Here is a 144,179-nt window from a genome sequence, read left to right as displayed (position 1 = left end):
AGAGCATCCCAGACAGAGCTGGAGAAAATTGTAGAACAAAATTCAAACTCACAAAAAAAGACCAGACCTACTGTTCTGACAGAGACTGGAGAAACCCTGAGAGAATGGCCTCTGAATACCTTTTTAACTCAGTACTGAAGTCACTCCTGAGGTTCACCCATCAACCAAAGATTAGACAGGCCCATGAAACAAACAATAATACAAGTAGATCAACCATATATATAAGACTGAATGGGCACACCAGCCCAGGTGAAAAGACAAGAAAGCAGGAGGGGACAGGAAAGCTGGATGAATGGAAATGGGAAATCCAAGGCTGAGAAGGTGAGAGTTTTGACACATCAAGGGATTGGCAACCAATGTAAGAAAACAATATGTGTCTTTATTGTTTAATGAGGAATGAATTTGCTCTGTAAACCTTTATTTAAAGCATAATTAGAAATATTTTTACCAAAAAAAAAAAAAAAAAGAGTATTAAATGTAACATGGACTGCCAGAAGAACAAACAAATCTGTTCAAATCTGTCTCAGAAGAAGTGCAGCCAGAATGCTCCTTAGAATCAAGAATGGCACAACTTCATCTCGTGTACTTTGAACATGTTATCAGGAGGGACCAGTCCCTTGAGAAAGACATCATGATTGGTAAAATAGATGTTTGTGAAAAAGAAGAAGACCCTCAATGAGATAAATGGACACAGTGGCTGCAACAGTGGTTCAAGCATAGCAATGACTGACTGTGAGGATGGCATAGGATCAGGCAATGTTTAATTCATAGGGTCGCTAAGAGTCAGAAAAGACTCAAAGGCACCTAACAACAACAACTATATATATACAACCCAGTGCCATCGAGTCGATTCCGACTCATAGCAACCCTATAGGAAGGAGAGGAAGGAGTAGAACTGCCCCATAGAGTTTCCAAGGAGTGCCTGGCGGATTTGAACTGCCGACCCTTTGGTTAGCAGCCGTAGCACTTAACCACTATATATGTTATTGTTACATGTTATATGTATATCTATATATATACATTTAGACCCTTCTTTTCTCCTCATACAGTGACTTCTACTGGGAGGAAGTGGAAGTAGGAAGTGCTGGTCTTGGTCTGCACAGAGTGGGTAGGAATTTCAGGACTGTGGATGAGCTGTGGTGCTGCTGTGGTCTCCATTTTGGCACTGCGATATATTAAGATTATTAACTCTGTCTGACTTTTATGTTCTTATTAATATTTATAAAGTAATATTTTTAATCATTCCTCCACAGTTTCCTTCTTTGGTATCAGTGCTCTATTTTAAGAGGTCAATTTATTTAGTAAAAGTTTTCATTTTAGGAGTCATGCCCACTCACTGTAAGAAATCTGGAAAATATATGGTGAGGAGCAAAAAATAATCCCCCGTTTTCTCAAACCTTAAAACCAACACTGAACATGTTTTAGTGTATTTATTTCCCCTATTTTTACTATGTACATTTTTTTTGTATTCTTGAAATAATACTATGCTACAATCCCTCTCCCCCATCCCCCTTTTGTTTTTTCTTGACATTTTCTCATGGCTTTAATGCTGGCTGTATACTGTCCAACTCAGGTGAATCACCATTACTGTAGTTTGGAAGCTGAGTAACTTCTAATTATCCATATTATAAATAATGCTACAATAAACATCTTTACATATAATCTCCCCTTCTCCCAATCAGTGGTTTATTTCCACAGGACAGATTCAGACCAAGTGGAGTTCTGAATCAAATTGTATGAGCTTCTTAAGAATTGTAATGCATACTGTCAAATTTCTTCAGCAGGATTTCCTCCTACCCCATTACATGAGTCTTCACACAGTTCCCAACAGCTGAGTTTTGGGTAACTGTGTTTTGCCCTTCAGCCCACACAAAACACGCATGTGCAAACACACCCAATCAACTCTTACCCATGTTTTAAGTGGAAATTATAGTGATATATACCTCCTTTTGGTTATAGTTGAAGATAAAGAAAACATAAATTGTGGTTTGTGAGTTATTGATTAGAACTGGGGTATCATTTGTCAAAGCAGTCAGTTGTCTGAAATATCAGCAACTGTACAAACACATCTGGCCCACCACAGATTTTCTGCTCATATTCTGTTACGGAAACACAAAGACTTATTGATTGCATTCCCAAATTAAAGCTCAGCTCGATGGTTGCAAACATACCATTGCCTATAATACATTTACTTGTGAGACTTGTTTAACTGCAGCAGCTAAGAAAATCAATGTACAGGGCCCAGATAGACTGACCTTTAATGAACAAAACAACCTTTTATTTTATTTTTTCTCCTCCACTCCACACGTAACTTTAGTTCTATTCTTCTAGGGTCTCATGACCTCATGATACTTAGAAAATTTCACCAAAATTGTATTAAGTAATTTGAGGTGACGATGCCTTCATTGAGAGAGAGGGAGAAAGGACATTTACTCAGGTTGTAATCAATGGTTCAGTCCAGAAAACCTCAGTGAACTAGTAGATGATGCATCTTTATTTTCTTCATTTTTCTCTGTCTCCTTGTTCGGTGAGGTTGTTGTCTGCTTTTGATGAAGTTAAATACGGCACCTCAGTAACTAGTGTTAAATAAAAAATGAGTAGGTTCTCAGATGACATAAAATACATGTCCATACAGCTCATTGAAAATTTTAGGTTTCTTCAAGAAGAAACACATCGTATATTGATAATTAAAAAAAATTCTATTATATGGAATCTGTGCCATTCTTGTCTATACCAAACATTTTAATGGCTGTACAAAGTCTTCTTCATTGACTGTTTCCCTAGTCAAGGGTGTTGAAAAAAGAACCGGGTGAGGGAAAGAAGAGGAAACTTGGGAAACTGTGTCATGTTGGGGTTAAAGAACATCAGTGGCATATTATGGGAAATATGATGTCTGGAAAGAGGGTACTTTGGCATTATTTCATTTTTTAATTATCTATTCATTCATTTACTCAACTTACTTCAAGCCAGGAACTCATCATCATTTATGTGCAGAATCAGATGTACAAATGAATAAAAACAACTCAATGTGCCAAATCTTGGAGTTGAGGTATGTCCAAAGTGCTGCAGAAACCCCTGGAGAAAACTGGCCATGGTTAATACAGCTGATAAAGGCTTCCGGCAGAAGGGCCCATTTGGAATGAATCTTCAGATACATGCAGACACTGGTTTTACAAAAGAGATGGAGAAACAAGCCCAAGCAGAGGAAATATCAGGTTTTCCGGGGGGTGATCGGTGAAGTTTAAAGGTGTTGTATCTGGAGTTAGGATCACACGGTGGGAAACGAGGGAGATGAAGCCGGAACGGTATATTGGAGCCAGATTGTGAAAAACCAGATTATGTACTGTTTCTCAAGTACAATCATTACCCCTTCCAGTGACCAGCGATGTCTGCTAACTCTGACTGTCCTGTCTCTGTTGTGCTGTCTACATTGAAATCCTGATGTTTAAGCCAGGTTTTAGCATAAAATTCAATTTGTCAGTGCTAGCAACTTTTCTTGTGTAGTTCTGAAAAGCAAGGGAATGGGTTTAGAACCAAGGGCTCACTCACTGAATACTAATCAACTTCAGTGAAATTCTTTCTGGCTGGGATGAAAAAAATTCTGAAAAGTTGAACTTTGACCAAGTTGAACAAAGGAAACAAATGAAAGGTAGCGTTTTCTGGAGGAAATGGTGTGGACACAGGAGTCAAGATTGACAGATTCATCAGTTCTTCCACCCAAGTTGGGTGCGCTTGGAAATGTCATTTAAGTTTCACTATAAATAAAATAAAAATAGCCTTTTTAATTTCCCTGACTTTATTTGCTCTTTTACACGTTGTTGGAGATACCACCAGAAACATGAACTCTGATTAAAAACAAACAAAAAATTTGCCTTCCAGTCAATGTTGACGCGCAGTGAACCTGTGTGTTACAGAGTGGGACAGGGCTGCTTAGGGCCTTCTTGGCTGTAATCTTCATGGAAGCAGATCACAAGGACTTCTTTGTGTGGTGCTTCTGAGTAGATTTGAACCACCAACCTTTTGGTTAGTTAGATGAGAGCAAATCTTTTGTACCACCTAGGGACCTTGAGACCTGATAGGCAGACATATTTTGAGGGCAACTTCCCAACCTCCCATCTTTTCTACATGAATGTCTCCATCCTGAAAATCTGTTTTCAGTGCCCTTCTCCTGGTCATCAACATCAAGAGTGCTATTGTCACCTAGAGATCTTCCTTAGTTCTAGTTTCCAGTGTAGGGAGCAACAAACTCTTCAAAAGTCTGACCCCAGGAATGACTTGTTCTTATTGAAGATATGTCCCCAATCTAGAGAAAAAATTACCTCTTTCCTCCTGCAAGCCCAATTATAGCACGTAATATAGTATTCATAACGTCACATAACAAGAATCAAGCAAAAGTAGTGACTGCTACCTCAGAGATTATTAGTGTTTCTTGTCAACCTAAACTTATAAAACAACTTTTTGTAAACTACAATAAACTCTCACATTTGGTATTGTCTTAAATAGAAGAATTATTTTCTAATGTTAACTCTAAAGAATTACGTTAATGTGCAAGCTTCAACTCACCCGATTTTAACATCCTGTTTTCTTTAAAAGTAGGCAATCGGCATATTCTGCGGTTGGCACAAATACAAAAAAAAGCAAATTCACGACCCCTTTGAGGTTAATTTTGTTTGTTTGTTTGTGCAAAGAAGGGTCACTACCTTCAGCTTGGAATGCCAGGGTTTTTAAAAGTAAAATATAAATTTAATTTTTAATGATATCAGTTAAAAGAAAAGAAGCACGTTGCCTTTTACCTCCCACAGGTTCTTTTGTAAATTTAGGAAATGAATTCTTCCACTGTACCTTTCCATTTTACTCTTTTTATGTTTCCTAGAACTGCTAGGAGCCTTGTTTTTCTACTGATAGTCAAAACTCCTTGGACTTGATACTTCCTGGAGTAAAACTTTCATTTTCCCAGGAGGCTTAGAGTGTTGGTTCAGGTAATGTGATTGCAAACACAAAAGCTTGTTTCTAGAGCTGGGTAATATGAAATGCTTTATAAATCTGCCTGTAATGAAGGACCTTTCCTTCACCAAATGATGAAAACCATCTTCCAAAGCACTTAAAATTTTTTTATTTTTTCCATTTCTGATTCCTGTTACATTTTCTATTAGATCCTGCAGATGTAGAGGGGTAAAGAAAGAAGCATGAGACCATTCTATCTGAAACTTTAAACTATGCAAGAATGGAAGGTGTATTGGGTGACAGCATGCTATTTCTAAATACAATGACGTAATTCATGGTTTTTAATGAGGAAACTGTCTTTTGTTTACTTCCTACCATGTGCTTAGTTTTGGAAACAGCATGCTGTCACCCAATATACCTTCCATTCTTGCATAGTTTAAAGTTTCAGATAGAATGGTCTCATGCTTCTTTCTTTCTTTCCCCCTCTACATCTGCAGGATCTAATAGAAACTTTAATGTTTTACATTTGCTATCTCTTTTTTTTTTTGGATCTCTTACAATCCCTACAAAGTACGTATTGCTATCCCTACCTCACATACTTTGGACTTGTTATCAGGAAGGATCAGTCCCTGGGGAAGGGCATTATGCTTGGTAAAGTACAGAGTCAGCAAAAAAGGGGAGACCCTCAAGGAGATGGACTGACACAGTGGCAGCGACAATGGGCTCAAGCCTAACAACGACTGTGAGGATGGTGCAGCACGGGAAGTGTTTCACTTTGCTTCACCTAGGGTTGCTATGAGTCAGAACTGACTCGATGACACCTAACAATGACAATCCCTACTTTACATGAGGAAACTCCAAGAAGCTAAGTGAATTGCCTAGATTCACATAGGATTGTAACCCGGCATTATGTACTGAATTGTGTAACCCAATAACATGTATTAAAGTTCTGGCTCCTGTACCTACAGGTGTGATCCTGTTTGAAAATAAGATTTTTCTTTTGTTATGTTAATAAATCAAGCCAGAGTAGGGTAGATTCTAAAACTTTTTTCTCCTGAGTTATAAAAAGAGCAGAATAGACCCAGAGACACACTCAGGGGGAGGATAAATGCCAAGAGATGCCAAGAAATGTCAAAGAATACCAAAGATCTCACAGGGCTAGCAAAAAAGTAGGACCCTCCTTTAGAGCTGATGCCTAATTTGGACTCTTAGCCACCACCAAAACTTTGACAAAATAAATCCCTGTTCTTTAAAGCAACCCCCTTGTGATATTTTTGTTAAGGTAGCACTGAGTAACTAAGGCACATAAATACCAGAATCTGAATGCTCCACTAATTGCTGGTAGGATTTAAATCTCAGTTTGTGAAGTTGCACACTGGAATTGATTGATCTTCTTGTATAAAGCTGTTGAAATTCTTTATATCATAAGTTATTATAAATGAAAACACAATGTACAAAATTAGAAAAACATATACTTTTAACATGATGGATAAGCTTTGACAAACAAGACATGGGAGATTGTAAAATATGAAACAATTCAAACCTTAACACAAAATATACAAATATATGATCAGATAAGTGAATGGATTAACGTAAATGACCAATAAACATACTAATTTTTAAAATATCCTTAGCAGTAAATGAGAACTTTTTAAATACAATAACAAGATATGATATTCTATTATATTACTGTCATGGCTTGAATTCCCCCCAAAAATGTGTGTATCAATTTGTTTGGGCCATGATTCCCTGTATTGTGTGATTTTCCTATATGTTGTAAATCCTGCCTCTATGATGTTAATGTGGGAGGATGGGCAGCAGTTGTGTTAGTGAGGCAGGACTCAATCTACAAGATCAGGTTGTATCTTGAGGCAATTTCTTGAGATATAAAAGGGAGAAGTGAGCAGAGAGATAGGAGGACCTCAGACCACCAAGAAAGCAGTGCCAGGAGCAGAGTGCATCCTTTGGACCCAGGGTCCCTGTACAGAGAAACTCTAGTCTGGGAGAAGACTGATGAGAAGGTCAACAGAGAGAGAAAACCTTCCCCTGGAGCTGACACCCTGAATTTAGACTTTTGCCTATTTTACTGCGAAGGAATAAATTTCTCTTTGTTAAAGGTATCCACTTGGGGTGTTTCTGTTATAGCAGCACTAGATGACTAAGACAATTACCAAAGAAGAGTAAATGATATTTACCACTGGAAAGCCAGGTACTTTCATAAGCAATTAAGTACACAATTATGTCAAAAAGTAGTTGTATAATATTTCTTACATACATGTAGTATTAAAACATGGAATAAGTGTTTACCTTAAGTAATCGAACAGAAACATAGTGATGTAAGGATAAGAATGTTTATAGAACATTATTTATATTTTTTTAGAATCTTGAAAAAAAATCTAAAGGTCGTATAATAGGGAATTGATCAATTAGTTTATGATAAATATATACACAATGAAATTATATTCATTCATTTCAAAATGCAGTTTGTTAATATATTCATTGACTTGAAAAACTAGCCTATGTATTCTTAAGTGAAAAAGAACATTATAAGAAAATGTATAGTGTTTTCTGTGCAAAAAGTTTGCACTGGGCTCCTGAACTAAGGCTGGTGGTTCAAACCCACCAGGGGCATTGTGAAAGAAAGACCTGGTGATCTGCTTCCATAAAGATTATAGCCAAGAAAACCCCATGGAGCCTTTCTACTCTGTATCACCTGTGCTAGCCATGAGTAAGAATAGACTCAACAACAATGGGTGCCAGTATACTGCTTTTTATAGAAAAAGGTATGTAAGTGTGAGGTATATATTACTGTAATTAATAATATTACAACTGAACTGTGGTAAAAAAATTATTTTTTTTATGTAACAGATATTGTACTTACTATATACACAATTTTAATTGAAAATAAAAATGACTCTGTGAGCAATGTCCTTCCTAAAATACAAATATGAAAACAGGTATAAAATTTTAAGGGATTTGTCCAAGATGACTCAACTAGTATTTGACTAAGTCAGGATATGAACCCAGTTCTATTTGATCTCCAATCAATTCTTGAAACAACTAGGCTAAAAATTTTTATATTTTACACCCATCCCATATATGTGTGTGGATAATAAACTTATGCATAATTTGCATACAAATTTATAACCAGTTAACTCTAAGTATGGTTGACACAATGGACATAATCCTTTGTTAGGGGATATGGAAATTAATTCATATTTCAAATAATTTTGTTGAAGTTTCAAAATTATTTTGATTAATTTGTATATCAATTATATCATTATCATTGTGAATACGTATTGTAGGTTACTAATGCTAATGGAAAAAATGAAGTAAAAGGGCTGAACAGAAGCTTCCCAAGGGCAGCTCAAGAAGACAAATATTACAGCGAAATGTGAAAAGACCTGGAATTAGAACACCAAAAGCGAAGAACAGGCTTGACATTTCTCAAGCTGACAGAACTGAAGAAAAAAACTCAAGCCTTGAGTTGTAATTTCGAAGGATACTATGGACAAAATATTGAATGATGCAGGAAGCATCAAAAGCAGATGGAAAGAATACACAAAGTCACTGTATGTACCAAAACGAATTAGTAGATTTTCAACCATTTTAGGGGGTAGCATATGATCAGCAACCACGGGCACTGAAAGAAGTCCAAGCTGCACTGAAGGTACTGGTGAGGAACGAGACTCCAGGAATTGGCAGGATGCCAACTGAGTTGTCTCAACAAACCAGTGCAGTGCTGGAGGTGCTCATTCGTCTATAACAATAAAGTTGGAAGACATCTACCTGGCCAATCAACTGGAAGAGATCCATATTTGTGCCTACTCCAAAGGAAGGTGATCCAACAGGATGCAGATAGTATCAATCAATATCATTAATATCACACACAAGTAAATTTTTCTAAGATCGTTCATAAGCTGCTGCAGCAGTACCTCCAAAGGGAACGGCAAGAAATTCAAGGCGAATTCAGAAGAGGAGCTGGAAGGAGGGATGCCATCGCTGTTGTCAGATGAATCTTGGCTGAAAGCAGGGAATATCAGAAAGATATTTACCTGTGTTTTATTGACTATACAAAGGCATCGGGCTGTGTGGATCATAACAAATTATGGATAACATTTTGAAGAATGGGAATTCCAGGACACTTAATTTTGTTCGTACAGAACCTGTACATAGACCAAGAGGCAGTCGTTCAGACAAACAGGGGGTACTGCATGGTTTAAAATCAAGAAATATGTGTATCAGTGTTGCCAAATACAATTTCTCTTTCCAGTCTGAGTTCTGAATCAACTTTGAAGAAAGATAAGAAGTAAGATACATACATACACATATATCAGTTGCCAACAAGTAAGTTCAGACTCATGGGGACTCCCTATGCGTCAGGGGAGAGTTGAGGTCCGCAGGGTTTTCAATGGCCGATGTTTGGAAGTAGGTTACCAGGGCTTTCTTCCAAGGCACCTGTCGGTAAACTCAAATCGTCAAACTTTTCTATAGCAGCTGATCGTGTTAACACTTCTCACCACCCTGGGCGCAAAGCCTACTTTAATCCTCATCTTTGTTTCTCTTTATAAAATGTATCTTTCTGCTTAATTATTTACCTTTATCACTTATTTTCAAAGAGACTATAGTGTGTTTTGGCTTGATTTGCTTTATATTTATTCTTGTTGGATATCATTGAGCTTTTTGGATCTGAGTGCTTATATTTTCTATCAAACAAATAATTTTAGCCATTGTTTATTCAAATATTTTCCCCTTCTCTTTCCTTTTCTCTTCTTTTGGTACTCTAATTGCACATATGCTACACCAATCAATATTGTCCCACAGGTTCCTGAATGCTTTTTTTGGTTTTTGTCTTTTTTTTTTTCTTTCCTTGTGTTTCATTTTGAATAGCTTCTATTGCTCTGTCTTCAAGTTTCCTGATTTTTTCTTTATTAGGTCTAATCTGCTCTTAACCTTATCTAGGTTACTTTTCATTTCAGATATTGTATATCTGATCTCTACAAGTTCCTTTTTTTTTTTTAATAACTTTTATTGTGCTTTAAGTGAAAGTTTACAAATCAAGTCAGTCTCTCACACAAAAGCCACTACACACCTTGCTACATACTCCCAATTACTCTCCCCCTAGTGAGACAGCCGGCTCTCTCCCTCCACTCTCTCTTTTCGTGTCATTTCGCCAGCGTCTAACCCCCTCCACCCTCTCATCTACCCTCCGGGCAGGAGATGCCAACATAGTCTCAAGTGTCCACCTAATCCAAGAAGCTCACTCCTCACCAGCATCCCTCTCCAACACATTGCCCAGTCCAATCCATGTCTGAAGAGGTGGCTTTGGGAATGGTTCCTGTCCTGGGGCAACAGGTCTGGGGGCCATGACTACTGGGGTCCTTTTAGTCTCAGTCAGACCATTAAGTCTTGTCTTAGGTGATTTTGGGGTCTGCATCCCACTGCTTTCCTGCTCCTTCAGGGGTTCTCTGTTGTGTTCCATGTTAGGGCAGTCATTGGTTGTAGCCGGGCACCATCTAGTTCTTCTGGTCTCAGGATGATATAGTCACTGGTTCATGTGTCTCTTGGGCTCGTAATCTCCTTGTGTCCTTGGTGTTATTCATTCTCCTTTGAACCAGGTGGGTTGAGACCAATTGATGCATCTTAGATGGCTGCTTACTAATGTTTAAGACCCCAGACACCACTCTTCAAAGCGCGATGCACAATGTTTTCTTAATAGATTTTATTATGCCAATTGACTTAGATGTCCCCTGAAACCATGGTCCCCAGACCCCTGCTCCTGCTACGCTGGCCTTCGAAGTGTTCAGTTTATTCAGGGAACTGCTTTGCTTTTGGTTTAGTTCAATTGTGCCGACCTCCCCTGTATTGTGTGCTGTCTTTCCTTTCACCTAAAGTAGTTCTTATCTACTATCTAATTAATGAATGCCCCCTCCTACCCTCCCTCCCTCCCCCCTCTCGTAAACACAAAAGAATGTTTTCTTCTCAGTTTAAACTATTTCTCAAGTTTTTATAATAGTGGTCTTATACGATATTTGTCCTTTTGCAACTGACTAATTTCACTCAGCATAATGCCTTCCAGGTTCCTCCATGTTATGAAATGTTTCACAGATTCCTCACTGTTCTTTATTGATGCGTAGTATTCCATTGCATGAATATACCATAATTTATTTATCCATTCATCCATTGATGGGCACCTTGGTTGCTTCCATCTTTTTGCTATTATAAACAGTGCTGCAATAAACATGGGTGTGCATATATCTCTTCGTGTAAAGGCTTTTATTTCTCTAGGATATATTCCAAGGAGTGGTATTGCTGGGTCGCATGGTAGTTCTATTTCTAGCTCTTTAAGGAAGCGCCAAATCGATTTCCACAGTGGTTGTACCATTTGACATTCCCATCAGCAGTATATAAGTGTTCCAATTTCTCCACAATCTCTCCAACATTTATTATTTTGTGTTTTTTGGATTCATGCCAGCCTTGTTGGAGTGAGATGAAATCTCATTGTAGTTTTGATCTGCATTTCTCTAATGGCTAATGATCTTGAACTTTTCTTCGTGTATCTGTTAACTACCTGAATGAAGTGTCTGCTCATATCCTTCGCCCATATTTTAATTGGGTTATTTGTCTATTTGTAGTTGAGTTTTGCGGTATCACATGGATTTTAGAGATCAGACTCTGATCAGAATGGTCATAGCTAAAAACTTTTTCCCAGTCTGTGGGTAATTTTTTTACTCTTTTGCTGATGTCTTTGGATGAGCATAGGTGTTTAATTTTTAGGAGCTCCCAGTTATCTAGTTTTTCTTCTACATTCTTTAAAATGTTTGTATACTGTTTATGCTATGTATTAGGCTCCTAACGTTGTCCCTATTTTTTCTTCCATGTTCTTTGTCGTTTTAGATTTTATATTTAGGTCTTTGATCCATTTTGAGTTAGTTTTTGTGCTTGGAGTGAGGTATGGGTCTTGTTTCATTTTTTTGCAGATGGATATCCAGTTATGCCAGCACCATTTGTTAAAAAGACTTTCTTTTCCCCCATTTAACTGTTTTGGGGCCTTTGTCAAATATCATCTGCTCATATGTAGATGGATGTATGCCTAGATTCTCAATTCTGTTCCATTGGTCCATGTATCTGTTGTTGTACCAGTACCAGGCTGTTTTGACTACGGTGATGGTATGATAGGTTCTAAAATCAGGTAAAGTAAGGTCTCCTACTTTGTTCTTCTTTTTCAGTAATGCCTTATTTATCTGGGACCTCTTTCCCTTCCATATGAAGTTGATGATTTGTTTCTCCACCTCATTAAAGAATGTCCTTGGGATTTGGATTGGAATTGCATTAAATGTATAGATCGCTTTTGGTAGAATAGACATTTTTATAATGTTAAGTCTTCCTATCCACGAGCAAGGTATGTTCTTCCACTTAATATAAGTCTCTTTTGGTTTCTTGCAGAAGCGTACTGTAGTTTTCTTTGTATAAGTCTTTTACATCTCTGGTAAGATTTATTCCTAAGTATTTTATCTTCTTGGGGGCTACTGTAAATGGCATTGAGTTGGTGATTTCCTCTTCAATGTTCTTTTTGTTTGTGTAGAGGAATCCAAGTGATTTTTGTATGTTTATCTTGTATCCCGATACTCTGCTGAACTCTTCTACTAGTTTCATTAGTTTTCGGGAGGATTCCTTAGGGTTTTCTGTGTATAAGATCATGTCATCTGCAAAAAGAGATTCTTTGACTTCTTCTTTGCCTATCTGGATGCCCTTTATTTCTTTATCTAGCCTAATTGCTCTGGCTAGGACTTCTAGCACAATGTTGAATAAGAGTGGTGATAAAGGGCATCCTTGTCTGGTTCCCGATCTCAGTGCGAATGTTTTCAGGCTCTCTCCATTTAGGGTGATGTTGGCTGTTGGCTTTCTATAAATGCCTTTATTATGTTGAGGAATTTTCCTTCTATTCCTATTTTGCTGAGAGTTTTTATCATGAATGAGTATTGAACTTTGTCAAATGCCTTTTCTGCATCAATTGATAAAATCATGTGATTCTTGTCTTTTGTTTTATTTATATGGTGGATTACATTAATTGTTTTTCTAATGTCGAACCATCCCTGCATACCTGGTATGAATCCCACTTGGTCATGGTGAATTTTTTTTTTGATATGTTGTTGAATTCTATTGGCTAGAATTTTGTTGAAGATTTTTGCATCTACATTCATGAGGGATATAGGTTTATAATTTTCTTTTCTTGTGGTGTCTTTACCTCGTTTTGGTATCAGGGATATGGTGGCTTCATAGAATGAGTTTGGTAGTATTCCATCCTTTTCTATGTTCTGAAATACCTTTAGTGGTAGCGGTGTTAAGTCTTCTCTGAAAGTTTGGTAGAACTGCAGTGAAGCCCTCTGGACAAGGGCTTTTTGTTTGTTTGTTTGGAGTTTTTTGATTACCTTTTCAATCTCTTCTTTTGTTATGGGTCTATTTAGTTGTTCTACCACTGTTTGTGTTAGTTTAGGTAGGTAGTGTGTTTCTAGGAATTCATTCATTTCTTCTAGGTTTTCAAATTTGTTTGAGTATAGTTTTTCATAGTAATCTCATATGATTCTTTTAATTTCAGTTGGGTCTGTTGTAATATCGCCCATCTCATTTCTTATTCGGGTTATTTGCTTCCTCTTCTGTTTTTTTTTTTTTTAGTCAGTTTGGCCAGTGGTTTATCAATTTTGTTGAGTTTTTTCAGAAAACCAGCTTTTGGTCTTGTTAATTCTTTCAATTGTTTTTCTGTTTTCTATTTCATTTAGTTCAGCTCTAATTTTTGTTATTTGTTTTCTTCTGGTGCTTGTGGGTTTCTTTTTTTGCTCTCTTTTTATTTGTTCAAGTTATAGGGATAATTCTTTGATTTTGGCCCTTTCTTCTTTTTGGATGTGTGCATTTATTGATACAAATGGGCCTCTGAGGATCGCTTTTGCTGTGTCGCAAAAGTTCTGATAGGAAGAGTTTTCATTCTCACTGGATTCTCTGAATTTCTTTATTCCCTCCTTAATGTCTTCTATAATCCAGTCTTTTTTGAGCAGGGTATTGTTCAGTTTCCAAGTGTTTGATTTCTTTTCCCTGCTTTTCCTGTTATTGATTTCTACTTTTATAGCCTTATGGTCAGAGAAGATGCTTTGTAATATTTCAATGTTTTGGATTCTGCTAAGGCTTGCTTTATGACCTAATATGTGGTCTATTTTAGAGAACATTCCATGTGCACTAGAAATGAAAGTATATCTGGTTGCTGTTTGGTGGAGTGTTCTGTATATGTCTATGAGGTCAAGTTGGTTGATTGTGGCATTTAGATCTTCTGTGTCTTTATTGAGCTTCTTCCTGGATGTCCTGTCCTTCCCCGAAAGTGGTGTGTTGAAGTCTCCTACTATTACTGTGGAGCTATCTCACTTTTCAATGTTGATAGAGTTTGTTTTATGTATCTTGCAGCCCTGTCATTGGGTGCATAAATATTTAATATGGTTATATCTTCTTGGTGTATTGTCCCTTTAATCATTATATAGTTTCCTTCCTTATCTTTTCTGATGGATTTAACTTTAAAGTCTATTTTGTTAGAAATTAATATTGCCACTCCTGCTCTTTTTTGATTGTTGTTTGCTTAATATATTTTTCCCATCCTTTGAGTTTTAGTTTGTTTGTGTTTCTAAGTCTAAGGTGTGTCTCTTGTAGGCAGCATATAGATGGTCTTGTTTTTTAATCCATTCTGCCACTCTCTGCCTCTTTATTGGTGCATTTAGTCCATTTACATTCACGGTAATTATGGATAGGTATGAATTTAGTGCTATCATTCTGATGTCTTTTTTTGTGTGTTGACAGTTTCTTTTTCCCACTCGATTTTATGTGCTGAGTAGATTTTCTTTAAATATTGTCCTTTCCTCATATTTGTTATTGTTGATTTTGTTTCTGCTGAGTCTGTATTTTTCTCTTGTATTTTATTTTGATGTTTAGGATAGTTTGTCTCCTTTGTGCTTACCTTATTATTTACCCCTATTTTTCTAAATTTAAAACTAACTTTTATTTCTTTGTATTGAGGTATCTTCCTCTCCATACGGGAGGTGTATGATTACATTTCTTAGTCCCTCTTTATTATTTTAATGTTGTCTTCTTTTGTATCCCTCCCTGTTCTCGTACTCCAATCACTCGTAGGTTATTTCTCTTGATAGAGTCTCACGTGATTCTTAAGGTTTCTTCATTTTTTTTAATTCTTTTATCTGATTTTTCTTCAAATATAGTAGTGCCAAGTGATTTATCTTCAAGTTCAGAAATTCTAGCTTCTACTTGTTCAATTCTGATCCTCTGACTTTCTACTGAGTTATCTACATCTGTAATTTTATTGTTAATCTTCTGAATTTCTGATTGCTGTCTATGGATTATTGCAGTTTATTAAACTTTTCATTATGTTCCTGAATAATCTTTCTAATTTCTTCAGTTGCTTTATCTTTGTGTTCCTTGGTTTGCTCTGTGTATTGCCTCATTTCCTTCCTGATGCTTTGAAGTGTTCTGTATATTAAAATTTTGTATTCTGCATCTGGCAATTCCAGGAATGCACTTTCATCTAGAAGATCCCTGGATTCTTTGTTTTGAGAGCTTGTTGAGGTTATCATGGTCTGTTTCTTTATGTGACTTGATATTGACTGTTGTCTCTGATCCATCTATAAGTTATTGTATTAGTTTATGCTTGCTTACTGTGTCATAGCTGCTCTCTTTATTTTGTTTTGGTATACCCCTATGCGTTGCTTGAGTGAGCTACCTCGATTATTTTCACCTTTGGAGCTCTGGAGTCCTGTCCCCAGCTGGCTAGAGCCGTTATCAGGTATATCAGTCTAAGAGTCCATTCAGTTTTCTTGTATGAATTCAGCCCAGGTTTCCAGGTAGCTGATATCAAGTGTGTGGTGCGGGCTCTGTCCTACAGTCTTAGAGGGGCAGGGGTGATTGGTATATATACTGGTATCTGACTGCAGCACGCGGTTATGCTCTGAACAAGGCAGGGGACTGAGAGCCATCCCCCAAGTGTTTCTGAGGAAAATGCATCTCTGTTCCCTAGAGCATGCTGGTGGGTGGGTTCTGCAGAGGGACCATGGGTACCCAAAGTTTTTAGTTGTAAGGACTGGGAGGTACCAGTTATCTTTGAAGCCCTGTCATGGGTGGCTTGGTGACCTGAGTGGAGCTACCAGTCCTTAGGTCCCTGATGTGGGTAGGTGAGGACCGTGCTTAATAAGCAAAGCAATGTCAAATGGTAAACACCCACCTCTCTACCTCACAGCTGAAATGGTTGGAGTTTGCCAACAAGGGCCTATTCTGCAGGCCCACACAGGTCCATGCAGAAGGGAAAGGTGCTCAAGGTCCATGGATAGTTTATGGCAGGACAGGAGCTGCTTCTGTCCTGAGCTTCCCCTGTCCTGAGCTCCCCCAGTTAATGGAGCTAGCAAATTATCTTTTCCCCCAAGTTGCAAATTTTTTCCTTCCCCAAGGCCAGGAGGACGGCTCCAGATGCTCACTGGAGTCTACCTCAGGCCTAGGGATTCAGCCACTGAAGCCGGCTTTGGGGTGGGGGGGGCGGGGTAGAATATACTCAAGTACTTAGCTTTTGCCGAGAGCACGCAGTTCTCCTTAGGTTCCGGAGGTGTGAGTGGGCTGTGTGGCCACTGCTTCTTCCTGAGGAAACTATTAGTACCAGCCCACCCCAGCTGCCGCCGGGGCTCCGGGAATGGTACCTGAGTGCTCCCCGCGATTCAGGGCCAGTAACTCCTCTCTGCTTCTGAATGGCCTCTTCCTCCCCCTGCCCCTCAGTTCGTTGTCTAAGCTTGCATTTGATGCTCAGGGCTCCCAGCTTGTCACAAATATATTCCTTTCACTTGTTTTTTTGGGTCTTTGTTGTAAAGACAGCTCCACAGAAGGGTCTGTCTGTTCTGCCATCTTGGCTCTGCCTCCCCTTGAGTTGTCAAGTTCCTTTTTTTTTAATAGGTTTTGTTTTTTACATCATGGTCGTGTTTTTTCTCTATCTACTTAAATAAAAAAACCTGGAGCATAGTATAATAGCTGCTTTGATAGACTTTTCTGCTGATACTATAATTTATATCTTTTTGGAATTTATTTATATTGAACATTTTTCTCCAATGAGTCACATTTTTTTCTGGTTTTGCCTAGTCCAATATTTTTTTTTTTTAATAGTGTTTGATTCAATGATAGACTTTGTGAATTTTATGTTCTTGAGAGCTAGACTTTATTACATTCATTTAAAGAGTGTTGGGCTTTATCTGGCAGATGTTTTGGTTAATTTTGTGTTAGTTTAACGCATTTGAGGTTTGTTTTTTAAGATTTCTTTTTTGGGTGGGGGAATGAGTTTCAGGTAGCATCTTTTCTAGGAAAAAGTTTAATCCCAACTAGAGGGCATGGCACCTCTGTTGTTTCTACTGGGTGACCTGTGTATTCAATATGATCTGTTCATGAGAAATCACTAATGATTAACCTCTGAGAATTGTTTGGCTTACAACTTACCAGTAATGTTTCTTTCCTACAAGTTTTTCTTAGCTAGGCTTATGACGTTTCACTCTATACATGTTTTTAGTGTTGTTAGTTGCCATTGAGTTGGCTCCGTGACACATGGTGACCTCATGTGCAATAGAATGAAATTCTGTATAGTTCTGTGTTGTCACCATGATTTGTTGTGGACTGGACTGTTGTGATCCAGTGGGTGTTCACTGGTCGATTACTGGTCTCTGTTTTGATTCACCTTTCAGCACCACGTCCAGTACTTTCCTCCAATTAAAACACTGGGCAAATCATGTGGCTTGGCTTGTTTCCCTTTATGTAGGGATAAGTACTTTGCTGCTTATTGTCCAAAAACACGTAAATAGTTGTGTGTGTGTGTGTGTATATATAAAATGGATTGAATTGTGTCCCCCCAAAAATATGTGTCAACTTAGTTAAGCCATGATTCCCAGTATTGTGTGGTTGTCCTCCATTTTGTGGTTATAAATTTAGGTTGAGAGGATTAAGGTGGGATTGTAACACCACCCTTACTCAGGTCACCACCCTGATCCAAGGTAAAGAGAGTTTCTCTGGGGTGTAGCCTGCACCACCTTTTATCTCTCAAAGGATAAAAGGAAAGGGAAGCAAGCAGAGAGTTGGAGACCTCATGCCACCAAGAACGCAATGCTGGGAGCAGAGCACGTCCTTTGAACGTGGGGTCCCTGTGCCTGAGAAGCTCCTCAACCATGGGAAGACTGGTGACAAGGACCTTCCTCCAGAGCCAACAAAGAGAGAAAGTCTTCCGCTGGAGCTGACACCATGAAATTGGGACTTGTAACCTACTAGACTGTGAAAGAATAAATTTGTCTTTGTTAAAGCCATCCACTTGTGGTATTTCTGTTACAGCAGCACTAGATAACTAAAACTATATATATATACATTTTTTTTTACAAGAGTGTAAATCTGCACTTATTCCATGATGATCAGAAACTGAAAAATTCATTTTGTGTTTTATATTTTACTTCTAATTATGTCTAATCATGTAGTACAATATGTCTTATAAGTGACTGCAAAGAGATTAAATGTCATTAAACACTTAAAATGTCAACAATGTGAAGATGCTCCCCAATTTAATTTAAACTTTCTCTCTTAATTTCCATAAGAAATGAGATCATTTTGCAAGTTAAAGCCCAAAGGAATTCATTTTTAAAATAAAATTTTACTTCCTTGTGAATTAAGGAGCCCTGGTGGTGCAGTGGTTAAGCATCCAGCTGCTAACCAAAAGGTCGGCAATTTGGATCCACCAGACACTGCTCGAAAACCCTATGGAGCAGTTCTAATCTGTCCTGCGGGTTCACTATGACTCGGCTTTGACTCGATGGCAATTTTTTTTTTAATTAAAGCTTAAAAGCTTTCAAGTCTAAAACCCATCCTCCCCAATTTCTTATTCTGCTTTGTTTTAATCATCCAGACTCTTAATGTTTTGTTGGGTCAGGATTTCTTTCGAAGCTAGAAGCATCTTTCTCTCCCTCTCTCCTTCTCTTGTTTTCTTCCTCTCTTCTCCCTTCCTCGCCCACTCATTTTGCTTCCATGAAAAATTTCAGATGTACCTCACTTCCTGTAAAAGTAAATAAAAAATTACATAGCAAGAGAGCTGAGTACCTTCCAACTGAAGTTTACAGGCAGAGTGAGGTACCTTCAGGCAATTATAGGTGCAGCTACAGAGCTTTGGAACACTTGCCTGAGCAGGGCACATTCGGGCAAAGGGGCCTGAGGGGCCAAGAGTCCAAGGAACCAGGAAGCAAAAGGTGAAGAGATAAGAACACAGGAAGCAGAACTGCCTCAGTCTCAAAGGGTGGAGTGGCCATTCACATAGACTAGGAGAATAGGGCTACTCAAATTTGAGGTAGCAGAGTTGCTGTTCCAGTGGGCCTGGATCTGAAACCCAGGGCTGAGAGGCCTCCATCCAGAATCTGGAGAGTGTGGCCAATATCTAGAGGCTAGAGATCAGGGCCATTGTGTAAATGGTTTTAGAGAACAGAGAATTATTTTCACACCTTGAGAGCTAATGTAATGTGTTCTGCTGACTTGCTCGTTGCCTGTTATTCCTTCTGTCACTCCAAGTTTTCCCATTTGTAATGGAAATGTTTACCTTGCACACATTCCACCACTGTACTTTGGAAGCAGATAACTTGTATTCTAGATTTCACAGATGAAGAGGAATTTGTGGATTTTGGAATTGGAGTTGAATTAAGATTTTTGCAATGATATGATGAGGTGAATGTGATTTACGTGTGGCAAGGACATGACTTTTTGGGGGGCCAAAGGGTGGAATGTTGTGGATTGAATTGTGTCCCTCCAAAAAATGTGTGCCAACTTGGCTGGTTCATTATTCCCAATATTGTATGACTGTCCACCATTTTGTCATCTAATGTGCTTTTCCTATGTGTTGTAAATCCTATCTCAATGATGTTTATGAGGTGGGATTAGAGACAGTTTTGTAATGAGGAAAGACTCAACCTACAAGATTAGGTTGTTTCCTAAGTCAATCTCTTTGGAGATATAAAAGAGAGAAACATGCACAGAGACATAGGGACCTCATATCACCAAGAAACAAGAGCCAGGAGAACAGTGTGTCCTTTGAACCCAGGGTTCCTGCACTGAGAAACTCCTAGTCCATGGGAAGACTGATGACAAGGACCTTCCTCCAGAGCCCAGAGACAGTGTAAGACTCTACCTGGAGCTGATGTCCTGAATTTGGACTTCTAACCTACTAGACTGTGAGAAAATAAACTTCTGTTTGTTGAAGCCATTCATTTACGGTATTTTTATTACAGCAGCCCTAGATAATCAAGACACTCCACAACTTCTTATTCTGCTCAGTTTTAGTTATACAAACCCTTAATGTTCTGTTGGGTGAGGATTTCTTTCGAAGCTGGAAGCATCTTTCTCTCCCTCCCTCCCTTTCTCTCTCTTTCACTCTCTTCTTTCTTTCTCTCTTCTCCCTCCCTGGTCCCCCCACAACTTCATTTCTGTGATAAATTTCAGTTGTACCTCACTTCTTGAAAAATTTTTTTAAAATTTCACAATAGTATTACAGCACTGACCACCAGAGAGTAATTTAACTTTACCTTCTTAAGGTAAACATAACTTTACCTTCTTGTAAAGTAACAGTCGAGGTCACCAGGTCATTTGTAGATTATTTTCTTCCTATCTAGTATTTATTTATAAATGTTTCTATATCCATATGTATATATGTTTTTACATATATCACTGTTATTTTACTTTTTATCCTTGTAAACAATTGCTAATGTATGGATTTTTTCCTTTATCTTTTCTCGTGGCATAGTGTCCACACTCTTTCCTATTCAGGCTTTATATTTCTTTTGGCAAAGTGCCTGCTTCCACTATTACTATAGAATTGCCTTTTAGTCATGCCTTTTACCTTCCAAGGAATTATTCAATCCAGATCTAACCTAAAACCATCTGGTAGGGTTGAGCCTGTGGACAGAGTCAGATCCAGCTATTGTGGGATCTGAAGACTATGTAATTTGGAGCACTTTTTTACAAAAAAATTGAATTTCAAAATCAACTGTGACCTCTGGCTCTGCTCCTCTCTATAATCCTTTTGGATGAGTCAGCACAGACCCTGGGAGGAATATTCTCATAAGCCATGCCTATGCTAGAATTGGTAAAAACATGATCCTTCATGTGATTGTATTCACATACATATATCCCACTCAACTCAAACTAAATATGTCCTCAATTTAACTTCCCTTTTCCCAATAATGCTCATGGCAATTTTCATCCCACCAAACAAATGAAGAAATGAGGTGGAGGCAAATTTGGAGTCAGAATGTTACTCAGTGGCAACCCTGTATTCTTGCTTGGCATGACATGTATTGGCCAATAAAGGAGAGACCAAGGTGGGAAGGCAGAAAAGCCCAAGAAAATGGGTCAGGCAGAGCCACTGTGGCCAGGCCAAGACTGCTCCCAGAGGGCGAGGAGAGAAGATAACTTTTAAAGAGTTTACAAGTAGGGAGTTCATACAAGTTAACTCAACAACATTCTTAGTCATACTACTACGCACGCACAAAGGGGTTTACACATGCCTTCAAAGCTTTTCAAAGTTGTGGGGGAGGAAACCAAGCAAAGGAAACAGGATTCTGATGCAAAGCCGCCTGAGGCTCTGGCTTAAAAATACACATGATAATAACCATTGTGCCTAAAATATATTACTTTTTCCACTTTACAAATATGTGACCTTGTGAACTCATTGTTGGGGACCCATAGAGAGCCTTGGAAAGAATATGTACATGAAAAGGACCTTTGTTAGCTTCACCACAAATACCTCTGTGAAGAAGCTTACTTTATAAATCAACGATTGGCTTCAGTCCTGACAGAAGAATCGAATCTGGGGCAGCTGATCTAGCACCAAATGCCTACTCTTGGCATTAAAAATTTGAAGCTGAGGCATCACCAAACTCTTATAGCACATGCAAAACTCATGTATGTAAAATTTGAAAGAAGAGAATGTTGTTTTGTCCTCTAATGTCTAAAAGACCTGAAGTTTCTTTATCCATGGTGAAATATTTGCCTTGGTCAACTCTGCTCAGGAAAAGCTGCAATTACATAGGTCAAGATCAAGATGCTGCAGCCTGACCCACTTCTCTTTTGAGGTCAGTTGCAGCCTAGCCTAAGTTTCGGGCTAAATTCTGTGTGCTAGCATCTGCTGTGGTCACTGTTGAGGAATGTCTGTACCTGGGCCTTCCGTGGCTCCCTGTGGTGTTCTAAGGCAAAAGCTTTTGTAGTCCTTGGTCTAGATAAAACAGCTACCCCACAGCCTCCACCACTGAGCCTGTACTCCATAGATTTATGGAAGCCTTCATTTTTGCTGAGGCTGGAATGACTAATATTTGCTTGCCAGACCACAGCTTCATGATTTTGTGGAGTCTCATGGTTGCTATTCAATTCCTGGGTTCCATGACTGCCACTTTATCAAATCCTGCAGCTCACACATATTTTGAGGTTCACTTTTTGCATAAGACAAATAAGGTTCAAGATCCTGTAACAAAAGGACTTCTTATATATGTAGTTGCCCTTTTAAAACAAGTTACTTACCTTTCCACAGAGTTATAAGAGCTCAACTAAGATAAAAAACACTGTGTGTTCTAAGACCTATGCAAGATGCTCATGTGGCAGCAATTAAAATCCAGCTATCAAAAGCAGCCTCGTATCCAAGCATAAACCTGTATAAATTGTGCGGTTCGAAATGTCAGCTCCCCACGAAAGACCCAAAGCCAGGCATGATGACCCCAGCAAAATATTTTCCATGTATTCTTCCCACTCATAGTGACCCTATAGGACAGAGAAGAACTGCCAGCGTAGTTTCTAAGGCTGTAACCTTTATGGAAGCTGCTTGCCACATCTTTCTCCCATAGAGCAGCTGCTGGGTTCGAACCACAGAACTTTCAGTTAGCAGTCGAGCTCTTAACCGCTGCATCATCAGGACTCTTTACATGCATTATTAATGAATTCAAAACATGTGCTGTGTAGATAAAGCTCACTGTTAAGAATATAGATATTGTAGCCATAATGCCAGAATTGGAACTCTTGCTCTGCCATGGGCCAAATAGATGACCTTGGGCAACTTCACCTGTCTGTGCTTCAAATTCTTTATAATTAAAATGAGTATAATAGTACTTATGTTACAGCGGTGTTATAGAGGTTGTTGTTGTTAGGTGCCATCAGGTCAATTCCGTCTCATAGCAGTCCTATGTACCATAGAACAAAACACTGCCCAGTCTTGCTCCGTGCTCAAAATCGTTTTTATGCTTGAGCTCATTGTCGCAGCCCCTGTGTCAATCCATCTCATTGAAGGTCTTCTCACTTTTCCACTGACCCCTTACTTTACCAAGAATAATGTCCTTCTCTAGGGACGGATCCCTCCTTACAACAGGTCCAAAGTATGTAAATGCAGTCTTGCCATCCTTGCTTCTAAGGAGCATTCTGGTTACACTTCTTCCAAGAAAGATTTGTTCATTCTTTTGGCAGTTCATGGTATATTCACTATTCTTTGCCAACACCACAATTCGAAGGTGTCAATTCTTCTTCGATCTTCCTTATTCATTGTCCAGCTTTCACATACATATGATGCAAATGAAAGTATCATGGCTTGGGTCAGGCGCACCTTAGTCTTCAAGGTGATATCTTTGCTTTTCAACACTTTGAAGAGATCCTTTACAGCAGATTTACCCAATGCAATGCATCTTTTGGTTTCTTGACTGCTACTTTCATGGGTGTTGATTATGGATCCAATAAAATGAAATCGTTGACAACTTCAATCTTTTCTCCATTTATCATGATGTTGCTCATTGGCCTAGTTGTGAGAATTTTTGTTTTCTTTATGTTGAGGTATAATCCATACTGAAGGCTGTGGTCTTTGATCTTCATCAGTAAGTGCTTCAAGTTCTCTTCACTTTCAGCGAGCAAGGTTGTGTCATCTGCATAACACAGGTTGTTAATGAATCTTCCTCCAATCCTGACACTGAGTTCTTCTTTGTGTAGTCCAGGTTCTCAGATTATTTGCTCATCATATAGATTGAATAGGCACAGTGAAATGATACAACCCTATGCACACCTTTTCTGACATTAAACCATGCAGTATTCCCTTGTTCTGTCTGAACAACTGCCTCCTGATCTATGTGCAAGTTCCTTATGAGCACAGTTAAGTGTTCTGGAATTCCCATTCCTCGCAATGTTATCTGTAATTTGTTATGATCCACATGGTCAAATGCCTTTGCATAGTAAATAAAACACAAGGAAACATCCTTCTGGTATTCTCTGCTTTCAGCCAGGATCGATCTGATATCAGAAATGATATCCCTGGTTATAAGTCCTCTTCTGAATCTGGCCTGAATTTCTGCCAGTTCCCTGTGGATATATTGCTGTAGCTGCTTTTGAATTATCTTCAGCAAAATTTTGCTTGCCTGTGATATTAAAGATATTGTTTGATAATTTCTAAGTTCGGTTGGATTATCTTCCTTGGAAATAGGCATAAATATGGATCTCTTCCAGTCAGTTGGCCAAGTAGCTGTCTTCCAAATTTCTGGGCATGGACAAGTGAACACTTCCAGTGCTGTGCTGCATCCATATGTTGAAACATCTCAGTTGATATTCCATCAATTCCTGGAGCCTTGTTTTGCACCAATGTCTTCAGTGCAGCTTGGAATTCTTCCTTCAGTACCACCAGTTCCAGATCATCTTCTCTCTATGCTTCATGCGTCTTTCAGTATTTTCCTCATAGAATCTCTCAATGTTGCAACTTAAAGCTTTAATTTTTTCTTCAATTCTTTCAGCTTGAGAAACCCCCAGTGGTTCTTCCCTTTTGGTTTCCTATCTCCAGGTCTTTGTACATATCAGTATAACACTTTATGTTCTTCAACTGCCTTCGAAATCTTCTGTTCAGGTCTTTTACTTCATTATTTCTTGTATGTTCTTTAGCTACTTGACATTTGAGAGCAAGTTTCTGAGTCTGTTCTGACATCCACTCTGGTCTTTTCTTTCTTTTCTGCCTTTTTAATGACCTCTTGCTTTCTTCATGTATGATGTCCTTGATATCATTCTGCAACTCATCTGATCTTCGGTCATTAGATTTCAATGTGTCAAATCTGTTCTCGAGATGGTCTCCAAATTCAGGTGGAGTATACTCAAGGGTCATATTTTGGCTCTCATGGACTTGCTATAATTTTCTTCAGGTTCAACTTGAACTTGCTATGAGCAATTGATGATCTGTTCCGTAGTTAGCTCCATCCTTGCTCTGGCTGATGATCTGAGCTTTTTCATCATCTCTTTCCACAGATGTAGTCTTTGATTCCCGTGTATTCCATCTGGCAAGGTCTATGTGTATAGTCACCATTTATGTTGGTTATATTTCAGTGAAGAAGTTGTTGATCTTGCAAAATTCTATCGTGCAATCTCTGGCATAGTTTCTATCACCAAGGCCACATTTTCTAACTACAGATCCATCTTCTTTGTTTCCAATTTTCACACTCCAATCACCAGTAGTTATCAGTGCATCCTGATTGCACTTTCAATCAATTTCAAACTGCAGAAGCCAGTGAAAATCTTCAGTTTCTTCATCTTTGGACTTAGCGGTTAGTGGGTAAATTTGTATTATAGTATTAATTGGTCTTCCTTGTAAGAGTATAGATATTATACTATCACTGACAGCATTGCACTTCAGGATAGATCTTAAAGTGTTCCCTTTGACAAAGAATGCAACGCCATTCCTCTTCAAGTTGTCATTCCTGGCATAGTAGACCATATGATTGTCCAATTCAAAATGGCCCTTACCAGCCCATTGCAGCTCACTAATGCCTAGGATATAGATGTTTATGTGTCCCATTTCATTTTTGACAATTTCCAATTTTCCTAGGTTCATACTTCATACATTCCAGATTCCTGTTATTAATGGATGTTTGCAGCTGTTTCTTCTCATTTTGAGTAGTTCCACTTCAGGAAATGAAGGTCCCGAAAGCTTGATTCCATCCACGTCATTAAGGTTCACTCTACTTTGAGGAGGCAGCTCTTCCCCAGTCATCTTTTGCCTGCCTTCCAACCTGAAGGGCTCATCTTCCAGCACCGTATCAGACAGTATTGCACTGCTATCCATAAGGTTTTCACTGGCTAATTCTTCTCAGAAATAGACTGCCAGGTCCTTCCTAGTCTGCCTTTGTTTGGAAGCCCTACTTGTATCTGAATACTGGTGGAATAGCTTCCACCATCAAAGCAACACTCACGCCCCCACAGTATGACAAACTGACAGACATGTGGGGGTTATAGAGATCATTGTGTGCTTTCAAATATGAACTCATTTTGTTATAGAGATTAAATGAACTCATATTTGTAAAGCATACAATAAGTGTTTTATAGGTATTTATTGTCATTGTCATTGGTGTGTGCTGTGGAGTCAGTTCTGACTCATAGCAACCCCACAGGACATAGTAGAATTTCCCCATATGGTTTCTAAGGAACAGCTGGTGGATTCCAACTGCTTACCTTCTTGTTAGCAGCCTGAGTTCTTAAACACTACGGTCACCAGTGCTCCTAAATGCATAAATACGTGTATTTTTAAATAAGTAAATTAATTAAATACAGTATTTCTCAAAGTCCCCAGGCAAGTGCACCTAGTGAAATAAACTCAACCCTCAAAGTTCAGATGCTCCAGTGTTATCACCAGGACCATGCAGGTGTAGCCTTTAGTATCAATCTTACTCCATGGGACAGCTATTCCCTATTCTCCTGGCCCATGCTCCATATATTGGGTTCTGAAGAAACTCAATGATTGCAAATCCCTTTTTCATTCCTGAGTTCTGAAAAATTGAGAAATGAGATAATGTAATGCAGAGGAGGCTAAAGTCCATACTTTATTGTTAATAAGTCTGATGTTAATTGAAAACCCTTTACCAAACCCATTGCCACCAAGACAGTTCCAACTCATAGTAACCCTATGATGTTAACTGAAGGTGGCTCATATTTGTGTTCTTGTTAGCTTTCTGATACCAAATCTTGGATTTAGGCAATTTACTCAGCATGGCCACTCTGACCTGGAACAGATGCCTCTGTGTGTGTATGTGTCTGTGTGTGCATGCATGTGTACACATGCACGTGCAAAAGGTAACAATGTTTTCTCCTTTTGTAATATTTATGACAAGGAGGAACAAAGCAGAATGCATATCTCTGCAGGCATCTTACACACAAGAAGAGTAATAGAAGAGATGGGTTCTCTATGCACTCCCAATTTCTTCTTGCAAACTCACCAATTAGGTAAGTAACTGCTCAGTAATGAAGAGAAAGGAGTAATTACTCAGTAATGTGAAGAGGCCGGAAGTATTAGGCAAATAGATGACCAGTCAGTCATTGCCACTGAAACACTGAATCACAAAACACATCCACACTCAATGACTTCAAGCAGCAATTATTTATTCTTGCCAGTCTGAAACTCAGATGAAGATTGAATGATCTGGGCTAGGATCAGCTGGGTGGAAATACTTCACTTTGGAGGTCTGACTGTGCCTGCCTGGGATGAGTTTTATTCTGGGACCCTGGCTGAAGGTAGACCAGTTACAGAAAAAAGATTTTCAAGGCAATGGTGGAAGAATAAGAGAGAATGGAAACACACAAAACTTCTGTTATGAATTGAATTGTGTCCCTCTAAAATATATGTTGGAATCTTAACACCTATTCCTGTGGATGTAATCCCATTTAGGAATCAAGTTTTCTTTGTTATGTTAATGGGGCATCAGGATTGGAAGAAGACTCAATAACAACCTGGGTTACGCAGAAGGCACAACCTTGCTTGCTGAAAGTGAAGAGGACTTCAATTACTGATTGAATTACTGAGGAAGATCAAAGACCACAGCCTTCAATATGGATTACACTTCAACATAAACAAAAATCCTCACAACTGGACCAAAAGCCACAGCATAATAAACAGAGAAAAGATTGAGGTTGTTAAGGATTTCACCTTACTTGAATCCACAATCAACACCCTTGGAAGCAGCAGTCAAGATATCAAAAGACACATTGCACTGGGCAAATCTGCTCCAAAAGACCTCTTTAAAGTGTTAAAAAGCAAAGATGTCACCTTGAAGACTAAGGTGCGCCTGATCCAAGCCATGGTATTTTCAATAGACTCATATGCATGTGAAAGCTGGACAATGAATAAGGAAGAGCAAAGGAGAATTGATGTACTTGAATCACTGTGCTGGTGAAGAATATTGAATATACCATGGACTGCTAGAAGAAGGAACGAATCTGTCTTGGAAGAAGTACAGCCAGAATACTCTCTAGAAGTGAAGGTGGCTAGACTTCATCACCTATACTTTGGACATGTTACTAGGATGGGGCGATCCCTGGAGAAGGACATCACACTTGGTAGAGTAGAGGATAAGTGAAAAAGAGAAAGATACTCAATGAGATGGATTGACACAGCAGCTGCAACAATGGGCTAAAACATAGCAACAACTGTAAGGATGGCTTAGGACCAGGCAGTGCTTTTTTCTGTTGACATAGGGTCTCTATGAGTAGGGAACGACTGGATGGCACTAACAAAAACAACACACACACATACACACACGTTCTCAACGGTAAAGAGTTTGATTGTTTTTATAAACTTTGTAATAAGTGGCATCTCAATCTTTGCCTTTTTTCTTTTCTTTTTTTTTTTTTCTCTTTTCTGCTTTTATTGTTGTTTCATGGCTTTAAAATAAGTGAACCCTCAATATTACTGCATTGATAGCAACTTTATCTACAGACATCCTTTATTCTTTCCCTCTACTAACTCAGTGTCAGAAGGCGGCCCCCTTATCTTTATTATTTTTTTAAATTTATATTGTACTTTAAGTGAAAGTTTACAAATCAAGTCTGTCCCTCATACAAAAATTTATATACATCTTGCTATATACTCCTAGTTGCTCTCCCCCTAATGAGACAGCACACTATTTCTCTCCACCCTCTATTTCAGTGTCCATTCAGCCATCTTCTGTCCCCCTCTGCCTTCTCATCTCCCCACCAGACAGGAGCTGCCCACATAGTCTCATATGTCTACTTGTTTCACCAGTATCATTTTCTGGACCATGGTCCAGTCCAATCCGTGTCTGAAGAGTTGGCTTTGGGAATGGTTCCTGCCTTTGACTAACAGAAGGTCTGGGGACCAAGACCTCCGGGGTCCTTCTAGTCTCAGTCAGACTATTAAGTCCGGTCTTGTTACAAGAATTTGAGGTCTGCATCCCATGGCTCTCCTGCTCCTTTGGGGGTTCTCTGTTGTGTACCCTATCAGGGCAGTCATCAGTTGTAGCCTGGCACCATATGGTTCTTCTGGTCCCAGGCTGATGTAGTCTTTGATTTATGTAGCTCTTTCTCTTGGGCTCATAATTACCTTGTGTCTTTGGTGTTCTTCATTCTCCTTTGATCCAGGTGGGTTGAGACCACTTGATGCATCTTAGATGGCCAATTTCTAGCATTTAAGACCTCAGACACCACTCTCCAAAGTGGGATGCAAAATGTTTTTTTAATAGATTTTATTATGACAATTGACCTAGATGTCCCCTGAAACCACGGTCTCCAAACCCCTGCCCCTGCTATGCTGGCCTTCAAAGCGTTCTGTTTATTCTGGAAACTCTTTTGCTTTTGGTTTGGTCCAGTTGTCCTGGCCCCTACTGTATTGTGTGCTGCCTTTCCCTTCACCTAAAATAGATCTTGTCTGCTACCTAATTAACGAATACCCTTCTCCCTCGCTCCCTCCCCACTCTTGTAACCATCAAAGAATATCTTCTTCTCTGTTTAAACTATTTCTTGAGTTCTTATAATAGTGGTCTTGTACAATATTTGTCCTTTTGTAATTGACTAATTTCATTCAGCATAGTGCCTTCCAGATTCCTCCATGTTATGGAATATTTCACAGATTCATCGCTGTTCGTTATTGATGTGTAGTATTCCATTGTGTTGCTATACCATAATTTATTTATCCATCTGTCCATTGATGGGCACCTTGGTTGCTTCCATCTTTTTGCTATTATAAACAGTGATGCAATGAACTTGGATGTGCATATATCTGTTCATGTAAAGGCTCTTATTTCTCTAGGATATATTCCAGGGAGTGGCATTGCTGGATCGTATGGTTGTTCTATTTCTAGTTTTTTAAGGAAGCACCAAATCGATTTCCAAAGTGGTTGTACCGTTTTATATTCCCTCCAGCAGGGTATACGTGTTCCAGTCTGTCCACAACCTCACCAACATTTATTATATTGGGTTTTTTGGATTAATGCCAGCCTTGTCGGTGTGAGATGGAATCTCACTGTAGTTTTGGTTTGCATTTCTCTAATAGCTAATGATCATGAGCATTTCCTCATGTATCTGTTAGCTGCCTGAATGTCTTCTTTAGTGAAGTGCCTGTTCATATCCTTTGCCCATTTTTTAACAGGGTTATTTGTCTTTTTGTAGTTGAATTTTTGCAGTATCATGTAGATTTTAGAGATCAGACTCTGATCAGAAATGTCATAGCTAAAAACTTTTCCCCAGTTTGTAGATAATCTTTTTGGCTCATTTGGAGAAGTCTTTGGATGAGTATATGTATTTGATTTTTAGGGGCTCCCAATTATCTAGTTTCTCTTCTAGTGTTTGTTGCCTTTGTTTTCAAGGTTCGTTTTTCTCTACTAGATTATCTGCTTTGCCACTTTTAAAAGTACCCTCTCTGGCCCACTGTACCTTTATGACATTCCTTATAATCCTTTATCTTTTATTTAAACCAAAAAAACCTAAACCCATTGCCATCAAATAGATTCAGACTCATAGCAACCATATAGGACAGAGTAGAACTGCCCCATAGGGTTTCCAAGGCTGTAAATCTTAATGGAGGCAGACTGCCACATCTTTCTCCTGTGGAGCAGCTGGTGTGTTCGAACCCTAGACCTTCTGGTTAGCAGTGGAGCACTTAGACACTGTGCAACTAAGGTCAGTATGAGTCAGAATTGACTTGGTGACAAAGAGCAAATCTTTTGGTTAGGACTCCAAAATTTAATGATATAGCTTTGGAATGTGAATAAGTAGCTCAAAACACAAAGAATTAGAACTAGAAGGTCTTGCTTTCAAATAGAGAGTATATCTTCATATCATATATCTGAAGTTTCTTAAAAAAAAAAATAACATGAAGGATAAAATGTTGTGACAATATAAATGTCAACTCTGGCTCAAGATTGACTGAGATTCCTGAATTTTTAATAAATTTGCTTGTATGTGTTAAGAGTACAGAGCAATTTTGAGCAAACATCAGGATGTATGAATGCATATGAATATAAATGAAATAACTTGATTGAGAAAATCAGCAGAGTTTTTAATCAGTTAGATTTTCTAAGCTTTTATTGAGCATTTACTAAATTCACAATACTGGGTGGCTTAGTTATTTTGGTGCTGCTATAAAAAAAAAAAAATTTTTTTTTTTTATAGCAGAGATACCACAAGTGGATGGTTTCAAGAACCAGAATTTCATTCTCTCACAGTGTCGTAGGCTGCAAGTCCTAGTTCAGGGCGTCAGCTCCAGGAGGCTTTCTCTCTCTCTGCTGTGAGAGAAAGTCCTTGTCATCAAACTTCCCCTGGTCTAGCAGCTTCTGTGGTGCAGGGAACCCAGGTCTGAAGGAGATATTCTGCTCCTGGTGCTGCTTTCTTGGTGATATGAGGTTCCTGTCCAGTGCTCACTTCCCTTTCCTTTTATCTCTAGTGAGAGAAGTAGACCACACCCCAGGGAAACTCCTTTTACGTTGGATCAGGGATGTGACCTGAGTAAAGGTGTTACATCCCACCCTAATGCTCTTTAACATAATCTAATCTTGCCTCCTTAACCACAGGCAGAGATTAGGATTTACAACACATAGGAAAATTACATCTTCACAAAATACAGGGTAACTGTGCAGTTCTGGGAATTGTGGCCTAACTGAGTTGACACATATTTTGGGGGGACGCAATTCAATCTGTGACACTGGGTTAACACCTTTGGTCATATAAAGGTAAACATACCAGTTTTTCGTGGATATTGCAGAGGTCTACTACTTATTCAAGGATGCTTTGTAGTCCAGTGCTTAAGCATCCAGCTGCTAACTGAAACTTCAGCGGTTTGAACCCACCAATGGCTCTGAAGGAGAAAGATGTAGCAGCCTGCTTCCATAAAGATTCTAGCCTTAGGAACCCTACAGGGCAGTTCTACTCTGCCCTGTAAGGTATCTATGAGTCAGAACTGAGTCGATGGCAACTAGTACTACTTACTTGCTGACTAAGTCGCTCAGTTCAGTTTTCTGAGATTCTGTTATCCCATCTGTAAATGGAGAAGGACTACTTTTATCACTTTCTTTAGAGCAAAGTCATTAACAAACTCATTTAATTTGCACATAATTTCACATTGCCCCAATTTAATTTGAGAAAACTGAGACTTAGAGAAATTAAGTAAAAAATATATAAGGTCCCCATGAAAATAAAGCTCTGGAGGAAGGAAATGAGATCTGTAAACTCAGGCTCTGGAGCTTACCCAGGTTCAAATCAAAACTCTGCCACTTATTAGCTCAGAGAAATTATGTGCAAATTAAATGAGTTTGTTAATGACTTTGCTCTAAACAAAGTACACAGGGTCATTGTGAGTTGGAACCTACTCGACGGCAGCTAATAAAACCCACAAAATATATATTTGTTAATATAAATATATAGATGAAGACAAATGCATGTAAATAAGATTTTTCATTTTTTAAAGAAGTTACAATAACCTGAAATGAAGGTATAATCTGAATCTCTGTCTTGTCTCGGTACATATTCATATGTCTGTGTGTGTGTAGGGAGCTCTGGTGGCACAGTGGTTAAGAACTCAGGCTGCTAACCAAAAGGCTGGCAGTTAGAATCTACCAGCTGCTCCTTGGAAACTCTATGGGGCAGTTCTACTCTGTCCCATAGGGTCACTATGAGTTGGAATCAACAGCAATGGGTATGTTTTATATATATACATATCTGAAAGGCGATTGGCAGTTCAAACTCACCCGGCATTGCCACAGAAGAAAGACCTCACAATATGCTTTCATAAAGATAGCCCAGAAAATCCTATGGTGCTCAGTTTTAATCTGTAACACATGGTGTCACCATGAGACAGAATCGATTCAGTGGCAACAAGTTTGTTGGGGTTTTTTGTTGTTGTTTGTTTGTTTTATATATATGTTGTTGTTGTTATTAGGCACAGTCAAGTTAGTTCCAACTTATAGTTAGCTTACATACAAGAGACTGAAACACTGCCTGGTCCTGTGTCATCCGCACAATCATTGTTATGCTTGAGCCCATTGTTTCAGCCACCGTGTCAGCCTATATCCCTGAGGGTCTTCCTCTTCTTGCTGACCCTCTACTTTACCAGGCATGATGTTCTTCTCCAGGAACACAGCCCTCCTAATAACATGTCCAAAGTACATGAGGTGAAGTCTCTTCATACTCACTTCAAAGGAGCATTCTGGCTGTACTTCTTCCAAGACAAATTTGTTCATTCTTTTGGCAGTCCATGATATATTCTTAATCATTACCATTATTCATATGTGTAAGTTATTCTCCTGTCTTCCCTATTCATTGTCCAGCATTTGTATGCATATGAGGCAATTGAAAATACCATGACTTGGGTCAGGCGCACCTCAGGGTAACATCTTTGCTTTTTAACACTTTAAAGAGGTCTCTTGCAGAAGATTTGCCTAATGCAGTATCCATCCATCCATCCATCCATCCATCCATCCATCCATCCATCCATCCATCCATCCATCCATCCATCCATCATCTATCCAACCATCATCTATCCATCTATCCATCCATCTATCCATCCATCATCTATCTATCTATCATCTATCTATCTATCTATCTATCTATCTATCTATCTATCTATCTATCTATCTATCTATCTATCTATCTATCTATCTATCTATCATCTATCTATCTATCTATCATCTATCTATCATCTATCTATCTATCTATCTATCTATCTATCTATCTATCTATCTATCTATCTATCTATCTATCTATCTATCATCTATCTATCTATCATCTATCTATCCACCATCTGTCTATCTATCCATCTGTCTATCTATCCATCTGTCTATCATCTATCTATCTATCTATCTATGTATCCATCATCTATCTATCCATCTATCTATCTATCTATCTATCTATCTATCTATCTATCTATCTATCTATCTATCTATCTATCATCTATCATCTATCTATCATCTATCTATCCACCATCTATCTATCTATCCATCATCTATCTGTCTGTCTATCTATCTATCATCTATCTATCTATCTATCTATCTATCTAGCTATCTATCTATCTATCTATCATCTATTCATCATCTATCTATCCATCATCTATCTATCCATCATCTATCTATCCATCATCTATCTATCCATCATCTATCTATCCATCATCTATCTATCTATCATCTATCTATCTATCATCTATCTATCTATCTACTATCATCGATTGATCTATTTTTCTATCATCTGTCATCTATCTATCTATCATCTATCTATCTATCATCTATCTATCATCTATCTATCATCTATCTATCATCATCATCATCATCTATCTATATATGTATGTACATATATGTTGTTGTTATTGTGCCATCAAGTTGATTTTGACTCATAGTGACCCCATGTGTCAGAGCACAGCTTCCTCATAGGATTTTTGTGTCTGTAATCTTAGGGAAGCATATAACTAGGTCTTTCTCCAGTGGAAGGTCTAGGTGAGTTGGAACCTCAGCCTTTCGGTTAGCAGCCAGACACATAACTGTTGCACCATCAGGGCTTATTATGTCTCAGTGTTTTCTCATGAAAAATGGGTGTTAGAAAGGTTTCTACCTGGTGGGTTTGTGAGAAATGAAACAGAAATACAATGAAGTGCTTAGGACCATGTCTGGTACATGGTATTACCCTATACATTGTATAATTGGTAGGTGGAATTCATACACGACTTACCTGACTCTGTATCCCATGCCTTCCAGGACCTCATGCTACCCTTCAGGGTTAGTAGGATGATTAAATATAATTACATGTGATATTTACTTTCACTGTGCCTGGCAAGAGGAAAGTGGTAGACAAGCCGAAATTATTTAAAAAGTAAATAGATGAAGCCCTTACTCTTTAGGAGCTTAGAATAAAATGGATAAGTACAAACATATATTTACACCCACTCTTTTTTTTTTTTCTTTAAATTTTAATTCCTTCAAGTCACAGTGGCATTCAGATTCAGTATGTGGCAAAATAGAAATATTCCCACTCTATTTTTAGGCTCATTATGCTTTCTGATTCAAATTGGTATTTCCTAACCAGGACATTCTTTAGGTTCACTCACCTTTGTTCTGAATGACTTTAACCATTTCTAAGTTGATTGGAAAAAGAAAAGAAAAAAATTAGGTTAGCCTTCTGTAAAATAATATCTAATTACATGTAGGAAAAATCTGATCAAAAACTTTGAATGGCCAAAACCTATGTCAATTTAAAACAACAACTCTTTGGTTAGGGCTTATTTGACACCAAGCAGTGTACCACATGCTGAGCTACAGGAATACACAATATACAAGGCAGACCAGTCTTTCTGGAGGCAGGCTGGGGTGGCAGGTTTGGGGAGAAAAAGGCATGGATGAAAGAGGCAGTATATTTGAACATGAAGAAAGCCAAGGTATTCACACCCCATAGTTTTGTTAGCACCTGCCAGAGAACAGGACTTCAGTTGTGGACTCTTGTTCTTAACATGACAATAACCAGTATTTAGTCAATTCATCAAAAATGTTTAGTAATGTGGAAAAACCATTAAAAAATACACACATATCTGACACATACATTTTATTTTAACTTGAAGCCTATAAATGTACATACACTTACTAGTCTTACATTGTAGGCCTATGGTATTTTTCTTGGATTCTAACTTCCTACTGGAGCTATAGTTCCTGGTTCCGGTACAAATCGCGCTGACAATGAACCATCCAAGATTTTCCATCTAGGCTTCTTTAAAATGGAACAAAGTGTAGACACTTAAAAAAAATGTGTGTATAATATGTGTACAGAAACTACATATATCCTTTAAGAAAATTTTTCTGCATTTTACAGTTTTCTTACTCATGTATAATTTTCCATTTATACTTTTAAGCAATCTACCTTTCATATGTCTTTCTAAAATATTGAACTTAGTTTCCAAAGAAATGATGACTCTTGGGGGTTATTGCTGTAATTGTTTGTTTAATAGTTTGTTGTGTACCTGGTTGATTGGTTAGTTGTGTGAAATTGTAAAACAAACCCAGTGATTAAGAGCTTGTTAGCTCGATCCTCAAAAGTGTTGGGAAGGTTAACGTGCAGCTCTGAAGAGACTGACCCAAAGAACCATGAGATGTATTTGGCCAAGATGAGAAAATCTTGGATGCACATCTAGATCCTATTACAAGCATAACTGCTGAAAGTTTATGTTTATAAGACTGGTACTCTGATAAGGTCAAAGTTTTTTTTTTTTTTTTTTTTCAAAAGACTGGCTCATTTATTCTAATGTTATAATCAACCCCTGTATTCCCCCTATTGAGAATTTTGAGGTCTAGAAGCTAGAGAGTCTGTCAGTTTTTAGGTCAGTTTATTGTACTGTGGTGGCTTGCTTGTTGCTGTGGTGCTGGAAGTTATACCACTGGTATTTCAAATACCACCAGGGTCACCCATGGTGGTCAGGTTTCAGCGGAACTTCTAGGCTAAGACAGGTTAGGAAGAAGGACCTGGCACTGTACTTTTGGAAAAAAAAAAAAAAAAAGGCCAGTGGAAACCTTATGAATATTCAGTGGAACATCATCTGATATAGCACTGTAAGATGAGCCCATAAGGTTAGAAGGCACTCAAAATACTACTGGGAAATATTGCAGCTTCAAATAAAGTCAACCTTAACATTGTGAATGGAGTCAAGCTTTCGGAACCTTCTTTTGCTGATGTGTTGTTGTTAGGTGCTATCAAGTAGATTCTGACTCACAGCAACCCCATGCACAACAGAATGAAACACTGCCCAGTCCTGTGCCATCCTTACAATCCTTGTTATGCTTGAGCTCATTGTTGCAGCCACTGTGTCGGTCCACTTGTATGAGGGTCTTCCTCTTTTCCGCTGACCCTGTACTCTGCCAAGCACGATGTCCTTCTCCAGGGACTGATCCCTCCTGACAACATGTCCAAAGTATGTAAGATGCAGTCTCGCCATCCTTGCCTCTAAGGAGCATTCTGTCTGTACTTCTTCTAAGACAGATTTGTTCATTCTTTTGGCAGTCCATGGCATATTCATCATTCTTTGCCAAGACCACAATTCAAAGGCGTCAATCCTTCTTCAGTCTTCCTTATTCATTGTCCAGCTTTCACATGCATATGATGCGATTGAAAATACCATGACTTGGGTCAGGCGCACCTTAGTCTTCAAGGTGACATATTTTCTCTTCAACACTTTAAAGAGGTCCTTTGCAGCAGATTTACCTAATGCAGTGCGTCTTTTGATTTCTTGACTGCTGCTTCCATGTGTGTTGATTGCAAATCCAAGTAAAATGAAATCCTTGACAACTTCAGTCTTTTCTCCATTTATCATGATGCTGGTCATTGGTCCAGTTGTAAGGATTTTTGTTTTCTTTATGTTGAGGTGCAATCCATACTGAAGGCTGTGGTCTTTGATCTTCATTAGTAAGTGCTTCAAGTCCTCTTCACTTTCAGCAAGAAAGGTTGTGTTATCTGTACAATGCAGGTTGTTAATGAGTTTTCCTCCAGTTCTGATGCCCCATTCTTCTTTATATAGTCCAGCTTCTCGGATTATTTGCTCAACATACAGATTGAATAGGTATGGTGAAAGAATACAACCCTGATGCACACCTTTCCTGACCTTAAACCAGTCAGTTTGTCATACTGTGGAGGCTTGCGTGTTGCTGTGATGTTGGAAGCTATGCCACCAGTGTTCAGATACCAGCAGGGTCATCCATGGAGGACAAGGTTCAGTTGAGCTTCCAGACTAAGACAGACTAGGAAGAAGGGCCCAGCAGTCTACTTCTGAAAAGCATTAGGCAGTGAAACCTTATGAATAGCAGCGGAACATTATCTGATGTAGTGCTAGAAGATGAGCCCCCCAGGTTGGAAGGCACTCAAAATATGACTGGGGAAGAGCTGGCTCCTCAAAGTAGAGTCGACTTTAATGACATGGATGGAGTAAAGCTTTCGGGACCTTCATTTGCTGATGTGGCACAACTCAAAATGAGAAGAAACAGCCACAAACATCAATTAATAATCAGAACATGGAATGTATGAAGTATGAATCTAGGAAAATTGGAAATCATCAAAAATGAAATGGAATGCATAAACATTGATATCTTAGGCATTAGTGAGCTGAAATGGACTGGTATTGGCCCTTTTGAATTGGACAAATGTGTAGTCTATTATGCTGGGAATGACAATTTGAAGAGGAATGGCATTGTATTGATCGTGAAAAAGAACGTTTCAAGATCTATCCTGAATTACAACGCTGTCAGTGATAGGATAATATCCATACGCTTACAAGGAAGACCAGTTAATACAACTATTATTCAAATTTACACTCCAACCACTAGGGCCAAAGATGAAGAAATAGAAGATTTTTATCAGCTGCTGTAGTCTGAAATTGATTGAACATGCAATCAAAATGCATTGATAATTACTGGCGATTAGAATGTGAAAGTTAGAAATAAAGCAGAAGGATCAGTAGTTGGAAAATATGGCCTTGGTGATAGAAACAATGCTGGAGATCGAATGATAGAATTTTGCAAGACCAAAGATTTCTTCATTGCAAATACCTTCTTTCACAGACATAAATGGCGAGTATACACATGGACCTCCCCAGGTGAAACACCTTGAATATACCACACCTCAATTTAGAGACCATCTCAAGAATAGATTTGATGCACTGAACATTAATGACCAAAACAGACAAATTGTGGAATGACATCAAGGACATCATCTATGAAGAAAGCAAATGGTAATTAAAAAGACAGGAAAGAAAGAAAAGACCAAAATGAATGTCAGAAGAGACTCTGAAACTTCTTTTCAAACTTAGAGTAGCTAAATCAAATGGAAGAAATGATGAAGTAGAAGAGCTGGACAAAATATTTCAAAAGGCAATTCGAGAAGACAAAGTAAAATATTACAATAAAATGGGTAAAGATGTGGAGTTAGAAAACCAAAAGGGAAAAATGGGCTCAGCATTTCTCGATTTCTCTGAAGAAAAAATTCAAGCCTCCACTTGCAACATCGAAGGATTCTATGGGTAAAACACTGAACGACAAAAGAAGCATTAAAAGAAGATGGAAGGAATACACAGAATCGCTGTACCAAAAAGAATTCATCAATGTTGAACCATTTCAGGATTTAGCATACTATCAAGAACCAATGTTACTGAAGGAAAAAGTCCAAGCTGCACTGAAGGCACTGGTGAAAAACAAGACTCCAGAAATTGAAAGAACACCAGTCGAGATGTTTCAACAAACGAATGCAGCACCGAAGGTGCTCCCTCATCTATGCCAAGAAATTTGGAAGACAGCTACCTTGCCAATCAACTGGAAGAGATTCATATTTATGCACATTCTGACAAAAGGTGATCCAACAGAGAGCAGAAATTATTGAACAATGTCATTAATACCACATACAAGTAAAGTTTTGCTGTAGATCATTCAAAAGCAGTTGTAGCAGTATATCAACAGAGAACTGCTAGAAATTGAAGCTGGATTCAAGAAGAGTATGCGGGACAAAGGATATCATTGCTGATGTTAGTTTGATCCTGGCTGAAAGCATGGATCAATGACTTGACTTTTGTTGTTCTTCCAGTCTCTGTCAGAGGCTTACCACTGGCCAAGTGGTCCAAAAGACAGAGGGTGCCAATCAATATTCTCACCCTGAGTCTGATTTCTCCTAGAGTAAACAGTAGGGTTGGGGCAGGTGGGGGTGGATGTAAAGGATCAAACAAAAGACATATAGGACATTCTGTTTTAGTATTCCACCTTTAGGCACTCTGTATCATCCTGCCCTCTTTCCTTTCCTCCATAACACTTATTACTATCTAGATTTTTTTCCTATTTTGTCTTCTACCTATCTGTCCTTTACAAATATGTAACTTGATGAAGACAAGAGTTCCCTCAGTATCATCCGTTGTTCTATCTTTAATGCCTAGATTTGTGCATGGTTCACACTCAGGATTCAATGACAATTTTGTTGGCATTTAAATAAACAAATCCATGCCTCACATTGCATTAACAAACAGTCCGATTTCAGCTACTTCACTTTATTTTCAGGTAACTAAGAAATACATAAGTCATGTCTTCTTCATAGTACATAGCCACAAAAATGTAAACCCGTATCTGAAATGCAAAGTAAAGTCTCTCGCATCCAATAATATTCAATTGAGTAGAAGAGTCTATGCAATTGTCTCTTTGGACATTATCGGTATTCATAGGAATTTTTTTTGAGTATTTACTATGTGTTGTCACATATAACGCTTCACTCTTTGAAGAAGGTATTATAAATACTTTTTTCTCCCCCAGATTGGTAATGAGATTAGAATGGTTTTAGTTTTTTTTTTTTTTGTCACCTGTACAAGGTGACCTCGTAATTTATTTCTTCTTCTTAAAAACCTGTATTACATGCACACATTGTGGAATTACATACCTCAGGAAGAAAAACTCCTAAGAAATGAAAATCTACTGAAGAAATGAAGGGAGAGATTTCAGCTGTTATCATATACCAGGTCAAAATGAAGATCTGACCCGATGTAATTCTTAGCTTCCTCTGAAAGAGTGACTTTTACTTAGAATTTCTCAACATAATGACATTTTTGAAGCGCACACAGAATATTGCTCTTTTACATTCAGATTATGCCACAGGAAAACAGACTTCCCAACTCTCACTAGGGAAATCTGGCACTGTGTGATAAACCTCTGGGTATTAGAGGATAATGATTTAGATTTATAAGCCAAACAATACTAATACTAATTGCTAAGCAGCCATAAAGCAGTAGGTGCACTACAAAGGAGTGAATTAGTCACAACCTCAGTCTCTCACAATTAATATAAATTTGCATTACGGTGGCGTGTGTAGAGACAGAAGTTCAATATCGCCAGAGGCAGGAAGGGAACTGAAGACAAAGAAGCACTGATCTATGAATATTCTGCTCCTTTGACTAAGAATGCCAAAACAAGACAAAAAAATGTAAATTGTTCACTGCCAGTGTTTAGGGCCAGAAAAACTTTATTATTATATAGTTATAAATTTAAGTACAGCTACTAATGGAAAAGTTTGCTGTTCAAACCCACCAGGCACTCCATGGAGAAAAGACCTGGAGATCTTCTCCTTTAAAGACTAAAAAAAAAAACCCAAAAACCCAAACCCACTGCTGTTGAGTCGATTCCGACCCATAGCAACCCTATGAAGACCCTTTAAAGACTACAGCCTAGAAAACACTCTGGGACAGTTCTCATCCGTCCTATAGGGTTGCTGTGAGTCAGAATCGACTGGATGGCACACAACAACACTTTTAAATTTAATTATTATAATTTAGATATTTGTTGTTACCTAGTTATTTATAAACTGAGCTGTAATGAAACAAACAAAAAAAAAAAACAACCAGTTACCCTTGAGTCGATTCCTAGTCATGGCAACCCCATGTGTGCAGAGTAGAACTGTACTCCGTAGGAGTTTCAAAGCTCTGACCTTTCAGAAGCAGATCACTAGACCTTTCTTCCAAGGTACCTCTGCGTGGATTTCAATCTCCAAACTTCTGAGACTCCTTCCAAACAGCCTTCGGGAGAAAAGATGTGGCAGTAAGCTTCCATAAAGATTTATAGCCTTAGAAAGTCTGTAGGGTAGTCAATTCTCCCTTGTCCTATAGGATCTGTATGAGTTGGAGTCAACTCCACAGCAGTGGGTTTGGTTTTTTGTTTTGTTTTGAATTTCACAAAAAGGTCCCAATGTCTGACATAAGAAAGATTCCAGTACAAGCTGGATGAGAGAATAATAAATAAAATCTCCCTTTTATTGGGTTATATTAAATAAATTTTTCCAATTAATCTTTGAGGTAAGTTTTAGTATAAGCATATGGGGGGAAAAGATTAAAATCTCAGGAGTAAGGTACAGAAAGAAATTTAAACAGAGAAGACATAAAAGGACCTAACTTAGGTTCAGCACAGATCAAAAAAATGAAGAAATTTTAATAAAGAAATGTCTCCTGTTTATATTTTCTACATTCAGCTGTGAATTTTATCATTATTCATTAATCCTGTACTCCTTGAAAACTCATGTCAGATGTTTGGTCAAACCCTACTCAAGACTCTGTTATGAAGTAGTCTCTAGACTCTCTTATGAAGTAGTCACATGTGATGAAATCAATTGCCCTTAAGTAAATCAGATTACTCTCCATAATGTGGGTGGACAGGTCCAATCAGCTGAAAGATTTAAAAGCAAAAAGGAAGTATTTCCTAGGATATATTCTGCCTCCAGGTTATAAATAGATACCTTTCCAGAACTTCTTCACACTTCACTCTTCCTATGGCCTGGTCCTCAGATTTTGGAACCCAGGACTGCATGAATATCCAGCTGGTCACCTGATCTACAGATTTTAGATTTATCAGCCCTCCAAAATCCCATAAGCCAATTCCTTAAAATCTCTCTTTCTCTCTTTATAAACACACACAGACAAATATACACAAACACACATATACAGGCAGTCCCCAACTTACAACTTTGTCTCATGTACTTTGGACATGTATCAGGAAGGATCAGTCCCTGGAGAAGGATATCATGCTTGGTAAAGTAGAGGGTCAGCAAAAAAGTGGAAGATCTTCAATGAGATAGATTGACACAATGGCTGCAGCAATGGGTTCAAACACAGCCACAATTATAAGGATGGGCTGCATCATTCTACCTAGTGAATATAAATTTTAAAACCTAGTCAGTATAAATATGTAATATAAAAATATAATCAATATAAATTTTACATGGACAGTAAATAGGAATGGCATAAAATATGCTGAAAATTAATGTCAATGAGGAGGAAATAACTTCACTAGATACTGTAACGTCTAATGTTATAATGTTGACTAGTTCTTTTTGGTACATAACTGTGTTCAGTTCACTAATGCGTTAGTGAGCTGAAATGGACTGGTGTTGGTCATTTTGAATCAGATGATCATGTGATCTACTATTCTTGGAATGACAAATTGAAGAGGAATGGCATTGCATTCATTGTCAAAAAGAACATTTCCAGATCTATCCTGAAGTACAACACTGTCAGTGATAGGATAATATCTATATGCCAACAAGGAAAACCAGTTAATACGACCATTATTCAAATTTATGCACCAACCACTAAGGCCAAAGGTGAAGAAACTGAAGATTTTTACCAAATTCTGCAGCCTAAAATTGATCAAACATGCAATCAGGATCCACTGATAATTAGTAGTGATTGGAACACGAAAGTTGGAAACAAAGAAGAAGGAGCAGTAGTTGGAAAATATGACCTTGGTGATAGAAATGAAGTGGGAGATTAAATAATTCAATTTTGCAAGACCAATGCTTCTTCATTGCAAATACCATTTTTCACCCACATAAACAGCGACTATATATATGGACTTTGAAAGTCAGAATATACAGGAATCAAATTGACTACATCTGTGGAAAGAGATGATGGAGAAGAACAATGTCATCAGTCAGAAAAAGGCCAGGGTTAACTGCAAATCAGACCATCAATTACTCATATGCAAGTCATGTTGAAACTGAAGAAAATTAGAATAAGCCCATGAGAGCCAAAATATGATCTTGAGTATATTCCACCTATATTTATAGACAGTCTTAAGAACAGGTTTAACACTTGGACACTAATGGCTGAAGGCCAGATGAGTTGTGGAATGACATCAAGGACACCATGCCTGAAGAAAGCAAAAGGTCATTAAAAAGACAGGAGAGAAAGAAAATACCTAAATGGATGTCCGTAGAAACTCTGAGACTTGCTCTTGAATGGTGAGTAGCTAAATCAAAAGAAAAAATGATGAAGTAAAAGAGGGGAACAGAAGATTTCAAAGGATGACTTGAGAAGCAAAGTAAAGTATAATGATGACACGTGCCGAGACCTGGAGATAGAAAATCAAAAGGGAAGAACAAGCTCAGTGTTTCTCAAGCTGAAAGAATTGAAGAAAAAATTCAAGCCTTGAGTAACAACAGTGAAGGATTCCATGGGAAAATATTAAGTGACACAGGAAGCATCAAAAGAAGATGGAAGGAACGCAGAGTCACTATACCAAAAAGAACTGGTCGACATTCAACCATTTTGGTAGGTAACATATGATCAAGAACTGATGGTACTACTGAAGGAAGAAGTCCAAGCTGCGCTGAAGGTACTGCTGAAAAACAAGGCTCCAGGAAATGACAGAATACCAACTGAGACGTTTCAACAAACGAATGCAGCACTGGAAGTGCTCGTCTATGTCAAGAATTGGAAGAGAGCTACCTGGAAAGCTGATTGAAAGAGATCCATATTTATGCCTATTCTAAGAAAGTTGATCCAACCGAATGCCGAAATTGTCAAACAATATCATTCAAATCACATGCAAGCTAAATTTTCTTTAAGATCATTCAAAAGCGGCTCCAGCAGTATATCAACAGGGAACTGCCAGAAATTGAAGCTGGATTTAGAAGAGGACATGGAACCAGGAATATCATTATGATTCCTTGTAGATTCTGGCTGAAAGCAGTAATACCAAAAAGATGTATACCTGTGTTTTATTGACTATGTAAAGGCATTCGACTGTGTGGATCATACAAAATTATGTATAACATTGCAAAGAATGTGAATTCCGAAACACTTTTTGTGCTCGTGAGGAATCTGTACATGGATCAAGAGGCAGTTGTTTGAACAGAACAAGGGGATACTGAGTGGTTTAAATATGTATGTCAGGGTTGTATCCTTTCACCATACCTATTCAACCTGTATGCTGAGTAAATAATTTGAGAAGCTGCGGTGTATGAAGAAGAATTAGGTGCCAGGATTGGACGAAGCCTCATTAACATCCTGTGTTATGCAGATGACACAACCTTGCTTGTGGAAAGTGAAGAGGATTTGAAGTACTTACTGATGAAGATCAAAGACCACAGCCTTCAGTATGGATTACACCTCAACATAAATGAAACAAAAATCCTCACAACTGGACCAATGAGAACCATCATGATAAAAGAAGAAAAGATTGAAGTTTTCAAGGATTTCATTTTACTTGGATCCATAATCAACACCCATGGAAGAAGCAGTCAAGAAATCAAAAGATGCGTTGCATTGGGAAAATCTGCAGGAAGAGATCTCTTTAAAGTGTTAAAAAGAAAAGATGTCACCTTGAGGACTAAGGTGCGTCTGACTCAAGTCATGGTGTTTTCAGTTGCCTCATAGGCATGAGAAACCTAGGCAATGAATAAGAAAGACTGAAGAAGAGTTGACAGCTTTGAACGGTGGTGTTGGTTGAGAATATTAAATATACCATGGACTGCCAAAAGAATGAACAAATCTTTCATGAAAGAAGCACAGGCAGTATGGTCCTTGGAACCAAGGATGGAGAGACTGCATCTCATATGCTTTGGACATGTTGTCAGGAGCGATCAGTCCCTGGAAAAGGACATCACGCTTGGCAGAGTACACGGTTAGTGGAAAAGTGGAAGACCGCATGGAGACGGATTGACACAGTGGCTGCAACAATGGCCTCAAGCAAAGCAACAATTGTGAGGATAACACAGGACCAGGAAGTGTTTCCTTCTGTTGTGCATAGGGTCGCTATGATTCAGAACAGACTCAAAGGCACTTAACAGCAATAACAACTCTGTGTGTTCCTTCTATATCCTTTTAATACTTCTTGTGTCTAATATTTTCCCCATAGATTCCTTCAATATTGCAACTGGAGTCCTGAATTTTTTCTTCAGTTCTTTCAGCTTGAGAAGGTTGGTTTCTAACTTCAGGTCTTTGCACTTTTCATTATAATACTTTACTTTGTCTTCCCCAGCTGCCCTTTGAAATCTTCTGTTCAGCTCTTTTACTATGTCATGTCTTCCTTTTGCTTTTAGCTACTCTACCTTCAAGAAAGGCAACTTTCAAAGTGTCTTCTGACATCCATTTTGGTCTTTTCTTTCCTTTTTTTTTTAATGACGTCTTGCTCCTTCCATGTATGATGTCCTTGATGTCATGCCACTACTTGTCTGGTCTTCTGTCATGAGTGTTAAATGTGTCAAATCTATTACTGAGATAGTCTCCTAAATAAGGTGGGATACACCCACGGTGTACTGTGACTCTCATGGACTTGTTCTAATTTTCTCCAACTTCAACTTGAACTTGTATAGGAGTAATTGATGGTCTGTTCTGACTGAAGATATTGAGTTTTAACATATCTTTCCACATATGTAGTCGTTTTGATTCCTGTGTATTCCATCTGGAGAGGTTCTTGTGCATAGTAACTGTGTATGTTGTTGTAAACAGGTGTTTTCAATGAAGAAGTTGTTGGTCTTGCAAAATTGTGCCATGAGATCTCTAGAGTTGATCTCTGGAGTCTTTTCTATCACCAAGGCCATATTTTCCAACTACCAATCCTTCTTTTTTTCCGACTTTCACATTCCAATGTCAGTAATTATTAATGCGTCTTGATTGTATGTTTGATCAACTTCAGGCTGAGGACGTTGGTAAAAATCTTCAACTCCTTCATCTTTGGCCTTAGTGGTTGGTGCATAAATTTGAATAATAGTTGTACTAACTTTTCTTCCTTGTAGGTGTATGGATATTTTCTTATCATTGACAGCATTGTGCTTCAGGATATTTCTTGAAATTTCCACCATGGGTGACCATGCTAATATGTGAAATACCCACTAGCATAGCTTCCAGCATCACAGCAACACACGTCATCACAGTTCAACAAACTGACAAATGTGCGAGGGGAAGACAAATAGTTATTATTTTCCCAATGAAAGAACAATATTTGTAAAGAAACAGTCTAACTCTTTAAGTCTTATCAGGCCTTTCCCATTAATTTATTAGCAGTTGTGGCTGCTATCTAAAAGTCTGGCAGTTCAAATCCACCACTCCTTAAAAACTCTACGGGTCAGTTCTACTCTGTCCTATTGGGTCACTATGAGTTGGAATCGACTGGACAGCAATGGTTTGCTTTTTTTTTTTTTTTTTTTGGTAATAAGTACTGAAACCTATACATGCAAAATATTTTGCTGTTGGCTCCAAGAGTTGCAAAGATGAGCAAACCAAAATCTTTGCTTTCAAATAATTAATTAGCTACATCTCTGTTCTGGTGAAAAGCATTTCCAAGGTAAAATTTATAGATTTCAATAAAGCCTTTTGAAATGGCAACTGAATGAATAGTATGTATATATGGGGACTAACTGAGATGCAGTGAAACAATCACCTTCCAAACAGACCAAAAGAGGTCCCAAAGTCTGACATAAGAAAGGTGCCAATAGAGATTGGATGAAAGAATAATAAATGAAACCACACTTTTATTGGACTAAGTTAATATTGCATACAATAAGGGCATGCTGGTAACTTGAGACCGTTTACTTTCTAGTGATATGTCTGGGATGTTTTCTTCTTTTTCAAAAATTCCATACAAGAAGAATTTGGGTGGAATAAGAGCCCTGGTTATTACATGAAATTTCTATGAGGCTAATTTGATACCATTTTTAATGTATTAAACAAGTGGTTCATCAAAACACATTGACCAGGAGCACAGTGTATTTGATTTCTTCATCAAAACTCAATAGTTCTGTTTACATGTGAAAATTAATGAGATTGCTAGATACTGTCTTTTAATATAAAAAATATAGATCAAGAAAATTGGGATTTTAATATTTTCCTCTACAAGGTCTCTATAACACACCATTTTGCTCACGGAACTATAATTTTGTCAACGTCTATAAAAAAAAAAAAATTTTTTTTTTTTTATAGTTACAATAGTATTTTTTTAAAGTCTGGTTTTAGCACAGCTTGGTTTAGATTAAGTAAGTATGATATTCATACTTTTCAAAATGGGCATGCTTCTCAGGGATGTAAACCTGGGACGCAAGATGTCATTTTGTATTTGTTGATAGAGAAATCAACACTATAATTAATTAGATTTGGTTACACCATCAGCTGGCTCAGCTGCCCCCACAAAACTGATTCTAAGAATCTCTCCCTTAGATCCTATTTGCACAAAATCCTGCTCTTGTTCATTATCTCCTTTCAGCTGTAGGGAGATAGAAGTCAGGAGTACTTGACTTTAAACCAGGCATGCTCTTTGGGGGTAGTTTTAGGGCTAAAAAAGAGTCCTAGCGGTGCAGTGGTCAAGCGCTCGGCAGCTAACTGAAAGGTCATTGGTTAGAACCCACCAGCTATTCCTCAAGAGAAAGATGTGGCCGTCTACTTCCATAAAGATTACAGCCTTGGAAACTCTGTGGTGCAGTTCTACTCATCTGACAGGGTCGCTGTGAGTGGGAATTGACTCAAAGGCAACAAGTTTTAAAACTAAAAAGATCTATTCCCTCATTTTGAAGTCCTCAAGAGATTGTCGCTCTCATTTCAATGCTTTATCTCCTTTGAGCCTCACAACAGCCATGTGGGTTAAACTGAACTAACCCAAATTGTATGCCATTTTACAGATAAAGATGAAGGTCTGAGTGATCCAGTAACTTGTAATAGGCAGATTGCTTCAGAGGGCTCCCTGAATGGATTTTGGGAACCCCTATTTTCACACACTTCACTCTTGGTAATATCAAATCACTATTCTCCCCAACTGCACAGCCTCATGCCGAGACTTGCTTTTACTCCCTCAGCTATTGCTTAATTATAAACCTACATATGACTCTATTTCAAAAGTAATGGCAAAATCTAGCCATTTGAAAATCAAGTGGCAAACATTAACTTAGAAACCTTCGTGAGTGGTGGGGAAAGAAGCTATTAAAATGAGGAAATAGAGAAAAATTAAAGGGATAAAAGGTTCTGTTATCATCTTTTCCCAGAGGAATGCTTTTGTTATTACATAAAGAAGAGAAAATCTGCTCTCTGCATTGGAGAATATGGGAGGGGTATTAGAGAAGTTGGTGACAAGAAATGTTAGAACTGCCAAAGTAATCTGTCACACATATCTTTCAAATTTTAGAGAAACATATCTCTTTCAATTAGCAAAAGGTGATGTCACTGGAATGTCTTTATGACTTTTTTTTTTAGTTTAAAGAACAATATCCCAAAGTGATGAAAAAAACTTTTGAAAAACAAAAAAGACAATCATTTGCCATACTTTCTTCACTCAAACATAACTGCTTTCATGTTCATATCCCTTTGTTGTTTTTGTACGTAAATATACATCATTTTAATTAATTTGCTTCAAAATGGTTATAAACGATTTGTTGTTCCATATGCCAGAAAATTTGGTTAAATATAATGAAATAAGTTATTTATCCTGTCTCAACTATTTTCACTTACTTTACAATTGACCCAGTATCTTCTTCCTGGTGGAAAAAAAATGAAATTCCTTAAGTTGCTGGGGAAAATATTATCAATTGGCACTCTGTCATTATGTTTGTTGGGCAATTTGCCCAACGGGGCTGAAAGTTGACTCAGTCGGAGTACTTACCATGAGCAAGGAATTGAGCTTCGTATACTACTCAACAAAGTGCAGAAGCCTGATCTACAATTCTACATTCTGTGGTTCAGTGGGATGATATGAGAGAAGACCCTGAACGGGGTGGGTTGACACAGTAGCTGCAACAATGGACTTGAACAGCTGCAACAATGGACTTGGACACAGCAAAGATTTTGACGATGGCATAGGACCAGGCACCATTTCATTCTGTTGCTCATGGAGTCACTATAAGTTGAACCAACTCAATGGTACCTAACCTAACAACAACAAATATATATATATATATGAGTTATTGTATGTATATATATAATATATATAAAAATATATGTACATATGTGTGTGTATGTGTGTATATATATATATATATATATATATATATATATATATATATATACACATACAATAAAACTTGCAAAACTGGAACCTGTCTAAGACATAAACCTGTGAGAGGAAGAAAACTAAAATATTTTCAACTAAAATGAGTGATAGTGGTTAAGACTGCACTCTATCAAAGGTGAAAAACTTTTGAGACATGGAAAATAAAGCAGTCCCCTTGAGTTCTAGCCCTCACAATATTCACTATACATACATATATATATATATATGCATACCAAAAAAAACCCAAACCCACTGCCGTCGAGTCGATTCTGACTCATAGCAACACTATAGGACAGAGTAGAGCTGCCCCACAGAGTTTCCAAGGAGTGCCTGGTGGATTTGAACCTCTGACCTTTTGGTTAGCAGCCATAGCACTTAACCACTACGCCACCAGGGTTTCCATATATATATACACATATACACACACACACACAGAGAAATCCTGAGTGGTGCAAATAGCTAATGAACTCAGTGTCTAACTGTAAGGCTGGAGATTCAAGTCTACCTAGAGGTGCCTTGGAAGAAAGACCTGGTGATCTACTTCTGAAAAATTAGCCACTGAAAACCCTATGGAGCACAGTTCTACTCTGACACACATGGGGTTGCCATTTGTCAAAACTGATTCAATATACACAGCTGGTATACATACCTATGTGTGTATACACACCTATGTGTGTATACACATATACATACACACATATATTTCTGATTATACCTGCTTTTCTTTATTATTGTTTTAATAATACTTATGAGGTTTTTATGATGTTCTTTTTTTGTTGTTAATTTTGAAAATTTTTGTAGAACACAGTAACCACTGAAAAGAATTCTTTTCTTCCTCCTTTCATTTTGTTTTTGTTTTTAGCTTGAAGTTTTCTCTTACTGGAAAAGGAAATGTCTCTTTACTTATTTCACATCTATGTCCTCAGCAGAAACAAAATACAATCCAAGAGGTGGTCTCCAGTTCTTTCATCTTTGTATCAGATTCATAATGACTAACATTTGCAAAGAGACCTTAAAATTCCATTGAACAGAAAGTGAGGGTCTGACTTGGAAGAATATGAATGAAGAGCATAAAGTTAACAGCCCTTTAGGGCAGGGAATGATTGCATTTCAGCTCTATAGATCACCTACAGGATGACCCCACAGGCATTAGAAATAGAGAAAACAGAGCTCCTGCTGTGGGAGAAACAACAGGAAGATTTCCAGGGAAGCATTTGCCTTGCTTAGAAAAAACAAAACAACAACAACAAAAATCCACTGACCCTGGTTCCATTGAAAGAGAAAAGGATAAACCTGATTTGAGGAAGGAGCAGAGCAACTTGAAGATGGGGTCAAACAGGTCTGAGTGCATGTCTTCTGCTCCACAAACCCACCTTATACTCACCAGACCACAGAGTGACACATTTGAAAAAGCATGGGCTTGAGATTCACATGAACCTAAATGAAATCTTTGTTCTGCTGTTTACCTGTTCTCTGATCTTGAGTAGGTTACTGACACTCCAGGCAGCAGCCTTGCCTTTCCTATCAGTAAAATGGTTGAATCAAGACTGAAATTTCTTACTTAAGGAATTTCATGTCATTTGGCAAAAAAAAAAAAAAAAAGCTCCATGAATCATTTTCTTTTTATCCTATCATTTAGTGCTACAAGACACATGGGGACTTCACTTCACTTTCCATGACTTTCACTTCATTAAGGTGTTACAGCTGTACTGAGGGCCTATCATGAACCAACCAAACCAAATCAACTGCTGTTAAGTCAATTCCAATTCATACCGACCATATGGGACAGAGTAGAAGTGCCGCACAGTGTTTCCAAGTAGTGGCTGGTAGATTCAAACTGTACTGAGGCCCTGTCATGGACAAAAACCAAAAAAAGAAAAAAGAAATATCCATTGTCATCAATTCAATTCTGACTGATAGTGACCAAGTAATCCATTATTTACTGTAAATATATATATAAACATATATATATACACACATACACACACCATCATGCATCTGTCAATTTGTCATACTATGGGGCTTGTGTGTTGCAGTGGTGCTGAAAGATATGTCACCAGTATTGAAATAAAAGCAGGGTCACCCAGGGTGGACAGGTTTCAACTGAGCTTCCAGACTTAGACTAGGAAGAAGGACTTGACAGTCTACTTCTGAAAAGAATTAGCCAGGGAAAACAGTACGAACAGCTAAGGAACGTTGTCTGATATAGTTCCTGAAGATGAGCCCCTCAGGTTGGAAGTCACTCAAAATACAACTGGGGAAGAGCTGCCTCCTCAAAGTAGAGTCAACCTTATTGACTTGGATGCAGTTAAGCTTTATGGGCCTTCATTTCCTAATGTGGCACTACTCAAAATGGGAAGAAACAGCTGCAAACATCCATTAATAACTGGAACCTGGAATGCATGAAGTATGAATCTAGGAAAATTGGGAAAAAAAATGAAATGGAATGGATAAACATTGATATCCTAGGCATTAGTGAGCTGAAATGGACTAGCATTGGCCATTTTGAATCAGACAATCATATGGTCTACTACTCCAGAAATGACAAATTTAAGAGGAATGGCATTGCATTCATCATCAAAAAGAACAGTTCAGAATCTGCCCTGAAGTACAATGCTGTCAGTCATAGGATAATATCCATATGTCTACAAGGAAGACCAGTTAATACGACTGTAACTCAAATTTGTACACCTACCACTAGGGCCAAAGATGAAGAAATTGAAGATTTTAACCAACTTCTGCAGTCTGAAATTGATCAAATACGCAATCAGGATGCATTGATAATTACTGGTCATTGGAATGTGAAACTTGGAGACAAAAAAGAAGGATTGGTACTTGGAATATATGGCGTTGGTAACAGAAACGATACCAGAGATCACATGATAGAATTTTGTAAGACCGATGACTTCTTCATTGAAAATACTTTTTTCACCAGCATAAACGGCAATGATACATGTGGTCCTCGCCAGATGGAATACGCAGGAATCAAATGGACTACATCTGTGGAAAAAACAATGGAAAAGGTCAATACCATCAGTCAGAAGAAGGCCAGAGGCCAACTGTGGAAAACATCATCAATTGCTCATATGCAAGTTCATGTTGAAACTGAAGAAATTTAGAAAAAGTCCACTAGAGCCAAAGTACTACCTTCAGTGTATTTCACCCGTATTTAAGGACCTTCTCAAAAGTAGATTTAACATGTTGAACACTAATGAACAAAGACCAGACAAGTTGTGGATTGACATCAAAGACATCATACATGAGGAAAGCAAGAGGTCATTAAAAAGATAAGAAGGAAAGAAAAGACCAAATTGTATGTCAGGAGAGACTGAAACTTGCTCTTGAAAGTCCAGTAGCTAAAGCGAAAGGAAGAAAGGATGAACTAATAGAGCTGAACCGAAGATTTCAAAGGGTGTCCCAGAAGGCAAAGTTAAGTTTTGTAATGACGTGTGCAAAGACCTGGAGGTAGAAAACCAAAAGGGAAGGACATGCTCAGCATTTCTCAAGCTGAAAAAACTGAAGAAAACATTCAAGTCTCAAGTTGCAATGGTGAAGGATTCTATGGGGAAAATATTAAACGACACAGGAAGCATTAAAAGAAGATGGAAGAAATACACAGAGTCATTATGCCAAAAGGCTTGGTCGACATTCAACCATTTCGAGAGGTAGCATATGATCAGGAAGGGATGGTACTGAAGGAAGAAGTCCAAGTAACACTGAAGGCATTGGAAAAAAACGAGCCTTCAGGAATTGCTGGAATTTCAATTGAGATGTTTCAACCCAGAGATGCAGCACTGGAAGTGCTCAATTCTCTATGCCAAGAAATTTGGAATACAGCTACCTGGCCAACTAACTGGAATAGATCTGTATATATGCCTATTCCCAAGATAGGAGATCCAACTGAATGCAGAAATTATGAAACAATATCAGTAATATCACATGCAAGCAAAATTTTGCTGAAGGTCTTTCAAAAGTGGCTGCAGCAGTATATCCACAGGGAACTGCCAGAAATTCAGGCCAGATTCAGAAGAGGACGTGGAACCAGGGATATCATGACTGATGTCAGATGGATCCTGCCTTAAAGCAGAGAATATCAGAAGGAAGTTTACCTGTGTTTTATTGACTATGCAAGGCCATTCAAATGTGTGGATTATAATAAATTTTGGATAATATTGCAAAGACTGGGAATTCCAGAACACTTAATTGTGCTCATGAGGAAGCTGTACAAAGATCAAGAGGCAGTTGTTTGGACAGAACAAAGGAATACTGCATGGTTTAAAGTCAGGAAAGTTTTGTGTCAGAGTTGTGCCCCTTGACCATACCTATTAAGTCTATATGCTGAGGAAATAACCGAAGAAGCTGACTATATGAAGAAGAACAGTGTGTCAGGATTGGAGCAAGGCTCATTAACAGCCTGTGTTATGCAGATGAAACAACCTTCCTTGCTGAAAGTGAAGAAAACTTAAAGCATTTCCTGATGAAGATCTAAAACCACAGCCTTCAGTATGGATTACACCTCAACATAAAGAAAACAAAAATCCTCACAACTGGACAAATAAGGCACATTATGATAAATGGGGAAAAGATTGAAGTTGTTAAGGATTTCATTTTTCTTGCATCCACAGTTAACACCCATGGAAGCAGCAGTCAAGAAATCAAGAGATGCAGCACATTGGGCAAATCTTTTGCAAAGGACCTCTTTAAAGTATTTAAAAGCAAAGACGTCACATTGAAGACAAAGGTGCATCTGATCTAAGCCATGGTGTTTTTAATTGCCTTGTATGGATGTGAAAGCTGGACATGTATAAGGAAGACAGAATTGAAGCCTCTGAATTCCTGTGCTGGCAAAGAATATTGAACATACCATGCACTGCCAAAAGAACAAAAAAACTCTTGAAAGGAATACAACCAGAATGCTCCTTAGAATCAAGAATGGCAAGACTATGTCTCACATACTTTGGACATATTATCAGGAGGGATCAGCCCCTTGAAAGGACATCATGCTCAGTAAAGTGAAGGTTCAGCGAAAAAGAAGGAAGACCCTCAACAAGGTGAATCGACACAGTGGCTCATATATATACACATATATGTATATTTTTTTTAATATATATATACACACACACACACATAAATCATGACTGTAGTAGTTCCAAAGTGAAAGACACCTAAAGTTGCCTGAAAAGAGGGAAGGAGATAGGAGACATGTTTTAAGAGGGAGGCAACATTTGAGCTGAGTGCTGTAATGTGAACGGTTATTTGAGGAAAGAAAAAATTTTTCCCAGGTACCTCTTCTCTTGGCCAAATTCTTACTCTGTCAAGAACCCAGCTGTCCTCTCTGGGGAATACCCCATAATACCTTCAGCCAGTATTTTTGCTGCCTTCCCCAGTACAGTTACTATGTACCTCTCTCATTGCTGTCCTGGATTATGCAAATTTTTACTTGAGTACATAGCTTTTTTACTCAGCCACATATTGTTAAGGATGATTTAGGTTTAACTCTTCATTGCCTGTTTCTGGTTAGAGATGGTGTGGCTAATGCACCGTTCAATTCCCTCAGAGTTCACTGCTCTATGATTGGCATGTCATGGCTTGGTACAATCCAGAACTTTTAGATAGGTAAGGGTCTTCATGAGGATCCCACCCAGCCTCCCAATCATATTTACAGTACAACAAAAAACAAAACAAAACAAAAAACAGATGACACCATGATCTCAGGGAACATCTAGCTCAACTGGCATAGCATAGTTTATAAAGAAAATCTTCTACATTCCACTTTGGTGAGTAGTGTCTTGGGTCTTAAAAGCCTGTGAACAGCCATCTAAGATACTCCACTGGTCTCACCTCTTTGGGAGCAAGGGAGAATGAAGAAAAATAAAGACACAAGGGAAAGATCAGTCCAAAGGACTAATGGACCGCAGCTACCATGGGCTATACCAGTTTGAGTCCAGAGGTACCACCATTGGTTGCTCTGACAGGGATAAAAATAGAGGGTCCCTGACAGAGCTGGAGAAAAACATAGAAGAACATTCTAACTCTCAAAAAAAGACCAGACTTACTGGACTGACAGTGACTGGAGAAACCCCAAGAGCATGGCACCCAGACACCTTTTTACCTCAGTAATGAAGTCACCCCTGAGGTTCACGCTTCCGCCAAAGACTAGACAGGCCCATAAAATAAAACAAGACTAAAGGGCCAGCCCCAGGGCAAGGACTAGAAGGTAGGAGGGGCCAAGAAAGCTGGTAATAGGGAACCCAAGATCAAGAAGGGAGAGTGTTGATATGTCATGGTGTTGGCAACCAATGTCATAAAACAAAACTGTTTAATGAGATGCTAGTTTATTCCGTAAACTTTCATCTAAAGTACAATTAAAAAAAAATGACACCATGTGTGTCAGAAGAACCATGTTCTACAGGATTTTCATTGACTGGTTTTTCAGATGTCGATCATCAGGCCTTTCTTTTGAGTCACCACTGGGTGGACTCAAACTCCCTACCCTTTGGTCAGGAGCTGAAAGTATTAATGAATCACCTAATAACAACACTACCCAGGGACTGTCCAGTACAACATATTCAGGCAAAATGAGGCAGGGTCAGGAGGCAGGCGGACCTAGGTTTCAATTCTGTATCTTTCTACTACAAGTTTTGTGACCCTGGGTAAATTCATCAGTCTCTCTTAGCATTAACCATCATTATTATAAATATACAGTAACTAATACTTGGTGAAAGTGAAGAAGACTTGAAGCACTTACTGATGAAGATCAAAGACCATAGCCTTCCATGTGGATTACACCTCAACACAAGGAAAAAAAAAATCCTCACAAGTGGTAAGAAGCAACATCATGACCAATGCATAAAATATTAAAGTTGTCCAGGATTTAATTTTACTTAGATCTACAATCTACACCCATACAAGCAACAGTCAAGAAATCAAAAGATGTGGAGGCAGGGCCAAGACGGCAGAGTAGTCAGATGCTTCCGGTGATCCCTCTTACAACAAAGACCCAAAAAAATAAGTGTTGTACAAGCTAGAAGCCCTGCACATAAAAGGCAAGGTTAGGAAATTGGACTGAGTGGCAGGAGGAGGGAGAGGTGGTTCAGAAGCAAGGAGGAATTTCCAGACCTGACTTGGTGGGAATGAGAGCCCCTTAGGCACAGATTCCTGGAGTGACCATGGCAGGGCTGAGGTAGTGTTCAAGACATGGTTTCCTCAGGGAGAGACAGTGAGCCACGCAGTCTACTCACACCTCCCAAACCAGAGAAGAACAGTGCTCTTGGCAAAAGCTAAGTACTTGTGTTTATTTTACTGTACCCCCAGCCCCCAAGCCAGCTTCAGTGGCTGTCAATTTCCCTGGGCCTGAAATAGGTTCTGCTGCATACCCTGAGCCGTTCTCCCAGCCTTGGAGAAGGGATAAATTAACAACTGAGGAAAAAATAATCCGCCAGTTCCACTAAGCTGGGGAGCTCAGGACAGAAGGGCTCCTGTCCATGGACAAACGGTCCACAGATTTTGAATACCATTCACCCCTGCATGGACCTGTATGGGCCCATTTCAGGAGATTAAGCCATTGTTGACAGACTGCAACTGTTTCAGCTGTGCAGTGGAGAGGTGGGTTTCTGATGTTGGACGCTGCTTTGCCTATTAAACAGGTTCCTCATATACCCACATCAGGGGCCTGAGGGCTGGTGGCTCTACCCATGCCACCTAGCCACCCATGACAGGAGTCCAAAGATAAGTGGTGCTTCCTTGTCCTTACAAAAAAAAAAAAGTAGAATTCAATAACTGGAAAAGCAGGGAAAAAAATTCAAACATTTGGAAACTGAACAACACATTGCCCAAAAACAACTAGGTTATAAAAGAAATTAAGGGTGGAACAAAGAAATTCATGGAACCCAATGAGAATGAAAACACTTCCTATAAGAGTCTTTGAGACACAGCTAAAGTAGTGCTAAGAGGTCAAGTTATAGCAATACATGTAAACATCCAAAAAGAAGAAAGTGCCAAAGTCAAAGAATTATCCTTAAAACTTGAACAAATAGAAAGAGAGCAACAAAAGAAACCCTCAAGCACCGGCAGAAAGCAAATAATAAAAATTAGAGAAGAATTAAATGAAATAGAGAACAGAAAAACAATTGAAAGAGTTAACAAGACCAAAAGCTGGTTCTTTGAAAAAATTAACAAAATTGATAAACCATTGACCAAACTGACAAAAGAAAAAGAGGAAAGGAAACAGACAACCCAAATGAGAAGAGTTCATCAGAGTATCAGGATACAAGACAAACATACAAAAATTATTTGGATTCCTCTACACCAACAAAGAGAACACGGAAGAGGAAATCTTCAAATCAATACCATTTACAGTAGCCCCCAAGAAGATAAAATATTTAGGAATAAACCTGACCAGAGATGTAAAAGATCTATACAAAGAAAATTACAAGACACTAGTGAAAGAAAAAAAAAAAAAAAAAAAGAATGTGGAAATTATAGAACAATATCATTAATATCACACGCAAGCAAAATTTTGCTGAAGATCATTCAAAAACAGCTGCAGCAGTATATAGACAGGGAACTGCCAGCAATTCAGGCCAGTTTCAAGAGAGGACGTGGAACCAGGGATATCATTGTTGATGTCAGATGCATCCTGGCTGAAATCAGAGAATACCAGAAGGATGTTTACCTGTGTTTTATTGACTATTCAAAGGCATTCGACTTTGTGGATCATAACAAATTATGGATAACGTTGCGAAGAATGGGAATTCCAGAACACTTAATTGTGCTCATGAGGAACCTTTACATAGATCAAGAGGCAGTTGTTCAGACAGAACAAGGGGATACTCATTGTTTTAAAGACAGGAAAGGTGTGTGTCAGGGTTGTACTCTTTCACCATACTTAGTCAATCTGTATGCTGAACAAATAATCCAAGAAGCTGGGCTATATGAAGAACGGGGCATCAGGATTGGAGGAAGACTTATTAACGACCTGCATTATGCAGATGACACAATCTTGCTTGCTGAAAGTGAAGAGGACTTGAAGCACTTACTAATGAAGATCAAAGACCACAGCCTTCAGTATGGATTACACCTCAACATAAAGAAAACAAAAATCCTCGCAACTGTGCCAATGAGCAACATTATGATAAACAGAGAAAAGATTGAAGTTGTCAAGGATTTCATTTTATTTGGATCCACAATCAACAGCCATGAAAGCAGCAGTCAAGAAATCAAAAGATGCATTGCATTGGGTAAATCTGCTGCAAAGGACATCTTCATAGTGTTGAAGAGCAAAGATGTCACCCTGAAGACTAAGTTGCACCTAACCCGAGCCATGGAATTTTCAGCAGCATCATATGCATGTGAAAGCTGGACATTGAATAAGGAAGCCCGAAGAACTGATGCCTTTCAATTGTGGTGTTGGTGAAGAATATTGAATATACCATGGACTGCCAAAAGAATGAACAAATCTGTCTTAGAAGAAGTACAACCAGAATGCTCCTTAGAAGCAAGGATGGCGAGACTGCATCTTACATACTTTAGACATGTTGTCAGGAGGGATCAGCCCTGGGAGAAGGACATCATGCTTGGCAGAGTACAGGGTCAGCAGAAAAGAGGAAGACCCTAAATGAGGTGGAGAGGCTGTTGAGTGACTGGAACACCTGCACTTATACATTGCTGGAGGGAATGTAAAATGGTACAATTATTTTGGAAATCCATTTGGCACTTCCTTAAAAAGCTAGAAATAGAATTACCATATGATCCAGCAATTCTACTGCTTGGAATATATCCTCGAGAAATAAGAGCCTTTGCAGGAACAGATATAAGCACACCCGTGTTTATTGTAGCACTGTTTGCAATAGCAAAAATATGGAAGTGTCCAAGGTGTTCACCAATGGATGAATGGATAAATTATGGTATATTCACATAATGGAATACTATGCATCAATAAAGAATAATGATGAATCTGTGAAACATCTCATAACATGGGGGAACCATGCTGAGTGAAATTAGTCAGCTGGAAAAGGACAAATATTGTATGAGACCACTATTATAAGAATTCAAGAAATAGTTCAAACACAGAAGAAAATATTCCTTGGTGGTTATCACGGTGAGGATTGAGGGAGGGAGAGGGGTATTCACTAATTAGATAGTCGACAAGAACTATTTTAGGTGAAGGGAAAGACAACACACAGTTTACAGGCGAGTTCAGCACAACTGGCCCTAACAAAAGCAAAGCAGTTTCCAAACCCTCCAAGGCCAGGCTAGCAGGGATGGGGGTCTTGTGACCATGGTTTCAGGGGACACCTAAGTTAATTGGCATAGTAAAATCTATTAAGAAAACATTCTGCATCCCATTTTGGTGAGTGGCATCTGGGCTCTTAAATGCTAGCAAGTGGTCATCTAAAATGTATCAGTTGGTCTCAACCCACCTGAAGCAAAGGAAAATGAAGAACACCAAAGACTCAAGGTAATTATGAGCCCAAGAGGCTGAATGGGCCACATATATCAGAGACTACATCAGCCTGAGGCCAGAAGAACTAGATGGTGCCTGGCTACAACCAATGACGGCCCTGAGAGGGAACACAACAGAGAACCCCTGAGGGAGCAGGGGAACAGTGGGATGCAGACCTCAAATTCTCAGAAAAAGACCGGACTTAATGGTCTGACTGAGACTAGAAGGAACCCGGAAGTTATGGCCCACAGACCTTCTGTTAGCCCAAGACAAGAACCATTCGCAAAGCCAACTCTTCAAACAGAGATTGGCCTGGACTATAAGATAGACAGTGATACTAGTGAGGAGTGAGCTTCTTGGCTCAAGTAGACACGTGAGACTATGTGGGCAGCTCCTGTCTGGAGGGGAAATGAGAAAGTACAGAGGGACAGCAGCTGACTGAATGGACACAGGGAGTACAGGGTGGAGAGAAGGAGTGTGCGGTCTTATTAGGGGGAGAGCAACCAAGGGTACATCGCAAGGCGTATATGAATTTTCATGTGAGAGACTGACTTGATTTATAAACTTTCACTTAAAACACATATGCACACACAAAAGAAATCAGACAAATTGCACTAGGCAAGTCTGCTGCAAAAGGCATTGATTCTTCGTCCTTTTCTCATTCATTGTACAGCTTTCACATACATATGAGGTTATTGAAAACACCAAGGCTTGGATCAGGAACACCTTCGTCCTCAAAGTGACATCTTTGCATTTGAAGACTTAAAAGAGTGACTTTGCAGAAGATTTGCACAATGCAATGCTTCTTTTGATTTCTTGACTGCTGCTTCCATGGGCGTTGATTATAGATCCAAGTAAAATGAAATCCAGGAAAATTTCAATATTTTCATCTTTTATCATGATGTTGCTTATTGGTCCAGTTGTAAGTATTTTTTGTTTTCTTTATGTTGAGGCGAAATGTGTACTGAAGGCTATAGTCTATGATCTTCATCAGGATGTGCTTCAAGTTCACTTTCAGCAAGCAAGGTTGTATCATCTTCATAACTCAGGCTATTGATGAGTCTTCAAATTCTGATTCTCCATTCTTCTTCATATAGCCCACCATCTCAGATTATTTTCTGAGCATACAGATTAAGTATGGTAAAAGGATACTACCATGACACACACCTTTTCTGACTTTGAACTACACAATATCCACTTGTTCTGTTCAAACGACTGCCTCTTAGTTTATGTACAGGCTCTGCATGAGCACAATTAAGTGTTCTGAAATTCCCATTCTTCTCAGTGTTATCTACAATTTGTTATTATCTGCAATCAAATGTCTTCACATAGTCAATAAAACACAGGTAAACATCTTTCTAGCATATTCTCTACTTTCAGCCAAGATCCATCTGACATCAGCAATGACAGTCCTCATTGCGTATCCTCTTCTGAATCTGGCTTGAACTTTCAGCCATTCTCTGTCAGTGTACTGTTGCAAGCACTTTTGAATGATCTTCAGCAAAATTTTACTTGTATGTGATATCAATGATATTGTTTGATAATTTCTGCATTCTGTTTGATCACCTTTCTTTACAGTGGGTACAAATATGGATCTCTTCTGGTTGGTTGGCTAGGAAACTGCCTTCCAAATTTCTTGACATAGACAAGTGAGCACCTCTAGTGCTACATCCATTTGTGGAAACATCGCAATTGGTATTCTGTCAATTCCTATAACCTTGTTTTTCACTATTCCTATCAGTGCAGCTTGGACTTCTTCCTTCAATACCATCAGTTCTTGATCATATGCTACCTCCTGAAATGACTGAGCCAATTTTTTTGGGTACAGCAACTCAGTGTATTCCTTTGGTCTTCTTTTGATGGTTCATGCATCATTCAATATTTTCCTCATATAATCTTTCAGTGTTGCAACTCGAAGATTTAACTTTTTCTTCAGTTCTTTCAGCTTGAGAAATGTTCGGTGTGTTCTTCCCTTTTGGTTGTCTAACTCCAGGTCAATACACATGTCATTATAATGCTTTATATTCTTGAGCTGCCTTTGAAATCTTCTCTTCAGTTCTTTTACTTCATTATTCCTTGGGTGCTCTTTAGCTATTTGACATTCAAAAGCAAGTTGGAGAGTCTCTTCTGATATCCATTCTGGTCTTTCTTTCTTGTCTTTTTGATGACCTCTTGATTTCTTCATGTATGATGTTCTTGATGTCATTCTACAACTAGTCTGGTCTTCTGCCATTAGAGTTAAATGTGTCATATCTATTCTTGAGATGATCTCCAAATTCAGGTGGGATATACTCAAGTTCATACTTTGACTTTCAAGTATTTGTTATAATTTTCTTCAGCTTCAACTTGAACTTGCTATTAGCAATTAGTGGTTTGTTCAGCAGTCAGCCCCTGGCCTTGTTCTGACTGATGATATTAAGCTTTTCTGTAGTCTCTTCCCACAAATGTAGTTGGTTTGATTCCTGTGTATTCCATCCAGCAAGGTGCATGTGTATAGTCATTGTTTATATTATTGAAAGAGGTATTTGCAATGAGGAAATCGTTGGTTTTGCAAAATTCTATCATGTGATCTCCAGCACAGTTTGAATAACAGCCTTATTAACTGGACTTCTTTTATGCCTGTGGGTATTATCCTATCACTGACAGCATTGTACTTCAGGATAGATCTTGAAATGTTTTTATTTTCTGGCAATGAATGTCACACCATTCCTCTTCAATTTGTCATTCTCGGCATAATAGGCCATATGTGTGTTCAATTGAAAATGGCCAATAGCAGTCCATTTCAGCTCACTAATGACTAGGATATTGATCTTTATGTGGTCCATTTCATTTCTGATGACTTCTAATTTTCCTTTATTCATCCTTTGTACTTTCCACATTCTCATTATGAATGGATATTTACAACAGCTTCTTCTTGTTTTGAGTCATACCACATCAAACGAATGTACCGACAGCTTGGCTCTACCCACGTCATTAAAGTTGACTCTACTTTTGTAGAGGAAGCTCTTCCTCAGTCGTATTTTGAGTGCCTTTTAACCTCAGGGGCTCATCTTCTGCCACTATATGAGACAATGTTCAGATGCTATTCATAAGGCTGTCACTGACCAATTTTTCATAAGTAGACTGCCAGATCAATCTTCCTAGCCTGTTTTAGTCCAAAAGCTTTACTGAAACCTGTCTACCATGAGTGACCCAGCTGGTATTTGAAATACCAGTGGCATAGTTTCAAGCATCACAGCAACACGAAAGCCACCACAGTATGAGAAACTGACAGTTGAGTGGCGGATTTCTTTTAACTTCTTATAGCCAGCAATCCTTGGTGTTCCTGGGCTTTTAGATGTGTTCTCTGTGTGTGGTGTGTCTGTCTTCATATGTCATCTTCCCCCGTGTGTGTCTCTGTGTCTATTCTGCTTTTTTTATAACTCAGGAGTGATTAGGCTTAGGACCCACACCACGTTGATATTACCTTATTTAATATAACAAAAAGAAAAAAAAAAAAAACTGTTTCCAAAGAGGGTCATATTTACAGGTACGAGGTTTACAGTTCTAACACATATTTTTGGTGGACATCTTTCAATCCATCACAACAAACCTGATAAGATGGTTTTAAGATCTGTAAGAAGGCCTCTATTATTCCTAGACTTGTACATTTCAACAACCCTCTTTCATTTTATGCCCTAACCATTACCAGACTGCAGTACTTGTGGTTTCCTTCCAGTATACTCCAATTTTTCTCTTCCAGGCTCTTGCTCAAGGTGAATGCAAGATCTGCCCATGATATATAGGCATCTCTCCATTCACCTGGGCTAAAGTCTTACCCAGCCTTCAATAATAAGAGAAATACCATTTTCCACATGTGAACTAAGGATTCTCCTGACAATAATGATAAAAATAATAATTTTTTTTCTTTCATTCTTGTTCCCTCTTGCGTTTTCATTTTACTTCTAGCTTAATTTTAAATTCTCTGTCCTTAATATTCTTTTTAGAATATTTTTTGTAAAAGTCTAGATAGTGTATATTTTTGGCTTTGTAGGCATAGCGTCTCTGTCAAAATTACTTAACACTGCTATTATTTCCTGAAAGCAGCTACAGCCAGTAGATAAATGAATGGGTGTGACTGTGTTCAAATAAACCTGTATTTGTAAAACCAGGTGGCAGGCTGGATTTAGCCTGAGTGCTGTGTTTTGCTCTTCTTCCCTTCCTGGTCAATTTTCCTACTCTTGCCTATGTGAAGACAGGTTTTATCTGACTGATGAGTTTTGAAGAGAGAAGTTCACAATTTTATGTTTCAACCTGGATAAGCTATGATTCCCAGTGATTTGGGCAAATACTAGACTAGTTTCTATTCCATAATTGCAGTGCACTGCAGTGCAATGCAATAACCCTCTATAATATAATCTAATTAAATCAATCAATCTGGTGAAAGGGGAGTTTCCTTAGGTTATAGTACAGTGTGTCCACAGACTAATTTTTTTTTTTTTTGGCAGAGCTCCAGAACTCTCTCTCTACTCTGCACTGTTCCTGTCACCTGACCTGTGAATCTTGGGACACAAACCTGCAGAAGTCTCCAGCCTGCCAAGTGATATACAGATTTTGCACTTGCAGGTCTCCACAATCCCATGAGCTAGCAGGAATATCCAGTCATCTGCCTGGCATAGAGTTTGAACTTTCAGCTCCACAATCATGTGAGACAATCCCTTGAAAAAAAATCTCTCTCTCTGTTTCTCATAAGAGCTCTAGGACAGAGGTACTCCTTTTTTCCATCCCCTCCCTTCTCTTCTCTTTCCCAACCCTTCTTTTCACCATTATGCTTGTCTGTTTTCTGTTATTAATTGAGGATTCTTCCATGGCAAAGGGCTGTAGTTGCTGATCTCTATCTGTAACTGGGTGTGAATGTTAAATTGTGTGATATGTGTTTTAGGCTGTTTGTTTCCCAAGTCTGTCTTAACTGATGTATGAGTAGAATTTTAGGAACCCTTTTTTATGCTCATATATAAGTAAGCATGCCCTCCAATTCAGCATTTTCTCATTAATAAAATTGGTATTTGGTTCTTCATAGGTCTGACTCCTGTGGCTACATCTCACTGGGTTCCAAATGTAGGTGAATGTCTTGTTCCCCCCACAAAAGCAGAATGGAGTCCTCCCACATACCCAAAATCTGGCTCAGATGCCGAGGTTGATGATGCCACACACAACAAGAGGGTATGAAAAGCTCTATTACTTATGTAGTTGAAGTTTCTGGAGAGAGAAGGGCAGGATTCCCAAGAAGGTCTGAAATGGCTTGAAAAAGGAAAGAAAAGAGACTGGTCTGGGGGTCTTATTGAGGTTAGGGTGTGAGGCCGGGGTGAGGGTTCCTGAGCCCCAGCAAAGGTGTATGTGGTTTGAATCTCATCTCTCTACCAAAAAAGGGGGCACTCAGCCTTCTTATCAGCTGACCCAGATGTAGGGTACAATGGCAAGAGACAAGGGTGAAGCTTAAAAGCTGTCAGCAGTCAAACTTCAAAACATGAAGTCAGATTCACTATTACAGTGGAGAAGACCAGTTTTATTTAATTAGGGAATGCTTTTATCCCTAGCCAGCTCACTTTGATGACTAAAGTGTTCCTGACCCAAGCCATGGTATTTTCAATCACCTCTTATGCATGTAAAAGCTGGACAATGAATAATGAATACTGAAAAAGAATTGATGTCTTTGAATTGTGGTCTTGGGGAAGAATATTGAATATACCATGGACTGCCAGAAGAACAAACAAGTCTGTCTTGGAAGAAGTACAGCCTGAATGCTCCTTGGAAGCAAGAATAGCAAGACTTTGTCTCAGGTACTTTGGACATGTTATCAAGAGGGACCAGTCCCTGGAGAAGGACATCATGCTTGGTAGAGAGGCAGCGAAAGAGAGGAAGGCTGTCAAAGACAAGGATTGACACAGAGGTTGCAATGTTCAGCTCAGACATAGCACCGATTGTGAGAATGGCACAGGACCGGGCACTGTTTTGTTCTGTTGTGCATGGAGTCACTATGAGTCTGAAATGACTTAAGGCCACCTAACAACAACAAAACAATCCCTGGCCAATTGAAGATACATATACAAGTATTTCTTCCCAAATCTTCAGGGAATTACTGGATAGCAAACTCCTTGTGAATTAATTTATCTCATGGTTCGATATAATACCTTGAACATAGTTGTTGTTGGCTTTAACTCATGGTGGACCTTATGTACAACAGAATGAAACGTTGCCCAGTTCTACACCATCCTCATAATTTTTGTATGTTTGAGTTCATTGTTGCGATTATTGTGTCAATACATCTCATTGAGGGTTTCACCCATTTTCTCTGACACTTTAGCAAACGTTGTATCATTTTCTAGCAAATTGGTCTTTCCTAACAACCTGTCCAAAGTAAGTAAGCCAATGTCTCACCACGCTTCCTTCTAAGGAGTATTCTGTTTGTATTTCTTCTAACACTGATTTGTTTGTTCTTCTGGCAGACTATGGTATAATTGATGTTCTTCATGAACACCACAATTTATGTCAATCCTTCTTCTGTCTTCCACAGTAGATAGTAGTAGATGTCCGTAAGTACAAATGTATTTGAATTATGTCTTTTTTCTGAACAATTCAACCTAATCACCCAATGCATATAGGGCAAAATACCCATAGAGACTCAAAGGGTATTATTTGCTGTAGGTTTTTATTGGGTGAATCTGATGCTGAGGTTTCTGTGGACTGCTACAGTGCTAATAGTCCTAATTTTATCAAATTTTCTTCAATTTCTCTGAGATAAAGTCAACTGTTCCTTAAAGAAAGGAACTAAAGAGGCTGACAAAAGCCATAGACAAGTTGCCTGAATTATCGCATTCCCCAAAGGATTTAATGGCAGAGACCCAAATGTTTATTCAAATGAGAAGCAATGCTTTGCACAGAAAGTAAGTCTATGTAAATATTAAATTACGGAGTAATCTTTGGAAAAGTACCTAAACGGATCCTGAAACTCAACATAAATTGATTGTTCCTTTTCCCAAGGTCAAATGAGATGTGCGTTATGAGCCGAGTTTTGATCTTCAGCAATGAAAGCCAGAATTGCTGGAAACTTTCCTCACGTTCACTGAAATAAAACAAAATGAAACAAAAAAGGAGATCTGTAAACCTGTTGTTGAAAGTCCTCTTTTTTTTTTTTTATCTTGCTTATTATTTTTATGGGTATAGATTATGGAAAAACGTGTTTTTGATATTCCAAGTAAGGCAGAAGAAATATATTCATCAAAGGTTCAATGTTTCCATTCCAGTAAGTATTTTTAAAGAGTGTGTTTCAATTTCCTAGCGTTACTATAACAGAAATACCAAAAGTGAATAGTTTTAAGGAACAGAAATTTATTTTCTCACAATTATGAAGGCTAAAATTCCAAATCAGGGTCTTTGCCATGTTGATTCCTTTCAATGTCGGTAGCCCTGGGTGTTACTTGACTCCTTGGCTTGTAGTTGATCCTCACATGACATCTGCCTTCCTCAGTATGTTTGTGCATGTCTCTGTGTCTATGTTGCTTTTTATATAACTCAGAAGTGGTAAGGTTTAGGATTCATCCTATACAGGTAAACCTCGACTGACTGATTGATTACATTGCATTAGATTGAATTAAGGGAGATGATTACTTTATATTACAACCACTGGTACAAGGGTTAGGGTTCTAACACATTATTATTTTTTGTGGGGGTGTTCCAATTCAATCCAGAATAGGTTGAAACACCCCTCCTCTTCCTGAAATAGAGAAATGAATAGGCAAGATCTTCTACATGGACCTGGTGCAGACTGTAAGAAAGATTTTTATGTGTTCTGTCCCCAAATCACTGACTAATCAATAGCATTTCTGGGTCCCAGGACCTACTAAAAGTTTCTGCCATCAGACACATTCTGAACTGGATCAAAGCATGGGAGAAGAAGATGGAAACACTATTTCTTGGCAGAATGCCAGATCACAATATTATTGTGTAACAAATGGCCCTAAGACTTTGAGGACTTATGGAGATCTAAGTAAATCCTATGGGTGAAGGCAATGGTCAAGTCTCGGTGTTAAGAGACTATCTGAGGTTTTGGACAGTTGTTTGAGGTCAAAGCAAGAATGACCCAGAATACTAAGTTTTTCAAAGAAGAGACACCAGAAACAAATCAGAAGCATCCAATTAGCTTTAACACCATGACTGGAACTGTTCACTGTCTTTACTCTTTTCTGCTTCCTAATGAGATGAATTTTAATGCCTTTATTCTCCTGAACAAGCTGGGTAGAAACAGGAGCCCAAGGCTAAAGGTAAAAGCCGAGTTGTACAAGTTAATTTATAAGTGATTCAATAGAAACATGCATGTGAAGAGTTAAAAAAAAAAAAAAAAACTTGGTTAGATTTGGGCAAGTTTCATTTGACTCAAATAAAAATATTTTGGAGAAATACAGATATGTTGTCTATTTAGAAATTGGCACATATTTTAATATGTTGTTGTTGCTGTTTTGTTCTGTTGAGTGAATTCCAGCTCACAGCAGCCCTATAGAACTGCCTCATCTAGGTTTTCTAGGAGGTCTGATATTTATGGGAGCAGATCTCCAGGTGGTGGGTTTGAACTGCTGACTTTTTGGTTAGCAGTCAAGCAGTTAACCACTGTGTCACTAGGGCTTCTTTATACCTGAATACGGACCACTATAAGTTATATATAAAAAGTGGTTTAATTTGATAGTTACTAAATTTTTTGACAGTGATTTACATAAAGGGCACATTAAAATGAATATAGAGGATCATATGATAGGATAGATCCTTAGAAGCCAAATCCTGTATTAAAAAAAAGGGGTGGGGTGCAAACATTAGAACAGAGAGGTTAAGTCTTGCTGAAGATCACACAACTGCCTAGTAGACAAAGCCAATTTTGGACACAGGATTCCTGATTTCTAATACAGTGTTCTTTCCACAAACCTATAATAGTTTCCAAACTTAAGTTTGTTAATTATATTCCAAAGTTTAATTCATATTGCCATTTGGTTTATCTTATAAAATGGGTTCATGTTATTTATTCTTTCTCTCTCTCTTTGTCTCTCTTTCTGTATCTTGCTCTGTCTTTCTCTCTCCATTCTAAACTGCTCACCTACAAGTTGAAGAGGTTATAAATAACGTTAAGTTACCCATTCTAGTATAATCTATAGCGCAATTTGACCATGTGAATATGTTCTTCATATTTTATGTTCAATTATCTTGAGTAGAAATGTTTAGTCCCTCAGATAGATTCTCTCTCCCCAGTTCCTGTCCTTGCCCGCCGATCACTGTTGGGCGTGCTGGCATTTACATTAGGTTCCACTTACAAGGCTATAGATGTAATTGTCTGACATCTCCTGCTCTCAGTTTTGCCCATTCCCAGGATCTGCTGCAAGGTCTGATTACCTTCAAGGAAAATCTGCTGGTCTCAACTCAGTGTCCATGCTCACGCCGTTTGATCATTTTCCATAGCGCATTAAACTTTGATAGGATATGCCCTATGTTGGTATACATTCTTGTCCTCTCCTCCAGACTTATAGGGCACAAATGTGACAATTGCTTTTCATTGGCATCAATGGGGGGGTCAGGGTTGAGGATACTCTCAGAAGGGGTGACACCAAAATGAGTGTCTACAAAATTTTTGTGCAATGTTTCAGCAGAAATTCATTATTTTTTATAAAAATATCCCTGTAGTTATAACAATTTTTTTTTTTGTAAGCCCAGCTTACATGTGTCAACATATTTACAAGGCTAATCTGTGCCAATTTATCTTTTGAAACTTCTAATGTGCTCTGGTCAGAGCTGTCATTATTATCCAATTACAAGGATGCTTCAAATCATGTAAATTCATCTGCACATGCTAAAAGCACGTGCTGTTGTTTTCTTTGCCGCCATGATTTTACAGTCACTATTTTTTTTTTATGTTTGTCAAATTTTCTGGTGTTTTAGTTACAATATAGGGGTGGCATCATGGGTTTCTGCCCTGGGTGACACCAACCCTAGTGACACCACAGATGCCTGGGATTGGTTTCGTAAGACTGTCTAATTCTGGAGTTCAATAAGAGAAAATATTGAGACATCTAATCACCCAGGGATATAAGATGCCTTTAACTGAAATTTTGACAGAAATAAAGGTAACATTCTATCCCCAATCTGTTCTGTTTTGTTCTTTGCCTTATTTCTCAGTTGGTTTAGAACTCAGGTACATAAGATGGGCTTTCTGTATTGTAACCTCTCAAACCAAACAAAAAGTTTAAGGGCATTCTTAGACTTTTGATCTAGATTTCCATATTGTAGTAATTTACTCCTCCAACTCTCATTTTATTGGGAGGAACCAGTCCCTGAAGAAAGACATGACACTTGGTAAAGCAGAGGATAACTGAAAAAGCCCTCATGTGTCTGTCAGTTTGTCGTACTGTGGGGACTTGCATGTTGCTCTGATGCCGGAAGCTATCCCACCAGTATTCAGATACCAGCAGGGTCACCCGTGGAAGACAGGTTTCAGCTGAGCTTCCAGGCTAAGACAAACTAGGAAGAAGGACCCAGCAGTCTACTTCTGCAAAGCATTAGCCAGTGAAAACCTTATGAATAGCAGCGGAACATTGTCTGATACAGTGCCAGAAGATGAGCCCCCCAGGATGGAAGGCACTCAAAATATGACTGAGGAAGAGCTGCCTCCTCAAAGTAGAGTCGACCTTAATGACATGGATGGAGTAAGGCTTTTGGGACCTTCACTTGCTGATGTGGCACGACTCAAAATGAGAAGAAACAGATGCAAAGATCCATTAATAACCTGGAATGTATGAAGTATGAATCTAGGAAAATTGGAAAGCATCAAAAATGAAATGGAACGCATAAACATTGATATCCTAAGCATTAGTGACCTGAAATGGACTGGTATTGGCCATTTTGAATTGGACAATCATATAGTCTACTATGCTGGGAATGACAGTTTGAAGAGGAATGGTGTTGCATTCATTGTCAAAAAGAATATTTCAAGATCTATCCTAAAGTTCAACCCTATCAGTGATAGGATAATATCCATACGCCTACAAAGAAGACCAGTTAATACGACTATTATTCAAATTTATGCACCAACCACTAGGGCCAAAGATGAAGAAATAGATTTTTATCAGCTGCTGCAGTCTGAAATTGATCGAATATGCAATCAAGATGCATTGATAATTACTGGTGATTGGAATGTGAAAGTTGGAAACAAAGAAGGATCAGTAGTTGGAAAATATGGCCTTGGTGATAGAAATGATGCTGGAAATCGACTGAAAAAATTTTGCAAGACCAGCGACTTCTTTCACCAACATAAACGACAACTGTACACATGGACCTCACCTGATGGAAGACACAGAAATCAAATTGACTACATCTGTGGGAAGAGATGATGGAAAAGCTCAATATCATCAGTCAGAACAAGGCCAGGGGCCAAATGTGGAACAGACCGTCAATTGCTCATATGCAAGTTCAAGCTAAAACTGAAGAAAATCAGAGCAAGTCCATAAGAGCCAAAATATGGCCTTAAGTATATCTCACCTGAATTTAGAGACCATCTCAAAAATACATTTGATGCACTGAACACTAGTACCGAAGACCAGATGAATTGTGGAATGACAGCAAGGACATCATCCATGAAGAAAGCAAGAGGTCATTGAAAAGACAGGAAAGAAAGAAATGACCAAGATGGATGTCAGAGGAGACTCTGAAACTTGCTCTTAAATGTCGAGCTGCTAAAGCAAAAGGAAGAATTGATGAAGTAAAAGAACAGAAGCTTTCAAAGGGCATCTCGAGAAGACAAAGTATTATAATGACATGTGCAAAGAGCAGGAGGTGGAAAACCAAAAGGGAAGAACACCCTCGGCATTTCTCAAGCTGAAAGAACTGAAGGAAAAATTCAACCCTCAAGTTGCAATGGTGAAGAATTCTATGGGGAAAATATCAAACGATGCAGGAAGCATCAAAAGAAGATGGAAGGGATACACAGAGTCATTATACCAAAAAGAATTAGTCGATGTTCAACCATTTCAAGAGGTAGCATATGATCAGGAACTGATGGTACTGAAGAAAGAAGTCCAAGCTGCTCTGAAGACATTGGTGAAAAACAAGGCTTCCAGAACTAATGCAATATCAATTGAGATGTTTTAACAAACGGATACAGCACTGGAGGTGCTCACTCGTCTATGCCAAGAAATATGGAAGACAGCTTCCTGGCCAACTGACTGGAAGAGATCCATATTTATGTCTATTCCTAAGAAAGGTGACCCAATCAAATCAGGAAATTATTGAACAATGTCATTAATATCACACGTAAGCAAAATTTTGCTGAAGATCATTCAAAAATGCCTGCAGCAGTATATTGACAGGGAACTGCCAGAAATTCAGGCCGGTTTCAGAAGAGGACATAGAACCGGGATATCATTGCTGATTGTCAGATGCATCCTGGCTGGAATCAGAGAATACCAGAAGGATGTTTACCTTTTTTTTATTGACTATGCCACAGCATTTGACTGTGTGGATCGTAAAAAAAATATAGATAATGCAAAGAATGGGAATTCCAGAACACTTAATTGTGCTCATGAGGAACCTTTACATAGATCAAGAGGCAGTTGTTTGGACAGAACAAGGGGATACTGACTGGTTTAAACTCAGGAAAGGTGAGCATCAGGGTTGTATTCTTTCACCTTATCTAGTCAATCTGTATGCTGATCAAATAGTCCGAAAAGCTGGGCTATATGAAGAAGGGGACATCAGGATTAGAGGAAGACTCATTAATAACCTGTGTTATGCAGATGACACAACTTTTCTTGCTGAAAGTGAAAAGGACTTGAAGCACTTTCTAATGAAGATCAAAGACCACAGCCTTCAGTATGGATTGCACCTCAACATAAAGAAAACAAAAATCCTAACAATTGGACCAATGAGGAACATCATGATAAACAGAGAAAAGATTGAAGCCGTCAAGTTTAATTTTACTTGGACCCACAATCAACAGCTATGGAAGCAGCAGGCAAGAAATCAAAACATGCATTGTATTGGGTAAATCTGCTGCAAAGGACCTCTTTCAAGTGTTGAAGAGCAAAGATGTCACCTTGAAGACTAAGGTGCGCCTGACCCAAGCCATGGTATTTTCGATTGCATCATATGCATGTGAAAGCTGGACAATGAATGAGGAAGACTGAAGAAGAATTGATGCCTTTGAATTGTGGTGTTGGTGAAGAATATTGACTATACCATGGACTGCCAAAAGAATGAAAAACTCTGTCTTGGAAGAAGTACACCCAGAATGCTCCTTAGAAGCAAGGATGAGGAGACTGAGTCTTACATATTTCAGACATGTTGTCAGGAGGGATCAGTCCTTGGAGAAGAATATCATGCTTGGCAGAGTACAGGGTCAGCGGAAAAGAGGAAGACCTTCAACGAGGTGGACTGACACAGTGGCTACAACATTGAGCTCAAGCATAACAATAATTGTAAGGATGGCGCACGACTGGGCAGTGTTTGGTTCTGTTGTGTATAGGGTCGCTATGAGTCAGAACCCACTTGATGGCACCTAACAATAAAAACAACAAGTGAAAAAAGAGAAAAACCCTCAACATGATGAATTGACATAGTGGCTGCAATAATGGGCTCAAACATAGCTATAATTGTGAGAATGACACAGGACTGGGCAACTTTTTGTTCTGTTATAATAGCACCCTTATGAGTTGGAGTTGACTTGACAGCGTCTATCAACAACACAACAATAACGAAATTTTTCATAGCATGAAAACATCTATATTACGGCACTGTTTCTATTCCCTTACCTCCCTTTACCAAAAAAAAAAAAAAGTTTATAATTTGATAGAATAAAAATAATATCAAAATGGGCTTACGAATCCTGTGGCTCTTATCAATATTCTCTCATGATTTGAAATCTAAGAAGGCATTTTGTAATAGAGTGAAAGCTGCAGATATCTGTATTTAGTAAAAGGTCCTGCTACCCATTGCATATCTCAAAACAGAGGCTCCCCCAGCGATGACATGTACTATCTGGAGCTCATACAGATTTTTGCCTCACTTACATTCAGATTCCTTCCTTCCCAGTAGAGACACTTTGTAAATAATTTATAAATCATGCTTACAATGTTCTGCCAATTAATAATGCAATACCACAGCACAGAAATAGTGCCAGTAAGGGGTTTGTTGGTTATAGAATATTGTAAGAGAATTTGGTGCATGTAAAATACATGTAAAAATCCTCTCCAACAAAAGAGAATTGGAGTGGGAAAGATGTGAATGTGAGATGGTGTCCTTTGAGATTTTCCCATCTAATGTGTACAGAACAAAAACAGGTAACTTGCAGGTAAATCATATTTCCATTGTTAAACCCAGTAGATATATTCACATCTGTTATCTGTTACACTATGTTGAACATTTTCTCCGGTTACATAAAATAAATTCTCACAATTTAAGTTTATAATCTCCCAATTTAAGAGAGAGATGTGGACATAATCACATAAATATTTTTAAGAACTCACAATACCATTGCTTCAAAGTTGGCCTCGGAAAAAGCACAGCTACAGATCATTAGAGACGTCAGTTTTTACTACCCCATTTGAGCTTTTACCTCCGTATTTTGTTAACTGAGCCCCCAGGTAATTTGAGTGAGTTTTACTTCTCATACATAAAAACATTACTTCCAATTCCTAATTTCTGGCTAGTAGACTTCATGTTCAATGACAAAATGAAGTGTGAATATCAAGACAGGATGAAGAGAGATGTTTTGTGTTGATGGTTTGTAACAGTTTCTTGCAAAAAAAAAGGGTACAATTACTCCTCATTCTACGTCCATACCCTGTCAAAAAAAAGATGTCCATTTCTATACTTGTAAAACTTGGGTTAGCTTTGTGACTTGATTTGCCCAAGAGAAAACTGAAAAAGGGGAGGACTGCCACCTTTGAACCTAGGCTCAGGATACTTTCATGTATCTGCTCTCTGTTTTCTCTTCTACCCTAGCACCACTTAGTGAAGAAGTCTAGGTCAGTGTGCTACAGGGTGCAAGACAAGCCATTCCCAAATGAGATTATTCTAGATTAGCCAGGCCCCAGCCAAATGGGTAGCTGATCACAGCTTCATGTGTGAGCCTAACAGAGACCAGAAAACTATCCTACTGAGCCTGGTTGAAATTAACTACCTGCAGAATTGTAAGCCAAATGAATGGTTGTTTTATTAAACAAAAACATTTTTAAAAGTTTATTTTGCAGTAATAGCTAATAGCTATTCGGTCTTCTTCAGTACTATTAAAAAAATATTGTTTGATATAGTTCAGTATAGTATAGCATAGTATACTTGTCATGGATTGAATTGTGTCCCCCCAAAATATATGTCAACTTGGCTATGCCAGGAATTCCAGTATTGTGTCCAGATTGTCCACCATTTGTCATCTGATGTGATTTTCCTATGTGTTGTAAATTTTGTCTCTATTATGTTGATGAGAAGGGCTTAGAGGCAGTTATATTACAAAATTGGGTTATATATTGAGCCAATCTCTTTGGAGATATGAAAGAAAAAGTCTAGCAGAGAGACAGGCAGGCCTTATACCACCAAGAAACAAGAGCAAGGAGAATAGTATGTCCTTTGGAGCTGGGGTCCCTGCACTAAGAAGCTCCAAGCTTGACCAGAGGAAGATTGATGACAAGGACCTTCCTCCAGAGCCAGCAGAGACAGAAAGCATTCCCCTGGATCTGATGCCCTGAATTTGGATTTGCAGCCTAGTAGACTGTGAGAGAAAGAATTTATATTTGTTAAAGCCATCCACTTCTGTTACTTCTGTTATGGCTGCGTTAGATGACTAAGACAATAGTTTATAGTATAGTATAGTGTAGTACAGTGTAGTACAGTACAGTACAGTATAGTATAGTGTAGTATATACAGTACTGTATAACACAATACAATAGCAGTAGTAGTGCTTCAGTGATATAATTTATACCCCAATGCTGATCACCTGAGTCCAATTCCAGGCTACTGTGGCTCATGTACAGCCACCATCCTTCTGTCAGTGCAGGCTTGTGTTTTGCTATGATGCTGAACACGATTCAGCAGAGCTTCCAGATGAAGATGTACTAGAAAGAAAGGTCTGGGTATCTACTCCCAAAAAACAGCAAATGAAAATCTTATGGATCACAATGGTCCAATCTGCAACTGCTCATGGGGACGGTGCAGGCCCTGGCAGCATTTCATTCCATTGTGCATGGGGTCACATGAGTCAGGACAAACTCAACAGCAGCTAAGAACATAGATTGTCGATCACACTGCTAACACACTAGTCTCTGTCCAGCTAAATTTTTAAAAGATCAGCATTGTCCTTCTAGGTGGCAGCAGCAGGAAATCCTAGATTTGTGCCACTCAAAAGAAAAAAATATACTTCTCTTAGATACAAAGAATGATTAGTTTCAGCCAAGCCAGCTTAGTGAGAGAAATAAGAAGCAGATCCAGTAATAAAGAGACATTCCTTTACACCCAAGGGTATCAATGACTTACCATAATGAAATTCCTTTGGAGAGAATTGTTAGAGTTTCGTGGCTCATCCACCAATACCAACATGAAAGACCGGATGGGAAGTAGGTTTCTTACTCAAGCCAAGTAACCATTTTGCTGGCTGTGTATTGCTGGGAAGATGGGCGGTATAAAAATGGCATTTGGCACCTGCCTCAAGGAGTCCTTGGCCAGCAACAGAAAGGAGACATGAGGCTCCATTAAGAACAGTATTTAGTAAGATACTCTGAAAAGGCATTTCCAGGTGGACCAGAAACGGACCTTGCAGAAGGTTTGTAGCCAAAAAGTGGTTTTTAGAAGGAGATTACGCAAAATGGCAGCCTACGGAAACAAGGTGATCACAACAGATGGGAGGACTACTGGGAAGTGAGGATGTGAGCATTAAGTAGAAAGTGGTTGAAAAGATGAGTTGTTACCTAGGTTTAAAAAAAAATTACAGGTGGAAGTGAGAGAAATTATGTAGGAAATACAATCCCCTGTGTTGACTTAAATGTCATTGTTGTTAGGTGCCTTCAAGTGGTTCCGACTCATAGTGACCTTATGTACAACAGAACGAAACACTGCCCAGTCATGACCATCCTCGTAATTGTTGTTATGCTTGAGCCCATTGCTACAGCCACTGTAGCAATCCATCTCATTGACGATCTTTCTCTTTTTTTTGAACCCTCTACTTTACCAAGCATGAAGTCCTTCTCCAGGCACTAGTCCCTCACGATAACATGTTCAAAGTATGTGAGACATAGTCTCCCCATCCTTGCTTCTAAGGAGCATTCTGATTGTACTTCATCCAAGACAGATTTGTTTGTTCTTTTGACGGTCCAGGGTATAGTCAATATTCTTCACCAACACCATAACCCAAAGGTGGCAATTCTTCTTCAGTCTTCCTTATTCATTGCCCAGCTTTCATATGCATATGAGGCAATTGAAAACACTATAGCTTGGGTGGCTTAAGTGGTGTTCTCCAAAAATTCATGTCCACCTGAAACTTGTAAATATAACCTTATTGGAAATTGGGTCTTTGCAAATGTAATCAAGTTAAGATGAAGTCGCACTGTATCAGGCTGGGCCCTAAGTCTAATATGACTGTTGTCCTTATAATATTTGAGTATTTGAGTCCAAGATATTGATGATGAAAATAAAGAGATAAGGGCCAAAACTTGAAGGGTCATATTCTGAAGGCAGTGAGGAGCACAGCAGTGTCAAGATCAGCTTCATGTTTGCATGTTCCTGAGTAGATGTTCAAATGAATCCTAAAGGCTTTCCCTACCCAACAGCCTCCCAGGCTTATGCTGCATGCCCTGAGGGGTCCATGGCTTATGTAAATCTGTCTTCTGGGTAGTCAGGGACATCCCTTTCCTAAGATATAGGCTGTCTGGTTGCCATAGTTGTCAAGTCCTTCAAAATATTATCAGCAATACTGAAGGGAAGAACTAAAGGAACAGTCTATGAGTTTGATCGTCATCTGCATTTTCTCCCTTTCTTTTATAACCATTCCGGGGACTTTTATTTTATTCTATGTTTTTGAGAGAGCAGGAGAGATTCAGTGGAAAAGAAGAGAAAAGAGACTAATTGGAAGAGGAGATGAAAGAACCAGCAAAAAATACTAACCTAAGAAAAGGTTAATGAAAGAAAGGAGCTAGCAATGCGAGAAGAGAAGAACAAGGTAGGAAGAAGTGATAGTAACTGAGACTGGCAAGTAATTAGTAGGACATTTGGGGCCAAGTGGCTGGCAGAAAGAAGAGAATGAAGGAAGCAAGCAAAAGAAGGATTAATACAGGAATATAAATATAATGGTGATAAAGACCATTTTATTACAATACATTTTTAATTTATACTGCATTATTTAATACTTGGCCAATAGCACAACTAGCACTTAGATTCTGTCTCTGTGGCTGTTACTGCTGTAACATTAATGGGGAATTGGAGAATATATCATTTTTATTATAACCGCCATGTGCAAATGAACAGCGAAGTGGATGAAGAGTGTTTGCTAGTGCATGAGTGGTCAGTGCTGATATGGAACACCCCTCTTTTCTAAAGCCATCTTTATGGTTACACACAGGGGCTCCTCAGCAAATGTGTGTTGTTGGGGGCAAAGTTATGTAGATAAACCCGCAAAGTAAATGAATTTAAAACATGTGAGTAAAACTTCAGACTCATGAAGACTCGTGACTTGTATTTCTAATCCTGGCCATAGAAAACTTTTCTCATATGCATAAAAAGAAGTAAAATCGCAAGAGGGAGGCTTCCTCATGATTCAGCAGTCTGATCTAGGGCAGAATTTCTCAACAGCAGCACTATTAACTTTTGGGGCAGGGTAATTCTTTGTTGTGGGGCCACCCTGTGCATTGTTAGCAGCATTCCTGGCCCTCCCCATCAGATGCCAATAATATTGCAAACAAAAATGTCTCTAGACATTGTCAAATGTCCTCTGGAGGACAAAGTCACCTCTGGTTGAGAACTACAAGGCTAGCAGATACAGCAATAATTGAAGACGCATCAGAAAACAGATCTAACCCCATCATTAACTACTTGTGTGACTCGAGGCAAGCCATTTTTGCTTCACTTTATTTCCTAATGTCTAATTCCTTTTTACATGACCAGGAGGAGTTAGGTGTGAGTCTTATCAAAGGGAGAAGTGATGACGAGAGGATTCGGGAAGCAAGTCAAACCTAGAGAGATGTTTGTCTACAACAGGCACAGATATGACGAGGTCGGTAAAGACCAGAATCATGGATAGTATAAAAGTTATAGCTGGGAGGGAGGTTGTCATCATCAAGAGCAAAGAGCCAAGTAAGTATGGAAAAGGAAGAATGAAAATGGAATGGAAAATGGAATGATCGTAGTGGAATCAGAAACAGAGTGGAATTGGATTCAAGGAAGGGAGAGTGGAGAGTGATATGATTTCTGAAGAACTAAGGCTGGAGTGGTACACACGTTCCAGAGCAGTCCGCTTGTGCAGAGCTTGGTGCTGGGTCTTAGGACCAATATGGCAGCCCAGAGGGAGACAGAGATTTGAAGGATTCTCACCCATACTGCCTCAGATGTCACAATTTAGTTTCACGTGCCATTTTAACAAGGACTTATTAAACTTAAAGTGCCCTGGGTACTTTGTTACCTTGGCCCATTTATTTAATATTTCCAATATGGAGTTCTCTCTCTCTTTTTTTTTTTTAATTTTTATTGTGTTTTAAGTGAAAGTTTACAAATCAAGTCAGTCTCTCATACAAAAATTTATATACACCTTGCTATATACTCCTCATTGTTCTCCCCCTAGTGAGACAGCACACTCCTTTCCTCAACTGTCTATTTTTGTGTTCACTGGGCTAGCTTCTGACCCCCTCTGCTCTCTCATCTCCCCTCCAGACAGGAGATGCCAACATAGTCTCATGTGTCTACTTGATCCAAGAAGCTCATTCTTCACCAGTATCATTTTCTATCCCACCCAATATGGGGTTCTCTTATTTGCAAAAACTGACTTAATATCCTTTGGGGAATTTAATGTGTGTACAATGAGCTCAAACAAAGCATAAATCATGGTAGGTTTTGAATGAAGGTAAATTCTTTCTTCTCTCCACCCCCCCGCCTTTTTGGAAAAAACAAAGATGAAAAACTTATAATACTTTCTTATGGTAGCTTATATGGCAGGGATGGCAAAGTAGAAAAGAGATAGTCACTGAGAACTTTCATGACATGCAGTGCATCCAATCCCCATGAACCTCTATGAAGTAAATATTACTATCTCATTTGAACAGATAAGGAAAATGAGATTCAGAGAGAGCAAATAACTTACCTAATACTCATATGTAATTAAGTGAGCTGAAAGTCACACCTAAATTGGTGGCCCCCAAAGTCCATGCTTTTCTACTCACAACACATCTCTACTCTCTAAAGCCTCTCCTGGTAGAATCAAATGAGTGAAAGTCATTTGCAAAGGATAAATACACTAGAAAATATAAGATATTGTTATTTTGAAGCTAGGAAGAGAAAAACACATCTGACACTTGGAGACCAAGTTGGTATTTGAAATATATCATATCAGAATTTTAGAGGAAGTATTTCCTTTGGGCATATTAGAAAACAACAACAGCAAAAAACAACAAAAACCTGTGCAATTCTGTCTGTTGTGGGAGTTGCCAAACAATTCCAAAATCAAGAAGTGAAACAGGTATTAAATATTTGGAAAGTGTTCGACTTTTCAAAGGAGATAGCAAGACTTTTTAAATGCAGACTCATTCCAACTTTGCTAACTGAAGAATGTGAGATATTGACTATAGTGATTTTCTTTACTTAGAATGTGCAGTGTAATTTCTGAACCCATAATAAAACATTTTCTGAAAATGCCTTTTCCTCAGAACAACCAAAAATTTAAAAAACTGAAAAGATGATAGGTGAGCCCTTCTTGTATCAAAATATTTGAAGACACTTATATATCACAAGTCAAATGTTTGTTCTTCCCTCCCATTGTCTTCCTGGGATATGAGGAAAAGTTCAAAGAATGTGAAGAGTTGCTTGTAATTGCACTACTTCAAATTGCTATATCTTAGTCTTTGACATTCTATCAGTGCCATGCATTGGAGAAAAAATGCTCCTTAATAGTGTACTATTTAAAATAAGAAGCCACAACCTCGTCATTATCACCTACACAATGGAAAGGCTCCCTAGAGTCAGTCATCCAAGCCGTGGCGGGGATTGAAGTTAATTACATCACCTTAGACAATAAGTTGGTCTTTGTGGTTCCAGTTATCTTTGAGCACAGTTGGCTACATTTCTTTTGTTGTTGTGTAATGTCCCATTAATCACAGTTACGTTTGTTCCCTGCCATGTAATTCATCATCCTTTCCCCCTGAAACGACTTCTATTCTCCAGGACTCAAGATAAACCACTAATTTAAAGTGGCACTGGCCAACCTTGGCTATCACAGTGGCATAGCTTGAATGAGGAGGGTCAACGGCAGTACATACTGACTCCAGGATCTTTAGATGATTTAAACTATCCCCAGTGACTGGTTTCAGGCACCAGGACAGAGGTCAGGTGACAATTACAGGATAAACTCTAGAAATGGAGCTGAAGTTACATTTGCCTTTGGTGTTTTCCTGAGCGCCATTCCTTCTGAAAAGATGCCAAAGTCAAGTGTGTGGAGAGGGAGGAATGTATACTTGGAAAACCACTGGACTGAGTGTGAGGAAAAATTGATCTGACGTTTGCTTTGAAAGAAAATATCGTGTGTGACCTTGAATAAGTCATTTCATCACTCTGGGTCTTATTTTCCTCATCAGGAAAATTAGGGTATTTTTAAAGCAAGTGATACATCTGATTTTTTTTTTTTTTACCCCTGAACTCTGATTTTCTTGGACTTGAAAATTGGCATAAGGAGGACTCCTTTTGAATAAATATCAACAAAAGTGTCATATGGAGCATTTTAAAATGTAGGTAAACATTAAAAATGATATTTGGGAGATAAATCAATTTCTGTTTCTAGCAGTAAAGTGTGGGTCTTCCTGCTATTAATTCCAGACTTTATCATTCAGTAGGATGGGTCCTACAGGAGAAAGTGTTAGCCTTATGCCAACCAATGTTTATTTTGTTTTCATCTCCTGCTAATCTTAATTTTTCCAACCATGTGCAAATTCCTCTTAATTCTTTGGTTAATTATTTTGTGCAATTTAGCTGCCTGTTGAAGAAATGGCTTGTACAATTCCCTCCAAGGTATTTCTGGAGTTTGGATACATACTGACTCCAGGAAGGGCCCATTATATAACACGAGTAATCAACCCCAAACGGAACTTCCAGAGACTTGTGGTCTGTTGATGGAAAATTGATAATTATAGACAAATGTCTTGGTTATCTAGTGCGGCTATAACAGAAATACCACAAGTGGATGGCTTTAACAAATAGAAGTTTGTTTCCTCACAATAAAATAGGCTAAAAGTCCAAATTCAGGGTGTCAGCTTTAGGGGAAGGCTTTCTCTCTCTGTCAACTTTCTCATCAATCTGCCCCCAGACGAGGAGCTTCTCTGCAAGGACCCCTGGTCCAAAGGGCGCAGTCTGCACCCAGTACTGCTTTCTTGGTGGCATGAGGTCCCCCACTCTTTGCTTGCTTCCCTTTCCTTTTATGTCTTATAAGATAAAAGGTGGTTCAGGCCACACCCCAGGGAAACTCCCTTTACATTGGATCATGAATGTGACCTTAGTAAAGGCGCTGCAATCCCGCCCTAATCCTCTTTAACATAAAATTACAATCATATAATGGAGGGTAACAACACAATACTGGGAATTATGGCCCAGGTAAATTGATACATAATTTGAACATAATTCAATCCATGACAACCAATCTTCATTTTACCAAATTAATACGAAATATAAACATGGTACCTGGAATATTTTTTATTAATCACATTCATCTTTATCCTTGAGATAAGGCATTGCATATGTATTACCCCAAGTATCATCCCCTCCCATCCCTTCCCTGTGCTGATCTATTTCATGTATTATAGCATATGGCACCTTACATCGTTATTATGCTTTTTTTTCCCTGTTAGTGAACTGCTTGAAGACAGGATCTGATTTTCATGTATTTGAAAACTCAATGTCTGGCATAACCCCCAGGCAGAATACTTAATAAATGTTCCTGGTAAAAAAAAAATGATGCATTGTTCATACAGGAGTATGTATTTTCCACCCTGCAATCTCCCCTTAGATCTTTTGTGGATTGCACAAGTGCCAATAATTTAATTTTAAGGGAATAATGATAGCTAAACTCATATATTGTCTAAGATGTGCTAAAAAAAAAAAAAAAAATTTTTTTTTTTTTTTTTAGGAACCATAAATCCATTATTACTAATCTTGGTAGCAATTGTGCAAAAAAGGTGTGTCTACTTTCCTTTCACAGATTATAAAACTGAGGCTTAACCCATAAACCCATTGCCTTCAAGTTGATTCCGACTTCGAGTGACCCTGAAGGACAGAGTAGAACTTCCCCATAGGGTTTCCAAGGCTGTAAATCTTAATAGAAGCAGACTGTCACGTTTTTCTTCTGCAGAGCACCTGATGAATTCAAACTGCCAAACTTTTGGGTAGCCAAGATTACAGAGGATAAATTATGTGCATTTAATCATATATCCATTAGAAAATGGCGCTGAAAACCAAACCCAGGATTGGGTCCCCATTGCTTATGAACTTTCTATTACTAAGTGCTTGCTATAGCACATAACCTAATGGACTTTTAATTACTTGGAATTATGAACTTAATCCATATGAGGTGCTTAGAAAATTACTTAACATGTCTCTTATTTATAGCTAGTATGTCATATACCATAAGATCCTAAGTTAAGAATTGTTTAAGATGAAAAGGGAGCATGGGGAATATTTAGGCCAATTAAGGACAGGCTGTGTTGGCATTTTAAAAAGTTTCTACCTTCAGATAGACCAGTGCTCCTCAAACGGGGGCAATTTTGTGCCTCACAAGGCAGTTGGCAATGTCAGGAGGTATTTTTAGTTGTCACAATTGGGAAGACACTACTGAAACCTAGTACACAGAAGTCAAGGATGCTGCCAAGCATCTTGGAATGCACAGAAGAGACCCCAACAACAAACAATTATCTGGACAAAATGTCAATACTGCAAAGACTGAGAAACCCTGATTTAGACAAGTAATAATTAATTGTTGTTGTTGTTAGCTGCTGTTGAGTCAACTCCAACTCATGTAGACCCCATGCACAACAAAATGAAACATTGCCCAGTCCTGCATCATTCTCACAATCACCATCATGTTCAAGTTCAAGTTCATCATTCGATTATTATGCCTATCCATTTCACCAAAAGGTCTCCCACATGCTTCACGGTCCTCTACTTCACCAAATATGATGTCTTCCTCTACCAACTGATCCATCCTGATGATGTTACCACAGGAAGCGAGGCGGACAATGTTCTAACAATTAATTAGAAAATGTGTTTGGAAAAAGTGACCACTCACTAGCAATAACAAAATCTATAAAGAATGTGGAGACAAATATAATAAGAAATATGCAGAAACCTTTGTTGAATAAAATAATACAATATTACCCTAGGATTTACATAGACAAATAAAACACGGAAAAAAAATATAGCTCATCTTAGAATGGAGAGACATAATAATGTGAAATGCCAACATTCCATAAATTAATAACTACAGCTAGTGAAACCCCATAAAATGTGTGGTAGAAGTATGTGTTGTAGTGGGAAAAGTTACTATGATAGGAGCAGAGAGAACGAAAGTTAGTGGGGCCAGAATCCATCTGACCATGTGGGTCATCCTAAAAACTTTAATTCTCCTCTTAGTGAGAGAGAATAAGGTTAGAATATTTGAGGAGATTTGACTTATATTTTTAATGGCCCAGTCATGCAGCTATATGGACAATAGTTTCTGTGTGTATGTTGGGAAATGATGGGTGATTAGGGCTGAAACAAAGCAACAACTAGGATGCCATTACAGTGTTTTAGGTGAGCTAAGCTATGGTGGTGTTTGTAGTGGGTGGTGTCTTAATTTACTAGCGTTGTATCAGAAATATCACAAATGGGCAGCTCTGAGGAATATACTTTCTCTCAGTTCAGGAGGCTAGGAGTCTGAATTCAGGTCACTGGCTGTAGGGCAAGGCTCTCTTTCTGTTGGTTCTGGGAGAAAATCTTTGTCTCTTTTGCTTTCTATAGCCCAGGTGTTCTTGGGATCCTTCACATAGGTTCTATCTTTCCCTGTCTGTACTTGAGTCTGTGTTTAAACTGCTCTTTTTATAACTCAGAAATGATTAGGTGTAGCGATATAGGGGTTAACATTCCACCACATATTTTTCAGGGGCACATTTCAATCCATAGCAGGTGGTGACCATGAAGTTTATGGAAATTGATTACCAAAGAGCTATCAGAGGGTAAATCTAACAGCATTTGCTTTGAGACAGAGTGCATATAAATGTTGAGATAAAAATGTGTCAAGGCTATTTTTAAGTTTGGGCTTAAACACTTGCAAGTTTGAAGTTATCATTTACTGAGATATGATAACTGGGAGAGGAACAAACGTGAGCACTGTTGGGAAGTAAGAACTGGGTTTTGGAAATATTAAATTTGTGATGCCTACTACACATTGGATAGATCTTATAGACCATTAGACACATGAATCTGAATTTCAGGAGAAAAGCGAAGACTTGAAATATACACTTTGGAGTCATCAGGCTAAAGTTGGTACATAAAATAATTCAGTTGATGAGATTTTGTTGTTGCTGTTGTTATGTGCCTTCCAGTTGGTTCTGACTCCTAGCAACCCTATGAGCAACAGAACAAAACACTGTCTGGTCCTGTGCCATCCCCACAATTGGTGCTTGTTTGAGCCCATTGTTGAAGGCATTGTGTCAGTATATCTCATAGACGGTCTTCCTATTCTTCGCTGATCCTCTACCTTACCAAGTATGGATGTCATTCTACAGAGACTGGCCCCCTGCTGATAACATGGACAAAGTGGGTGAAACCAAGTCTTACCATCTTCACTTCCAAAGAACATTCTGGCTGTACTTCTTCCAAGACAGACTTGTTCCTTCGTCTGGCAGTCCACAGTATATTCATGATTCATTGTCCAGGTTTCTCATGCATATGAGGCTATTGAAAATATTATAGCTTGGGTCAAACACAAACTTAGTCCTCAAGCTAACATCTTTGCTTTCCAACACTTTAAAGAGGTCTTTTGCAGCAGAGTTTCCCAATGCGGTAAGTTGTTTGATTTCTTGACTGCTGCTTGCATGGGCAGTGTTTGTGGATCCAAGTAAAATGAAATACTTGAAAACTTCAATACTTTCACTTTTTATCATGATGTTGTTAATTGGTTCAGTTATGAGGTTTTTTTTTTTTTTTTAATGCGTGGTGTAATCCATGCTTAAGTCTGTAGTTTTTGATCTTCATCAGGAAGTTCTTCAAGCCCTCTTCACTTTCAGTATGCAAACTTGTGTCATCTGCGTATCACAGGTTGTTAATGAGTCATCCACCAATCCTGATGCCACATTCTTCTTCATATGGTCCAGCTTTTCAGATTATTTGTTCAGCATACAGATTGAATAAGTATGGTGAAATTATATAACCATCACTCACACTTTTCCTGATTGTGAACCACACATTATCCCCTTGTTCTCTTTGAATGACTGCCTATTGGTCTATGTACAGGTTCTTCATGACCACAGTTAAGTGTTCCGGAATTCCTACTCATATTCTTTGAAGTGTTATCCATAATTAGTTATGATCCACACCGTTAAATGCCTTCAGTTAGTCAAAAAACTCAGGTAAGTATCTTCCAGTCATTCTGTGCATTTAGCCAAGTTGCATCTGACAGCAGCAGTGATATGCCTTGTTCCATGCTTGTTTTCTGGCAGTTCCCTGTTGATGTACTGCTGCAACTACTTCTGAACTATCTTCAACATTTTACTTGCATGCTATGTTAATGATATTGTTCGATAATTTCCACATTCCCTTGGATCACCTTTCTTTGGAATAGGCACAGATTTGGATCTTTTCCAGTCTGTTCATCAGGTAGCTGTCTTCCAAATTTCTGGGCATAGATGATTGAGCACCTCCAGAGCTGCATCCTCCTGTTGAAACATCTCAAATGATATTCTGTCTATTCCTCAAGGCTTGTTTTTCCACCAATGCCTTCAGTGCAGCTTGAACTTCTTCCTTCAGTACCATTGGTTTTTGATCATACACTATCTCTCGAAATGGTTGAACATCAACCAATTCTTTTTGGTACAGTGACTCTGTGTATTCCTTCCATCTTCTTTTGATGATAACCGTGTCTTTTAGTTTTTCCCTGTAAAATCCTTCAATATTGCAGTTTGAGGCTTGAATTTTTTTCTTCAGTTCTTTTAGCTTGAGAAAGGTCAAGCGTGTTCTTCCCTTCTGGTTTTCTAACTCCAGATCTTTTCACGTTCCATAATACTACTTTACTTTTCCTTCACTAGATGCCCTTTGAAATCTTCTGTTCAGCTCTTTTACTTCATCATTTTTTTTGTTTCACTTTAGCTACTTGAAATTCAAGAGCAAGTTTCAGAGTCTCTTCTGACATCCATTTTGGTCTTTTCTTTCTTTCCTGTCTTTTTAGTGACATTTTGCTGTGTTCATGTATGATGTTCTTGATGTCATACCACAACTTGTCTGGTCTTTCGTCATTCATGCTCAGTACCCTCAAATCTATTCTTGAGAAGGTCTCCAAATTCAGGTTGGATATATTCAAGTTCATACATTGGGTCTCATGGACTTATTTTAATTTTCTTCAGCTTCAACTTGAACTTGCATATCAGTAACTGATGGTCTGTTCTGCATTCGGCCACTGGCTTTCTTCTGACTGATGATATTATGCTTTTCCACCCTATCTTTCTACAGATGTAGTCAATTTGACTCCTGTTTTACATCCAGTGAGGTCCACGTGTACAGTCACCATTTATGTTGTTGTAGAAAGGTATTTGCAGTGAAGAAGTTGTTGGTCTTGCAAAATTCTATCATGCAATCTATGGTGTTGTTTCTATCACCAAGGCCATATTTTCCAACTATAGATCCTTCTTCTTTGTTTCTAACTTTCATATTACAATTATTAGTAATTATCAACGCATCCAGACTGCATGGTTGATTAATTTCACTCTGCAGAAGTTTTAAAAGTCTTCTATTTCCTCATCTTTGTCATTAATGAGACAGATGAGAATTAAAGATGATTAAGTAGAAGACAAAGCCCTAGATCACTTTAAAGTTTAAATATCTGGGAAAGAGCAAAAGATACTGAGAGCTGTGTCCAGTGACATAAGAGGAAGAATTATAAAGATTAAAAATTAAAGTATCGATAGGCTATTATTTAACTTTCACTATGATTGATAAAATTGGGTAGCTATCAATTAGAATATTTTCCAAGTGTAATTTGTTTTGTTGTTTGGTGCCATTGAGTTAGCTTCAACTGACTCTATGTTTAACAGAATAAAATGTTGTCCAGTCTTGCACCATCCTCACAATCATTTTTATGTTTGAGACAATTATTGCAACCATTGTGTTAATCCATCATATTGAAGGTCCTACTCCTATTTGCTGACCCTCTACTGTACCAAGCATTATGTCCTTCTTCAGGGACTACTCCCTACTAATAAAATGTTGAAACTAAGTGAGATGAAGCTTTGCCATCTTTGCTTCTAAAGAGCATTCTGGCTTTATTTTTTAAAGACAGGTTTTTTTCCTTATTCTGGCAGTCCATGTTGTTGTTGTTGTCAGGCACCATCGAGACAGTTTTGACTCATAGGGACCCTGTGGACAACAGAGCAAAATATTGCTGGGTTCTGTGCCATCCTCACAATCACTGCTATACTTAAGCCCATTGTTGCAGCTAATGTGTCCATCTCATTAAGCGTCTTCCTCTTTTTCTCTGACCCTCTGCTTTACCAAGCATGATATCTTTCTCCAGGGACTGATTCCTTCTGATAACATATCTTGCTTTCTAGGACCACTCTGGTTTACTTCTTCCAAGACAGATTTTTTTGTTCTTCTGGCAGTCCTGGTATACTCAAAATTCTTCACCAACAGTACAATTTGAAGGTGTCCATTCAGTCTTCCTTATTCATTGTCCAGCTTTTGCATATATATAAGGTGATTGAAAACTCTATGGCTTGGGCCAGGTGCACCTTAGTCCTTAAAGTGACATCTTTGCTTTTAATACTTGAAAGAGGTCTTTTGCAGCAGATTTGCCCAATGAAATGACTCATTTGATTTCTTAACTGTTGCCTTCACGGGCATTGAATGTGGATCCAAGTAAAATGAAATCCATATTTTCTTCAGTTATCATGACCTTGTTCATTGGTCTAGTTGTTAGGATTTTTGTTTTGTTTATGCTGAGGTGTAATCCATTCATCCGTAAGTGCTTCAAATCCTCTTCACTTTGGGCAAGCAAAGTTGTGTCATCTACAGGTTGTTAATGAGTCTTTTTGAAATCTTGATGCTGAGTTCTTCATATACTACTGCTCCTAGGATTATTTGCTCAACATAAAGATTGAATAAGAATGTTGAAATGACACAACTCTGGCAAATATCGTTTCCAGTTTTAAACCACGTAGTATGTACTTGTTCTGTTTGAATGACTGCCAAAATAAAGTGGACTAGACAAATTCAAATAAAGGGGTGCAGAGATAGCAAAATAACCTCAATTTTGTTAAAATAAGCTATGCAGGATATACAAATACTAAGATGAAATATACACATAATATTTGATGTATAAAGAGAGAGAAAACTAGATGAAAATAAGAAAAAATATATCAGCATATTGGCAGTGAAATTATGGGAGATTTTTAAATTTTCATGTGTACATTTCTGATATTTGCAAATTTTGATAATCCAAATAAAACCTGATAAGTAATTTTATGGAACTTAACATTACAGGAATGTAACATATAATCAATGTTATATAATCTATTATTTATTGTGGCATTTTTATGTCTACAAAGGTATCCTTGTCATTAGCCTTGAACAATTCAAACTGTGTTCTACTTAATGTGACATCCTTGCATTTTATGAACTCCTTAAAGGAGTTATTGCTCACACTTTGAGAAATGTCTTTTAGTGGTGAACTCAACCTGAGGAAGTAAATATATAATGAAAGAATAAAAGTTTGTGTTGGATGCTGTCCACCAATATTTGCCTACGTCACTTGCTGTAATCTTTCCATTTCTTATTGCTGGAAAACTATTTCAGTGAGAAACAATTGCTCTTTTTCCATCCTTCACTCCAAAAATAATTATTGCATCCCTGATATGTGACAAGAACCGCTATTTGTTGGTAATAAAACTGAACAAGACTTACTCTCTGCCCTCAAAAGAGATACAAACCACAGACAATTACAATGTAGCACGGCAAGTGCTAGGATAGAGGCATGTAGAAGATTGCTATTAGAAAGGGCACAGGCACATAAACAGAGTTTGGAATGGAGGGGAGGGGACCAGGAACATTTCTCTGAGGATGTGGTATCTAAGATGAAACATGAAAGACTAGTAGGTATTAGGCAGTGACAGATGGTTAAAAAGAGAGGAAGAGGATGTACATAGACAACATTATATAGAGAGGCTCAGATGAGAGTCAGAATGTCTATACTGGGTTCAAAAGAGGAAAGGGAGAGTGCCCTTCACGGTGGCACACTGTGGAATAGTGACGATAGCAGCCCATTCTGCATTCAGAAAATAAGGGGATCAATTCTGGACAGTGTAGTATAAATAGTTGCTGCTGTTATTATTGAGTTTTATTACCATATTTGTGAGCTCTAAATTGGTACATGTTAGTTATTCATCCTTTAATAAACATTGTATTCCTCATGGAAGTTAATTTGGAGAACTTCCAGTTATACAGTTGGCCCGCAACACATGCTCATTTTCATGCATTTATTTTGAGAATAAATATGAACGTAAGATCATAAGGGCATGGAATCATTAAAGTTCTCTTTAGGCAGAGTTTGGATATCCAAATCCTTTGGTATTACATTTTTTGCATTAAAATTGTCTATTTAATATATCAAATAGATTTATTTATACCAATATAAATATTATAAACTGAATCATAATCATGTTGGAGTTCAGTATGTTATTGTTGTTGTTAGATGCCATCATGTTGATTCCAATTCATAGCAACTCTGTGTACAATAGAACAAAACACTACCCAGTCCTGCACTACCCCCATACCCCTTGTTATGCATGAGCCCAGAGTTGCAGCCACTGTGTCAATTCATCTTACTGAGCAACTTCCTCTTTTTCGCTGACCCTCTAGCAAGCATTATATCCTTCTCCAGGGATAGATCCCTCCTGATAACATGTCTACAATATGTCTGTCAGATTAGCCTTGTCATCCTAGCTTCTAAGGGTATTCTGGTTGTACTTCTTGCAAGGCAGATTTGTTCATTCTTTAGGGAGTTCATGGTATACTCAATATTCTTCACCAACACCACAATTCAAAGGTGTCAATTCTTTTTCAGCCTTCTGAAATATAGCACATTGAAAGTAAAGTTACAAGCCAATATATTTCTTATTTTTGTGATGTTTAATAATAAATAACAGAACAAATTAGGTAAGGTTCTAGATAAGCCACAGCCCATGAGGAGTAAAAGTATGTAAATGTGACATCCCAAGGAGAGATCTTGATAAAGTATTCCAGATTAAGCACATACCAGTTTAAAAATCATGTGTATGCATACACATGTGTGAACATGTGTGTTTATACACTCTCATTGAAAACTAAGTCCGCATGACTAAATATTTAGAGTGGCCATAGACATTGATTGGCAAGGGGAGCCCTGGTGATGCAGTTGTTAAGAGCTACAGCTGCTAACCAAAAGTTTGGTGGTTTGAATCCATTAGCTGCTGCTTGGAAACTCTATGGGACAATTCTAATCTGCCCTATACAGTCACTATGAGTCACAATCGACTCAAGGCAAAGGTATAGACATTGACAATAGGCAAGGTTTATCATTCTGAATACTGCTTTACTACGATTTCTTAAGGGGCTTTGTTGATTCAGTGGTAGAATTCTTGCCATCGATTTCCAGCCAATATACCCATGTGCAGACACCACCTGTCTGTCATTGGAGGCTTGCGTGTTGCTATGATGTGCAATAGTTTTCAGTGGGCCTTCTAGGACTAAGACAGAATAGGGAGAAAGATCTGGTGATCTGCTTCCAAAATCAGCCCGTGAAAACCCAACAGTATGATTCTCAATTGACCTTGTATCCCCAGGACTGGAAGTGCTTCTTTCTGTCATGCGTGGGGTCACTTGTGAATCAAGGGCCAACTCAATGGCAGCTAACAAACAAAAAGATTTCGCTAGGTTATGCTGTGCTTATTATAGACAAGAACAACCCCTATATATCAGTGTCTTCTAACAATCACAGTTTATTTCTTTTCTGTATTGCATGTAAGGGACTGCAGATCATTGTGGCTTTCCTTGGAGCTTCTTTTCACCCTGTAGCCCAGCTTTTAATCTCAGTCCTTGACTCCCTGTCATCATAGAGGGAAAGAAAACATCCAAACCATGCACAGGTTCTTAAAGCTTTTGTTTGGCTATGATAAGGTCACTTCTTTTGTCTTTTCTTTGGAGCTAACCAGTCTTAGAGCCAAGCTTGATGTCAACAGCATGCAGCCATTTACTAGAGAAAGGCACCATAAGCTACACAGTAACATTTATGATCGAAAATTTTCTTACAGGAGGAGAGAAAAAAATAAAACAATTTGCCACAAACATGTTATTGTGACCAAAAGTATAGGTCTCTTACTTACCTCTCTGCCTTTCCAGATGTTTCCCCTTTTTCTGATATCCTCCTGCCCTTTGATACCTAGCAACTCTTACGAAGCTCCCTAAACTATGTCTCTCTCAATCTTAGCTCCCTGATGAAGGTAGCTTCTCCCTTTTATGTTCTTTCATAAAGTTTTTTTTTGTTTTGTTTTGTTTTTTCTTTCCCCCTAAGCCTCTATTGATTGAAAATACCATGGCTTGGGTCAGGCACACCTTAGTCTTCAGGGTTACATCTTTGCTCTTCAACACTTTGAAGAGGTCCTTTGCAGCAGATTTGTCCAATGCAATGTGTTTTTTGATTTCTTTACTGCTGCTTCCATGGCTGGTGATTGTGGATCCAAGTAAAGTGAAATCCTTGACAACTTCAATCTTTTCTCCATTTATCATGATGTTGCTCATTGGTCCAGTTATGAGGATTTTTGTTTTCTCTATGTTGAGGTGTAATCCATACTGAAGGCTGTGGTCTTTAATTTTCATTAGTGTTTCAAGTTCTCTTCACTTTCACCAAGCAAGGTTGTGTCATCTGCATAATGCAGGTTATTAATGAGTCTTCCTCCAATCCTGATGCCCCATTCTTCTTCATATGGTATTTTCAATCGCATCATATGCATGTGAAAGCTGGACAGTGAATAAGGAAGACTGAAGAAGAGTTAACACCTTTGAATTGGGGTGTTGGCAAAGAATATTGAATATACCATGGACTGCCAAAAGAACAAACAAATCTGTCTTGGAAGAAGTGTGGCCAGAACACTCCTTAGAGGCAAGGATGGCGAGACTGCATCTTACATACTTTGGACATGTTGTCAGGAGGGATCAGTCCCTGGAGAAGGACATCATGCTTGGCAGAGTACAGGGTCAGCGGAAAAGAGGAAGACCCTCAACGAGGTGGATTGACACAGTGGCTGCAACAACAAGCTCAAGCATGACAATGATTGTGAGGATGGATCAGGACTGGGCAGTGTTTCGTTCTGTTGTGTATAGGGTAGCTATGAGTTGGAACCAATTCAAAGGCACCTAACAACAACAAATAACAACATTGAGACTGTAGCTGCTCCGTGAATCTTTGATGAATTAATAAGAGAAAACTCTCAAGAAGCTATACAATGTTGGTCATGTATTGCTTATTTGATAACATTCTCTTCTCTCTCTCCTTCCCTCTACTTTTTTTTTTCCTATGCTTAACACACATTGTTTGAGTGCTTTCTATTTGATCATGGATGTCTATGAATAAAGACATGTCTATGAATAAAGCATAATTTGTATCATTCAGGGGCTCACAGTTTAATGGAAGACAGAAATACTTGAACATAGAGTTGGATTAACTTTAATAAATAATGCTAGATTTATAATACCAACCTGAAACTGAAATATGAGAGCCTCAATATCTTACCAACAATTCAGTTGAAGGGCTTTCTGTATTCCAATTCAGGGAGATTTGGGTGCCATTACCTTAATTTTAGAATGTCAAAGGGAATTCTGAACAAATTACCTCTGTGTCAAAATTCTTCATTGGCCATGTTTTATGGTTGACTCACTTTCTCTTACGGTCAGACAGCTGTCCATAGTGGCTCATTCAAGACAATAATTCCCTCATAGATCTACATTTTTATATTTTTCAAACTGACCTGTTACTTTAAAACAACTCCTGGCTTATTATCAAAACATTTATCAAATCGCCATTATCATCTTTACCCCAAAATATTACACTTCTCACCAGTTGGTTGCTTGTTAATGAAATAATAACTTATATTATAAATGTCAACAATATGCCATTTCCCAAGAGTGCTCATTTGAATGTGGTTAAAATAAGAAGTAGTCACTTGAATTCAAGTACTTCCTGGTTGATATCAGGAGAAGACGTAGAAATACTTTTTCTAGACAACTGAAGTTCTGTGAAAACAAAAAGTGCCTTTGTAGTAACACAATTTTGGGTATAATGAAATATCTACAAAATTTGGCATTCTGTTCAGAACAGACATAGCCACTGGGGAAAAAGTAAAGAGCTAATCTTCACTTTCGTAACAGAATTTTATCTTTCCTTTATAACAGGCCTTTTCCGTGATATAGTTAGATTGGGCATGTGTCCTAAAGAGAGTTATTTGATAATGCAATAATGCAACATTTAGGATGCTTTTAAGGGAAACAATGGGCTCAGTTCTATGAAAATATTAAATTACTGTCTTGGGAGAAAATCCTACTCTTTTTTTCACTCTTATAACTCTTTCTGATTCTAGAAAGAATTGTGTGTGAATTCTGTGTATCATTTTTCAGAAGAAAACCTAAACAATTGCTGCCTCCCAGAGATGCCAAACGAGATTGTGAGTAGCCTGGAAACGTGCCATATGAACATAGCTACCTATTGCTGCATAACAGATTGCTCCAAAACATAGAGTTTTCAAACCAAAAGTGTTTACTACTTCACACAGTGTCTCCAAGTTAAGAATCAAAGTCAAGAATAGCTTCACTGGGCTCACTGAATGCATGGCAGACCTCCAGGATTCATTTATTTTGTCAAATGGAGGGGATCTATTCTGAGCAATCATTTCTAAGGGACCTGCAGTTGGCATTGACCTGGGTACTCCTACTTCTATGTGGGTGTCTTCCAACATGGAAAAGTGGACATAGTTGCAAATGATCATGGCAACCAAGCCACCCCAAGCTATGTCTCTTTTACTGTTACTAAACAATTAACTGGTGATGCCACAAAGAATCAAGGTGCAACAAATCCCACTAACATGGATTTTGATGCCAAACATCTGATTGGACAATGATTTTATGATGTTATTGTCCACTCTGATATGAAGCTTTGAATTTTTATGGTGGTGAATCATGGAGGCAGGCCCAAGGTCCAAGTAGAATATAAGGGAGAGACCAAAATTTTCTCTTGAGGGGGTGTCACCTATGGTTCTGACAAAGATGAGGGAAATTGCAGAAGTTTACTTTGGGAAGATTGTTACCAATGCTGTTGTCACTGTACCAGACTACTTTAATGTCTTTGTCAGGCTACCAAAGATGTTGGAACCATTGCCGGCCTCGTTGTGCTCAGAATTATCAATGAGCCAACTGCTGCTGCTATTGCTTATATAAAAAAATTGCTTTTGGCTTAGACAAAAAGATTGGTGCTGAAAGAAATGTGCTGATCTTTGACTTAGGGGATAGTGCTTTTTAAGTGGCAATTCTTACTATTAAAGATGGAATCTTTAAGGTCAAATCTACAGCTGAAGACACTCACTTAAGCAGAGAAGATTTTGACAACCAAATGGTCAACCATTTTGTTGCCAAGTTCAAGCTAAAGCGTAAGAAGGATGTAAGTGAAAACAAGGGACTATCTGTTGCCTCCTCACTACTTGTGAACATGCAAAGCACACTCTGTTCCAGCATCCAGGCCAATATTGAGATTGATTCTCTCTATGAAGGAATCAATTTCCATACCTTCATTACCCATGTACAATTTGAAGAATTGAATTCTGACCTGTTCTGTGACACCCTGAACCCTGTAGAGAAAGTCCTTAGGGGTGCCAAGCTAGACGAGTCATCCATGGCATCGCCCTGGTGGGTGGTTTTGTCCATATTCCTAAGATTCAGAAACTTCTTCAGGATTTATTCAATGCAAAATAATTGAACAAAAACATCAACCTGCTGAGACTGTTGGTTATGGTGCAGCTGTACAGGCAACCATCTTATCTGGAGAAAAATCTGAAAATGTTTTCCTATTCTTGGATGTCACTCCTCTTTCTCTTGGTATTGAAACTGCTGGTGGAGTCACGACTGTCATCAAGTGCAATACTACTGTCATGGATTGAATTCTGTCCCCCCAAATTATGTGTCAACTTGGTTAGGCCATGATTCCCAGTATTGTGTGATTGTGCTCCGTTTTGTGATTGTGATTTTACATTAAAGAGGATTAGGGTGGGATTATAACACCCTTACTAATGTCACATCCCTGACCCAATGTTATGGGAGTTTCCCAGGAATACAGCATGAACCAGCTTTTATCTTACAAGAGATAAAAGGAAAGAGAAGCAAGCAGAAAGTGGGGACCTTCTACCACCAAGGAAGGAGCACCGGGAAGAGAGTGCATTATTTGGGCCTGGGATTCCTGCACAGAGAAGTTCCTAGTCTAGGGGAAGATTGACAAGGAGGACCTTCCTCCAGAGCCAACAGAGAGAGAAAGCCTTCCCCTGGAGCTGATACTCTGAATTTGGATTTCTAGCCTACTAGGCTGTGAGAAAATAAATTTCTCCTTGTCAAAGCCATTCGCTTGTGGCATTTCTGTTACAGTAGCGCTAGATGACTAAGACAGAATTTGGTACCCAGAGAATGGGGTGCTGCTCTAACAGATACTTAAACTGTGGAAACAGTTTTGAAATTGTGAATGGATAGAAAACACAGAAGGAAGTAAGGAGAACTGTTAACACCAGAGAAGGTGCAGATAGTGAGAAAGGGCAGAAGTGAACTGGCAGCAGCTGAACCAGGAGCCTAGCACCAGACTATGCTGGAGCCGATGCATGGAGTGAGAGAGCTGAGTGCCTGTGCACAAGAGGCTTCCTGGTGGAGTGAGGTGCCTCAGGCACTTATTGGTGGAGCTACTGAGCTTTGGAACACTTGCCCCAGCAGGGCAGATGTTAGCATGAGGCCTATGGGCCCAGAGGCCAAGGAACAAAAGAAGTAGAGCTGCCTCAGTCTCAAAAGGTATGGTCATGGCCTCTGGGGTTTCAAAGGGTGGAGCCCTGGCCTCTGTTGTTTCTAAGGGTGGAGTCACTACTCAGATGGACTAGGAGAATGGTGCACCTAAAACTGAAGGATCAGAGCTGCTGTCTCAGTGGGCCTAGAAGGAGGAGCTGAAGCCCAGAACCAAGGGGCATCCACTCAGAATTTGGGGAGTGTGGCCAATACCCAGAGTCTGGAGGGCAGAGCTGTTGTGTAAATGGTCTCAGAGAACAGAGGATTATTTTCAAGCTTTAAGAGCTAATGTAATGTATTCTGCTGACTTGCTTGGTGCCTGATATGCCTTCATTCCCTCCAATTTCTCCTATTTGCAATGGAAATGTCTAGCTTGTGCCTGTTCTGCCATTGTACTTTGGAAGCAGATAACTTGTATTCTAGATTCCACGGATGAAGAGGAATTTTTGTATTTTGGACTTGGAGTTGATTTAAGACTTTCACCATGATATGATGAGGTGAATGCGTCTTATATGTAGCAAGGGCATAAATTTCGGGGGGCCAAAGGATGTCATGGATTGAATTGTGCCCCCTAAAAATATGTGTCAACTTGGTTAGGCGATGATTCCCAGTGTTTTGTGGTTGTTCTCCATTTTGTGGTTGGAATTTTATGTTAAAGAGGATTAGGGTGGGATTGTAACACCCTTACTAAGGTCACATCCCTGATCCAATGTAAAGGGAGTTTCCCTGGGGTGTGCCCTGCATCACCTTTTTTTATCTTACAAGAGATAAAAGGAAAGGGAAGCAAGCAGAGAGGGAGGAACTCATACCACTAAGAAAGAAGCAGAGTCCATCTCTTTGGACCAGTGGTTCCTGCATGGAGAAGCTCTTAGTCTAGGGGACAATTGATGAGAAGGACCTTCCTCCAGAGCCCACAGAGAGAGAAAGCCTTCCCTTGGAGCTGACACCCTGAACTTGGACTTCTAGGTTACTAGACTGTGAGAAAATAAACTTCTCTTTACAACTAGCATTCCTACCAACAGATGCAGACCTTCACAACCTACTCTGACAACCAGCCTGCTGTACTTATTCAGGTTTATGAAGGTGAGTGTGCCATTACCAGGGAAAACAACCTGCTTGGCAAGTTTGAACTCACTGGCATACCTCCTGCACCCTGTTGTGTTTCTAAGACTGAAGTCACTTTTGATATTGATTCCAATGACATCCTCGATGTCTCTGCTATATTTGAGAGTACTAGAAAAAAGGACAAGATTACTTATCATCAACAACGGCCACTTGAGTAAAGAAGACATTGAGTGTATGATCCATGAAGCTGAGAAATAAAAAACTGAAGATAAGAAACAGAGGGACAAGGGGCCCTCTAAGAATTCTCTTCAATCCTATGCATTTAACATGAAAGCAACAGTTGAAGATGAAAAAATTTGATGCAATACCAATGATGAGGACAAACAGAAGACTCTTGACAAATGTAATGAAATTATCAATTGGCTTGATAAGAATCAACAAAGAAGAGGAGGAAGAATTTGAACATCAGCAGAAAGAGCTGGAGAAAGTCTGCACCCCCATCATTACCAAGCTATCCCAGAGTACCGGAATCATACCTGGAGGAATGCCTGGGGCCTTCCCTGTTGGTGGAGCTCCTCTATCTTGTGGTGCCTCTTCTGGACCCAGAACTAAAGAAGTTGATTAAGCCAGCCTGTGAGCATAGACACCTTAGCATTGTTTCACAGGAAAAAAAAAATAAAGGACCTAAATTTGTAGCACATTCACTGGCAGTTTTAAAAGTTACACTGCTATACTAAATTTCTGGGTATTTTCAATACTTGAATATGGAATATTCATAGGGAAAGAAAGTAATATTGTAATTTATTAACACTGTGTTGTAAGTGGAAGATGCAATGTCTTAAATTAAACTGCATTTAAAATTGGCAAAAAAAAAAAAAAAAGAAAGAAAGAAAAGAACAGCTTAGCTGGGCACTTCTGGCTCAGGATCTCTCACAAAATTGCAATGAAAATACCGGACAGATTTCAGCCATCTAAAGGTTTGCCTGGGGCTGGAAGATCTGACTCCAAGACAGCGCACTCATATGGATACCAGTATGTGCTGGCTGTTGACAAGAGATTTCAGCCCCTCCCCATGTGGACTTCTTATGACATGAATTTCCCCAGAGCAAGTGATCCAATAGAGAAAAAGGCAGACTATTTCAAAGATTATTCCCACCAGTTTGCCCGTATTATCATTATTTAACCTAGAATTTCTCAACCTGAGCACCATGGGCATTTGGGGCCAAACAATTCTTTGTTGGGGGAGGGGGAGTGGGCTACCTTGTGCGTTATAGAATGTTTAGCATAATTCTTGATCTCTTCTCAATTGTGCCAACAAAATAATTCTCCAGACGTTGTTGAATGTCACTTAAGAAGCAAAATGGTCCTTAGTTAAAGAAAAACTGAGCTATAAACACAGTCACTGTCTCTGATTCTGGAGGAAAATGCTCAGCAAAATACCAACCAATTTCTAAGAAAGAAAGAGGTGAAAGGGCCACTTAAAAATAAATAAATAAAAAGTGAAAGTCATTTCTAGAATCTATATCATCTCATTCCAGACTCCAAACTGAAACTTGATATCATATCACCAAAAATATTGACTGATCTTTTCCGAAGGTCTGATACAGAAATAAGTCCAAAAGGTAAACAAGTGAATGGTACACGGTCTCAGTCATGAAGAAATTGCCATTTTCTGTTCATTTTCTAAAGTTCATCATCTCTTATCACTCACATTCACCAAAACTCAATAAAGAAACTTAAAGTAAAAAGTAAACAAATAAAATTATTTGAAGAGAAATAATTTTTCAGTAATTCACATACCCTCTAATTTTTTTTTTTTTTTTAATAACACAGATTTGTCCCTCAAATGTTTTCATGGGAATGTTTCTATATCTTATGCCAGGGTTCAAATTATAATAAGTAGCTTATAAAAACATAGACGATAGAATCAGGGTGACCTATCAAAGTAAAATAGAAATTTAGACCAGATAACATAGCCATAGCAATAATACCAACAGTAACAATAACAATCATAAACAATAAAAGCTGGAGAAAGATAAAGAATGCAAACATATCAGTCACAAAGCCTCAGTTGGTTATTTAATGCAGACTCAAATTTGATTTTGAACTTCCTGAAGACTAAAGTGAAATGGGAGATATAATCAGCTCTAGTATTTTCACAGAAGTATTTTGTACTGTATAATTACCATCAGAGGTTTATTTCCTCCTTCCTCACCAAACCATTGATAAAAGCTGAACTGAAGTGTAAGGGGAGCAATTTGTTTTCTGAGTAGAAGATTGATGACTGTCTGTAGCTACAATTAGCTTGGATTTGTGTATTGGTTTGTCAGTTATTTGTATTTCAACTTCAGGTAAAAAATTAAAAAAAAAAAACTTTTTAGAGGTGGGATTATGTCTACTTTTCTATGATAGAGATCGATTGAAAAGAAGTTTACAATTAAAAATGCCAGTTCTAACCAAAGTGATCTACAGATACAAATTCTACAGACATTTTTTAATGAGACAGAGAAACAAGTTACCTACTTCATATGGAAAGGGAAGAGGCCTCAGATAAGTAAAGCATTATTGAAGAAGAAGAACAAAGCGAGAGGCCTCACACTACCTGATCCTGGAACCTATCATACCACCACAGTAGTCAAAACGGCCTGGTACTTTTACAACACAGATACATAGACCAATGGAACAGAATTAAGAATCCAGATATAGGTTCATCCACTTATGACCAGCTGATACTTGACAAGGGCCCAAAGTCAGTTAAATGGGGAAAACGTAGTCTCTTCAACAATTAGTACTGTCATAACTGCATATACATCTTCAAAAAAAATGAAACAAAACCCATACCTCTCACCATGCAAAAAAAATAACTCCAGATGGATCAAAGACCTAAATATAAAATCTAAAATGATAAAGATTACAGAACAAAAAAATGGGGACAACACTAGGAGCCCCAATACATGCCACAAACAGAATACAAAACATTATTAACAATGCACAAATACCAGAAGAGAAACTAGATAACAGGGAACTCCTGAAAATCAAACACTTATGCTCATCAAAAGACTTCATGAAAAGAGTAAAAAGACATCATATAGACCAGGAAGAAATTTTTGTCTATGACATATCCGATCAGAGTCTAATCTCTAAAATCTACAAGATGCTGCAAACCTCAAGACCAAAAAGGCAAATGACTCAATTAAAAAAAAATGGACAAAGGATGATGAACAGGCACTTTACCAAAGAAAGAATTCAGGCAGCTAACAGATACACGAGGAAACACTCATGACCATTAGCCATTGTTGTTGTGTTGTTGTTAGGTGCTGTTGAGCCAGTTCCCACTTATAACAACCCTAAGCACAACAGGACTAAACACTGCCTGGTCCCGTGCCATCCTTACAATCATTGTTATGCTTGAGCTCATTGTTGCAGCCACTGTGTCAATCCACCTCGTTGAGGGTCTTCCTCTTTTCTGCTGACCCTGTACTTTGCCGAACATGATGTCCTTCTCCAAGAACTGATCCCTTCTGACAACATGTCTAAAGTATGTAAGATGCAGTTTCACCATCCTTGCTTTTAAGGAGCACTCTGGTTGTACTTCTCCTAGGACAGATTTGTTCGTTCTTTTGGCAATCCGTGGTATATTCAATATTCTTCACCAACACCGCAATTCAAAGGCATCAATTCTTCTTCGGTCTTCCTCATTCATTGTCCAGCTTTCACATGCATATGATGTGATTGAAAATACCATGGCTTGGGTCAGGCACACCTTAGTCTTCAGGGTGACATCTTTGCTCTTTAACACTTGGAAGAGGTCTTTTGCAGCAGATTTACCCAATGCAATGCGTCTTTTGATTTCTTGACTGCTGCTTCCATGGCTGTTGATTGTGGATCCAAGTAAAATGAAATCCTTGACAACTTCAATCTTTTCTCTGTTTATCATGATGTTGCTCATTGGTTCAATTGTGAGGATTTTTGTTTTCTTTATGTTGAGGTGCAAGCCATACTGAAGGCTGGGGTCTTTGATATTCATCAGTAAGTGCTTCAAGTCCTCTTCACTTTTGGCAAGCAAGATTGTGTCATCTGCATAACGCAAGTTGTTAATGAGTCTTCCTCCAATCCTGATGCCCCCTTCTTCTTCATATAGTCCAGCTTTTCAGACTATTTGCTCAGCATACAGATTGAATAGATATGGTGAAAGAATACAACCCTGATGCTCACCTTTCCTGACTTCAAACCAGTCAGTATCCCCTTGTTCTGTGCGAACAACTGCCTCTTGATCTATGTAAAGGTTCCTTATGAGCGCAACTAAGTGTTCTGGAATACACATTCCTCACAATTTTATCTGTAGTTTGTTATGATCCACACAGTTGAATGGCTTTGCATAGTCAATAAAGCACAGGAAAACATTCTTCTGGTATTCTCTGCTTTCAGCCAGGATCCATCTGACATCAGCAATGATATCCCTGGTTCCACGTTCTCTTCTGAAACTGGCCTGAATTTCTGGCAGTCCCTTTTCCATATGCTGCTGCAGCTGTTTTTGAATGATCTTCAGCAAAATTTTGCTTGTGTGTGATATTAACAATATTGTTCTATAATTTCCACATTTGGTTGGATCACCTTTCTTGGGAATAGGCATAAACATGGATCTCTTCCAGTCAGTTGGCCAGGCAGCTGTCTTCCATATTAACCATTAGAGAAATGCAAATAAAACTACAATGTGATACCATCTCACCCCAACAAGACTGGCATTAATCCAAAAAAATACAAAATAATAAATGTTAGAGACATTGTGGAGAGACTGGAACACTTATATACTGCTGGTGGTAATGTAAAATGGTACGACCACTTTGGAAATTGATTTGGCACTTCCTTAAAAAGCTAGAAACAGAAGTACCACATGATCTAGCAATCCCACTCCTTGGACTATATCATAGAGAAATAAGAGCCATCACATGAATGAATATATGCACACCCATATTCATTGTGGCACTGTTCACAATAGGAAAAAAAAAAAAAGACAGAAACAACCTAGGTGCCCATCAATGGACAAATGGATAAACAAGTTAAGGTATATTCACACAATGGAATACTATGCCACAATAAAGAACAATGATGAATCCACAAAACATCTCATAACGTGGATGAATCTGGAAAATATTATGCTAAGTGAAATTAGTCAGTTGCAAAAGAACAAATATTATATGAGACCACTATTATAAGAACTCAGGAAAAGGTTTAAACACAGAAGAAAACATTATTTGATGGTTATGTGGGTGAGGAGGGAGGGAGAGTGGTATTCACTAACAAGATAGGAGACAATTATCTTAGGTGAAGGAAAGGATAATACACAATATAGGGAAAGTTAGCATGACTGGACGAAACCAAAAGCTAAAATGTTTCCTGAATACAACCAAACAATTTGAGGGACACAGTAGCAGGGGTAGGGGTCTGGAGAACATGGTTTCAGGGGACATCTAGGTCAATTGTCATGACAAATTTTATTAAGAAAATGTTCTGCATCCCACTTTGGTGAGTGGCACCTGGGGTCTTAAAAGCTAGGGAGTGGCCATCTAAGATGCATCAGTTGGTCCCAACCCACCTGGAGCAAAGGAGAATGAAGAATACCAAAGATACAAGGAAAGTATTAGCCCAAGAGACAGAAAGGGTCACATGAACCAGATACCCCATCAGCCTGAGACCAGAAGAACTAGATGGTGCCCAGCTACCACCAGCTACTGCTCTAACAGGGAACACAACAGAGTTGCTGACACAGTAGGAGAAAAGTGGGGTTCAAACCTCAAATTCTGGTAAAAAGACCACTTAATGGCCTGACTGAAAGTGGAGGGACCCTGGAAGACACAGCCTGCAGACTCTCTGTTAGCCCAAAACTAAAGCCATTCCCAAAGCCAACACTTCGGGCAAAGATTAGACTGGATTATGACAGAAGATGATACTCATAAAACGTGTGCTTCTTAGTTCAAGTAGACACATGAGGCTAAATGGGCAGCTCCTGTCTGAAGGTAAGATAAAAAGGCAGAAAGGGACAGGAGCTGGTTGAATGGACATGGGAAATTCTGGATGGAAAGGAGGAATGTGCTGTCACATTACAGGGAGAGCAACTAAGGTCACATAGCAATGTGTGTATAAATTTTTGTATGAGAAACTACCTTGAGCTGTAAACTTTCACTTAAATACAATTAAAAAAAAAAGTTTACAATTGAAATTTTATTAGTATGCAACTTAAAAACAAAGCAGATTATTGCATGCCGGGGAAGGAGAAAAAGGACATGACTACTAGCGAGGATGGGTTTTTTTTTTTTTTGGAGTGATAAAAATATTAGGGAATTAGTTATTACTTATATAAAGTGTTAAAAAGCAAAGATGCCACCTTGAGTGCTAAGGTACTCCTGATCCAAACCATGCTATTTTCAATCACTTCATGTCCTTGTGAAAGCTGGACAATGAACAAGGAAGAGCAAAGGATTGATGCATTCGAATTATGGTGTTGGTAAGGAATACTGAGTACACTATGGACTACCAGAAAAACAAACATATCTTTCTTGGGAAAAGTAAAGCCAGAGTGATCCTTAGAAAGGAAGACAACAAGACTTAGCCTCACCACTTTGGACATGTTATCAGGAGGGACCAGTTCCTGGAGAAGGATATCTTGCTTCGTCAAGTAGAGGGCCTGCAAAAAAGAGGAAGACACTCAGTGAGATGAATTGATACAACAACGGGCTCAAGAATAGCAATGATCATGAGCACACACAAGACCAGGCAGTGTTTCATTCTATTGTCTATATGGTCTCTACGGCTCAGAATCAACTTGACGACACCTAACAAGAACAGTTATTAGTGAAGGTTGCCTAGCTTCTTTAATGTAGCAATAATCACTAAATTGTACACTTTAAAATGGTGAATTGCTACGCAAAGCAATTTACAAATACAATGCAATCCCAATCCAAATACCAACAACATTCTTAAAAGAGATGGAAACATTAATCATTAAGTTTACATGGAAAGGGAAGAAGCCCCAGATAAGTTAACATCATTGAAGAAGAAGAACAAAGTAGGAGGACTTCCACTACCTGACCTTAGGACCTACTGTCCAGCTATGGTAGTCAGAACAGCCTGGTACTGGTACAACGACAGATACATTGACCAATGGAACAGAATTGAGAACCCAGATGTAAAGCTATGCACCTGATCTTTGACAAGGGCCCAAAGTCCATCAAATGGGGAAAACAGCTTTTTTAACAAATGGTGCTGGCAAAGCTGGATGTTCATCTGCAAAAAAAGACCCACACACAAAAACTAATTCAAAATGGATCAAAGACCTAAACATAAAGCCAAAAACTATAGAGTTCATAGAAGAAATGACAGGGTCAATGCTAGAGACCCTAATACATGAAATTGACAGGATACAAACCAAAGCCAACAACACACAAACTCCAGAAGATAAGCTAGATAACTGGGATCTTCTAAAAATTAAACATTTATGCTCATTAAAAGACCTCAGCAAAAGAGTAAAAAGAGAACCTACGGACTGGGGCGGGGCGGGGGGGGAGGGCAGAATTAGCTATTACAGATCAGACAAAGGTCTAATCTCTAAATCTACAGGACAATCTAACACCTCTATAACGAAATGACAAATAATTCAATTAAAAAAATAGGCAAAGGAAATGAACAGACACTTCACCAAAGAAGACATTAAAGCAGCCAACAGACACATAAGGAAATGCTCTTGATCACTAGCCTTTAGAGAAATACAAATCAAACCCAAACGAGACACCATCTCACCCCAACATTACTGGCACAAGTCAAAAAACAGGAAATAACAAATGTCGGAGAGGCTGAGGGGAGATCAGAACTCTTATGCACTGCTGGTGGAGAATGGAAAATGATACAACCATTTTGGAAAATGATATGGCACTTCCTTAGGAAGCTAGAAATAGAAATACCATATGATCCAGCAATCTTACTCCTAGGAATACATCCCAGAGAAATCAGTCATCACAAAAATAGACATATGCACACCCACACTCATTGCAGCATTTTTCATAATAGCAAAAGGATGGAAACAATTAGATGCCTATCAACAGATAAACAAACTATGGTATATACACAATACAGTATTACACAATGATAAAGAACAATGATGAATCTGCAAAGCATCTCATAACATGAATGAATCTGGAAGGCATTATGCTGCGTGAAATAAGCCCATCACAAAAGCATATATATTGTATGAGACCACTAGTAAAAGCTCGTGAAAAGGTTTACACACGTAAAGAAACAACCTTTGATGGTTATGCAGGAAGGCAGAGGTAGGGATGGAAAAACACTAAATAGACAACAGATAAGTGGTAACTTTGGTGAAGAGTAATACAGTACACAATACCAGGGAAGCCAGCACAATTTGTACAAGACAAAGTCATTGAAGCTCCATAGATGTATCAAAACTTCCCGAGGGATTGAATGAATTGCTGGGCTGAGGGCTGTGGGGACCATGGTCTCAGGGAACATGTAGCTCAATTTGCATAACATAGTTTATAAAGAAAATGTTCTACATTCTACTTTGGTGAGTAGCATCTGTGGTCTTAAAATCCTGTGAGCAGCCATCTAAGATGCTCCACTGGTCTCACCCTTTCTGGAACAAGAAAGAATGAAGAAAACTAAACATAAAAGGAAACTATTTGTCCAAAGGACTAATGGACCACATCTACCACATCCTTCACCCGACTGAGCCCTGTACAGTTAGATGGCGCCCGGCTACCACCACTGACTGCTCTGACAGAGATCACAACAGAGGGACCCGGACAAAGCTGGAGAAAAATGTAGAACAAAATTCTAACCCACAAAAACAAACAAAACAGACTTACTGGCCTGACGGAGACTGGAGAAACCCTGAGAGTATGGCCTCCAGACACTGTTTAGCTCAGTAATAAAGTCACTCCTGAGGTTAACCCTTCAGCCAAAGATTAGACAGGCCATAAAACAAAACGAGACTAAAAGGTCACAACAGCCCAGGGGCAAGGACTAGAAGGCAGGAGGGGACAGGAATGCTGGTAATAGGGAGCCCAAGGAGGAGAAGGGAGAGTGTTGACATGCTGTGGTATTGTTAAACAATGTTGTAAAACAATATATGTACCACCTGTTTAATGAGAAAATAGTTTTGTTCTGTAAACCTTCATCTAAAGAACAATAAAATAAAATGGTGAATTGTACATTATTTATACTTAAATTTAAAAAAATTTAAAAATGTATTAGTTGTATAAAGATTTGACAAGAAAAGAGTCAAATGAATAAATTAGAAACTTCTATTGGAAATAAAGGAAAAAAAAATTTTTTTTTGAGCATAGTACCTATTCATGAAAATAGCCAATCTTTTTTTTTCGTTCCTTTTCAGTCCTTTTACAAACTAATATGAAAACAGAACTTATGTTTTTCTTTAATTGATTTATTTGTGGGGTGAATCTACTTATTGTTTTGCCATTTTATAGATACAATACTGTAAACATTCTGAGACAGAAGCTATTTGATACAATTCCCTTGTATCATGTTCACTGTCTTCCTGTTCATGTTTTTCATATCTTTATCATTTTGTTCTTCATTCTGAGTAATTTTCTATAATTTGTCTTCTAATTTATAAATATTCTCTTCAGCTCTATCTAGTCTACTCTTTGGCCCATCTAGAAGGTTTTGTTTTGCTTATTTCTGAGGGCTGCTTATCTCTGGCTGTGCTAAAGAAACACATTAGAGTCATTTAAGTGCAGGGTTTGGACTTGGCCTGAGCTGGTTTTTAACCATAGATTAGTTACCCCCCAGTAATAGATCTGTGGGACCTCAGAAAATTATCAGAACTTATTTTTCCTTATCCAAATATGAGGTCACATTTGCCTCACTGAGTTATTTTTAGGATTTGAGTTTGTGTTAATCTGGGTCCTTAAAGAAAATGTCAAGAGTGGATTAGATGTGCTAGGATTTAATAGGTGAAGGTCATGTGAGAGAAAATAAGACAGATCTGGAAAGGCTTTGAAACAAGTCTGACCCAATTGAAAGTGAGAAGGAAGGAGGCTAGTAGAAGCATTCTAGACCACCACACAGTTTAAGGATAGTTCAGCACAGCCATTATCAGGGATTCCTAAGTGAAAGCAGCCATTGACTGGGAGTCTCAAGTCAGTTAGCCATCAGAGGAGTCTCGTGTCTATAACAATAAACCTGGCTCTTTATCCCTCCCATGCTCAGTCATTAGCTGAGAGCATGGCCATGGGAAGAGTAGCCTCAGTGCAAATGTGGAGATGAATTTCATGGCACAGCAACTATGGCCCTTGTAAGCTCCCTGTTGTTGATCTTTGAGGCACATTCTTATGGCTACTACACTACTGTTGTTGCTGTTGTTAGATGCCACTGAGAAGGTTCCAACTCATAGTGACCCTATGTGCAACAGAATGGAACACTGCCTGGTCCTGCACCATCCTCACAGTCTTTGCTATGCTTGAGCCCATTGCTGCAGTCTAAATGTTATTAAATAAGATAATATACATTAAGTGCTCACTGTATAGCCTGGACCAGTGCCTTTTACTTGATAAATGATCAATGAATGGCCACTACACTTATTATTTTCCAGATTGGCGTGATGGAGATATGACATAGGAGTGTGGTGACTCAGTCCACTGCTGGCCCCGAAGTTCCCTTCTAAGGTTTCAATCAACACACTTAAATACCATCTAAGTGGCATGTTTAACAAATCTCAGTAAACAAAATCCACAGAAGTTAGAGTATCTTGGGGTGGGATAGGGATGGGTTGATTATATTTTGGAAGTCTTACTAGAATAAATGATACTTGTTTTAGCCCTAAAGAATACTATCAGCAAGGGAAATACAGGCACACATGGAGGAAGTGTCTTGAGTATCTGGAAGATAATAATTCAGAACCTTTTTATAGCAAACATCCTGATGGTGGGTTTCTCCCACTGCACACTGGAGAAGTGCCTACAGAAAAGGAGTTGGCTACAGTCATTTGAGTGTTCCAAAGTGAATGAGCCAACAGTGGGCATTTAAAAGGCTCATCAGGGGCTCAGAGTAAATATTCACAAATTTGAGATCCAATGCTGAACATGCTTTCTCTGTGCTAAAGACCAATTTCTGCATGCTACCTTCCACGGAAAAGATGTTTCTAGCAGTGCGTTAGGAAACACACAGGATAGAGAAGCCCAAGATTTTTATATCAACCACAGATCTGCCTTCACAGTTTCATGACCTGTAGCAAGTCACCTAACTCCCTGAAACTTTCTCCTCTTTCCAACAGATGTTGGAGTTACTTGTCCTCTGAGGCTATTCCTGACAGACAAATGCTATGACTTTGCCCCTAGGTAATTACTAAAATAAGGAGACACTGAAGATATCTGAAACAAAAGCTACTTTCTTCCTTTCTGTCCTCTGGTTTTTATTTTTACTCCTGGGGGGAGAATATCATCTATTGCCATCCATCAAAGGTGAAAGTCATGAAACAGCTAATTGGTTTTGAATTTAGTCTCATCAGGGGGTCAAGAAAAAATTTGGATCAGAGCTGACAGTTTTAAGCTTGTCCTTAATTTATAGTCTTTGGAAAAAAAAAAAAAAGTTGAGATACATTTGTCAACTGTAGAAGGGAAAGATCTCCCAGGTATCTAATTTGCCTGTCAGAAAATATGCTTGGCCATCAAGGTCCGCAGAAGTTTGAGTTTGTACTGAAAGTGATAGTCAGCACTCAGATAATAAGAGACTGAAAGGGGATATGGGCATGAACAACCCAGAATCAAAGGAGCAGGGGGTCCCTTCAAGATGATGGAGTTGGCACCAGTCTGGGTCACATTTTTCGTAGTTCTTTCCTGTCCACCTGCTGTGGGTGTGATTCTCTTCTCCCCCTCTCTTTTCCATGTAATGACCTTGCATGTCATCCTTGTCACCAAACCTCACAAAGCATATAGGACAGGGAACATATGGACAGACTCCAGTCAGTGAAGGCTTATAACTCCCTTCGACAAGATTCTGACTCCAGATAAAACATCAGCTTCTTCCTTTCCAAACTCCCAATTGTCTGGAACACACATGCATTGAATCTAATAATTCCTTGTACCCCAGGCGTAGTCTGAGTTTCATGATTCAAAGAAGCATATAGAGAGGGGCGAAGCAGGGTAGGAGGGACTGGTGAGTTGGAAGTTAGAAAAAAGTGGACACCCTGGTGGCGTTAACATTAATTGGAGGTTGCCTAATAATGAATTCCTTGGAAAGGGGAGGATATCGCCCTGCTGTTCTTGTTTATTGCTGTTGAGTTCGCTCCAGCTCGTAGTGACCTTATGCATAACAGAACAAAACAATGCCCAGTTCTGAACCATCATCTGGATCATTACTGTTTGAGTCTATTTTTGCGCTATTATGTTAATCAATCTCACTGAGGGTTTCCCTCTTTTTTGCTGACACTCTAGTTTACCAAACATGATGTTCTTTCCTACTAATTTTTTTTTTTTTTTTGACATGTCCAAAGTAGCATGATGAGGTTTTGAAGTTCTTACTTTCTGAGCTCTCTTGGCTGTATTTCCTCCAAGACCGATATCCTATGTTAACCACCGAGAACTTGCAGACACATTAGGTTAATCCTAGATTACTAATGTTGTCAGTGCTCCTATCAGATGTTACTGAAGTCCCTAAACATTAGCACTAAGACATGTGCTGTGACTATGCACGTACCTGAGTGTTCAAGGCTCAGGGAGAGCTGATTTCTGACGTGGATTCTTAAAGTCTCTTGATTCAAGTAGTATCCCCTCCTCCCAACAGCCCCCATTCAACTTCAATTGAGTTCAATTTAACAAACTTCTTTTTTTTTTTTTAAGTAAGAATATTTTCTAAGAGGAATGTTACTTTTACCACTTTCTTTTTCATTCCTGTTTGTTTACGCACTAAATTATTATTCACTATTGAGTCAAAATTGACTCGACAGCAGTAGGTTTTTTTTTTTTTTTAATTGTTATTACAGAGTAGCAAACGTTCTTTAGGCACCTCTCCTGTGCTAGGCACTGAGATAGATGCTGAAGATGAAAAGACAAGTAAGATAGAATCCCACCAGCTCATAAACTAGCAAAGGAGGCATTTGTAAGTGAATTATTTCAGTGTATTAAAAAAAAAATTCTTTTATTGCTATAAGTTGCTATAAGTATTGATAAAGTTGAGTATTGTAAGCTTTGAAAGATAACACAAGTGGATATCCTAAAATGGAGAGATATCCCTTCCGTATCCATAAAAATGCACCTGAAAGGACATGAATATTACCATCTATTCAGCAATATCTTTGTGGGCCCATAAACCATAAACTTTAAAATTTTAAACTGAACTTTGAAGTTCAAGCAACTTTATCAATGTGATAGCCTCTATAAATACAGCAAGTTTTCTAAGTATAGGCTGCTAACTATCTTTTGAAGCCTTTTAGCTTAAGGAAAAAGACTATATTGACTTAGTACCCTTGGAATAATATGTCTTAGTTGCTGTATCTTCATATTTACTAATGTTCTACACTAGAACATAACTCATTCTCATCAGGATCCAGGTGCAGAGACTAGAGAGACTTGTGGAGCTGGAGATGAAGATAAGGGGATTGATTGAGAGGCAGGAAGACATAGCCAGAGAGAGAATGAGATACTAAGTCAACTGGAAGGTCAGAGGTTGAAATATCTACCGTCGTTAAGTTGATTCTGACTTATAGTGACCCTATAGAACAGGATATAACTGCCCCATAGAGTTTTCAAGGAGTAGCTGGTGAATTTGAACTGCCGACCTTTTAACCACTGAGCTCTTAACCACTACTTCACCTGGGCTCTGAGGTTGAGCTAAAAAAAAAACCTCAAACCTGTGGCTGTCAAGTTAATTCTGACTCAAAGAGACCCTATAGGACAGAATAGAACTGCCCCCCCTCCACACACACAGGGTTTTCAAGGAGCTCCTGGTGGATTCTGACTGCCTATCTTTTGGTTAGCAGTGCCATTCTTAACCACTATGCCACCAGGGTTTCCAGGGTTTCCATTAGGAGGTGATTGATATTGAGAGAGTTTGATTTTCAACTTTCCTATCTTTTAGAGCAAGGCAGTACATGTTAGCTGGGTTAATATTCCTTTTAAACCTAACTCAAGATAGAAAATTTGTAGGTAACTCCTACACAGGGAGTTAGTCCTCCTAGCTAGGAGTTATTAGTCATTTTCACAACCCCACAAGGACAGACGATATTGTATAATCTCCCAGTCCTCTATGATTTGATATCAAAAAGAAGTATAGATGGCCCCACCTGGCTGTGCTAAATGGCCCTTAGAGGTTATTTAACAAGAACACACTTAGGAAAAAGAAGAAACTGTTAGAAATGAAGAGAAAACATCAGGCAACACGGTGAGGGGTTGTGAACTAATCGATTGCTGTATAAAAAAGATTGGAATATTTAAGAAGTTGGAAGAATGAAGCAAGAGATGTTGTTGTTGTTAGGTGCTGTCCAGTTGGTTCTGACTCATAACAACCCTACGTAAAACAGAACAAAACATGGTCCTATGCCATCCTCACAATCTTTGCTGTATTTGAGCCCATAATTGCAGCCACGTCGTCAATCCATCTCTTTGAGTGTCTTTCTGTTTTTCACTGACAGTCTACTTTACCAAGCATGATGTCCTTCTCCAGGGATTGGTCCCTCCTGAAAAGTGGTTCAAACTAACCAAGAAGTCTCTCCATTCTCACTTCTAAGGAGCATTACGGCTGTTCTTTTCCAAGACAAATTTGTTCATTCTTCTGGCTGGCCATGGTATATTCAAAGTTCTTCACCAACTCCATAATTGAAATGCATCAATTCTTTGGTCTTCCTTATTCATCGTCTAGCTTTCCCATGCATATAAGGTGATTGAAAATACTACAGATTAGTTAAGGCAAACATTAATCCTCAAAGTGATGTCTTTAATTTTTAACACTTTCAAGAGGTCTTTTGCAGCAGGTGTGCCTAATGCAATAAGTCATTTGATTTCTTGACTGCTACTTCCATGGGCATGGATTGTGGACTCAAGTAAAATGAGATCCTTAACAATTTCAACCTTTTCTCCATTTATCATGATGTTACTTATTGGACCTGTTGTAAGGATTTTTGTTTATACTAAGGTGTAATTCATACTGAAGGTTATAGTCTTTGATCTTCATCAGTAAGTGCTTCAAGTTCTTTTTATTTTCAGCAAGCAAGATTGTGTCATCTGTATAATGCAGGTTGCTAATGAGTCTTCTTCTAACCCTGGTGCCTCATTCTTCTTCATATAGTCCAGCTTTTCTGATTATTTTCTCAGCAGACAGATTGAATTAGTATGGTAAAAGAATACAACTCTGATGCACTCCTTGCCTGATTTTGAACCACACAGTGTCCATTTCTTCTGTTCTAAGAACTGCCTCATGGTCTAGGTACAGGTTCCACATAAGCACAATTAAAAGTTCTGGAATTCCCATTCTTCACAATGTTATCCATAATTTGTTATGATTCACACAGGCAAATGCCTTTGCATAGTCAACAAAACACAGGTAAATTTTCTGGTATTCTCTGCTTTCAACCAAGATCTATCTGATATCAGCAATCGTGTCCCTACTTCCAGGTCCTGTTCTGAACCCAGCTTGAATTTCTGGCAGGTTCCTGTGGATACACTGCTGCAACCATTTTTGAATTATCTTCAACATAATTTTACTTGCATATGGTATTAATGATGTTATTTAATAATTTCCGCATTCTGTTGAATCACTTTTCTTTGAAATAGGCACAGGTATGGATCTCTTCCAGTCAGTTGGCCAACTAGCTTTCTTCCAAATTTCTTAGCATAGATGAGTGAGCACTTCCAGCATTGCATCTGTTTGTTAAAACATTTCAATCAGTATTCTGTCAATTCCTGGAGCCTGATTTTTTGCTAATGCCTTCAATGCAGCTTGGACAACTTCCTTGAATACCATCAGTTCTTGATCATATGCTACCTCCTGAAATGGTTGAACATCAACTACTTCTCACTGGTACAGTAACTCTGTGTTCCTTCCATCTTATTTTGATACTTTCTATGTCTTTCAATATTTTGCCCATAGAATTCTTCAATATTGCAAATTGAGACTTGAATTTTTTCTTCTGTTCTTTCAGCTTAAGAAATGTTAAATGTGTTTCTCCCTTTTGGTTTCTAACTCCAGATCTTTTCACATTTCATTATAATATTTTACTTTGTCTTGTAGAGCCGCTCTTTGAAATTTTCTGGTCAAATCTTTTACTTCATCATTTCTTCCTTTTGCTTTAGCTCCTCCACATTCAAAAGCAAGTTTCAGAGTCTCCTCTGACATCCAAGTTGGGTTTTTTTTTTTTTTTAATGACTTTTTGCTTTCTTCATGTTTGATGTCTTTGGTGTCAGCCCACAAATCATCTGGTCTTCGGTCATTAGTGTTCCATGTATCAAATCTATTCTTGAGATGATCTCTAAATTCAGGTGGAAAGTTATACAAATACACATACACACACGTGCATGCACACTTGTGAGTATGTGCTTAGATATATAGATAGGTAATAGATATTTATTTTAGATATATCTGTCTTAGAAGGAGTATGGCCAGAATGTTCCTTAGAAGCAAGGATGGTGAAACCTCTTCTCACTTATTTTGGACATATTATCTAGATAGAACAGTCCCTAGAGAATGACATAATGCTTGCTAAACTAGAAAAAAACACTGCCATCGAGGTAAACTAGAGAGTTAATTAAAAAGATGACCTTTACCAAGATAGGCTGACACAGTGGCTTCAGCAACGGTTTCAAACATAGCAAAAATTGTGAGGGTGGTGCCCATCCGGGCAATGTTTTGTTCTGTTATACATGGGTTCGCTATGAGTTGAAACTGTCTCTACAGCACCTAACAACAACAACTTTGTAGATATATAGGCCTATAGATTTACTCTAGAACTAAAGTGGCCTGTCACATAGAAATTCAGAAAAAATTCACTAAATACTCATTGCTATAAAAAAAAAAAATTTTTTATTATTGTTTTTATTATTGTTGTTTTTGTTATCTTAGGGTTGACATTCTGTAGAGTCTGGGAATAGATCCTTGATTTTGATGAATTTTTGTAAACTCCCTTCAAGACTCTTGAACCATATAACTACTGATAAATTTTTGCTACAATTCAACCATGCCTCTTCTCCAATCTCAGTAATGGAGGGTGAGGGAATATGCCTCCTCTACAGTTAATAATGTCATTTGATGCCTCATATAGATGGCATCTATCTAATCATTATAAATTCTTCTTGTACTCATACACATATTCAATGTCATGCATGGCTCCAGAATTCTGATAATCATTAGCTGATTCTCTTATTATGACCAACAAATGCTCTCAAGCTTATATAGCTTTTTAATATTTATTTTTCTTAAAAATGCAAGTACGTGCTAGGTGTCTGATGCAGTTTGTTTAATCTCCATAAGGTCACCACAATTTTCCCAGCTTTACAGGTAAAACAATTGAGGATCAGAGAAGTTAATTCATTTACCAAAAAAAAAAAAAAAAATCACACCACTTGGGTGAGTTAAAGGCTCTATATTTGAACCAAGATCTGTTTGGTGTTAGAGTTCATGCTCTCCTTATTTTCTCCTGCTGCTTCTGAATAATTCCATCCTCAGATAATCATAACCATGCCTCGGTGGCCCCTTTTCTGCCTACTGCCTCTCAACTGTCCCCTCAAGAAACTGTGCAATATCTTATACTGAAGCCCTCTGCTTTTTCTTTTGTGCTTTGGAAGTAGCTACGGCATGTTTTTCAGTTGCTCAACTCCTCTCTTATCTCTATCATCACAATAAACATTATATTATCCTCCCTTCCTTCTTTAACGAACACCGGGTACTACTGAATGATTCATTTCAGTTTGCCTGGGACTTCTGTGGTTTTAGCACATTCTGAAAACCCTATCAGTCCTAGACAAGCTGGGATGGTGTAACTCTCTAGTCATGATAGTAGGCACAGGTATCACAAAGAGAATCAGACCCTTCCCAATCCTCCAGAAGCCCACAGTCCAGCGGGGTCACAACTCTTTTTAATACAGGAAGTGATAAAAGGAGAGAATAAGAAATTCTAAGGGCACAATAAATAAGGAAGACAGAAGAATTGATGCATTTGAGTTAAGGCATTGGGGAAAAATATTGAATATACCATGGATTGCAGGAAGAACGAACACACCTGTCTTGGAAGAAGTACAGCCAGAATGCTCCTTAGAAGCAGGAATATGGAGATTTCATCTCACACGCTTTGGACTATGTACGTGTTATCACATACGTGTTATTAGGAAGAACCAGCCCCTGGAGAAGGACATCATGCTTAGTAAATCAGGGGTTGAGTGAAAAAGAGGAAGACCCTCAATGAGATGGATAGACACAGTGGCTGCAACAATGGGCTCAAACACAGCAAAGATTCTGAGGATGGCACATGAGTGGGCAGCATTTCATTCTATTGTATGTGGGGACACAATGAGTTGGAACTGACTCAATGGTACCTAACAACAACGAGGGCACGAAGGAGAAGTGGCTCCTCCTTGGGGGTCAGGGAAATCTTCCCAGTGGAGTGAGGCTTGAATGCAATCTTATGCAAAGAGGTCTTTTTTAGGCAGAAAAGCATTAGGAGGACATTCTACTGGAGAAAGAAGAAAGAAACTACCATATTGGAGGAAATGCAAGTAAGTCTTTATGATTGAAGAGTAGTGGGCAAATTTGGAGGAAGTTACTGAAGAGAGGGAAATAGAAACCTGGTCAAAAATAGATCCATATAGCAAGCTTGATCTAGTTGATGGCAACATTATATTAAGGCCTGACAAAGGAGATAATTTAAAGGGTTTTTAGCGATAATCATACTGAAGGATTCTAGAGGGGGAATATTAAAAAAGATGCAGGAAGCTTCAAAAAAACATGGAAGGAATACACAGAGTCCCTATACCAAAAAGAATTGGTTGACACTCAACCATTTCAGAAGATAACATATGATCAGGAACCCATGGTACTGAAGGAAGAAGTCCAAGCTGCGCCAAAGGCATTGGAAAAAACAAGATTCCAGAAATTGACAGACGTTTCAACAATCAGATGCAGCACTGGAAGTACTTACTCATCTATGCCAAGAAATTTGGAAGAGAGCCACCTGGCCAACCAACTGAAAGAGATCCATATTAATGCCTATTCCCAAGAAAAGTGATCCAGCCAAATAAGGAAATTAACAAATAATATCATTAATATCACATGCAAGCAAAATTTTGCTGAAGGTCATTCAAAAGTGTCTTCAGCCGTATATTGACAAGGAACTGCCAAATATTCAAGCCAGATTTAGAAGAGGATGTGGAACCAGGTATATCATTGCTGATGACAGGTGGATCCTGGCTGAAAGCAGAGAATACCAGAAAGGTGTTTACCTGTGTTTTATTGATTATGCTAAGGCATTCTACTGTGCAGACCATAACAAAGTATGTATTACATTACGGAGAACGGGAATTTGGAACACTTAAATGTGCTCTTGAGGAATCTGAACATGCAATAAGAGGCAGTGGTTCAAACAGAACAAGGGGATTCTGTATGGTTTAAAGTCAGGAAACTTGTGCATCAGGGTAGTATCTTTTCGCTATACCTACTCAATCTGTATGCTGAGCAAATAATCTGAGAAGCTGGACTATATGAAGAAGAACAGAACATCATGATTGGAGGAAACCTCAATAACAACCTGTGTTATGGAGGTGACACAACCTTGCTTGCTGAAAGTGAAGAAGACTTGAAGCACTTACTGATGAAGATCAAAGGCCACAGCCTTCAGTATGGATTACACCTCAACATAAAGAAAACAAAAATCCTCAAAACTGGACCAATGAACAACATCATGATGAATGGAGAAAAGATTGAGGTTGTCAAGGATCTCATTTTACTTGAACCCACAATCAACACCCATGGAAACAGCAGTCAAGAAATCAAAAGTCTCATTGTATTGGATAAATTGGCTGCAAAAGATCTATTTAAAGTGTTGCGAAGATGAAGACTAAGGAGAACCTGACCCAAGCCATGGTGTTTTCAGTCATTTCATATGCATGCAAAAGCTGGACAGTGAATAAGAAAGTCCAAAGGAGAATTGATGCCCTTGAACTGTGGTGTTGGCGAAGAATATTGAATATACCATGGACTGCCAAAAGAACGAACAAATTTGTCTTAGAAGAAGTACAACCAGAACGCTTCTTAGAAGCAAGGATGGTGAGGCTACATCTCACATACTTTGGACAGGTTATCAGGAGGGATCAGTCCCTGGAGAAGGATATCATGCTTGGTAAAGTACAGGGTCAACAGAAAAGAGGAAGGCCCTCAAAGAGATGGGTTGACACAGTGGCTGCAACAATGGGCGCAAGCATAACAACAATTGTGAGATTGGCGCAGGACCGGGCAGTGTTTCATTCTATTGTGCATAGGGTCGCTATGAGTTGAAATTGATTCTACGGCATTCATCATCAACAACATAGTAATAATCTGAGAAGCTGGACTATGTGAAGAACAACATTGCATCAAAATTGGAGAAAGACTCATAATACCCTGAGATATGCAGATGACACAACATTTACTGAAAATGAAGATGAATTGAGTCCCTTACTGAAGAAGGTGAAAGACTACAGCCTTTCTTATGAACTACATGTGAACGGAAAGAAAACAAAAACTCTTATAACTGGACCAGTAAAAAACATCGTGATAAATGGTGAAGAAATTGATGTTCTCAAGGGTTTCATCCTTTTTCGGATCAGCAGTCAAGAAATCAAAGGACGAATTGCATTGGGTAAATCCGCTGCAAAGACCTCTTTAAAGTGTTAAAAAACAAAGAGGTCATTCTGAGGGCTAAGGCGAGCATGACAAGCCAGAGTGCTTTCAATCGCCTCATATACATATGAAAGCTGGACAATGAAAAAGAAAGACTGAAGAACGAACACATTCAAATTGTGGCACTGGCGAAGAACACTGAATATACCATTGACTGCTAAAAGGAACAAATCCGTCTTGGAGAAAGTATATCCAGAATACTCCTGAGAAGGGAGGATGGTAGGACTTTAACTTTCTTGTTCCTGTTAGATGCCTTCCAGTCAGTTCCAACTCATAGCAACCCTATGTACAATAGAAGGAAACACTGCCTGGTCCTGCACCATCCTCATAATCATTGCTATGTTTGAGCCCATTGTTGCAGCCTCTGTGTCAATTCATCTCAAGGTTCTTCCTTTTTTTTTTCTTTTTTACTGATCCTCTACCCTACCAAGCATGAAGTCCTTCTCCCTTCTGATAACATGTCCTAAATACATGAGCTGAAGTCTTGCCATCCTCACTTCCAAGGACCACTCTTGCTGTATTTCTTCTAAGAGATACTTGTTTGTTCTTCTGGCATCCATGGTATATTTAATATTCTTCACCAACACCTTAATTCAAAAGCATCAATTCTTCTTCAATCTTTCTTTTCATTGTCCAGTTTCCGCATGCATATGAAGAGAATGAAATTATGATAGTTTGAGTCGGGCACACCTTGGCCCTCAAAGTGACATCTCACTTACTTTGCACATATCATCAAGAAGGACAAATCGCTGGAAAAAAACACCATGTCTGTTAAAATAGAGGGTCAGTGAAAAAGAGGGAGACCCTCAATGTGATGAATTTACACAGTGGCTGCTTTAATGGGCCAAAACATAGCAACAACTGAAAAGGCAGTGCAAGACCGGGCAAAGTTTTATTCTGTTGTACATAAATGGGCTATGAGTGAGAGTCAACTTGATGACACTTAACAACATCATAGTAATTTTTCCAGGTAATGAAAGCTTATCATGTTGTAGGCGTCAAGCTAAGCATACAGGGGTTTCAATAATTTTATTTAATCCTCACAAATCTATTAGAAAGTGTTTTTATCAGTTCCGTATTATACATTGGAAGACTAATATCAGACTTTAGATTTTAAACTGTTGCCCAAAATCATACATTCAGGAAGTGGCTAAGCCAGAATTTAAACCCAGGTTTTTTTTTGCCTTATTTCATTGTGCTTGAATCAATAATCTATGTTCATGGAAGCAGCAGTCAAGAAATTAAATGACATTTTGCATTGGGAAAATCTGCTGCAAAAGATCTCTTTAAAATTTTAAGCAAAGATGTCACTTTGACGACTAAGGTATGCCTGACTCAAGCCATTGTCTTTTCAATTGCCTCATATACGTTTGAAAACCGGTCAAAGACAAAGGAAGACCTAAGAAGAATTGATGTGTTTATACTGTGGTGTTGGTGAAGAATGTTGAATACACTGTGGCCTGCCAAAAGAATGAATATATCAATCTTAGAATAAGTACAACAAGAAAGCTCCTTAGAAGCAAGGATGGAGAGACTTAGGCTTGCTTACTCTGGACATGTCATCAGAAAAGAATAGTTGCTAGAAAAATGTGTCATAGTTGGTAAAGTGGAGAGTCGGTGAAAGTGAGGGAGGCCCTTGATGAAATGGATTGATACAATAGCCATAACAATGGACTCAAAATATACCCATTATCATAAAGATGTCACAGGACAGGGCAATGTTTCTTTCTGTTGTACATAAAGTTACCATAAGTTGGAACTGACTTGTTGGCAACTAACAACAACAAAAGCTGCCTCACTGTAGATCTTCCCTCTTAAGGATCTAAACTAAACCTCATCTTGTTGACAGCATCATACATAGGACATCGTGGGGAAGTGAGACTTCCATAGTCATGAACTGATAAAGACACACTTTACAGCGAGGGCATTTTAATTGTATTCCTTATAGCAAAGAGCTAGTAAAAGAGTCCTGAAACAAGACTGCCAAGAGTAACACAAAACATAGAAAAGGATCCAAAGTTGACCATAGCAATCACAATCAGCAGCCCAGCTCTTTAGCCTGTATGGAAAATTTTATATTGCCATCTTATACAGAACATTCTTTACTGAACATGTAATGTACAGAATTAAAAGTACCTCAGTAGTGAGCCATTCCTAGAAATACACCCCACCAGCCTTCTGTCAGTTTGTCGTACTGTGGTGGCTTGCATGTTGTTTTGATATTGGAAGCTATGTCACTGGTAGCTAAAACACCAGCAGTGTCACCATGGTCATTAAGTTTCAGTGGAGCTTCCAGATGAAAGTAAACTAGAGAGAAAGTTCTCGTTACCTACTTCCAAAAATTAGGCAAGGAAAACCTTACGGATCACAACAAAACATTGTCTGACACTCTTGCTCAGGAGGGATTAATTGCTGGAGGAGGACATCACCTTTGGTAAAGCAGAGGGCCAGGGAGGGCAAGAGAGACCATAGGTGATATGTAATGACCCAATTAAAAAAAAAAATTGGTGCCATCAAGTTGATTCCTACTCGTAGGTGGCATATATAGCCGCAACAATGGACTCCAGCTTGCCAGCAATTGTGAAGATGACACAGGACCGGGCAACATTAGTTCTGGTTTATATAAGGTGACCGTGAATCAGAACCTATGTAGGTGCATACCCAAAAACTTGTATGAATGTTTATAGCAGTGTTATTCATAATAGCCAACAAGTGTGAACAACCCAATGTCCATCAGTTGATTAATGGATGGACAAACCGTACTATAGCCATACGATGGACTATCATTAAACAATAAAAGGAAGGAAGTACTGATATATGTTACAACACGCCAAGTGAAAGAAACCAGACAGAAAATTTCACTTACTGTGTGATTCTATTTACATGAAATGCTCAGAATAGGAAAAGGTATAGAGACAGAAAGTAGACTAGTGATTGCCAGGGCCTGGGGAAGGGGAACTGGGCAATGACTATTAATGTGGGATTTCCTTTTGGACTGATGAAAAAGTCCTAAAATTCGATAGTGATGATAGCTGCACAACTCTGTGAAGATACTAAAACCACTTAATTGCACCCTCTTAAAGGTGAGCTTTATGCTCTATGAATTATATCTCAATAAACCTATTACTAAAAAAAAAAAAAAAAAGCTTTCATTAGGTAGTCAGTGCCTGTCTAATACAAATGAGATTCTGGTGCCCAGAACTTAAGAAATCAAGCAATCAGAATGTCTGAATCATTCTGCCCCAGCTGGTCTTTGTTCTCTTCTGGTCCTCCACATGTGGCAAGGACCTCCGGGAAGCGATCATTTTCTGAGGTCTCTCCAGACAGAGCTGTTTTTCCTCTGCGAGTCTATTATGTCCAGTACATCTCCAGAGAAGTGAAGTGATTTCCCTAGTATCTCTGAAGTACACAAATTTGAAAATTAAGCTGAGGCTCTGTCAGAAATAATCAAAGCACACAGAAATGAAACCATATAGGTTTATGTGAGCAGTTAATCTGTATGCACACAGGGAGATCTTTCTGTTTTTAACAAAACAAATGGCTCAATGCTGGCTAGCTACAAGGAGGTTTTAAAGAGAAAGGGAGTAAAAACAGAGTAGGATATTAACTGCTGTCTAACTCGACACAATTAAATCATGTGTTCTTTCCTTCCTGAGGTTGTTGGCAGACCTTGCGACTTGGCCAGGATATCTCCATTACTAAGGAAGCTCCAAAGGATTAGAATTATCTTCTCAGGACATAAGAGCAAAGACTAATATACTTTTTAGTGAATTTAAGGTCTTTTTTACACAGAGGGAGTTTGGGATTTTATGATTACCATGTCTCATCTGTGTCTCCTTGTTTATTCATTGCTGGGTGTATTCTACGTTGGTCAGTGACCTTTGTGGAATGTCTTATGTACTCAGTGGAATCCACTAATTTGGGGTCTCAGTGTCCCTGATTATTAACAATTCTGAACTTCCAGGAAGTGTGAAGACAGAACTAATAGTACAAGAAAGAGGAGTCAAAAGTAAGAAGAACTTTCTTCTAGGTATTCAAAGGTCTTAAAAATCTTGGTTCTGAGAATTCAGAGAAGCAGCAAAGCATTTTTCTTGTAGTCTCGGTCCTGGCTAACTAAAAGGCAGCTGAAAGGATCTGCCATCAGAGACAGCTGAGGACCCCTGGCCAGTCCCCTCTCCTAAATGACTCCTCAGGTTCCATTCAGAACCACTGAAGAGGCAGGTTCTTTACCCACTCTTTAACTATCCCCCTATCCCAAGGCCCTTCTTAGACTTATCCATCACCACACCTAGACTATTGCACATTCAAGCCTTAGTAAGTTCCTTTTACCACAGGGAGCTTATTGCTAAGATTTTAATGAGCTACAGATTGTATTTACTTACCTTGTAAATTGTTCATTATCCTTTTAAGGAAGGACGCGTTCTTGCCAATTTCATTATTTGAGATATTCATGTTATTCAGTCACTTTATATGCACTTTTATTTTATATGCAAATAATATATATATCCATCTTTCAATTTCAATTACAGGATGAATCAAGTATTTACAGTGTGCTGATACCTTTATATTTCAGAAATGAATCTCCAGACCATCTTTAAAGCTGCAATATTCCTTCCATAGATTGTAGCACTTTGCCTTCAAATTAATTCAACAAATAACATATGTGTACACTCTAATGGTGGAGAACATTGGCCCTGGAGAAAGGCTGACATGCCTCTTACAGGAGATTCTGCTATTTAGTAGATGTGAGTCCTTGGCCTAGTTAATTGACTTCTATGATAATAATTATGAAATCCCTAGGTGGTGCAGTTAATGCGTTTAACTGCTAATGGAAAGGTTGGAGGTTCAAGTCCTCCCAGTGGTGCCTCAGAAGAAAAGCTTGCCAATCTACTTTCAAAAGTTGAGTCACTGAAAACCCTATGGAGCGCAGTTCTACTCTGACACACATAGGGTGGTCGTGAGTCAGAATCCACTCCACGACAACTGTTCTTTTTTTGTTTGTTTGTTGCCGTTGCTGTTTTAGTAATGATCATAACTTCTAAGATTTATAGTATCCTCCCTTTGTGCCAGGTACTGTGCTAAGTGCTTAACATATGATATTTCCTTTCAGCTTTAAAATAACTGTATGCAAGAAGTACAAATATTATTCCTGCTTTATAGATGAGTAATCTGAGGTGCAAAGAAGTTGAACAACTTGCTCAGAATCACACAGCTAGTAAATAGGGACCTGGGATTCAAAGCAAGGCATGGTGCCTCCAAAGTCCACTCCCACTGTGATGCTTCTTTAAATTCAGATTGCTGCTCTTGTAAAATGGCGATGATAGTATTACCAGCCTCCGAAGGTAAGGCCCAGTACAACGTCCTCCTGGCACCAAGGGAGGTCTCTTTCCAGAGGCTACCATGAGGAACTTCCCATGATCACAGACAGGTGGATAGCTGAAATATAGACAGAAAGTTACGGAAAAATCAAACAAGAGGGCTAGAATTCTGTTACAGTTTAGAACTTGGGAGCAAATTAACATGAAATTTAATGATTAAAACCAGTCCATGGGAAGCCTTTTACAAATTCTCTATAAATATTCCCACAATAAAACTTTAATAACATTTTCCAGCTGCCTTTCTTCCCCTTTGAAGCTCAAATGCACCCATTTGTTCCTTATTAGCCATTTGGGGAAACAGTGCCAAGTCTTATTTCCAGAAGTCCTGATATAAGGAAAACCTTATCAGAGATGTAAAAAAAAGTAAAACTTGTTGTATCTGGTTTTCTAATTCTGCTTAGCTTATATTGTTCCTAATCTTTCTTTTGTATCCGCCCATTCTCTTGCTAAAGTTTGTCCAGCCATATGGCAAAACTATAAAGGTTTTGCCAGGATTTTTGGAGAAGGAGAAATAACATTTTACCGTTTTCACATGCCAGGAGGCGTGCCAAGGTATCCTGTAGTTTAGCTTACTTGATCCACAACAACTGGTACGAAAGGCATCCTTATCCCATTTTACAGTCGAAAAAAATTTGTCTGATGCCTGAGGAACTGACCTTACCTTTTACCTTGCCCAACATCCATAGATAAGCTCAAAGTTCATCCTCACACTGAGCTGTACGTAACACAGACTCTACCAGCAAAGAAAATCCTGCGTATCAATTTGAAAAAAAAAAAATCCTTCACTTTTTCTCCCTTTTATTTATTAATGCAGCAAATTGCTCTGCTTTTGTAACTCTGTGTTTGCTTCTCCAGGGAAGTGGCGCCTGTCTTTTCTCATTGTTTTTGTGACTACATATTGACAAGTGGTTTAGTGCACTGGCTTGGGATGAGATGCAGTTCCCCCAATGGCAGGCACAATGGTCCATATTGAAGAAGTCCCAGGTTTTAGAAATGAGCATGTTGAATTCCCAGCTTTCATTTCGTAATTTTTGGCTAGTGTGCTTTGCTTGGCTAGGCACAACGCAGATGCAGTGAGCTGAGTGTATATTTCAATCCCATCCCTAAACTTATCAACATGCAGTTATCGCTTATATGCAGTCATACCTTCTCTCTACTTAGCCATCTCATCTCTGCCATGATAGGATTTTGTGAAACAGTCAACTGCCACCCAGTCAACTCCAACTCATGAAGACCCTAGGTGCGTCAAAGTTGAACTGTGCTCCATGTTGGTGTTGTTTTTCAGTGCCATTGAGTCAGTTCTGACTCATAGCTACCCCACGTACAACAGAATGAAACACTGCCCGGTCCTGTGCCATCCTCACAATTGTTATGCTTGAGCCCATTGTTGCAGCACTGTGTCAATTCATGTCATTGAGGGTCTTCCTCTTTTTCGTTGACCTTCTGCTTCACCGAGTATGATGTCCTTCTCCAGGGACTGATTTCTCCAGATAAGATATCCAAAGTATGTGAGATGTAGCCTCTCCATGCTTTGTTCTAAGGAGCATTCTGGTTAGAATTCTTACAAGACAGATTTGTTCATTCTTTTTGCAGTCCATGGTATATTCAGTATTCTTCACCAACACCACAGCTCAAAGGCATCAATTCTTAATCAGTGTTCCCTAATCAATCGTTCAGCTTTCGAATACATACGAGGCGATTGAACACATCTTGGCTTGGGTGCTGCTCACCTTAGTCTTCAAGGTGACATCTTTGCTTTTTAACACTTTAAAGGGGTCTTTTGCAGCAGATTTTCCCAGGGCAATGTGTCATTTGATTTCTTAACTGCTGCTTCCCTGGATGCCTAGTGGCTCAGTGGTTAGAAGTTCAGTTGCCAACCAAAAGGTCAGCAGTTCCACTCAACCAGCTGTCCCTTGGAAACCCTATGGGGGCAGTTCTAGTCTGTCCTATAGGCTCGCTTAAGTCAGAATTAACAGCAACGTTTTTTTTTTTTTTTTGGCTTCCATAGGTGTTGACATTTGGATTTGAGTAAGAAGAAATCCTTGACAACTTCAATCTTTTCTCCATTTATCACGATGCTGCTTGTTGGTTCATTCGTGAGGATTTTTGTTTCCTTTATATTGAGACGTAAGGGATCTCAGTGGCTGATTTTCAGAGGCAAGTCACCAGGCCTTCCTCCTGAGCCACTTCTGGGCAGCCTTCAACCGCCAACCTCTCAGTTAGCAGCCAAGTGCGTTAACTGTTCGCTCCGCCCAGGGACTCCAGGATTTTGTAAATTTGACTTAATTTTGAATCGATAGTCATCTCCTTCCAGCGATTTTTTTCTTCCTCTGCATTCCTTCTTACTTCACCTTTTCTTCCGTGGCTGAAATTAGGTACACTTATTTCCAGAATTGAATGATTTTCTCCTTCTTTTTTTCTTTTCTGGGTTTCTAGCAATAAAATCATGAGAGCTGAAGTTCTAACGTTATAAGAGCTGATAGGAAAAGACTGAAGTTCCCTTTTTATACCAGAAAACTGGGGTCCCTGATGGCCCTAACAGGGCAAATTTTCTTTCACTCTAAAATTATCTCCTGGCACAGGCATGCAAAAAAAAAAAACATTCATATTCCGTTTTTTTACATAGTAGTCTAGGTAGGTTGATTTCAAAGGCTTTCCATGAATTCGCCTTGATTGTATGCCTTTGAGGAGATGCTATCACAAAGGAAAAAACCTAAGAAGGGAGTATGCATTTTGCCCTTTAAGTACATTAGGATTTTGTTTTTGGTCATATAAATCCTGACGAAAGAAATATGAAAGGAAAGAACACTGAACCAGGAGGTGTAACTCCTGGATCTGACTCTTCGCAGAGTACGATCTTGGGCTAGTCACATTGTTCATCTTGAACTGTTTCTTTCATCTGTGTAAAATGTCAACGAGATTCTAGTTGAAGTTAACTGAAAAAGGTTAAGAGGGACACCATTGTGCTGCTAAGATCTCCACCTGTCCTTGTCCCTCTCCTTAAGGTCTCACCCAAAGGGAGACCCTTTCTCCCATGTAAAAATGAACTCTGTACCTGAGCACTGGTTTCTAATGCCTCCTTGTGCAGGACTTTTCTCAATCAATTACGCTCTTTCTCCAATATCTTAATGCTCTCTTTCTCATCTGGTTCTTTTTCCATAAAGGATTTAAATTGTCCTAACAATTTTAATTTTTTTAATCAAGTGAGAAAATGTGTGTGCAAGTGCTTTGCACATTTTGATCCCTTTTCCAAACCTAGCTAAGTTTCTTTCAATGTAAGAAAACAAATGAACAGAAAACATCTTGGCTTTCTTTTGGCCCCCAGACCCCACAGGTACTGCCCACTCATCACCCTCCTGTAAGAGCCAACCACTGCATTCTCTCTAGGTGCTTTCTCCACTTCCTCCAACCTCGCAATCCTCCTGCATCTCGCTTCCTAGTTTCCATTTTTTAGCTATTTCTCTTCAGTTTTCTGGTGGTGTCCTCTATGCTGTCAGTACTATTTTTATAAACACAGTATTTATTGGCTTTGTTCCATGAAAGATGAACATTTAAATAATGTTTTTGCTCTCTATCCATCTTCAGTACTGGTGTGTTTTATTTAATTTCTTTTGCTGTCTACTTAGGTAATTTTAAATGATATTTGTCTGCCCTTCTTTCCTAAGTCATCTGTTACAGATTGAACTGTGTTCCCCAAAAATATATGTTGTAAAACCTAATTCCTATGCCATTTGAAAGGAGCCCTGGTGTTGCCATGGTTAATCGCTGGGCTGATAACAAAAAGGTCAGCGGTTTGAACTCACCACTAGTTCCAAGGGAGAAAAGACTTGGAACTTAAAATTTAAACCAAAAAAAAAAAAAAAAATTTTTTTTTCTATGAAGTCGATAATGGCTACTCATAGTGACCCTATAGGACAGAGTAGAACTGCCCCATAGGGTTTCCAAAGAGCAGCTGTTGGATTTAAACTGCTGACCTTTTGGTTAGCAGCCAAGCTCTTTACCACTGTGCCACTAGGGCTCTGTAAAAAAAATGTATAAAAACCAAAAACCCACTGAGGTCGAGTCAATTCCGACTCAGAGCAACCCTATTAGACAGAATACAACTGCCCTATAGAGTTTCCAAGGAGCACCTGGCAGATTTGAACTGCTGACCTTTTGGCCAGCAGCCGTAGCACTTAACCACTACACCACCAGGGTTTCCCTATAGTATGTATGAAAAAAAAAAAAAAAGTATGTAAGCACCCTAAAAAATAATACTTATTTTCTTCCCCTTCTTCTCCTCCTCCTCCTTCTCCTTTTTTTTTTTTCTTCTATTTCATAAGTATTATCATAGGTGTTTTTCTAACATTTCAAAATAAAGGAGCATATTAATCTACCAAATTTGTCTGTCTCCACCACTCCCAAGACCATTAACTTAAATTCCAGTATTTATGACTCTTCTAAAGGCACTCACTCATGAGTTTAGGCATATTCCAACACATTATTTTAATCCTAGTTTTCCTTAATTTATCTACTTGCTCATAAACCCTGACATTAATAAAAAAGAAAAAGAAAAGAGAAGGGATGGGGAGAAAGCACCAAGCAAACAAGCTAAAAACTTTTCTTTAGAAATAGAATAACCACTTATGGCTTCAACAATTTTAAGTTTAGATTCTTCTAGAGGTCGGTACAAGCAGAAGGATCATAAAAGACAAACCCGGCTTACAAAGAAAGAAAAGGACTTACTGCTCTATATTTCAATTCATTTGGTCTTACCAGAGTACCAGCTCAGAGAACGTTTCTAATGTTGTTTATTTATGGCAGAGTCAAACGGCCTCATCTCCTGTGAGTGTTACCTTGTTAAAAAGCAGGGTACCTTCCTAATAAAATCCAGGTGATTTATAGCATGTTCATAGAGGCAGATGATTTGGGGTCAAAATTGAGTTACGCAAGTATCAAAAACGCCAGATGCTGCGCTGTGGTTCCCCCTGGAAAGAAATTTGCCCTCTTGCTGGGAACCATCTGTAAAGGAGTAGGAAGACTCATTGGCAGGAAATCTTCCCATATCTGCGTGCTAGAAGATCTGGAGCTCTGGTGGAAGAGTGGTCAAGAATTCGGCTGCTAACCAAAAGGTGTGATGTTTGAATCCACCAGCTGCTCCTTGGAAAGGGAGCAGTTACACTTGATCCTACAGGGTTGCTATAAGTTGCAATTGACTCGAAAGCAACAGTCTTAGAAGAATCTAAACAGATACTTTTAAGGTCCTGGTCCTCTTTCATACTCTTAATAATAATAATATATATTTTAATACCAACTTATAATAATGAGAATAACAATTCAAAATATCCTAAAGAACTAAAAATTTAGAGAGGGGTGTTCAAGACTGAGTTTGAGTACCCCTTCCTTTAGACATCCTTCTCTGATCATGCCCTACCTGGTAGGCTGGTGCTACCATAGCATCCTTTGATTATCCCTTGTAGCAACAATTTTAATTGATGCTTTTCTTTTTCTTCTTTGTTCACTGAGTTAAGAAATTATGTACTATTTGAATGCATATACCCAATATGTCATTCAATTCCTGTGCATAATATACATTTAATAAACTGTTAATAGATGAATGATTTCACAAATCATTTGCACACACATGTTAAAGTTCAATTAGTACAATTTTCCTGCTGAGAGGAAGTGAAAATTTTGTTAGTACCCCCATTTATAGATGATGGGGGGAGAAACTTAGGGCCATGACCTATACAAGGCTACACAACTGAATGGCAGAGTGAGTACAGTTTTGAGACAGAAAGTTTTTTTTTTTTCTTTTTTCAGGAAAACTCAGTTTTTGTTCTTAAGACTTTCAACTCATTGGGTAAGGCCCACCCATATTATCTAGGTCACCTCCTAGGTTAACTACCTCAAAAAAAAAAAAAAAGCAAAAACTTTCAATACAATACCTAGATTAGTGTTTGATTAAATAACCGGTTACTACAGTCCTGCCAGGAGTTCTGGTGGCACAGTGGTTAAGAGCTCAGCTGCTAACCAAAAAGTTGGCAGTTTGAATCCACCAGAGGCTCCTTGGAACCCTATGGGGTAGTTCTACTTTGTCCTTTTGGGTCACTATGAGTCAGAATTCACTTGACGGCAATGGGTTTTAATGGGTAGTCCACCCAAGTTGGCACATAAAACTAACCATCACGGGATCCTCTGAAACGTGTATGGAACACATCCCAGAAAGTTCTCCCCAGAGCCTGAGGAGGCTGGCACATATATTCACCAAATTATGTCACCCAGTGGTTAAGGGTTGCCCCTAGGGATTTTAGCTACCTCATGCTTCTTATTTTTTTTTTTAGAAGCAGGACAAGCTCCTCGATGCTGGAGAAATTCCTAAGAGAAACTCAGACTCTTGAGATAGGGAATAATCAGTGTGTTGGAAACTGCACTACAGAATCACAAGGATCAAGATAATGTAGATCAGGACAATACCAGTTACTGGTACAATACCCCTGGGCCTCTCAAGAAAGCATTCCCTGACAAAACACTTATATCTTCCACCTGTTCCTCCACCAGTTTTCCCCATCAGAATTAATAGTGTCATTAGACATCCAGATCAAAGTAGAAACCTAATACCACCATTTACTGAGTTACCGAAGCAAGCACTTTATTTACTTTATCTCATATAGTCAACAATTGTGCAAGGATAAAACATGATCCCCAATTTACAGATAAATTAAGGTTTATAGCCTTTGAAAAATTTTCCCAAGATCATACAAGCTTAATGTAACATAAACGAGTGACAGAACCAGATATGACTGACTGCCACATTTATGCCCTGAATTATTTTATTACGTATGTATATTTATTTTAGTGTCATTTCCCCATATCCCTAAAAATGGAGAAACAGTATTTCTTCAATGGCTTGATGTGAGAATTAAACATGTTATCGTACATTGGGTTGTAGGTACCCCAGAGGAAACAAAAACGGGGTCGGGGGAGGTCCATTTTAAGTCCTAGGTGGCACAAACAGTTTGCGGTCAGCTACTAACTTAAAGATTGCTGGTAAAAACCCACCCAAAAGGCCTGGTGATCTGCTTCTGTCAAGATTACAGCCAATTCTAACTCGTAAAGAAAGACCCGACTTGCTGGCCTGACAGAGACTGGAGAAACCCTGAGAGTATGGCCCCCGGACAGCCTTTTAGCTTAGTAATGAAGTCACTCCTGAGGTTCGCCCTTCAGCCAAAGATTGGACAAGCCCCAAAACAAAACAAGACTAAAGGGGCACACCAGCGCAGGGGTAAGGACTACAAAGCAGGAGGGAACAGGAAAGCTCGTAATAGGGAACCCAAGGTCGGGAAGGGAGAGTGTCGACACGTCGTAGTGTTGTTAACCAATGTTATAAAACAATATGTGTACTAATTCTTTTTAACTGTTTAATGAGAAACTACTTTGTTATGTAAACCTTCATCTAAAGTACAATAAAAAAAGTTTACAGTCAAAACTCTATGGAGTTCTATTCTGTAACACATGGGATTGCCATAAGTCAGAACTGACTCAACAACAACTTTGTTCTGTTTTTTGGAAGGGTTACATAAGACAATAAACACACACTGAAGCCAAGGCATGGATGCTTTGAATGCCAGGACAAGGAAATTCCAAGACATTAACAATGTTCCGAACTGATTTTGGTGACTTGTATTCCTGCTTTTATATGTATTTCTTTGTCCCTGCTTGCAGGCTCTGCTAAGTTCAAAAATTCAAATGGTGCAGGCACTTTGGAACCTGGTGAAAATTTTGTTTTGATTATATGCCTCAGGTAATAAATTAGCTCCTATTGATTTGAAACCTGAACTGAGGGCTTCTAATATGGCTTAAATTTCTTTTCTGGGTCTTTAAATTGGACCAATTTCACTTAATTTTGAATTTTATTATAAACTGCTTTCTAGATTCATTGGAAAGCCAATTTCCCTCTCAAACCCACCAGATGTAATTCCCCAAATGTAGTTGAACCTTTTTTTAATGAATGTCAGCAACCTCCGTGATAAATATGGATCTAGTATTCAGCCATTCTAAAATTAAATATTTCCCATTTTCAAGTGTCCCACCCTTGTGGAGGCAAATCCTCCAAAGAAGAGGCTAGTCTTTACCTTTCATCAAATAATGAGAACTGCCAGCTTCTACAGAGCCAGAAGTCTCTGGTGGGTTTTCATATTTCTTTTCCACAAATCAGCCACTGGGACTTGAAGACCAATAGTCAAAAGCATATTGAGAATTTGTGGTATCAGTAAGAGAATTGCAAGGATGGCCACATATAAATGTTTACACCTGGGGAAGGCGTTTCTTTTGGTTGATAGAAACTTGAACATTTTGTCTAAGACTACAGACGTAAATATGGAATTTAAACTGAGGAAAAAAATGGGAAAAGCATGATTTGTTTTTGGTTACCATAGCACAGGTTTCTGTGTATCCTCTGAGTCTTTCCAAATTCATCTCTAGGCAGATTAATCTTCCCCCCAAATACTCAATTTTATCCTGTTGCACCTGGGCCCAATAATGTTTAATGGCCCTAAAATCCCCCCAAATCAAACCTATTGCCATCAAGTTGATTCCGAGTCATAGTGACTATAGGACACAGTAGAACTGCCCCATAGAGTTTCCAAGGAACGCCTGGTGGACTGCTGATCTTATGGTTAGCTAGCAGCTGTAGCTCTTAACCACTCCACCACCAGGGCTCCTTAGTGGTTCTACATGGTTTAAATTTCCAAAATTTTAGTCTAGGGATTAAATCCTTCAAAGTCTGGCTCTAACCTATTCATACAGACTCGTTCCCCTGACTCCTGGATAGATTACCCCCTTCTTTAACTCCAAAAATCCGTGGTCGTCAAGTTGATTCTGATTCATAGTGACCCTATTGGACAGAGTAGAGCTGCACCAAAGGATTTTCAGAGCTGTAAGTCTTTACAGAAGCAGACTGCCACATTTTTCTCCCAGAGTGGCTGGTGGGTTTGAACCACCAACTTTTCAGTTAGTAGCCGAGCTCTTAACCATTGTGCTACCAGATACAGAATATTCTAGCTCTATTATGATAGTATCTTAAGGATACCCTCTCCTTTCAAATCCTCTTATAATTGCTCACTGTCATATGTTAACAGCTTTCCTGCACACATACCATGAATAGAGCCTTTAGACAAGGATTTGAGAGTGTCCTTATCTGACAAGTGATCCCTGAAAACATGAGTGAAGGTGCTGAGGGAGTGAGACGGGACAAAAGATAAAGGGGAAGGTGCATTGTTAAGCAGGTTACTGCTATGGGAAACTGGAGCTGAGTACTGATGGTGACTTTCTGAGGACGCACCTTGGTAAGCACAGAAACAGAACAGAAACTCTGAAAAGAATCTCATGTTCAAGGGCAGTTGGACTAACGTGTCCATGATAAACCCGTAAACCTGTTGATGCCGAGTCAATTCCGACTCATAGTGACCCTGTAGAACTGCGTCATAGGGTTTCCAAGGAGTGGCTGCTAGGTTCGAGCTGTTGACTTCTTGGTTAGCAACCATGCTTTTAATCACTGCGCCACCAGGGCTCTATGTCCATGGGAGTCCTTGCTAATGACAAGTGCTTGGTTGGGCATTGCTAACATTAACTCTTGCGATTCGATTCTCTCAGTGCTACCAGACTTGACCAACTCCATTCAGATTGACATGTTCTTTTGTGACTGTATTAACATATTCAGAGTTGCTATTCTGGAGTCTAGTTGCCCCAGGAACTATATTCCACCTCAAGTGATTTTCCATCTCTATGCTCTATCATTTAAAGTTGTCTTACAGCTTAATTTCCCTCTGTTCCAAGTTCTTAGGGCAGCTACATTCTTTGGTTCAGGCATAGCACCTATGGTTTACAAATTCTAGCTCTAATCTTTAAAAAATATACAAAAATATTACATTTTATTATGCCCCTTTTACAGACCATTTACCGTTTAAAACCCAAGCCTGTATTTTTCCTACTCAATTGATATTTGCCTCATTATGGATATTTGTTTATGATACCAATATTTTTTCTCTTAAATCATGAATTCTTTAAATTCAGAGGCAAAATCCAGATACAGTTACATATACCAACACTATACAACACAATATATACCAAGATGTGAAAGAGTAAGTAGTAACAGTCATCTGGAAGAGCATATAAAAAGGCAAAAACTGTCTTAAAATATTGTTGATAAGGATTCATGTCATTAGGTTGAGTTCTAAGTAATTTCAGATAAAACACTGGTGAAAAAGAGTAACAGTGACTTTGATCCATGGTCACAAACAACCCAATGAAGAAGAAGGTGGAATGAGAACAGCATAGGGTCCCTTAAGGACAATTGTAAGACCCAGGGGAAGAGGAATCATTTTAAGAAAAAAAAGAGGTGATTTGCCAAACAGAATGAGAAAAATATTTGAAGTTAATAATACGATATTTTTACAATAACAATTACGTATGTGAATATCTGACATTAAAAACAGAAGCAAGGTGGTAAAACTCGATTGGTTAAAGCTTTATGTCAGACATTCCTGAGTTTGAAGAGTAGCTGTTCCACTTGCTACTGAGAGACCTTGGTTGTGTCATCTGTGCAATGAAGATGATAAAACCTACATTAGAGAGCTGTTGGGAGAATGACATTGTAATAGCTCACATGTATTGAGTACTAGCTGTGGTCCAGACACTGTCTAGGGACTCTGCTTATATTATCATATACTTTTTTCAACAACTCAAAAATATGTATTATTACTTAGCAAGGAGAAAAAAGAAGCACATAAAAATTAGTCAGGATCACTCACATAATCCATGTTGGGGCTGAAATTCAAACCCAAACATCCTACTCCCAGAGTTCCCTTGTTCTTAACAAGATTGCCACATTGCCTTCTAAGGGGTCCATCATCTCATTAAGGATTTCCCTAAATGAGACAATGCCACAAAGTCTTTATACCAGAGCCTGAAGCACCAAACCCGTTGCCATCAAGTGGATTCCAGCTCATGGCCACTGCCCGTGTTACAGAGTAGAACTAAGCTCCGTTGGATTTTCTTGGCTGTAATCTTTATGGAAGCAGGTCATCACCTCTTCTTCGGCGGTGCCTCTGGGTGGGTTTGAACCACCAAACTTTCAGTTAGCAGCCCACTGCAAACCATCTGTGCCACCCAGAGACCTTAAACCAGAACCTAGAGCGTAATAAATACCAAGTTCAGTGTTACTATTTTTGTCAATATTATCAAATTTATAATTATCAATTAGGTATTGAAGAACTGCAGACTGTGAGTCAGGCAGCCTTAATTTGAGTATTACCTTTGCCACTACCTAGGTGTATGTCTTTAGGGAAGTCATTTCCACTTCCTGGGCTTAATTTTTCTTCATCTGTAAAATAAAATGTTGCTTCTCACATTCTCCAAGCTTACTTCCTGTTCCAAACCTATGATTCCTATGCATATGTAAAGGCTATTTATTAAACAGCTTAGAAGCTCCACTGAGCAGATTTTAAAGACTTTCAATTTTGTTTCCTGACTGCTTGGTTTTACCAAGTGTTTTAGAGAGGGTGCAATATTTTAGAGAAATTAATGAGGCTAACAATTTTATTTGCATTATATGTTTCATCCAAGAACTGAGAATAAAAAGAAAATCTAGTAGAGAATTCCATTTTCATTTTCCAGAAACAGACTCAGAGCCATGGAGGTAGAAGGATTTCCTTGCCTGTCCAGAGTGATCTTAGATGTCCCTTGAAATAAATTGATCTGGGATCTTAACATATGTAATTTCAATTTTGGTAATGGTAGGTCTGCAGTATTAGCTGCAGTTGCCAAAAAAGGGTTGACATTTATTACAGTCTCAGACATGGAGAAAAATGATTCTTCACATGAATACATTTGCCTAGAGCAATTACAGTCTCAGAGGGAAATCATAAACAGAAAGAAAATGTTCATTGACTATCCTCCAAATTTTGGGAAACCTAGAGAGGCTGAAGAAGAAATAATTGACATTCAGGAGAATTTGTTTCACATTTTTTCCTTAACTCACTGTAACAGATTCTGCTGGTTCTCTGCCTATATGCCCTTGGCCCTTACCGTCCCGTGTACTCCAATGGCTGCCTGGTGCCATCATCTGTGTATATATGTGATTGTGGTCTTTCTCTGGACAAGCATGGGGGCAACCAGAGGTTCCAGGTAGTCGATGCCCCTGGGAGCAGTCCTCATCTAGTGCCAGATGGCGGTTGGTGGATAAATATCTCAGCTTTCTTATTACACCAGTAAGGCAAATTTGAGGTATGATTTCCAATCTTCAAAGGTCCTGAACAAGATTAAGCCCCAAATTGCATATGCCAATACACCTTGTCTTCACTTCCACAATGGCCTTGAAAATACATGTCAGTTCTCTGACTTCAGAGAGGCAATGACTGAGAGCCTCAGTATATATGCAGCAACACTGCATTTGCACCAAGACCAAGCTTCCCATGGGCTATTCCCAGCCAGTGACTGAGAGAGGCAGGGATCACTAAGGAAGATATGGTATTCGTCTGATGGATTGAGGACTCCATGAAGGCCTTGACAAACTTTCCATAGCATGTGAAGATGCTTGTGCTTAACTTTCCTTCCTTCCCTCTCTCCTTCGCTCACTCCTTCCTTCAGTGCAATCTGATTGTTCTTTCAACTTTTCCAACCCCCCACTCCCCAGTTTTCTCTTATTCAAATTTTTCTCCCTAATAAGACTTTTGGATATTTGATTCCTTCTTGGTGTCTACTACATCAAGGATATAGACTAAAACAGATTTATTCCTTTTCTCTGTCTCCCTTTCCTGGTCCCAACCAGTGCATTCTATTATCACCCAATAAGCTATTTGTACTCAAATCTTTGTCTCATGTTCCACTTCTAGGGGAACCCAACTTAAGGCATTCTTCTCTCCTTTAATCCATACCTCTGTAAATTCCACATATACATACAGAGACAAAATTATACACACATGCACATACATATATTCACGTGCACACAGTGGGATACTTCAGTGTATTCAAAGCAATGTTCTCCCATAGGTTTACAGAAAGAGTGGGCACAGAATGTTCAATGGGTTCAGAGCTTTCAGGAAGCATTCTGGACTATCCACTTAAATATTAAAAGCTGATATTCTAGATGCTTCACAATCTATTGTGTGTGTGTGTGTGTGCATGTGTGTGTGCATGGGTGTGTGTGTGTGTGTGAGTGTATGGTGATAATATAAAACAGCAAAACATTCACCAATTCAGTAATTCCCACCTGTATATTTTGGTGACATTGGCTATATTCTTCATGTTCTGCAACCATTATTGCCATCCTTTTTCCAAATGATTCCACCACCATTAGCAACAAACTCAATGCCCCATAAGTAAAAACTCCCCTTTCCTCCCCACCCCATCCTATCCCTGGTAACAACTAATGATCTTTGGTGTCTACATATTTGCTTATGTCATATAAATCAGATCACACAGTATTTGTTCTTTTGTGACTGACTTATTTTGCTCCATATAATATTTTCAAAGTTTGTCCATGTTGTGGCATGCATCAGGACTTCATTTCTCTGTATGACTGAATTACATTCCATTGTATGTATATGCCACATTTTATTTATCAATTCATTTATGGATGGATATTTTGTCTGTTTCCACATTCTATGAACTATTAATGGTCTGTTTGCCTTCTAAGTTTCCTTACTCATTAAGCAGAAGCATCCAGTGATGCCCCAGTGTCACTGTTTGAGACTGCTTACTGTCACCTTTTCCATAGATCAAACAGTTCATAATGTCGGTGTTCATCTCAACATGTAAGTTAGAACCAGACAAAAAGCCCAGATCCTCCAAGGAATACAAGTCATATAAAAAGTTTTTAAGGCAAAGAGTGAATATGACGGTAGCAAACTCATGTTGCCTTTCCCTCCTGACAATGCTACCACATGCACATGGGTGGTTAACATGTTGAACTGGAAGAGAGCTAAAATTGAGAGAAGATTATAAAGGACTCTATTATAAACTGTGTGAATCTCAGGTGAAAATCCACATCTTTCCTTTGTGATGCTGGTTTTATTTGAATAGTGCGTTTTCAAAAGTTATTGTTTACCACTTAGAGTCCTACCTTCTCTCTGGTTGACCCAGTAATCTAAGGGCCATTATTACTAAGGAGGAAGTCCTGGCCGTGGTAACGTGATGTGGCTCATTTGCAGTGGTTCATGGCCTCATCCCCTGGAGGAATTTGGACATACCGGATATATCAGATATATCTCATATCCTCTCTGCTCACAATTTTACTGCAGTCATTGTTATAGTGATCAGTTTCAAGTAGATATATTCTGATGGCATTTCCTCTTTATTGCATCAAATATCTCATGCTGCCACGTGGGTTACTTATGACATTTAATTAAGCCATTTTGACACACAAAGTTGGAATTATGATGGAATTAATATCCCACGGGGCAACCCTTAACCAATGGGAGGTCAGAGCAATGGATAAATACAATCCCGTTCAATCCTTCAGAGCCCTGGTGGTGCAGTGGTTAAAAGGTCGATTGGTAACCAAAAGATCTGCAGTTCGAATCCACCAACCACTCCTTAGAAACCCTATGGAGCAGTTCTACTTTGTCCTATAGGGTCACTATGAGTCAGAATCGACTTGATGGCAATGAGTTTGGATTTTTGGTTTGGTTCTATCCCTCAGGTGGACAGGTTTGAGGAACATTCAATATAATTCAGAGGATCCCAAGAAGAATCCAGAGGTCCACAGAAGTGATCGTCTCAATAGCACATTTTTGGATATTCCCTCCTTCCGTTCCTTTTTCATTCTCCCTAGACCTTCAGTCCTGTTCCTTGAGATCGCTTCCCAAATAAACTATGTGGTACAAAACTTTGTCTCAGATTCTGCTTTATGAGAAATCTTGGCTAACACTAGGATCTAGACCTTGTGGTAAGAAAATAATGTAGAATCTAGAAAAGGATTTGATATGGCTAAAAACAAGTTACATTTGAAGAAGGCTAGCACTGAAATTCAATACGGAGTATGGGATGTATTTTGCCTTCATTTGCAACTGAACTTGATATGCAAGGATACCCAACAGAATAGCTGGGTACTAAAATAAGGAGTTCTTGCCAGGGGTGTGGATTCTATGATTTCAATGAAGTGGCAATCGGGTGCTTCTCAGTTGTCAGAATACTTTTAACTAAAAGTCTAGCCAGGCATCATAAACATAATGCTATCAGCAAGAGAAGAGTGATGGTGGCAAGATGCTTTGCAGAATCTCATGTTCTTGCAAGCAAGGGGAGCTTTTATGGTTGGAAACATGGCATTACCTTCAAAGATGCATAGAATCAACTAAATAAATCAAGAAATGTAAGTCACAACTATCTATGTTCTGTAAAAGCATAAAATGACTGAAAGAATATAAACAAGATACAAACTCAAAATAAAGGACTAATATAAATAGTATGCTTTAACTCAAATGCTGATGTTATTGCATTCTCATTGTCTCGCAGAGACACTCAGCACCATCATGCTCAAACAATGATTCCTTCTCCCAAGGTCTACACTCAGCTTCTATGTTCACCACTGGTGATACAGAGAGAACTGTGATTCAGATTTCTGGAGAATTGAAATGATTCCAAACTAGGAAAATGCCAGGGCCTCAGCCAAGTGCCCCATTGTTTAGGGCAGTGACCAGTGTCAAAGCACTTGGCTAAGCAGGACCCAAGACAGCCATGCAATTGGGAGATTATAATTCAGTGTGTGAAGAGATCATCTAATGTAAACCAGATGATGGACCTATGGCAACATTGGTGATTATACACCCTCATGAGCTGCCTGGGAGAAAGATTCTCAGACATGAACTGTTATATCAATGGTGCATGGGAGGACAGTAAAGGGTAGCAGTGTCTACAGCTCGGCAAAGCTGGGAAGGCAGGGTTTAGAGTTCTCAACCAGTGGCATAGCCATGCAGCACACTGTACGCAGCCTGGGTGCATTATCAGTGCCAGCTGCCATCAAGTCGATTCTGACTCATGGTAGCCCCATGTGTGTCAGAGTAGACTCGCGCTCCATAGGGTTTTCAATGGCTAATTTTTCAGAGGTAGCTTTCCAAGCCTTTCTTCTGAGGTGCCTCTGGGTGAACTCAAACCTCCAACCTTCCAGTTAGCAGCTGAGTGCATCAACTGTTTGTACCACCCATGGGCTCTGGGTGCATTAGATTAGAAAAAGGCTTTTCACATGCATCTATATCAGGTGAGTAGACATTCTTTAAACAATTAGGCCAGTGGTCCTCAACCTGGATCAATTTTGTTCACCCCACCCTGGAGATTTTGACGATGTCTGGAGACATGTTTTGGTTGCCACCATGGGGGAAGTTGCTACAGTTATCTTCTGAGTGCAGGACAAGAATGCTGATAAACATCCTGCAGCCCCCAAAACAAAGATGTATCTGATCCCAAGGGTCAGTAGTGATGAGGCTGAGAAATCCTAGGCTAGGGTAATGCTTACCACATTCCCAGAGATTCTCAGTGGGCGGGAGAAAAGGAATTAAAAAGAGGAAGAAAGTTGCACTTGATTAGAACCCGCCATGTGCCAGGTACCCCACAAATTTCACTTAAACCTCATAGAGTAGATATTATGAGCCCACTTTGCAGAAAAGCAAATTGAGTCTCAGAAGGAAAAGCAACCACACAAAGAACAACTCATTTTAGCCAGGACTCTAACTCAGAACTGCTGGATGCAAAGCCCAAAGTGAAGACCTCAAAGGAAAAAAATATACAAGTTCATTGTTTTGTAGCTTCAGATTGAAACTGAGTGTTAACATTTCCATTGACTACTTATAATTTTTAACAAGGCAGGAAAATGTCATTGTGCTCAGGACTGGCTTTGTGTGTCAATAATTGCAGTGTGCACTTAGTAGCTTTTAATAAATGTAGACATACTGCTATCGGAATATTTATTTAACCATTAAGATTTTATTTAACACTGAAACATTAGGAATAGCTTATCAGGAAGGTAGGATTAAAGGTTATTTTTATCACTGTCTAATTATTTTGTCTGAACTTCACAATTTTTTTATACTAGGCATATATTAAAAGTATAAAGTCACCAAATAGGTATATTTGAATGTGTTATAAATAATAATTTTCCAGACTAGAGTGAATTTCTTAGAGCATATAGACTCATTTATTTTGGAACTATGTGGATTTATCAACTATAAAATCTAAAATTCAATTCCTTTGAATATCACAGGAATATCCTTACATGATACAGAAGGTGAAAAAAATGCATACATGTATTTCTTTTATATATATATTTTTGTTGTTAGGTGTGTCAGGTCGGTTCCAATTCACAGTGAACCTCTGTACAATAGAACAAAACACTGCCCAGTCCTGCACCATCCTCACAATCATTGTTTCTCTTCTCTTGAGCCTATTACAGTCACAGTGTCAATCCATCTCATTGAGGGTCCTCCTGTTTTTCACTGACCTTCTACTTTACCAGGCGTGATGCCCTTCTCTAGGGAGTCCAAACTACATGACATGAAGTCTCACCATTCTTGCTTCTAAGGAGCATTCTGGCTGTACTTCTTCCAAGACAGATTTATTCGTTCTTCTGGCAGTCCCTGGTACATTCAATATTCTTCACCAGCACCATAATTCAAAGGCATCAATTCTTCTTCAGTCTTTCTTATTCGCTGCCTAGTTTTTGCATGCATATGAGGCAACTGAAAATACCATGGTTGGGTCAGGGACATCTTACCCCTCAAAGTGGAAAGTGGCACCTTTGCTTTTGAACACTTTAAAGAGGCCTTTTGCAGCAGATTTTCTCAATGCAATTGGTCGTTTGATTCCTTGATTGCTCTACCATGGGCTTTTGATTGTGAATCCAAGAAAAATGAAATCTTTGACAACTTTAATATTTTCTCCATTTATCTTCATGTGGCTTATTGGTCCTGTTGTGAGGATTTTTGTTTTCATCAAGTTCTTTTTCCTAGTCTGTCTTAGTCTGGAAGTTCTGCTAACACCTGTCCATTATGGGTGACCCTGCTGGTATTTGAAATACTGGTGGCATAGCTTCCAACATCACAGCAATATGCAAGCCACCACAATATGACACATTGACAAAAGGACAAAAGAATGGTGAATGGATATACATATATTTGTGATATATATATCACAAATTCTTCCTTCAAGAAGCTTGAAAAATATGCTTTTGTTCAAACTGATCCAAATATTTGTAGCGCCCTCTCCTCCAAGCTGCCTGCCAAATTTCTGTGAATAATCCTAGAGCCAATTCTAATCCAATTTTCATTACAAACAGTCCATTCACAGTGGGGTGTAATAGCCTCTATCCCTCCACTCTCATTGTGCTTTTTTTGGAATTTCCAATGTTTTCCCCCCCAAAACTTGTAAGTTTTAAAGGACAAGTTTTATGTGTTATTCAACTATGTATGCCCCATTACCTAGTGCACTTCTTGCACAGAGTAGAAATTCAATAAATGCTTGCTATAGTTGCAATCATTCCAGCCCTGAGGCTGAGTTGCTGACAGATTGCTACTATCTCAGAAAAAGGAGAGAGGAAAAACAGAGAGAGGCATTGCAATGAGTGCCCCGCTTAGCAGGCGCGTTTGTATCAGGGCTGGTGGCCTCAATTTTCAATTTACCTGATTTTTTCTACTGTATTGACTTTTTCTTAAATAATTATTTACATCCAAAGACCAAAAGTCATTCAAGTCTAAGCCCTGACTACACACACATTTATGAGCTGTGCTCTCAAAATATTCAGGAATATTAAAAATCACTGACATG

The 144,179-nt window shown here is 38.7% G+C and overlaps 1 pseudogene; it reads left to right on the top strand.

Moving 5' to 3' along the window:
* The first annotated feature begins 96,152 nt into the window (after positions 1–96,152).
* On the top strand, positions 96,153–99,742 carry LOC100658570 (heat shock cognate 71 kDa protein-like; annotated as a pseudogene).
* The last annotated feature ends 44,437 nt before the right edge of the window (positions 99,743–144,179 follow it).

This window comes from Loxodonta africana, chromosome 5 (assembly GCF_030014295.1).
Source record: "Loxodonta africana isolate mLoxAfr1 chromosome 5, mLoxAfr1.hap2, whole genome shotgun sequence".
In the NCBI taxonomy this organism is placed as follows: domain Eukaryota; kingdom Metazoa; phylum Chordata; class Mammalia; order Proboscidea; family Elephantidae; genus Loxodonta; species Loxodonta africana.
This window is presented reverse-complemented; position numbering and strand designations above follow the sequence as displayed.